General features: G+C 31.5%; 1 protein-coding gene across 1 annotated transcript; it reads left to right on the forward strand.

The window, feature by feature from the left end:
• The first annotated feature begins 21,781 nt into the window (after window positions 1-21,781).
• On the forward strand, window positions 21,782-109,182 carry LOC147068421 (uncharacterized protein ZK1073.1). Its single transcript, XM_085952242.1, has 8 exons — window positions 21,782-22,082; window positions 59,622-59,672; window positions 82,614-82,677; window positions 83,898-84,015; window positions 97,301-97,583; window positions 103,487-103,602; window positions 104,743-104,905; window positions 105,648-109,182. The coding sequence occupies exons 1-8, from the start codon at window positions 22,047-22,049 to the stop codon at window positions 105,822-105,824; spliced, it is 1,008 nt and encodes a 335-aa protein (XP_085808368.1). The 5' UTR covers window positions 21,782-22,046; the 3' UTR covers window positions 105,825-109,182.
• Window positions 109,183-137,803: the final 28,621 nt, after the last annotated feature.

Here is a 137,803-nt window from a genome sequence, read left to right on the forward strand (position 1 = left end):
AAAGTTGTTCTAGAAGATGATTAATTAATGAAGTGGGGCATTTTGTAGAGTTTGGATTTGGTTTGTGGCTTATAGATTTGGCAGTATTTAACTTAGAAAATGAGTTACGAGTTTTTGTTAATCCAATGTAAGATTTTTAAAGATTTTTATTGATATACGAGGTTTCAATATTTATAATGAATACATAATAAATAGTTATGTTTTGTTATCTTTGAAAAGTAAACACATTTTGGGAATTTGATTTATTTAATCTTTAAGAAGGAGCTGATGGAAAAAAATAATGACACAGTAAAATTATAATTCAAATTTGAAAAACTTATATTATGTATGATTGTTTGAGATACGAGTATTAAAACTTATAAAACTAGAATTCTGATATACGAGTTTGTGACTTTTGTCAATATCTCAGTAACTATAAATAAATACACATATGAGTTAGATACCCTAATAGCTCTCCAAATTGGCTGTAAAATAAGTAAAAAATCCAATATCGTAAAATTTGAAGTTACGAGGTTTGACGAATATGCACATGCTATGAATGAAGGTATTTTTCATTACTTAGTGCATTCAAATATTTATTGCGTTGTTCGTTTTTCAAAAATAAAATATTCCACCGTGAACGATTAGAGCAGTGGGCAGTATAATTCCACGTTTCTATTGTAACCACTTATCCATAATAGTCTGGGTGTTGGTTACTTCGCAGCAATAATAGGCCCTAATCGGCGACCTAAATTTGCGATGCGCTTTGCACTAATCCGCCTGCTGCACTACCATATGACCTTTGTCGACAATTTACAAGCGTAATGAACCACGTATCCTGCGTTAACGTCTTTGCTATAAATGGAACGGATATATATATATATATATATACATTGCTCATTTTCCAAGCAATCTATATCGACAACACCATCGTTATCTTGCATCTTTGATAACTGTTATGAGTGTCGCGTGAGTGACATGATAGGTACATGCTACAAACATAACTATTAAATTTTAACATTTGAATATTATGTACCTACTTTAGGAATATCTCGAGGGGTTGCTGCCACGATTAAGTTGGTAAGTCGATAATTTAGGTAAGTATTTAAAGTTAACAACGGATTATGTGTCTATATATAATTATGTATGCTAAAAAAATTCCATCCGATATATAAAACATGCACACAAAGCACACAGCGTTATTCCATTATGCCTGATTTTATAGTGCATGTCAAACTTTCAAATTGCAATTGCTCCATAACATGATTTCGAGACTTACCAATTTTTGGCAGTAACCTCACGCATTTATTAACTATCGTTTGCCACCAACATCAAATTTACTGAAATTTGAGTAAGATTTGTTATTAAATAGATTTGGCAGTAATAATAATATTACGAGTAGCGCAACGTGGCATGGGAAGGTGCATGTTGGGCATAACGCGTAAGGATCAATATCAATAAACCAATAGATAAGGGAGCGGACAAGAAAGAGTACGCAATGTTATAGAGGTCACTAAGCAGATGAAACGGCAATGGCCAGACATATTGCTCGGCGAGTGGACAACCGCTGGTGAAATGCCGTCATATAGTAGTACCAATAGGACAGTAAACGCCTACAGGGACGATCTAAAACTCGCTGGATAGACAAACTCATAAAGTTCGGTGTATTTACGTTGCAGCAAAAAACTAGGGACCGAGAATAGTGGGGGGATATAGGGGAGGCTTTCATCCAGCAGTGGATCGACCCCGGCCGATGATGAATGATCTATTATTTTAGCTGAAGCAAATACCTTTAGGTTACGTATTTTTTTTAATAGTAAATTCGGTATAATATTAAGGTCCATTAACAATAAAATTTAAAGATTTAAAATAATTTTCAACAGTATGTTCAATCGGAGACTGACAGTCGAGGTGTGAGCACGTCAATTTGTTTTGTGAAGGCGTCGGAGGAGTATATTTTTAAATCGCGTAAAGATGACTAAAAAACGTTCCGCATGTACTTGAAAAAGAAATCATGTCAATGAAGATACTATTATTATTACGAATATAATAATAAACATAACATTAAAAGGACACATGTTGGATTTTTATGACAAATTATACTTCGTTCGGATCGCGTTATTTGCTCATTCCGCGCTTCGCCTATTCACGATCTTTTTAGACCATGCCTCAGCTGAAGTATAGCCTTAATAATAATCATCCATTCCGAGTGTCAACATACTTATATTTATACATTTCTGATCAGTGCAAAATTCTTATTTTTTAACAGATGAGTTTGAAAGTTTAATTTATCCCAGTAAAGCGTGAAGAAAATTGCAATGTTAAATTTTATTTTGTTAACTGTACTGTCAAATGCTTTAATTATTAAGAGTTGTGATTGACTGAATGAAAGTCAGAAAACATAGTAAAATTGTAGCGGCCTCTAAATTTCCAACTTTTACTTATCATAATTTTAACGGATACCAAAGTTATAATATTGTATTATATTTGTTTATTTTTAATTTGCGTATGATAAATGTAATATTCCTAATATACACTACAACTTTAAATTCATAATAAAATTTTAATTCAAATAAATTAAATATTACAATACAAGTGAATATTAATAATTGTTTTCATTATGTAAATGAGGTACTAAAGACAATTTTAATCATCATCATCAGGGGCGCGACAACCCGGTGTGGGTCTTGGCCTCCTCCAACAGCTCCCTCCACCTGTCCCTTTCCAGTGTGGCCGCTTTCCAATTTAGTACCCCTAGAACACGGCAGTCATTGGCAGCTCTATCCAACTAGCGAATCTTTGGCCTGCCTCTTCTTCTACGCCCAATTGGATTGCCGGACATTACTCTCTTTGCCGGTTCATTGTCATTCATACGGTGCACATGACCTAGCCATCGCAGTCTCCCAATCTTACTTGATTGAACTGCGCTGCAATCTTCGTATAGCCCGTAAAGCTCAGCATTATAGCTTCTCCTCCAATTGGTGCCGTCCCTGATCGGTCCATAAATACGGCGGAGAATTTTTCTTTCAAAAATGTTCAGGGCTCGTTCATTTCACCGAGTTAATGTCCAGGTTTCCAAAAATACAATTTTATTATCCATTAATACATTACTAGGTATTATCTACTATTTCAAAACTATATAAATTTCTCTCTGTTTATTAATGTTTTTAGTGTTCGAGAGAGGACAAGAAAAAACAAAATATTTAAAATAGACATACACGTTGCTATAAAAATAAAACATTTTAAATACAGTTTCAATGTTAGGTTAGGTTAGGTGAAAATGTTTATAATTTTTCATACTTGTACTTGTTTAATTCCCAGCACCTTAATTATTACTATTATTAGTATCAATGTCATTTCAGTTGATCAATGATGTAGGTACGTAGGTACTACATATCAATAATATTTAGGTATCTAGTTAATACATTGCATATCATTAAATTCATTGATTTTCTGGTCAATCAATTACTTATAGTAAAATTTATACACGAGACTCAATACAGAACGATACAAGTGAAGTATCACTATAAAACCATTATCAATATTAGTAACGAAAAATAATACTCTTAAAAGGGTCATCTACAAGTTATTACTTAACATACATTGGTACGGTAGATTTTATCATTTTAAAACAAATATGCGTTATTAAAACATATAAAATTAATAACCATAATTATTGAAATTACAATAGGACTTTCGAACGCTGTATGTATCTGCATTTAATATAGAAACAACAGTTTCATTCTCTACCTGTTTCTGTGGTATTTTCCCCCTTTGGTTTATTTAAATTGTCGAAATTGACGAAGAGAAGTACGTTTAGCTTAGATTTATTCTTCTTCTTCGGCCATATCCGCCCTATAGTCGGAGCATATGGACACCTCGCGGCGCCTCCAAGAATCCCTGTCCCTCGCCAGTCTTCTTGCTTCGTTCCAGGTCGAACCAGCATCCCGTAGCTCCGCCGTATACACTCTATAGATAGTATCTAGCGGCTGGAAGGCCGGAATCCAGTCGGCTTGAAGAACAGGCGAGCCAGGTTGAGGTTCTCTTCTGGCATCCGCAGCACGTGGCCGAGCCAGGTACAACGTCGCCTCTTCACTCTCAGCGTGATGAGAGGCTGCTTGGTGCGCTCTCGTATCTCCTCGCTCCTAAAGTCATACCACCCGCACACCCAATATCCGTCGCAAACATCTGTTTTCAAAGCTCAGTATACGGTTGCTCTGAGCCTTCGTAAGGTGCTATGATCCGATTAGATTTAGTACATCAAAAATGTTTATTTGTCTGGGAGTGATACGTTATACGTTAGAGTCCGTCATTTTGCTTACGTGCCGATATCTAGGTAGGACAAAAAATGCGGTCGTCATGTAACATAAACAAATCATGTAACTAAACTATTTAATAGCTGAAAATATGTTGACTGTTGACACGAATGTAGTTCAAGATCAAATTTGAATGTACATACGTATATCGAGAAATTTACCTCGTGAATACTCGAAAGCTTGTAACATAAACAAACATATTATTGACAGTGTTTACACATACAAACTGTACATTTTTTCTATTTTACCACGTTTTTCTTAGCTCGTATTCTTGTTTGTCCGGTGGTTGTTTATCCAGTACAAATCTTGCAATCGATTTTTAACTAACTTCCCAACAAGGTAGACATTTGAAACTTTTATAATATATCAGAACACGATGCCAATGCATTCTTTTAATACTTTTAGCCATCTTTAAGTTGAATCGAATTCATTTTCAGTTAATTCTGTTTTGTATGAAAAGTTATTTCGGAAGAAATCCGTATTTCAATCCACTATTATTGGTTGCTAAATGGGTGGTCCTAGCAACTACATTATTAATATATACTTGCGTTAGGTACTATGGAAATCAAAATGACATTTCAGTATTCTATATGTTGTTTGTTGCAAAATAGCAAAAAATGATTAGTTGACAATTGCCTTATTTGTCCTAAATTATTAATACATATAATTGTCAAGTTTATATTATGATTCAACAGAAAATTTAAAAACGTGGTATATAAAAAGTTCTTTTTATCTTGTAATTATTTTATATATTTCTTCATCGTTCTTTTCGAATAATTGGAACATCGTCCTATTTTATTTTTAGTTTTAAAATATCTGCAAGTTTGTCAGGTACCTAGTTATTATGTATTTTCGGCTATCTTAAATAGAAAAATACACCAGAAATCTTAAATTTACATACACACTATCATCTACCGAGAATTAGAGCATTTCCACGGACAGTGACGTCCCTAGATAAAATGCCGCCCCTAGGCAGCACCAAAAAGCCGCCTCATTTTTATATAGTATTTTTATCATCCTTTCATGAGTCCAATATCTAAGAAATGTATTGTATGGATACATTACTAATAAAATATCAGACTAGTTAGTCGAAAATCTGCACGTGTCGTTTCTGGTCACCAAGTACGTCGAAAGGCAACGGAAGTAAACTAGATATCGCTAACCCGATAAAACCAGTGAGCTGATCTTTTTAATGTAAAGATATTTTCGTTATTACTAAGTTTAGATAGCTATTTCTATATATTCCAAATAATTATCCTCGATTTGCCGCCCTTCGAGTAAGTGCCACACCCAAGCGACGCTCAATTTGCCTACCCCCACGGGACGCCACTGTCTACGGAACTTACTCTGAAACAGTGGTGCATTTAGGTACGTGGATGTCTGTTGTGCTGATACGTTTGGAGGCACCCTTGTAAAAAGATTGCCTGTGCGATAAACCGCCATAACAATATGTATTACAATACAACAATAGAGCAGTAAAGAACAGATATTCCTTTATGAGTAAATTATATTAGGAAGCAGTTTTCAAAAGTGGTCAACTCCATTTTTTTTACTGTCATTGCTAGATCACTCTCTTTAGAGCTCGTAAATTCATCAACAAATTGTTTTAAAAAAACTTACTATACCTACATGGAAATTTTCGAGAATGAAAAAAATCAAGGTAAATTAATTTTCACACGGAGTCAAATCCATTTCAACCAATCACGAAATCGCAGAAGGCATACAAATTGAAGGTGGTCTTAGAGATAACGTTTTTGTTTCATTACTAGTAAACACAAACATTTTTGGAAGAAGTAATGAACATATTGCATTTTCTCAGATTGTCAAAAAGTGGATTTAACCAAATTTGAAAATTACCTCTTGATTTAAGCTTTAGAAATATGCTTGTGAAATCCTAACAATACTATATTGTTTATAAAATACGATATTTATATAAAACTGCCATGTTCTGATTTATTGTCTGTAGATTAATCGAGTTTGAAAATTGAATTCGATGTTTTTTTTCCATTTTTTATTCGGGCATAAGACCCAATGACGGCTACAGTAGTGTAGTAGTAGTAGAAGTGAAACAGTCACAGAAACACCGACGCTTCCATAAAGTCATATAGATATATTGTGACCTTACCGGGAATATAACCCGAAGCTTGCGAATTAGAAAACAGTACCTTACTCATTGGTCGTACTCCGTTGCATAATTTTGTATACTCGGTAGATGTTAATTCGTGATACCTAAACAAGCGATTGAAATACTATGGCAATGTTTACTAAATAGTTATTTAAAGAATACACATCTGTGACAAATTTAATGTTGAGTTTAAAAAATACATTTTCGCATTGCAAGCCAGAATGTGAATTATATTAGATTGTATTTAAAAAATCTAGATGAAAATAGTACTAATATGTTATTGAACTGTGGAGTCAAAACGGAATATAACAGTATGTAAATGTGGAAATAATTACACAGTAATTGTCTTGTTCCAGTTTCCACATGCAATTATTATTTCTATATACAAGAGAAGTCAACCAGTGAATACCTTTATACAAAAGGAAAACGGAACAAAGAACAGGACTATCCAGCGTGAAAAGCGATAAAGTGAGTGAGGGAGAAAAAAAACGAGTCAAAGCAATAATCACAAGGGGATGGGGTGGGTTGAAAAGGATGCAAGAACTAAACGCGCATGCGCCAACCAAACTACGTCGTCCTGTTTATAAACATTGCAAGTCCACGTTGCAAAATGGTTTATCTACAACGTAGTTGGCATGCTATGAACTCTGGGAGAAAAATTTGATAGGTGAACGCTAATATAATTAAATTAACTTACGTTTTAACGCGTTAACATTTATTAAAATTAACATTTCAGAATAGAAAAATTTCATAAATGGTTAATATTATTTTGAAGTATTCAAAATATCTGATTTATCTAATCGTAATGACTTGGTGCATAATATTTTGAATGGACTTGTCATCATTATCGGAAATTATAAGAAACATGACAATAACACCTAATTGGTTATTGCGGATGAATAGTAGAATGTTATATTCTGCTTTAATTCATTGAAGTGATTTTTTACGAATTCCGCTGAAATGTAAAGCAAAAACGAACGTCCCGACTTTTCACGAGTCCCGAATATTACCGACAAGACAGATGATTTGACATGCGAAATAATGTTCCAATCAATTGTGACAAAATCACCTGCACAATGATTGAAAAAATATCGGAAAAGAAAACTTCTTAAAGTGCACGACAGCGTGTCTGAAAATGGAAGGAAAAAAAAATGTTACACCTCTGTTACATTTGGTCGACACACATACACATAGGTACACACTGAATAATATCTAAATATGTGACATTCGAAATACATAACATGGAGTATTGTCAGAAACAATATATCTATCGCACACCAGACGAGTGATTTACCAATAATTAGCAAGTGACAAGCCTATCCAGGCAGATATTCTAATTCCATCAATAATGGTAACCATCTAGTGTATTTAGAAATCAAGGTAGTAACTTTGAGGGGGTACAGATTTCTCTATTATTTTCCACTCGGTCTAGGCTATTCCTATATTTCAATTGAATTATATTTTTTATGAATGTGTTATAATTCAATAAATAATACATTCAGATTAATACAAGTAGACAATGTGCCGTAATATTTCATGTTTTATTTTTTAAATTCTTGGATTTTATGAAATATTGTTAGCACTCTCCACGAGTCAACTGTCGGAATGTCACGCTTTTGCGTAGTATTTCTGCGAAGTAAAAAATACGTAATAGGTAGGTCGAATATCGTAAAAGCTCTTTAAGGATAACGACCCCATTTAAAGTTTGTTTACTTTTATAGTTTACTCTAGTTTGATATTCTACACGGTAATATCGAAAGTAATTTTGTGTTATTTTCAGAAAAGGTGTCCAATTTGTGTCATGTAATTTAATGCAGACGATTGACCACGTAAATGTTAACGTTTACTGTACATACGTACATAGTACTCGTAAATGTTACGCGTTAACGATAACGTTAATATATATATATTACCACGAAAAGATTAATCCGATCATGTTATATTATGAAAGTATTTCTATCTTGATATATTTATTGATACTGGTAACATTACTATTGATTGCTAATCAATATAGGTACCTGTATATAATTATTAATAGATGTTTATTGCAGGTACATTCACATGAAATTCAATAAAGAAAATGGAGGGGAGAAATTATCTGTCAAAGGTTTCCTACCTACCGTCTCTTGAGTTTGATAAATAGAAATATTTTAAATAAGCTATTATATTTATGTTTAACAAGAATTAAAAATGTAACATTCTTTATTGAATATCCATAATTCAAAAAAACTTATATTGCATACAAACAAACATACATATTAGAAAAAAATACTTATAATTAAAAATATTAAACCACAAAAGCTAGTTGCCTATATTAGTGACATAACGTTCAGTTGTATGACTAATAATTAATTTCGTGGGGTTCCGGATCCTAACCCCCATGTCTTTCATGCTACAATTAAAAGAATGAAACAATAACAGGAGAACAATTTAAAGTTATTACATGCGATAAATGCCATAGCGTCATTTAACATATTTTTTTTCGACCTGTCCGATCCCAATAAGATCACGTGGGCCTCCACAGAGTAGAGGATTGTATTAACAGATTTTGTTTTTACGAGAAATGGATGTCAGCCACTTGCTCAACCTTTTGGGTCTATACCCTGACTCAAACACAAATTGGAAAACAATATGTGTATTCGCTAGTCCCTGGATTCGAACACGGGACCCACGATGCTATAGGCCGACGCTTAAGCCGCGCGGCTATCGTGGGACTGTGGTAGAGTGTGTAGAGTATTTAATATAATGGCATGGATTATATGTTTTCAAAATGTGTTATTAAGAAATAAATTGCGGTCCACTAAAACTGATCTTGGCATAATTAGAGATTGTGATCGAGAAATCTCGTCTTTCTCGAGAAGTAAAAAAAAAAAAACCACCAATCTTGAGAAATTCATTTTTCCCGAATTTCAAGATTTCTCGTTTCTCGAGAAATAAGAAATTATTGTCAATAGGCGAAGCTGCCCAAGAAAAGTCTAGGAATGACATATTGGCAAAAATAGCTAAAAAAGGTTTTCAATTTTTATTGTGTCTGAGGTTCCAAATTTTGTGGGATCTATGTTTATTAGTTATTTATAAATATATACAAGCTCTTATGTACTATAAAGATTATGTTAAGAATATTAAATAAAAACAATTAAAACTGAAAAGTTATTTATGGGGCTATAATCTTAATAGCAGGATACTATGATAAATATTATGTATATGAAATTGATAATAAGACTCAATTTATTATTTTTTTTATTTCAAAATAAAATGGGGCGCCAAATATTAACTCACTCTAGATCTGATGCGTAACCACAGCTTTGTTATCAGAAAACGACGAGAAATAGGACTCTATGATTGTAGAGTAGTAACTGCTGTGGAAATATATTTTCTTTTGTATTTCGTTTAATTCCCCCTTAAAGACAATTAGAGTGACACAAACAAAATGTGGTGTGTTGCTGTTCTCACCACGTATTATTTGCGTTTAGATTTACAAATATATATTTTAAGATTAGAAAACAGTTAGAAATTCAGCGGAAATTTTGATATTTTTAAACGAGCCAAAAAATAATTAAGTGTTCCTGTCGAGTGGACGAATGTATCATGAACGTAGATAACACACATATAATTTTGACACAACAATATAATATAAGAAACACAGCACAGAATTATAAGATAGACAGACTTAATAATGGTCAGATCATAAAATGCAAGAAAAACAAAGCCCACTAACGTCGTCACCTGAAAAACTTTAATGCATATTATGATGCAGATGTAAATATTGAAAATATCATATTCTTCAATACGTGTTTTGGGTTATGCCATATTTATCCACACTCGAGAATTGTACCTTCTTACAGCAACACCTAGGCGGTAACGCATTTTTCATTATTTTATATTTACGCTTGAGATCTATGTGTGTCATGGCCCCCACATCCTGAAGCGGGCCCCCGGTCTAGGATCTTTGGCGGCCCCCCTAACTATCGCTAAAGATAAAGGCAGTGTGACGCTCTACAGTAAACGTTTTCTAAATGGAGTACGCGTAAAATTGTGTATTAATGTATATTAAGTGTGTTTTTATATATTTTAATACCTACATCCATTTGAATTATGGAGTTGTCGAGTATCGATACATAATTAAAAATTGTCTCGTACAACCACATAATTTTAAATAATAACATCATTGGAGGAAAATAGCGCCGCAGGCGACTTTTTACCATTAAAGAGAATTTGTGATGTGTGTTTATACCTATCACTTATCTGGTCGACTCACCATGCCGGGCTCTTCCTGAACCCGGGCCCTCAGGCTAGAGCCCTGTCAGCCTCCCTTTGTGGGGCGCCATGATGTGTGTAGTTCTAACTCTAATCTGAATTAAATTTCTTAAGACAACAATTTTGACACCTTGTTCGAATAATTTAGTCATGGTATCGGTTGTAATTTATTATTATAATTCTAAATAATATGTGTATTTATACATTTACAAGAAAAGCATAAATTGTGTGATGGATATCGACGTAGAATAGAACAGTCTTAGTCGATATCAAACATTTCTATCAAGCAGTTCAAAAATAATCTCTCAATTGAATAATCGTTCCTCGCATATTGTGTTTCTCCGCAATATACATATATAAACTACCAAAATAATAAAGCCATACTACCATGTACTAATATTAACATATACATGAAACAATTAATATACAATCATAAAACAATTCTGTGTTTTTTAATCAATTTTGTATCCATATAAAAAAATAAACTTAGTGGTTGGACGTAATATCCAATTAACATATAATTTAAATAACGAACAACTACAAATATATATTATATACCTACTTATGTGTAGGTATATAATAGAACATGGAAAATTACTTACTGCAATGCTAGCGATAATGGTAAAAATTAGATTTCAATAGTATTCACGTTGTAGGTGCATCGCTCTGACAGTTGAATTGTGCACAGTGGATAAAAAATAATTGTTATTGTGCCTACTTTTAGGATTGGTTCTAAAATGGGGTCATACTACATGATAGGCTCGTTCTGATAGTATTTGATGTAACATGTTACGCAAATGCAGCTTGTTAATTAAGCCCATCTAATCGACGCGTACAGTATGCATCAAAAAATTAAATGCATTTATAATGGTTTGATTGCTTGTTAATAATTATTATCGACTGTTAAAGGAAAAGTGAAAGTAATTTTGTTAGCTTTTCTGAATTCAGATTAAGTTGAAGTTGCAATGATGGTGTGGACCGCATTCAAGTTGACGACGCCGTGGTCAACAATGAAATCATTCTTTAAATTTTCTGTTGAATCATATAAACTTGACAATTCTATGTATTAATAAATACTTTTTTTTGTACCTGATAGAAATACTGAATAAATATAGAATACTGAAATGTCATTTTGACATTTCATATTGATTTCCATAGTAACGCACGTATGTATTAATAATTTAGTTGCTAGGACCCCCTTAGCAAGCAGTAATAGTGTTTTACTTTTTACGATTTTTTTCCCGAAATAACTCTCCATACAAAACAGAATTAACTGAAAATGAATTCAATTCTGCTTAAAGATGGCTAAAAGTATTAAAAGAATGCAAGGTCGTCGTGTTCTGATATATTCTAAAACTTTAAAATATCTAGCTAGTCGGGAGGTTAGTTAAAAATTTTCAATGGTCCAATACAAATCTTGGACAAACAAAAACAAATTTGTATTGGACAAACAAGAATACGAGCTAATAAAAACGTGGTAAAAAAGACAGATACACAAAATGAAAAAATATACTGATTCTAATTGATTTGATCGACGGCATAGACCAGGCACATCCAATTTCAAATAGGCTGTGATCTACTATTCAATACCAAAACTGGCATAACCATTATCATTCTTCAAGGTGAGATAGCGCCAAAAAATAAGCACTTGTCTTTGATCATCACAGAAAAAATACTCAATTTCTCATCGTGAAAATGATACGTTTTGGTCTGTTTTTCGGAACTCATAAGCAAACTATTTTTGTAACTGCACAAAGAGCCTACTGCGCGACGGGAAGGGAACTACCCCTCGGTACGGAGATTCAAATCTTCTTTTTCTTTCACGCTTTCGGCAGGCCGTCAGTGATGCAATATGAATCAAGTGGTGCGACGAGGTTATGCGGGGTTCATCACGGTTAATTTGAAAACTACTTTCAGTAAGCTGGTTGACTGAATAATATTTTTTTTAAATTTTTTTATTACGATATATGTATGTCAGCCACTTGCCCAACCTATTTAAGTCCATATTCTGAGCTCAAACACAAATTGAAAAACACTATGTGTATTTGCCAGATCTAGGATTCGAGCCTGGCACCCACGAGTCACGACGTTATAAGCCGACGCTCAGCCATCCTAGGCGTTAACGGAATAACAATATGAACGGTTAATAATTCTTATTTTCAAAATCTCAATGATATTATATTATAATATTACAACTGAATATACACGCTTTTTTATATTTTCACGATTCAATTCTTCATCGACCAAAATCCATCCCGAGATCGACTCGTTGAAAAAAAAAAATAAAGCTTCGCTTTAAGAGCATACTTCAGTGAAACGGAAAATAATTTTCAACTATAGGTGCGATGAAATTTCGGACTCGCTGCCAGTCGGAGAGCGAAAGTCGAGCTGTGAACACGTCAATTTGTTTTGTGATGGCGTCGGGGGAATTAATTCTTAAATCGTGTAAAGATGACTAAAAAACGTTACCCATTTACTTGAAAAAGAAGACATGTCAATGAATATATTATTATTATTACTAATATAACAATAAACATAACATTAAATGGACGCGTGTTGAATTTTTATGATAAATTATGTTTTGTTCTGCACGCGTCGTTTGCACAATCTTCGCGTCGCGTAGTCACGCCCATTTTAGACCGTGCCCCAGCTGAAGTATAGATTTAACGGGCCGTTGAACAAACCTGATGCATCAAGGGTGCCGAGACCGAACAAGTTTGATAACCCCTGATATAGAATGAAAAACAATAAGTTCAGACGCCATGAATACTTTTAAAGGTCGATTGTTTATCTTTTTTAAACTGAGATTCAATATAATATTTTTATCAATACAAATATCGCGAAAATAAATAATTATTCAGCAAAAAACCCGTGCGAATAAAGGATTTAGTTATAATATGTAATATTTTTATGGTTATCATTGTTATCTTCTCTATCTATATTATCTTTATCTGTGATTGTTATCAATTGTGTTGGTATACGTGTCTACTCTAATGATGAAACGTGAATATATATTTACAGATACCTATTTACGTATCTATTGGTTTATTTGTAAATACTTAAACTGAGTACGAACTACTAGGTATATTTCATAAACTTAAAGTTGCAAAATACTTATTTGACAAAGTAATCTGTAACAATGTGCAATCACTAAGGCCTTTCACTCATGGAGAAACTAAATTGCTGATGGAACTCATAAACTGGTCAATGACTGATGCTTCGCACACAGCGCTACTGAAACCCACTTGCAATAATAATCTCATAACCCCAAACTGTCAAACCCATTCTCTTTCCTACTTATTTCTAAGCCTTTTCTGTAAAGTCTTTACGGGAATATTTTGGCAGCCTGTAATTATACAGGCAGGAGTATTTCTCAACTTCTGCCACAAATTTTAAATTAAAGATCGGTTCGCCCGTCTTTAACTTTTGACGTCTTGACACATGTTATTGCTTGTTCAGGACAGTTCAGTGCTGCCAATTTTGGTAAGAAAATATGATTTTTCATTGAGTTTACTGATATTGGCACCACTTTTTTATGGGAGACTGGAAACTGAGAGACTAGCATCTCACGTCTCTTCAGTTTAGTTTTTAGTAGCGAGCATTTTGAAACTGAGAGACTTTCAGTCTCGTCTTTTTTGAGTATTATCCTGAGCGAAAGCCATACTGAGTTACAAATCTATAATACTTCAAATAGTTGTTTTAAAGCAAAAAGCCATTATACAAAATAACATATAACAAAATGATCCATAGACAAACCAAGTCAGCAGTCTACGAATTAATATAAAAGCTAATCAATGGTAAACTGCGAAATATCATGTAGCAGTGATTTTAAACCTTTTCGATTGGCGAACTCTTGAGGCATTTTGGGAAATTTTGGGGAACCCCCACCTGGCTGACACATTAAGCTCCAGAGGGGTAAATTATTGAAACTATGTGTATATAATTAGGCAGTTATATATCTAAGAAAATTGCTGCCCTCAATAAGACAGTGAAAAGACTCAAAATGCCTTCGGTTACTATTTATTTTCTGAAATAATTTTATGTACATTTGTTACATGTACCTACTTACTACATTTTATTATTTTTGCGTGATTTTCTTAAACGGGTATATACAAAAAATGCGAGGGAGAAAATTTTGTGATTTTTATAACAATTAGTTGTGTTATATACCGGCTCTAAACAGCGCGTACTTGCCTGAGTTTATTATTTAAAAAAGTCTCATTAAACATTTTTACCTCATAACCAAAAAGGTTTCAAGTTGAATCTTTTTAGGTGGCTTTCCTAATTTCTCGTAGAACCCCTGGCATATTTCACGGAGCTCTAAGGTAACGCAGAATTACGGTTATGAATCACTGTTGTGGAGTTTAACAATGCAACGTGACGTGTGACTGATATCTGTAAAACGGTGAGAAGAATGCTCTCCAGCAACTAAATAACGTGTTAATTCGTAATATTATCCACCCGGTGCTGTCTTTTAAATTGTTAAAATTGGCGCTTTTTTTAGACAGCCTTGAGTGCAAAGTCAACAATCACTTTACGTGGGCGTCAATATGAGCATTACTTGCGTTTCATGCAATTAACAACTTAATTGGTCTAAATTTATTTGACTTACGAATAAATGGCAACAGCGCACTTCCAGCCTGCAAAGATCAACAACTTGGATCATTATTTACAATGTACGAACGATCGTCAACAATACAATTGATAGATAGTAAACTACGTGATAAAAAGTAGATTATCTATGGTACGATGTTTTTGTTGATGCAGGCAGAATAATATATTGAAACATTATAACTGTCTGGATATGTCATTTATATCTCGTCATAAAATAGTCTGCAGAGCGTATCCATCCAGCATGCGTATTATTAGGCCCGTTTCAGACGGGACACCGGTGTCGCGCTCGTATATAATAAGGAGGTCATTGTATTCGAAGAAAAGGGCCTTTGTATTATGTTTATGAACGCCCCGAGCTAACGAGTCAAAGCGTGTCCGGTACACTTTTCCGTCGGCCGCTAAATTCTCAAGCCGCTGATACACATGTTTTTATGACCGCAGCCAGTTTTATCTTCTAATTTATATCGCGAAATTATGCGTTAACTCATTAGTCTCTGGGCGTTCATAAACATAATACAAAGGCCCCTTTATTCGAATACAAAGGCCTCCTTATTATATACGAGCGCGACACCGGTGTCCCGTCTGAAACGGGGGTTATAGGCGCAAACCCTAGATACGCCAGAATTTAAATATTATATACCTATACATTCACTAAATTGACGAAACTGACTTCTTACAGTATTATATTATCATGGATTTAGCTGCAACAAACAATTACCTACTATAGATATTATGTTTTAATTAAAAGTATTGTTATAAATGCACAAAATTAACTATAATGTGTTGGCCAAAAAATATGAGAAATCGAGACACACCTAAGAAACTGTGTACCGGAAAAAGGTAAAAAATGGCAGTGAGACTTTGATATTATATCTCGAAAATTAACATTGATAATTTATAGAAAAAAATATTGTAAACTGTATCCTGTCTGTCTTGATATAATAGTATAAGCTGTTCTCCACCCCAGTTTGATTATTGGACTTGTCCCCTTCCCAGCCGTAATACAATATTTATCTTTGTAATGTTTAAAATAATGACAGGCAATTTAGAATAGAATATAAAGTGGATATTGCCCAGCTCTACGGAGCTATCTTCTTTATGTAGTAATACGATTAAATTACTAAGAACGTGAACAGTAAAACTTCAATTTTCCGGAATAATTGGGGTGGGAATACTGGGAATAGCTACTCAAGACAATGATAAATTCGGACAGTTGAAAAACTGATATATTAACTTCCGCAAAAACCTGTTTTCATTGCAATTTTTGAAAATGTCACATTTTTTTTCATAAAATAATTATTGTTATTGTAATCATATATACTATAGCGTCGTGGGTCCCAGGTTCGAATCCTGGGTCTGTCAAGTACACATATTGTATTTCAATTTATGTATGAGTCAGAGTATGGACCTAATAGGTTGAGCAAGTGGCTGACATCTATTTCCCGTAAAAACAATATCTGTTAATACAAACCTCTACTCTATGGAGGCCCATATGATCTTATTAGGATCGGACATTGTCGAAAAAAATAGTCATAATATAAAATTGATGAACATAGTGAATGCTGGATAATTGAGGCCTATTTAGTGACGGAATAACTATTTCAAAGTGTTATATAAGGTTTTTGATTTTATTCGTTCAGATTTTATAATTTAAAAAATTACATTGGTAGTTATAATAAACTATGTAGGTATTTTTTCAATATTTAATTATTAGTCTTTCAAATTATTGTGGTTTTGCAATAACACATTATAATATTCTGTAAGTAAGTTTGGGGATCAAAAAAATTGAAAGCGACATATTTTTTTATATCTATCATTATCTTTACGTGTTGTAAATTATGAATACAGTAGAACCTCGATTGCCCAGATTCTCGTTTATCCAGATTATTGAAAACAAACACGAGTTAGTTTTCTGAAATGTTTATTTTTGTGATTTAAATAATACATATTTTGAATATTATCGATATGCATTCGAAAAGAAAACGGAAGGTACTTACTATCATTAATTGATTAAAAGACAAAGTGAATATACTCAATGCTTTGATAAGAGGTGACGTTTTTTATCAAATAAATATGGCATCGGCAGCTCAATGATCTCGGATATAAAAAATACAAAGTGAAGAAATTACACAGTTTATGAATTGTATAATGTCGAAGAGCGGAAAGTTATGAAGAAATCACGAAGTGAAAAATTCTAACAGTGTATTTTGATAGAGTTCATTAAAATGTAATCATCTGGACAGCCAATAATATAATGTCGTCCAGTATTATGTGAAAGAGCGAGATTTTTGAATACAAGATTGAATGGAGATTCAAACTTAAAAACAAGTTCAGGTTGATATTAGAGAAGTGGAAATTCACGGGAATAAGCTTTCAGGTGATGTACTTTCACCAGACACTTTTATATATACGTTAAAGGTGTTTTTAGAGAAAAAAAAGGACGAAGAGTTTTTATAATGTTGATAAAACAGGTTTTAATTGAAAAAAACCACCCAACAAATCTTTAGCATCAAAACGTGAAAATACTGCACCGGGGTACAAATTGCGTTAAATTATATTATTTAATTATTATTATAAATATAGATTGTTTTTAAAAATAAAAAATTATTTTGAGTAATCTAATGATTTTTGATGTGCATATGTACATACAAAACATAATTTAAACTCATCGCTCAATTTTTGTCGTCAGTGAGTTATTGAAATTTCATCGAATTAGTGTATTATTCTATTCATCAGTAGTAATATCGTATTATCTTCTTATTTCCCGTAAATATACCTGAAATGTGTGTTATTTTACTATGATCTCCACAGCCTACCTCATTTCAAAAGTCACCATTCGCCACTGGTATAGGATATTATTGTCATTGAGCGACATACCTCATGTCTCAACATATATTCTACAACAATATTGATACATCTTTTTGAAAGAACGTTAATAGATAATGCAAGTCATAATATTATTAACTAAGCACCAGACATTGTAAAAAACAAATAATAATGACTACTTACACTTCTACAGTTTGCCCTCGATCAATAAGCCTGAGGAGATATAGTATTATAATCTTATTAGGAAGACTTATGTGGTTTGAATTACAATGCACTCATGCGTTAGGATTAACATGCACACTTATTTTTTGTTATAATATTCTGTACATATCAATTATAATAATATTATGCTGATATGTTGCACACTTTATCAGTATTTGCCAAACTTTTTTACCCGACTGCACATTGGGGAAGGCTAAATTGTCTCGTGGCACATTAAATAAAAATGCCACAAAAAATAAATATACAAATAGCAATAACATAATATTATTTAATATATTATAAACATAGGTGGGCATGTAGATAATAATTTTATTAGTGAGAAGGATGCAATTGATTTTAAGAATCATTTTTTTTTCATTCTCAGTTCATTGTTTGATCGGCGCATGCGCCGTTTATAAATACAACCGAACTTGGTTATTTTATTACGATCACGAATGTAGCGAGATTTCGGATGTAATGAGGAAAGATTCGTTGACAGTTCAGTTTATGATTTTCTCCATGCATTTATTCTCTTTTATTACGAGCTACTTCTCGGGTATACCGAGCAAAACTGTTAATGTGTCGAAACAACATTTTCGACCCTAAGAAATAAAATCCGACCGGGCCGTTTAACTAGACCGATGCCGCCGGGATCGGGTTACGTTTATGACACTAGTTAAGTGTCTAAGTACCTAATTGGTGTTTTCGCCGATAACATTGAAAAAGTATCCACGTATATGGTTGAAATTGCATGTACAAAAATTCAAGTTATGTGAAGTCAGTAGGTACCAACCAGCGTAGGGAATCCAATCCCGAGCCAAAATTCTGATCCCGGGATTTCAGGACTACAATTTGACAATCCCGGGATTGGCATTTTTTTTCCATTGAATATAAAATTTTTATATTTACAAATAACATTGATAAAATCGGTCAAAAATAAATCTAGTATAATTTATACTATTTAAGACATTTATTGTTAATATTGTATAGTTCAATCTTGGAAATACATAAGTTTAATGGAGTAAATAATGTTGTAATATAAATAATAATGTGAATTTAATATGAGATTGCTGTTTCTGATAGTAAAGACTTAATGAATGGGTTAGCGAGATTTAAAATAGTAAAGCAAATCATGGTATACTTATGTCCTTTCCGCTTCATAAATCCAATTAGTCAGCCAAATATGAAACTGTCCTAAAACGTATGAGATCATGGTGCAATCACTTTGTTAAAAGGGCGAAGCATTGTTTTTTCCAATCTTTCTCATTTTTATTAATTTATGTGAAAAATAAAATGAATTTGCAACACATGCGAAATAAATCAAACTTCATTCAAACTCAGTTTATTTCTAATGTAGATAAATGTTATTAAAAGTATTTTTTTCAGTTATATTTTCGTTTTTATTTTATTTTCCATAAACATTGATAAAAAAAATCAATCCCAAAAGTTTCGGGATTATGTTTACCAATCCCGGGATACATAGGTATCGAAAATAGTTCGGGATCCCGGGATTGGAATCCCTAAACCAGCGCCGGCGGCTCAGCACTTAATTACAATAAACTTCTTTTGTAGTTTATGAATACCATGCTTGTTTCGGGGATTTTTACGATGGTTTTCAGATTTTGAATGTTCTATGCTTATTATTTTTATATAACGAGTAATGCTTATAACGAGCAAATTCAGTCGGTCCCATCTTCCTCGTAATAGCCAAGTTCAACTGCAAATACATATATATATACATGGGTGTAGTAGCTAATCGAGGATATGGAATCCATAATACTGACAACTTTAGCTCTCAGCAAATGACGTTTTGTGCACAGGATCATTTCAAATCTGTTATTTTTTTCTTAGATTTAGTGATTAATCAATTATTTTTGATGAACAAAACATTCACATAATATATTAATTCTTGAGATGTATTTTTAGTTAAAGCATAACGTGTCAAAAGATTTATAGCGAACAGATGTTTATTTACATTTTCAAGAACATCTTACGGAAAACAATATTTTTTTATTACATACTTACTTTCTTTAATTTATTTAATAATTATACAAATATTTACATTATTTTTTATGGATATCAATTACATTATTATATAATATTGATAAATACATCTTAACGTTGAATTAGCAACACATTGAAATCACTAAAAATTGTTGAATGAAATTTTCTATAATAAAGAATCTAACATGCCGACACCTTGGATGTTTTCAGTATTGAATAAAAAAAATACACAGTTTTACACTGATGTACCTAATTATAATTTTTATTTTTACTTGCCAATTATGGTCATACTTTAGAGCAGTGTTTCCAAAAAGCTGCTCGTACCCTTTGGCAAACATTATGAATGTAATAGCGCCGGTACACATGCATAAATTTACTTGCACCAAGAATGTGTATTTTAAACAATCGCGATAATAACTGTTAACACGTAAAGTACTGACTGTTTGTCCGATCTCATTCTTCAAGAGTGAGCGAGACGCGTTGTTGTCATCGTATTGGTGCTATTTGACAGATTCAGACAGATTTTGTCAAGTTCATAGATAATCGGTAGACGTCAAAATATTCTGTGCGGTGTAGTTAGTATTTCTTCCGGCAGGTTCGCCATTATCGTTTGACTGCGCATGCGCACCGCCATCCACGTACCAATTTATTATCGCGTGAAAATTCAGAAGCTTCTGAACATTTTTGAAACATGCATGCAATCTTGCAACTTGCACGATAATACGTGTTTACATGTGCATTTTCTTCTTATGGCCGCGATACTACGTCCTGCCAGTAGTAAATCCATGCTCGTGTAAACGGGCTAGGTATAAGTTTACCATGTATAGTATTGCTTATTAATAATGCAATCAACGTTTGTTTATTTTGTTAAATTAAAAGCCGGTGAATTTGTGGAATATAATATCATTGATGTGGTTAAATGGAAGTTTTCCACATAAATGCTATACTTATCAATAAATTAAAACCAGTTATTGGCTTTTATTGATCTAAATTTTATGTAGAATAATATAATAAAAATACTAATAATAGGTATATAAGAATAATTCTTCAACATCTTTAGTAGTAAATGATTTATAAAATGAGCTCTTGGTCCATATTTTATTAAAAAAATGGCAAATAAATAATCATCATCCACCTATTAAAATGCATTGGTTTCAGTGGGCACGTCTTTATTATACTGTCGTATCGAATATTATTTCTATATTATAATGTCATTTAAAATTGTATTGTTATGTAATCGTTCGCAAAAGGATAATATGTTTCAATTTGACACAACATCGCTGGCATTATAGAAAGCCTTTAACCGCAAAGTTAAATAGCTCCCCATACAATATTTTCATTCGCGGTATAACGACGCGGAACAGGGCGCGTGGAAATGGCACCTTCTACGACGCAGGCTGTTGCGACCTCCTGCTTTTCGCCGCCCCGGTATCGTAGCATCTCTCATTGACTGGCGAACATTCCGAGCGAAGCATTTTGCTACCAGCATTCGTATGCTGCGCTCCTGTTCGCAATATCACTCAGCGACGCTCTGTTGAATATTGCACTTGAGTTTTCAAACTTAAATTAAATCAAACTCGACAGTTAAAATTAAAACTAAGTTACCCACGACACTTTGAATTAGTTTTTTTTCGCGCCATTAAGTAAATTGCATTTTTTGTGATATATAATTTGAGAGGAGTGTTTGTGTGACGCTGTATCAGGGAGACTGCGCATAGAGCAAGATGCCGGATTCAGAGGATAAACCTTTACACATCCAAGTGAGAAACAATTTTAATATAATACAAACAAAACATTATTACAGTATACTATAATATTACTTACACATTACATGCAAGTCAGTGTAGCTCAACAGACTGGTACCATAGTTTCAAACTAACTCACACCATTATTATATACACAATTTATAATATATGTATAACACAATGCTTCGATTGTTTATATAACGTTTTCAGTAAAGTAAATTAATTAAAATCTTCCCTTATAATTTTTAGTATTAACTTAACATGCGTGTACAAAAATGTGCTATCCATATACTATTTCAAGAGTCCAGTGTTCGCTAAAGAATCTGCAGCTTTGCCAAAATATCTAATGTTTTTACGTTTTTACAGTTGTTTCACTCTTCTTTTTATTCTGGTCCAATTATAAATAACGCGCGTTTTCTTCTGAATTATTTTTGAGCGAGAGCGCTTATCACGCGACAGTTGTAAAGTTATAAAAAAAACTTGCGTTGTTTTTAAATAGTTCGCTTGCACTTTCTGTTTCATTTGCGTTATATTTAATTTAATGTGACGCTGGGGGAGTATGTCGTCTAGAAGCTGAAAGTGAAAATTATTATTGCATCGATCGTTTTGGCGGGCTACGTGGTATTGTGCAACAAAACTTATGTTACATACTACATACATATATGTGATACTGTGTCGTATATGTACGGAGATCTGTTGTCTGTAGAGATGTGCTGCAGAGAACAGTAACGCATCCAAAATGAAAACAAAACAGAGAGATCACAAAGACAGATGGGCGTGGTATGACCGTTGACTTTAGCTTAACATACTGTACTATAAAAATCTGGGTTAATACCCAAGGAACTACATATACACATCAATGTTAAACAGATTTTATAACTTGAAGGTTTGTATTATAGCATTGTCTCTTCAATTTAATCCATTGTTATGGCTGTAAACAAAATAAATATGATATTACTAAAAGCCACAGTAGTCATTATTATAGTTTAATGTGAAATGTAGTTTTTATTGGAATTAATCGAAAATTTTATAATCATAATATCATAACGATGAATTTATATTATTTAATATCAAACATCACATTTATTCTATTTTCAAAAAAGTTACGATGATCTATGAAAATCATATGCACTTTTGAAATTGAAGAATTGACAGTACAATAACAGAGTAGGTATTATAAATTATTTTATTTGAGACACAGTTTAGTTGTTTTACAATGACTAATTTAATCGTATCAATATAATAAATTAATAATAACATAGTCTTTTAATGTCATTAAAATTATTTTTTAAATTTGCGGCTTCTTTATTGACAATAAATGATTGTAAATTTATTAAAAATATACATTATATTATTGTCACAAACTGATAATAATAACTTTGACAATTAAATAATAACTCATGGAAAAGTATAAACACGCGAATGTAAATATTATATACTGGCGATATCTATTTTTATATCGAGAATATATCTACAACATACGCACGTATGCATCGATTTTTAGAAATATACACTATAGCATTTAAAATGTGTAATATTTACAGAAGTAATTCTTATCACAAAAATGTACGTACCATATTGGATAATGTAAGTATCACAATATTATATTCGAAGTATTTTACTGTTTCGATACAAAACTTAAAGCAAATAAAATGGTTTATCTGACAATATTGAACAATTTGAAAATAGAATAGTTGTACGTAAGTAGGTATATATTTTATTTTGAAGTCAACTTATATACTATATGTACAAGTATACAATACACATGAAAAATAATTTGAAATTGTAATCACTGAATTGTCAATTCCATTTATCAATACAAATACAATTTGAAATTCGAAACATTGTATTGTGAATATTCTACTTATTTTATCAGTATGACGATTGTATGGTGGTATATGTAACTACTAGTCCATACGACTGTTGTGAATAAATATACATATTCAGGCCCAAAATAATATATTCAAGTTTAATAAAGTTGTTTATTATCTCTAAAATTGTTAGTTGATTCTCTCATGCATTACCTCTGGCTATCATTATAATATGATATAAAAAATGTTATGTAAAGCATTTGAACACGTTCAAACAATAAATTATTTGTAAGTAACACATTATTATAAAGTATGTATCTATTGTAAATTTTGAGTAATAATATAAATAGGCTTACCTAATTTTATACACAGCAAATAAAATAAAATAAATTATTTGAGGTCCTAACGGATGGTATTTTGTAGAGTGATTGTCTGGAAAAAATGTTGGCAATAATATGTAATGAAAAGTGTTACCTGTTGTTGGAGTGAAATTCTACCGATTAAATTATATAAAAAATTATTAATAAACATGCTAAGCCTATTTAAAAGAAATAAATATGATTAAAAAAGTTTCAGAATATTTTGCGTTATTGTACATCGAACCGGTTTCCAAGCCATACAATTTAATATCTCTCAAATTGCCTGGGCATGTTTTCAAAAATGAATACATCATCCAATTTAAAACATCTCCCAAATGACTAACGGGCGATTTTAAAAATGAAAAAATAATTAAATTAAATTAATGTTATTATACGCCTGTTCGGCACTGTGAAGGCGTTGACCCGCCAGCGCTATGTTAAAGGGAGTGTTTATTTTTGGCGGGAATCCGTTTGCATGTGCTTACTTGCCCACAAAGAGAGCGGCAACGTGTGGTGACCCTTTTTGCCTACATGCATCATGTATTTTGTTATTTAATTTTTCATACATGAGGTACTGCTGTTAATACATAAATAATACTATGTTTCGTTTTTATGCATAATGTGGCGTTTAACCCATCCACATACGCACCGTTTATTTTCGATTGATTTATTTTCACTACCGTCTACACACGAACCGACCGATTTGATGACTTCAAATTTGGTACACAAAAGACAGGAAACCCAACACAATTGCAAATTAAACGCTATTTCAATGATATTAAATTACCGTATTGCATCGATTATAAGATACATTCTTATTTTACAACGTTTTTCTTAGCTCGTATTATTATTTGTCCGGTAAACTTCCCGACTACCTAGACATCTGAAACTTTTAGAATATATCAGAACACGATGCCAATGCATTTTTTAAATACTTTTAGCCATCTTAAATTAGAATTGAATTCATTTTCAGTTAATTCTGTTTTGTATAAAAAGTTATTTCGACACCATTATTGGTTGCTAGGGGTCTGGGGTCCATGCAACTAAGTTATTAATATATACGTGCGTTATTATGGAAATCAATATGACGTGTCAAAATGACATTTCAGTATTATTTCTATCAAGTACATTTTTTTTGATCGTTTAAGCTAGTCAAGTCAAGTTTATATGATTCAACAGAAAATTTAAAAACGTTGTATATAAAAAGTTCTTTTTATCTTATAATTATTTAAATACCATTTCAAAAATCAAAATAAATCATTGTACAATCATAGAAACTTTATTACAAAAATGAAAGTTGTACATTCAAAAGGAGTATTATTTATGTACCTACCTACATACTTTGTTTGCAATATCACCACCAAAATCTGAAACGTCTTCAGATTCAGTTTCCGATTTTTCTGAATCACATTTCTTTTGACGCAGAGTTGTCAATGGATCTTTTCCCCCCGTAAAATAACGTTTTAATATCGATTATAAGACACATTCAGAGACATAGCCGCTCTACAATCAATGCAATACGTTATAATGTTTGCTAATAAATTCTATGTTGGTGGGTTAATAATGTTAATATGATAAATATTATATTTTTTTTATTAATAGCATGTATTTAGAAAATACAATATGACCACAAAAAAATAATTAGCATGTAGCTATTAATTTACTAAATATGCATATGTGTTTGCGTAATACATATTTTATATATTGTAGGTACGTTAAGTGCGTGATAATAATTCATGATGATGTATAAAAATGAGTTTATCACTTGGTATTCACCACATATATTTTGTCTTTACGTCGCGTGCGTTACTCACGTGAGCTTTGTCCACAAATCGCGTTTTGACTCGCGCGCATTCCCGTACACGTGACCTCATTGAGCCGTCCACAAACACTTGCGCTGTGACGACTGTCGCGCGCGGTTGAGGTACAGGTGACCCATTGAGGTGTCCACATACACTCGCGGCGAGACACGCGCCATGTGGACAAAACCTTAGTGAGCTTTATAAAGTAGAGAATATTCGATACAGTTCACCATTTGAGCGAAATACGTGTCGTAAAAACAAAATTTACATGTAGTGAAAAACAATTGACAATCGCATTTTTATAAATAATTATTTTTATGGTTCTTGTAGTGTTAAGGTTCAAATAGACTATATGACGATCGGGCACATATATGCTAAGAGCGTTTTAGTGTCTATGATCAAATCTATGCCATTCCAACATCTATACATACATATTGTATGACAGCTATGACATCGTATTTACACTCTGTGACACCCTATGACACAGGACGCCAACATAAGAAACGGGGTTTTCGACATATATATGACCAATCGTCATAGAGTGTATTTGAAGCATTAGTAACAAAATTAACGCATGGCCATAGCCCATATCATAACTAAATTACTCCCTCGGGCTCTGATATATTTTTACAGTCTAGAATAATACTGTCTGCAGATAACTCAAATAATATTTTTATTGTCTGTTGTCACACATAGCCTTGGGTAAATTAACAATTTATTTAATCTAATTTTAATATGATGGATATTTTTTTAGCGCCTGTAGTATGGAGTATGCCGTTCGGAAAGAAAGTATTAGGTATATTTTGTTCTCCCTCACTAATATAATAAATTATAAAGAATTTCATATCATCACATATACTTTTAATTGACACTACCGAACCAAGATTAGATGTAAATACAATAAATCAATAAATACCTACAATAAAACATACATTATAACACTGTATTGTTCAAAATTTTCTGCACCTTCAAGTCATAACTTATCAGTTATCACTGTTATCAGACTAGATTTTACTGATAAAATCAAATTATTAATTAACCATGACTCTTCGACAAATATTTTTCATTTGTAACGTATTTTTAAATTGTAAGTAAGTATATTTTTGATTAAAAGAAAATATTTTTCTACTAATTGTTTTCAGTTACGTTACGATTAATGAAAACAGTTTTGAAGCTAAGTTTAAGTCAATTATATGTAATTGCATGTTTTGTAATTCCGTTGTTAGATGTTCATATTAAATTATGTCCCTGGTATTTATTATTTACTATAATATCGGAAACATTTAAAAACTATAATAGTAAAACAGTTTTAAAGTTTTGAATTATCTTGTATTTACCATTACATAATATATAAATTCAAACCTCAGAATATTGGTCAATATTTTTAATTGTTTACTATTAGGTACTTTTCATTCATAATTCGTTTTATTTCGCTTGATTCACTATTTAACGCGGCCAAATTTTGTTTCCTTATACATTTGCGTAACCCCAATACGGGTTAGCCCCAAAAAGAAACGCCACTTTTTCGTCAAATGTTTAGTTATCACATCTTGTAAATATTACACCCAGTATTTGTGGCGCTTCTAAAAAGTGTCAATGTGTAAGGGTTCTTACAATCAAAACGTCAGTCAATAGAATTTATAATAAGAGAAAAAATATTTATTTAAGAAGCTTTTTTACCCAGTTTATGTTTTCGCGTTTCACTGCAATATTTATTATCTTGAGTACATTATTTGATCCGTAGTACAAATCTATTATTTTCGTTTAATGATAAAAAAATTAACGTAAATGATAAACGTGTTGTTTTTCTACTACACGAGGTATTTTTGATAACCTCATGAGTCACTGAAAAAAAAACTACGCTTGGAATAATTTCTTTTGAGTACGCGCTGATTAAAAATAATGATTTATAAATTAGTTATGTAGTTCATTTATCTCAATATTTATACCAGACCAATTTAGGTAGATTAGATCAGAACATGTTCAATTTGTATCAATCAAAGTGAAGAATAATGATTGATTGTATCAATGAAAGATTGTTAAAAATTTATATCGCAGAATTCAATGACATAATAAAAATACCATTAAAATGTATTGTCTAGTAAGCTAGTTTGATATTCTCATTAAAAAAAATCTTTCACATACAAGATTTCATTGAATCCGTGAGTAGAGTGGGTCATATAGATATAGAATTTTCAATTATTGTTGTCCATTATTGCAATATAAGTAGAGCTCATTTTTAACTACATGCAATATGTATTACATCAGGGATATGAGAAATCTTGACATGTTGGAAGATGTCTTTTACGATCAAAATAAAAATATTAAAAAACGAACAAAACCGTATTAATAATAAGAAATAATTCACAGTTCACGCCTGTGTATATAATATATACCTACCGCAATTTTACTTCCTGTCAACAATGCAAATACATGGTTTTTATAATGATACGACTACCGGTCAACAAGTTCGACTGTAACATTTTTACAATACAATATATAATTATTTCGGATTTTCGGTTAATGGTGATACTGCGTTTGTACATTCTTTGTACATTTAAACGGTTTGTATAATACCTAGGAATTTCGCTGTGAGTCCACTAGAACGTTTGGCCGTTGCGTCTCGCCCCGCTATACTCGGTACAGACCTCACATGTAGAAAGTAGGTTGCTGAAGTCTGTACAGTCCTGTCTATATTCGGACATTTTTGTTCGCTAGTTCAACACATCTCAGCGCATACACAGCCTGCGCATTGCCTGCCCCAAATTGGTTTCAAAAGGGACATTTTTCGTAATGAAAGTGTTAACGCAAGTATATTCATCACCGACGGATTTCTGTTCAACATCACATCAGTTACACTATAATTAAATTAGTCAAAAATACTATAATTTTGAAAGATTCTGTGTACTTTAGTTTTTTCAAAATTCTATATTTTTTACATCTTTGAATTACAATCAGCATAATAAAAATATGACAAGACTATTTCCCGTGAAACATTAAAAACTATTTGACGTACAAGTGTAGACAGTTGAGGCAGTGCGTAGCACACTTTCAACCTAAAGCATGCGCAAAACTTGTGTTAAAACCATAATTTGTGTTGAAGTAGAGTGGAAGATGAAGCTTAGTGATCACAATAATATTTATGTAGACACAACTCATGGGGTATAGCGGTCAAGAAGCAAAGGCCATAAGTTCTTTCTAGTGGCATCCATAAACGACGCTTAGAAACCAGGCCTCCTGTTGCATTAGATTAAGGCGTCGAATTCCACGACTGAGTAAAATTCACATAGTCTTTTTTATCAATATGTAGGTACATGTGCTTGGATAAATAACACTAACCTTGTAAACAGCCAGTTAGTATACATATACACATACATATTATATGCCCCGTCCTAAAAGGGAAATAATATTATTATAAATATTTAAATACAATATAAGGCATATTATATTACTGCTATTTTTAATGTACATAAGAACTGCATACTTTCTTATATTATTGATTGAAAATATTTGTTGGCATTTTTAACGTATTCTTGTAAATAAAAAATCTCCCATGGGCATTTTTTGATAAAGCTCTGTATAAAAATAAGCTTCGACATACCTATATTTTAAAAGTTGTTCGCAATATTAGGATTTTTATCGGAAACACCACGGAAATTAAAAAGAGGATATTATTATGATGACTTTCAACTCAAACGCGAGATCAAACACATCTTCTTTCAGTCATGTGATTGAAAAAAATACGAAAATAGATCGGCCAAAACCATAACAAGATTTTCCAACGAATGATCCGATTTTTAAACGTATTAACAAACAAACACATCACCACTCCTTGCAGTTGATTTTTTTCGCGATACGATCTACGTAAAAAAATATTTCCCATCTTATCTAAAAATCTAATAAGCACATGCATGATTCGATATTATGATATCATTGATAAATCTAAGATAAGCAAATTAGCAAGGCACTCGTATGTTGAATTAGGACAAAAATATTATAACAACATACAAAAGGAGTAATTATTGTAATCGTTGAAAAAATCCATTTTGTAATATTTATCTACTTAAATTTTTGCATAGTAACCAACGACTTTATTTCTTTGATTATTGATGTTTTGGGTAAACGAATTCGGGATCAAATATATTATGACCTTTTCATAAGCACAGTATTCTATTTTTTCTAAAATTCTGCTGATAAAAAATTGCTAAGTATGTAAATTTAAGTTATGTACTGATAACATTCCCAGACCAAATATATTATTTAATGATTTTTTTAAACTTATTTGACTACTCAACAATATTGTTCAGGTAAATTAGAACAATGTTTAAAATTGGTGCTAAATAATAATAATTCATTTATTTGACATATTGAGAAGAAGTTTTTTTACAATGGCTACAGGACAAGTGTGATAAAAACTTGACACTTGAGTGATTTGTCAAAATATTTCTTTATGTTTTAAAATATGGAAATAATTTTTATACGGGATTTTATACAGTTGTTTGTTCAAATATGATTCTCATCAATGATCAATATTTATGATTGATCGAACCAATTGAATTATTAATGATAGGTACTATATCAAAAGAGTTTCTACTATATACGTATGAACTAGGTACGATTTTGGTGTAGTTGACGTGGCAGTTACAGAAAATATAATATTTGTGGGTTTGCTTATTGAAAGACTATTATATTATATTACATGATATAAATATATATATATATTATTTGGCGGACTGTTTTGATGATGCGTATTTTTTTTTTTGGATTGCTCATCTAAATACGGTTTAGCTATAACAATGATTCAAATGCATATATGCAGCCCTAGCAAGTAAATATCAGAGAACAAAAGTGTATACTTGATACAAATGAATTTATAGTGCATATTGATTTTATAACAAATTTAATCATAGGATTTAGTAACCCATTTCAGCGTCAATTTCGTGTGTATATTAATTTAGTCTCCATCGGTATAGAAGAATGCTCTCTTCAACGTCTTTAAAAAATATATAATACTCGATTAAGAACTATTTATTTTGTAATGCTTTTAAATAACCCACCGATTAGTCAAATTAATAGTTATCGATTTAAACAATAATCGATTCTAAATAATATGAAAGCATAATAAATTCTGAAAAACTTTAGAAACATATATGTGGGGAAAAATCCAAATTTATTTATAACGCCCTAGCGCTTAATGCGAAGTGCCAATTATTTTTCGATTCCTTATTGAATATCAAAGCCCACTATTATAGCCGTGACAGAAAACTGTAAACTACGATGGTAGTGATAGTTGTTGCTCATACTTCGAATGCAATACTAAATGATGATTGTTGCATATTGAAATTACGGCAATAAATTGAACGAAATATATTCATTCATTGCGATTAAGTTGCTGCATTGATGTCGAAGGCTATACAATCGTAATTCGCAATTCAGTGCCATGGCCTGAATAAAGTAGGCCTTGTTGAATATACAGAAAAATTAAGAATGTTGAATTCCTATTTTGACAATATAAAATTTTTAAAAACCTTAGAAAAACACCAATCCCAGAAAACAAAATATTGTTCATTTTTTGGATAATAAAATAATAATTTAATTTATATGAAAGCATGACATATAATATAATAAGTAAAGATATAACCCGGAAAATATCTTATTTCCAGAAACATATTTTCCTGAAACAGGACAAAATATACGTTATTGTTCGCAAAAACAACTAAAGTACTTGTAGGTTTTATTTTATCAGTAAATTCATATTTTCTCAAAAGAGGGGGAAAAAAGTTCTTCGAGGCCTTATTAATGATGCAAGTAATAGGTGTATTTCTAAGAATAGAAAGACGTAATGTGGCCCTAAAATTCTTTTCATACATAATTCACGTATTTTATGGGGATACGTTCTACGCATGGCAATACATGTATCCGTGTACATGTTATTTATTTAATGAAATCAAAACAGAATACTCTGGAGTTGAGAAATACAATTTGACATATTGGCTCGTCGATTGATTCAGTTATCCAAGGTAGACTTCGTTTAGATAGAAAAATTGTGCTATAAAAAATGGAATTTATTTCAAGCATCTCCTGTATCAGTGTATCTTTGCTAACATTTTTTTATTAGCCAAAAATGATTATTTTAGACATACATGTATAGCATACAGTACCGGTGATTAAACAATTAAAATATAGTAGTTAATTTCGACAGACACGAGTACGCGATGTGATAGACATGGTCAAGCTAATTGAATGTGTAAACCAGTGGCGAAGGGTGGAGGTAGGCTGTCAAGATCCGATATAAATAGTGCATACTAAACTTTGTCAGTAATCCGTATTTGTTTTCATTGAACGAAGACTACAATTATTTACAGATGATATTAGTTTGTTGTTTAAATTCAATTAAATCATGCGAAAACCAAACCATAATAGATAATAGTAAAAAAATACTCGTATATCTATAAAATATCAATAATCATGACATTAAATCGTACATAATGTTGCATATTTTAATGACAGAATAATATTTATCCAGCCATATATATATATACAGCCTATCTCCACCCTTCGCCATTGGTGTAGACACGTGATACCTAAGGGTTATAAATGCCGCTGGAACGAAGACCTCGAGTTGGGCGGAAGTCCGTGGCAGCGAAGAAGTTGGGACCGAAAAGAGAATAGAGATAGAAGAGATCTTCATCCGAAAGTGTATTTATCACGGCTGATGATGATGATAATACAAACTTAATACTACAATAATTCTGTGTTCGAAAGGGAAAAAGAGGAATGTGAACTACTTTTCAGGACAGCCAAAAAAGATAGAGTTTTGGACAACTTTGTATTGAAACTTTTAAGTTTTTATCTACAAATTAACAATTTAGCGCCGTCAATTCAACTCGTCCCTTTTCTGATTTACGCATTCATATAGATGCGTGTCCGAAAACTTGTATGTATGCATTTCGCAACATCACACTTCACCGTGAAATGTTGTATCGGAAATATATGGCCGTATAAAAGACCGTCCAACCCCTTTGTGTCGTATAGTAGGTACTGGCATAAAATGTATGTCTAAACAAAGCACGGTTCTTGTCGGTTTACACTTTATAGCCAGCAGCAAACAAATTTTTTAAAATAGCCGATACACTGGATTATTTGTTAGGTTAGGTTAGGTTTTCATTCTTGATTTCATGAATTTTGCCCAACCCAGCTATGAAAATTGAATTACTGTTCATATTGAATCTAATAGAATTGGATACGGTCATCTCTTTCCGATTAGAAAGCTCACGGCGAACTGTGCCACGGTGAAATATTTTACGGACAATTTATATGTACCCATATAGATAGATATGTATTTTAATTTATTTCAATGTGTCTCTATCAATACTAACTTAAATATTTTTTAGAAAATTATTTTAGATTTTCATAGGAAAAAAAAACACTTTCACATGTGTACCTAAGTAATGATAATGCTAATAGTTTTGAAATGGTACTACGATATAAAAAGTATATGGAAAGCGTATTTTTAGCAAATTTTGGCATCCCTAGTTTAACCTAGTCTATCGTAATGAAGTTTTGGAGAGGAAACGAATGGGAAATAAAAGCGAGAAACGAATTTGTTGAATTCTAGATGATCTAAAATCGAGCCCACCACCCGTCAATCCATCTACGGTTATCGGTCATTATCTTCTTCCGGTGACATTTTGGAAAAATTGGCACTGTCGAGATTCGTCATGACGGATAAAGTGATTTGATCAAATGATCAACGAGTTTGCTCGGGTTGGGCTTTAAAGTAGATGTCCAATACGAAACAATAGTTAGGTATATTATAATTACAGTAACAATATTATGTCCTTTATTATAGAGGATAATAGTTTATTTTCGATCAGTGTACCCAAAATATTATTTTGTTTTCCAAAACCCACGTTTGTCCCTTATTTGGCTTTTTGCCATTTAAAGATAGAACATAATTTTTAAAACATGTTAACAGAGTTCATAATGATGAAAATACATAAATGCAATGTTTTATAACACAACTATAAACAAACAAATTCATCATTTATATAATTTTAACTGTTAATATTTTTAGTTATGTAGGTAAAACATATTTCTAAATTCTCTGTCATTTTAAGTGTTTTGGATGATCATATTTTATAAATTAGCAAACATCTCATTTAAGCGGGTATTCATCAGTACGTCTCATTTCATCTCAACGTATTTCAGCAGTGACACGTTATATTTCTATACGAAAATACAACGGATTGAAACGACTTTAAAAATTACAAGATAAAAAGAACTTTTTATACACAACGTTTTAAAATTTTCTGTTGAATCAAACTTGACTTGACTAGCTTAAACTATCAAAAAAATTTGTACTTGATAGAAATAATACTGAAATGTCATTTTAACATGTCATATTGATTTCCATAATAACGCACGTATATATTAATAATTTAGTTGCTAGGACCCCAGACCCCTAGAAACCAATAATGGTGTCGAAATAACTTTTCATATAAAACAGAATTAACTGAAAATTAATTCAATTCTACTTAAAGATGGCTAAAAGTATTAAAAATCCATTGACATCGTGTTCTGATATATTCTAAAGGTTTCAAATGTCTAGCTAGTGGGGAAGTTAGTTAAAAATCGATTGCAAGATTTGTACCGGACAACGAACCACCGGAAAATAAGAATACGAGCTAAGAAAAACGCTGTAAAATCTCTATATATATGTACTTACAGTCTGCTTTTCTCGTATGAACCCATTTCAGATTTGACCTTTATTTTATCCAACAAAATAAAAATGGTAACCTTAGGTATAATGTGGGGATTTCTTTGGTTACATACTTTTAAAGCGACCTATATTGATAGCAACAACATTTTAAAATTGAGAGTTGGAAAATGTAAGTAGGGTGCAGTGTCACTTATCTGTAGGGTTGATGAGGGAGTCTCAGTCGAAACCCAATCAATAGGTACTCAATTTTTGTCCGCTCAGCAGGATAAGTTTGTGAGACAGTATACGTCACTATGTCGTAAAACTGTTGTACTAAATTTGAAAAGTGGACCATGAGGTTAAAAAAGGTTGGGAACCACCTATACTAAACTTATTTCATTTGCATTGTGATTTAAAAATTGACATAGAGATAAAACAATACCTATTTAGCTTGTATATTTAATAATTGTATAATTATTGCCAGTGAACAAAAGAATTAGTAAATCACGTGAACGTACTAAAGCAAAGGCCAAAACCATGGGAATTATGTAGGTTTTCGAAGTTTTTTTTCTATACGATTAACGCATAATTTGTTGCGAAAAATAACTTCAAATGGATTTGATTAAGTAAAATCATATTATTGATATATTTTCATTTACTTATAAACATGCTCATATATAAAACATGAGAATGAAAGATTTTTTTTTATTGAAAATACATAACTTAAAAAAAATCAGAAACATTCCTAATAATATACAAATTAATAGACTTTTTCATTATGCGAGTTATTTAACATATAATGAATAAATATAAAAAATATCATTTAAAATCAATTGGATAGGTACATATTTACAATATACTATAATTATATCAGTGGCGAGGGGTGGAAGTAGGCTGTTAAGATTCGACATAAATATATACACGAAAGCTCGGAATCAATCAAAAACACAAAGGTGTTTACTAGCAAAACAGATTCTAATATAAGAATCGATAGGTAAAAAAACGTGGATAAAAGGCCGTGTTTAGAGCCTCCATAATTTTTTCCGTGCCTCATTTCCCCCACTTTTTATTCGAGATACGCTCAGCAAAAAAAAAAGAAAAAAACAATGCTCTTGCTATAATTTTAACACGTTCAGCAAGAACTATTTTGATCGTGCTACTATTTTTTTGTCTAACCAGGAAATAAAGTAAGCCGACGAAAAAAAAGTTTACGACTATTATTATCGAATAAGTTATCTATTATATTGTAATATTGCATTTGAGGCAATATATGGGATTAGAGTTATGATTTGTATGGGAGCAGGTGTAGTTTGCACAATAAAGAACTTACTGTGCCGTTTGATAATATCTGTTACATTTTATATGCTACAAATCCTGCAATTTTTAGTTGGGTATACAATAACATTTACGATTTATTTGGTGTATGTCACGACTAGGGAATCCAATCCCGAGCCAAAATTCTGATCCCGGGATTTCGGGATTACAATTTGACAATCCCGGGATCCCGGGACTAGTCCCGGGATTGGCACTTTTTCCATTGTTAATACAAAATTTTTATATTTACAAATAACATTGATAAACTCGGTCAAAAATAAATCAAGTATAATTTATACTACTCGTATTTAAGACATTTATTGTTAATATCGTATACGATCAATCTTGGAAATACACAAGTTTAACGGAGTAAAATATAATATTGTAATATAAATAATAATGTGAATTTAATAGGAGATTGCTGTTTCTGATAGTAAAGACTTAATGAATGGATTAGCGAGATTTAAAATAGTAAAGCAAATAATCATAGCGTACTTATGGCCTTTCCGCTTCATAAATCTAATTAGTCAGCCAAATATGAAACTGCTGTAAAACGTATGATACTCGTATCATAGTGGAATTACTTTGTTAAAAGTGCCAAGCATTGTTTTTTTCCAATGTTTCCATTTTTAATAATTTATGTGAAAAAATAAAATGAATCGGCAACCTACACATGGGTATAAATCAAACTTCATTCAAACTCAGTTTATTTCTAATGTAGTTATTTTTTATTAAAAGTATTTTTTTCTGTTATATTTTCACTTTTATTTTATTTTCCATAAAAATTGATAAAAAAATCAATCCCGAAATCCCGGGATTATGTTAATCAATCCCGGGATTCATAGGTATCGAAAATAGCTCGGGATCCCGGGATTGGAATCCCTAGTCACGACTAAACTGTAATACATTAAATAATATAATGATGTATTATTATATCTTATTTTTTCATATATGTTAGATAGAGCTGTCTGAATAGTATCTATGGATTTATATAATTATACATTAATACTATCGACTGAGAGTGCTCGATGGAAATTGTATTTCAATTCTAATTGATACATATTATGGTCTTTATAACTGTAATTACTATTTTACAACGTTTTTATTAGCTCGTATTCTTGTTTGTCCGGTGGTTGTTTGTCCAGTATAAATCTTGCAATCGATTTTTAACTAACTTCCCGACTAGCTAGACATTTGAAACTTTTAGAATATACCAGAACACGATGCCAATGCATTTTTGTAATAGTTTTAGACATCTTTAAGTAGAATTGAATTCATTTTCAGTTAATTCTGTTTTGTATGGAAAGTTATTTCAGAAAAATCAGTAAAAAGTAAAATACTATTATTGGTTGCTAAGGGGGTGGTCCTAGCAACTAAATTATTAATATATACGTGCGTTACTATGGAAATCAAAAGTATTCTATATTTGTTTGTTTGTTTGCTTTTTATTTACTTCATATCTAGTACAAGTTTGAGCATATTGAGCATAATAATTCAACAGAAAATTTAAAAACATTGTATATAAAAAGTTCTTTTTATCTTGTAATTATTTGTTTATAACTGGATCATACAGGCTTCCACAGAATGGATTATTTTAACAACATTTTTTCACGGTGAATGGTTGTTAGCTATATATGCTTAATTTGTTGGACAATTGTTCTAGAATCTAGATCATTGCAGAATGAAATAGCAGTATGTAATTTTTGCCAGACATAGAATCTTCTACTAACTTTTATTATGGAATTAAAAAAATAAAATTATAAATTACGTCTTTTCATATCGCGCCCGAAAAAGAAAATGTACTTACGAATAACATATAATATATATTAATAATATATCTATTGAATATTGTTATCGGCGTATCTTAAAGTAAACCATAGCGATGTACACATATTATGTAATAGCTAAAATTTGGCATGCTCTATGCAATTTAATTTTATTACGCTTGCGGCATTAATCACAATCACTTTCATATTATGTATAAAAATATAACCGGTCTATCTCCACTCCGTGGTGACCCATGTTGTTATGCTTAGAACCAAACAGGGTAATTTACTGTTTTATACAACTAGATCAATTATTTCGTAAATATATAAAATATAATACATAATACTGTATCTAACATTCTATCATTCATTGACTTGCTCTATTTAATCTAGGGATTTTATTTCATCGAACCATCGCAACATTTGAAGACCCATGTTGTGTAGAAAACATCTAATGAAAAAAAAACAAAATATTAATACCTTATTGAATGATTGATATGTAGCAATTATACCACTCAGCATTAAATGAGTGACATACTTTAATATGTATGTTTTGTTGTCAAAACAAAACATTAGAGCGATAATATTTTTGTCAGAATTTCCTAAATCATAACTAGATTAGTAAGGTCTGTTTTGATTTGTAATATATGTACTGACATTTTATAAATTGGAAGGACAGTGCGTTATCGAGTCCGTCACAAGACGCATTACTATTATCACGAGTTCTTCACTCGATATAGTTAACTGTCATTATACTCGAATCAAGTCTCTCAGTTCATTAACATAATCAATCTCACATCGATCTCACCAGTACATCATTACACGCGATTATAATCATATCATCCTTATTATTGTATTTTTGTAAAGATCAATAAACTCTCCTCCAAACATTCACGCAACAACGACTTTCTATCTCCTCCAACATCAAACGCCAAACATATATTTCCTAAAACAAGTTACTAACTATATAAATAATGTTTGAGGCTTTCACGGTTGTTTTTTCTTTCTTTCGAAATAGATTTTTGGGTTTCCACCGTGTGTACTTCTTCCTTCTTTCCTCGACGTTTCGGGCTCGTTGCAGAAGCCAACATCAAGAAATGATATCACTGAAGAAGTACACACGGTGGAAACCCAAAAAGTTACTAACTGAATATTTTTTCGAGTTTTTATTTAATTACCAAATACTAAAGAGTTTCAAAAGTTTGGGTTTCAATATCTACTGACTGCACTATTTTAAATTCCGTTAGGTTCACAATTCCTGCAGCGTCCATGAATACAAGCTTTTCTTTTTATTGGACAGTGTTTCTGTAGTCGGTATATGAGCCTGTCGCTAACTTTGTATAACACTTTTTTCATTCGTTTAATCGGAAATATCATAGTAAAATCACATGAGATTGAATGCCAATATGTCTTCGTCCTGGTATGAAAATAATGATAAGAACTACGATCAGTTTTGATTTACTATAAATATATCTTTATTTGACACACCATAGACCAGGTTTGGGCAAACTGAAAAGTTAAATAAAAAATAAATGATTCTCTGATAGCCAACAATTTAATGAGAATAGTGAAACTATTTTACATTTTTTTTTAATTTCAGGTGTTAGTTTTGTAGTTGAGGTTCTTAAAACCGCCTGTAAATGTTCATCGATGATGCTTGATCGTAAAGAGTTTTTATTGATATTCGTAATTGAAAATGTTTGTTTACATAATATTATGTAGGTTGATAAAAAATAACCAATATTTTTCGATCAGAATCTTAAAGTTGTTCGAATTTGTCCGAATTAAGAGTATTGAAAAATTTTCAGATTCCTTATCGACGTTGCAATTCATGTATATTCAAATTTTATTTTTAAAAAGACATTAACAATAAAGAAAAATAAAGTGGGAATAAGGTAAAAAAATAAGGTAAAAAAATAAAGTAAAAATATTCAGAAATGGAAGACAACGGTAACTTACGTCCTAGACTATTTTTTGTGTCATTTATTTTGTTTTTAATTAGCGATGTTAGTCGAACATCCATAGTAGGGATAAATAAAAATAAGCTAACAACCTTCTTGTATTATCTAAAATCCAAATGCTAATATTATATTCATTCCAATATACATAGAAAATTTGAAGCATTCAATAATATAATATACGTATACCTATATGCTTACAACGACTTACGAGTATGTCATGTTTGGATAGCAATTATGTATATTACTTGTTCTATAAGTACATAATTAATTCTGAAAATCAGAAATATTGAGACAACTTTACTGGCGGGTAAAGTATTTTTTTATGAGGAAGCTCAATCGATGAAAAATATCTACAAAGACTTTCTATGTAGTTAATAATTCCATGTTAACCGTATATTAAGTAGCATAATAGTAATAAAAACTGAACATAACGTGCAATATGTTAATTTAAAAAAAGTGGTTATAGATTAATCTACACACCCGAAATTCGCAGACAGTACATGGGTAGGTACTGTAAATATAGACATATCGTCGCTATAGGATTTGTTTCCCGAATAGACCAAATGTCAATTTTACAGGAGACGAAAAACAAATTTCACTGTCGTATATTTTAATATCAGTAGATGTAACAATCATTCTTTCTATACTGTATGATTGCAACATTATCTAAGAATAGATTCCAAGAATAATATACTGGTATAAATCATTAAATGAACAGAAAATGCGTTTTATTTACAAGTACTCACTGTGGATATTCGGGAAATTTTTAGCGCTCTCTCAGAATAATGGATATTCGGGACAAAACATGGACGTTCGGGATTTAAGACCGTAGCGTATTGCTGCACGGCCCACAGATTACTGAGTGGTCAAAAAGTACGCGCCTCAAATGTTATATTTATTTACACGATAATTGTTAATAATTACCTCTACTATTTAAATACTTAATGATCGTAATTACCCAAGTTCGTATGTAATAATAACACGCGGCAATCGCTTTTTTAGGTTTTTTTTTCGGATTAAGTAATAAAATAGTTTTTAAGTAATTAACTATTTTTTTATTGAACGAATATTTCACAAGATTTAAGAATGTACCATTCTAATAATTGAACATACTTACATATTTTTTTTTAAATCACTTCTGAGAAAATATATTATAAGGTATCTACTACTTCAATTACTAACCGACGTCACGGTCATTTCTCCAATATTTTATGATGGTACTTACTCGTACTTGCTAACAATTTTATATTAATACTTTTTCCAAAAAAAAAAAATCTATTTATATATATCTGTATATTATTATATATATATATATATATTTCTATAATTGACAATTAAACTTATTACAAACCACCAAATAAATATTATATATTTACTATTGTAAGGAACAACAACACAAAATAATAGCATGTATAAATTAATTACCATTGGCTGCTAATATTAGGTAGGTACCAATATCCTAAGTATATAATATCCACCAAATAAATAGTTACTAACATACATATTAAATTAAAATATTAATTATCAGCGCATTCAAAAATAAATAATAACATCGCCTTTATTTTCATAGAAATACCTAGATTAAAAGTAAAATAAAGACAAACAATGTTTGATTAATAATAATTTGAAATAATAATTATTTTTTACGTCATAGTAGTTGCCGGGTCATACTGTAGAATTCATATAACCGTTGGGATTTTGTGTCATTTATCAAAACAAAATGCAGTTATTTAGGTTGAAATACTCACTTAAACAACTCTATTGTAAGTTCAGGGCGAACTGGTGATGTATCAGCTATGAATGATCTCTTCAAATTTGATGAATTCACTATTAAAACAATAGTAACGTTAAAAACAATATCAATAAGACGAAATTTGAAAGAAGTCTCCAGACGGCGGAAAAATATGAAAGTGGGCGTGATTGTTTTAGAGCTAGACAGCGTGAATGTGGGAGCGAGATGCACGGCGTGAGCGCGGTTTGATTGGCTAAAGTCATATTCGGGAAATAAACACTCAGCCAGAGATATATTTCGACCGAAATTAACTTGGATATTCAGGTACGAATAGTTGGACATTCGGGAGAAAACCACGGAGTAATTGTAACTTAACATGGCGTATTCGGGTTTTTTAAAAAAATATCTCTGTTCCTAGATAAAAATATATTGTTTTTATAAATGATTTCGGTAGAGTTCGATAAAAAAAATTGAACTGCATTAAAATGTCGATTTCGACAAAAATGGATATTCGGGAAACAAATCCTATAGCGACGATATGGTATATATAGACGGTCATATATAAAACGTGTTGCTATGTCAATAATTAGATATTTTCATAGTATATTGGTACCAGCTGTCCGTGTATAATGTAAACGAATCCAATACGTATTCATATTAATATGTTTTAGACTTGCGATTGAGGAATAACGAGAGGAATGAATTTTTTAATGTATTTGGAACCAAAGCATGAACCTAATATTGAGATTGACCGATTGAGAGAATTTCTCGTAAATTACTGTTATACTCGTATTAATGTCTTTGCGAGGTGCCTACGTGTTTTATGTAAGTATTTAAAAATTCTTTTTTTTGTACACTATATATTTATTATTTTCAAAAGTACCTATCATAATTTATTTTATTATACATTTCAATGGATTAGTACCCTGACTACAGGTTAATTTACTTTTATTCGAGATTTAATGGGCGAGTCGAGAGATATGGCATTTTAAAACGTTTTTCTTAGCTCGTATTCTTATTTGTCCAGTGGTTCTTTGTACAGTACAAATCTTGCAATCGATTTTTAACTAACTTCCCGACTAGCTAGACATTTGAAACTTTTAGAATATGTCAGAACACGATGCCAATTGCATTTTAGCTATCTTTAAGTATAATTGCATTCATTTTCAGTTAATTCTGTTTTGTATGAACAGTTATTTCGGAAGAAAACCGTAATCCAATCCACTATTATTGGTTGCTAGGAAGGCGTTTCCTGATTCCGTCTAGTCTCCTCTATTCATAGTTTTCTATTAAAAGAGTTATAAGGCGACCCGGCCCTGTGATCGTTTGGTGCAACTAGAGTATATTAATATATAACTGTATTTCTCCAGTAGATATGCATTTACCGAATGATATTATGTCCGGTCCTTTGATCAGCTTCGCGACATTTATTATTATTAGTTTATAACATTGCGTATTATTGTCCTCTTCCTTATAAAACCTCCTCTTGATAGAGTCTCATATGCTCAGATTATGAGCGACATGGTAATTTAAATTTTTTAATTTTACTAAATCAATTTTCTTCGTTTGTGCTCTTTTGATATCGTCAGTGTTCTGGCAGAAGATACTAATTCGAAAAAATTACACATTGAGTTAGTACCAAAATGTTCCTTATTTCAAACTTTACCGCCAGGAAACCTTCTTAATAAATAAACAGTCTTTATTATAAAGCATTGATATACTACTAGATGAGGAGTTCCCATACAAGTGTCATTTAAAAAATGTACCACAAAAGAAGATATTACGAATATCGTCTTATAATATTTCCTTGTAGGTATAATGCGTTAAGACCGTTAACATGGATTCCCGAATTTCACCCGTATAGCCCTGGCTGTAAAACTAAATTTGCGTTCTTGGAATAGTGAACCTAAGGGTGTGCAACCCAAAGCTTGCAAGCTACCAAAAATTCATGTCGGAGCGGACAGAGCAAGTCGTCATGCGCTGACTATTAGTTAGAGTAAGATGCAAGCTAGATCGGGCTTACTCATAATTATTGCCAGGTCGTTTTCGAGACAAATATTAAGTGAGCTTATATCGAGTTAAGTCCGCTGATATTAAAACAGTAAGTTTTAACACTGGCCGAGTCGCTGAAAATCGGGCGTCATTTTAAGAAGCATAGATTCATCCAGTAGTATATCAATGTTTTAAAGTTATCCTTTTTACGATTACTTAATAAACTCACATGATAGACCATTATTTCAAACATTTTAACAACTTCAAAGTCAAATTACTCAAAACTAGTATTCTCCAGTCAGTGTGTTCTGCTAGAACAGATACGATATTATACCCAAAATGAGCCTTTCCATGTCATATTGCAGTACTTTTAACTTTCATGAATCAAATATATTATGATTGAATATTATCTAGGAACTGTATAATAAATATTCTTCAACCATTTTCTGTATTGCAATAATACTGGGAGATATAAATCTTTTTACAGTTAAAATTGTATTCTCTGTATACGCAAACAAATACATAAGCAATATTATTTTAATCACATATTCATTAAATTTATCTGAAAGTATAATAAATATATAATGAGCCGGCACAGCTGCTTGGCAAAAAATATAATACATCAATATTTTTTATATAAGTAGAATTTTACTGTCTGTATTTAATTATGCAAATGACATACGAGTTCTGACCTTGGGCAATATGTTAAACAGTTAACTGTATATAGATGTAATAATGATTGGTATACATAGGAGCACTGAGGTAGACACATTATGACAATTCTAATGAATTTACTAACTAACAACTTACGCAGTAGAACGTTTCACTATTATATTTTTTTAATGTACCTCTATTGTGCGTAAGAGCACGTACATAAGTTTCGAGTCACACTTTGTTTAGTATAAAAATATTAATATAGCTAGTTAAATTTATATAATATTGGGTAATCGATACTGGTCGTATATTATAAACTGTATAATATATATATATATATTTTGCATTTATCTTCAATTTGCTGTTTTTTATTACATTGTATTAGTTAGGTACATTTCAATAGTTTCAGTGATATATTAATATATAGGTACGTTCAGGGCTCTAAATGAATCGGAGCGCACCGGAGCGATGTTCCGGTTCATAAAATCCGCAACATTATCGCTCCGCCTCGTGGTAAAATTAATTTGACCATCTCTCACATACCTATTTATATAAAATATACTTACAATAAAATTAGATAATTCATATTTTCGTAAACTTATCTATCGCTCCGGTTCGTTAAAGTTTCTATTTCGAGCGCTGGGTACGTTTATAAACTATTGAACATTAAATTACGTAACATTTTTTTTATTGAACATACATAGATACTTAATTTGAATACAACTCGTTATATGAGTAAGTACCTAGTAGTTAATTTCGTCGTAATTTGATAAGACGCAGGTGGCTCAATTGGTAAAGCACATTGTCCGAAATCTTATGAATGCAGGTTCATCTTATCCGGTGTCGTATTTTTAATTTTTTTTAATAGGTAGGTACCTACTTATGTTTCTGAGGTGTTTACAAATTATGTTTGTATATTATACGTTTATAATTGTTAATATATTTTTTATCTTTTATATTTATTTCTATTTTATGTTATCGTTATTTTTTACATTTGTATAATATCTGTATTTTATATTATCTGATACACATCTGTGAAAACTTCACTGGCTACAACATTTTTCTTTTTCTCTATTTCTCACATGCATCACTCGTCATTAATAAAATAAAAACAAAAAATAATAGAGATATAAATACAAATATAATAAAACATGAGAGGCACGTGTTGGGCATAATACAGAAGATCATGAAATTAACTAGTGGATACGGAGATGTTCCTTATTTTCCGAACGAGTTAGGGTATCGTGTTAGCTATCTAATCGTAAGAGCACATATGCAAAGCATTTAGGCATTGTTCAGAAAGTGGTCCTTAATCTCAGTGCGATGATCTTAATGACTGGCATTATTATTACCTAATTATATTGTTGACAAAATAATATAAAAATAAAATTTAATCTGCGATCATTGCACATGTAGTTATACTTTTTGATCTGAAGCGATTGCATTAATCTGGTAATATTTTATATCATTCGCAAAATCTCTTCTTATTACGTTATCGAATACGTATTATCTTAGATATAAAATATGCAAGCATGTCTCGATACCGTTCGCGAGGGGTGCCTATTGAAGGAAGGCAGGCTGTGGTGGGTAACTGCAAAAAAAGTTCTAGAAAAGTCATGTTTACGAGGTTTAAATTTGAATTTTGTTTCAAAGTCAGTATTTCACTGATACAATTTACACAACACATAGTCATAGATAATATACGCAAAGACGTAGTCTTTAGAAAAATTACTCGTTTCATTTATAGTCAGTCAAACAAAACAAAAATCAGAAGAACAAATCGTGTCCAACTACCTACATACATTTTTTTTTTGATTATCACAAGCGTTTGTTTTCATGTGTTAGTAGAAGATTCTATAGACTCACAGACCGTCTGTACTAAATGAAATTAAGTTATGATACTCTGATAGATCTTTGGTAGTTTTTATTTTTGAAATGTAAGTAATTAAAATCTATTTTTCTTAGGATTATATATAGGCTTTTAAGTTTAAATAATCTCCCAGTATGGAGTCTTCGTCACTGTTTGATGATCGGCGTAAAAGTAAAAGTCAGTTTGGTTGCAGCTGATTTGCAGCAGTTTTGAAAAAAATCACAGTTTTCAAAATGCTTGGAAGTTAATTGGTGTATGTTTTCTTAATTATTTTTTGTTTATTTTGTTATGTTCAATGTTTTGAATAAGTAATTTTACTTTGAGTTAAAAATGATTTTATAAATTTAAGTTATTTTTTACAAATTAAAATATCTATTTATTTTGCTTATATGTGACAAAATCTATGATACATAAAACAGACCACAATCCTTTAAACACAGGCATTTAAATCATAATTTTGTAAAAATGCAACTTAAGAACATTTACCTGCAACCACAGAATTCATACTACGAGTACTAACATGTGAACTTCTTATCGTTAAATAATAATCGTGCTTAAACTATTTGGATACAATTTGGTACCATTAATCCGTAACAAAATAATCCGCGATGAGTTGAATAATTAATAATGTGTGTGTATATAAATACCAACCTAACGGGTTAAATTGTGGAATTGCGTGATATACCTTTACCGAACGAAATATATATTATTATATATGGAATTAAATACTACGTTACACAGCTGTGTTATAAAGAAATGCGCAAGGAAGACGCAATGCGGGAAGAAGGAGAACCTTCTAGCTAGGGAATAATATGCTGTAATTAGGGAATCCAATCCCGGGATCCCGGGATCCCGAGCTATTTTCGATACCTATGAATCCCGGGATTGATAAACATAATCCCGGGATTTCGGGATTGATTTTTTTATCAATTTATATGGAAAATATAACAGAAAAAATACTTTTAATACAAAATAACTACATTAGAAATAAACTGAGTTGAATTAAGTTTGATGTGTAGGTTGCCGATTCATTTTATTTTTTCACATAAATTATTAAAAATGAGAAAGATTGGTAAAAAAACAATGCTTCGCATTTTTAACAAAGTAATTCCACCATGATATCATACGTTTTACGGCAGTTTCATATTTGGCTGACTAATTAGATTTATGAAGCGGAAAGGCCATAAGTACGCCATGATTATTTGCTTTACTATTTTAAATCTCGCTGATCTATTCATTATGTCTTTACTATCAGAAATAGCAATCTCATATTAAATTCACATTATTATTTATATTACAATATTATTTACTCCATTAAACTTGTGTATTTCCAAGATTTAACGTATACAATATTAACAATAAATGTCTTAAATAGTATAAATTGTACTAGATTTATTTTTGACCGATTTTATCAATGTTATTTGTAAATATAAAATTTTTATATTAACAATGGAAAAAAATCCCAATCCCGGGACCAGTCCCGGGATCCCGGGATTGTCAAATTGTAATCCCGAAATCCCAGGATCAGAATTTTGGCTCGGGACTGGATTCCCTAGCTGTAATATTATATCCATGGTATTTTATTCTATATCATATTTAGAGCTGCTGCATTGAAGATTGAAATTGTTATTATCACTGAAAATAGAAACCTATGAAGGGGTACAATAAGATGTCATTATTGACGATAATCTTAATAAAAAATAAACACAGTAGCAATAACATAACATTGTTGTAAATGAATACAATATTACTTTTATTTTGAGCGGGAAATTTAGATTATTTAAAACGCAATATTCCTTCGTTGAACATAATTTATTACTCGTCAGGACAATTTCCACGGCTTAGTTCGGGCTTCGTGTTTTGATATAAGAGAGATTTCCCATTAAATTGTGAAGATTGCCCCGGAAAAACCGAGAGTTTTCATAAATGAGAAAATCCCACCCTCCATTAATTAAGGTTGCTTGCTCTACAACCATTAAAAGTAGGGAAGAGGGTTCAAAGTCTATGCTTTTCTAACAAATTCTATTTAGGCAGGTTCTATTTAGGCGTGTCAAATTAATTGGCAATTTCAATAACCGGATAGTTGAGTACATACGATTCAATATTTAAAAAATAGTTGAACGCAAATAATATTATTTACATAGAGCTACTAATTTTTCTTGTTGTTAAATATGGAATATATCAAACATAATACTTAAATTGCACTAAATACCATTCAAGTCCATCGCCGACTGCAACATTATCCTACAGAGGTCACTATCCTGAGCTTTTTCACTTTGGCAAGAGTTTTTAGTTTATTCCTAGTAATAATATTAATATTTTTTATAATATTTTAAGCACAAATTTTTTATTAATGTATTATGTAATATATAAGTAGGTATAGTATTTAAATGAAAATAAAACTTCTTCATCAGTAAAGTAAACGATTTTTTAGAAGTATTTTTATGGATATAATATGTGCTTGAAACGAAACTTGACACAAAACTATGAAACCAATATTGGTTTAAAATTAACTATTAACTCTTTTTGGAAAGTTGTTGAATTAGTTAACATAATTACGAATGTTTTATTGGGAATCCCCTATTTAGAAAAACATCAGTTGAGAATGGTCTACAGAAGCGATGCGAATTCGGTCATGAGCTTTGTTAAATTATATGGAATATATTGTTGAGTTTTATTTCAATTAATTTATTTTTATGTCAAATGGTTAAAATATTAACCGGTTACTCGCTAATCTGGGTGCCATGCCTGCATGTCCATGTGCCATATTTTCTACTTGACCCTCGAGATGCGTTCAATTTGCGACCTGCGTCATTCGCTTTTGTGAACTTAACCTTTATCATTAAAGAATTAGACCTTTTGTATTCTTTAGACTTTGTGTAAGAAACAAAGTTTTAATTATTGTTCTTAAAATAAAATTAGTGTCGCTGAGATACTTAATTAAAAAAATGTTTCGCGCGAAATGAAAAACTTTTCGCTTTGAGCTTTCGGTTTATATAATCAACGCGATATTTTGATATAATGATCTTTATTGTGCTATTATTTTTCTTAAGTTTAAGTACTGCTTTCAATTTCTAAAGAGTTGTTGTACTACTCAATAAAAACATAATAGAATCGTCCAAGCATATAGGGAGGCACGAAAATTGGAAAGGAGAACGATTACTCACATACCCCGAGGCATAACATATAACATAAACACATAAGTATGTTGAAAAATCCCCAGTTACATGACAAAAAGTTTTCTACGCTGTGTATTTCGATTTAAGAATGTTTCAATATTATTTTTAAATTCTCTTTGTTATTTAGAGTTGAATAATAATAATTTATTGATATATAGGGAATGGAGCAACTGGACGCCAGGACAATAGGGCGCTGCACTGTCGTTTTATACAGAAAGTAGACGGTGAATTTTAATCAGTTTCTATATAATACTTAGAAATTTTAATTCATATTTTGCTCTTAACATAATGTTTTTTTTTATTGCAGATTGAGAATTATCATGTCTGAGGCTTTCTATAAAAATAAAAGAACTCCCTTCTCGTTGGAACTGTATGCACAATTAATTCATTATTTACGTGTGCATATTTAAATTCTCACCAAGTATTAAATAATAATATAATAATTTAAATATAAACAATAATATTAAATATATATTTTAAAATTACCCAAAATTCACGAACGTCTATTTATTTTTGAATTTCATTCCATTGCTTTGCGTCCAATTGTCTCCGCGCCGAATCGCCCTAGACCCGATATAATACTGATATTTATGTCGTACTGGGACTTACGAACTGAAATCCTATAGTACGTACTATAAACAATATCAATAATTGTTACGTAGTTAGCAATTCAACCGTATTTATTAATCTTTTTCTGAAATCGATTTTTAATCAAAAAAAAATTGAATCCTTCTAGGTATTAGTTAAAACTATTCCGGTCTGATAAACTCTTACTTAATTTATAAATTAAGTATTATTATGACTAAACTTAAATATTCTACTCGCAAGATATGAATTTTGATTTATTTCAGAAATAGCGCAGATTAATATATACGACTACTACTAGTTCACCGTGTTCGAACATATAGGCCTCCACATAGTGGAGGTCGTATTAACAGATTTTGTTTTTACGAGAAATGGATTCTAGCCACTTGCTCAACCTATAAGGTCCATACTCCACATAGATAAATAAGTACCCATGAATAAACAATAAATTAATTGATTATGCACATCTTTAAGTTTTAGCGAGGCAAAAATTATTTTCTTTTAATAAACATCATAAGGCATAATAATTATTCTCAATCTATATTAAAAATGTGTCAAGCGCGAAATGTATAAAGTACAACTACTGAGAAGATAGAAGCATATTAAACTGACTTGCTTATTTACTCCAACAAATCGTAACGTACGTCTATTTTTTTGCGCATTTAATTCAACTCTGCAGCGTCCAATCTCCCGGAGGCCAATTGGGTCGGCGTCGAATTGGGTCGGCGTCCAATTGGGCCGGCGTCCGATTGTACCGGCGGCCAATTACCGGAGGCCAATCGGCGGAGGCCAGTTCGCGGTGCCAAATCGTCCCATTCCCATTTTACGCCGTTGTTACCTATTAAAAAAAGCTAACCTTGTATTAACTCTACTTGGACTTATTATTGGAAGATTGAGATATCATATTTATCTGTATTTATATAGATTGCCAACGCCATTGCATGCCTTAAAGCGGTCATGGTGCAATTTTGTTATGATTTAGGGACGATCAACTCCTCCAAAATTGGCTCCTATTCCAACGCTATGGTCCGTATTCAATGTTCTTCCAAAAAATCAAACTTTTAGGTTGTAGATGCCATTGTTCTGACTGGTCTCACCATTATATTTGTTGTGATTGACTTTCAGATAAATACGTAAAAATAAACAAATGTGCCATCTATTTATTTTCCCAGATATCTGACGTTAATAAATTTACAATCATTCGAAATTTAAAAACTGGATATTTTGAAACTTCTTATAAATTGTAATGTAATAGTAAATCAATAAAGATATGTATGTATCTGCTTAATAATTAAAACGAGCAGATATTTTTAACTTCCGTTTTTTTAGATTTTTGATTACTTATGATTTTTTTATAATCAATTTTTAATCTCATCATATTAACAACACAACAATAGAAGACACTGGATTGATTACATCTGTATGAGAAGTTAAATTATCTACAATTCAATTTGAGAAGTTTTGAATTAAAATAGGCATGTTTTTGGTAATTAGATACATTCACGAAAATATCTAATTACCAAAAATATAAATATAAGCCACTACGGTGATAAACGTCAACTATCCAATTATTACTCCATCGATTCAGCGGAGTCGTAGCCTTCCCATCTGGATGTTCGGTAAGGCTAATTCTTGGAAACTTACTATTTGGTAGTAGCGAAGGGTGCTTGTTAAAGGTAGATAGGCTGTGGTAGATAACTGAAAAACAGGTCTTAGGACAGCCATATATTTGAATTTTGTTCATCTTAAGTATTCGACTAAAATGTTATATTTTACCATTTTATAATATATATATATATATTGATTACATGAAAAAAGACAACAACCACTAAAATAGATAATAAAGAAAAATAATACGCAACCGCGATTAGAACTTGCAGAACTTGAAGGCAGTCGGGCGATGAAGCCGCAAAGCCGACTGTGTGAGTACTAGGCCGGCGCGCCGAGATTTTTTTTACAAAAAATACACCGTTGTATGCACCGGAGGGACCGTGAGACTTAAATACATACAGCCTCAGGTCACATATAATTTGACATTGTGTGTTTTTTACAATACCCACGTGTGCAATCGTACATATGTGTTGTTTGCGTGGAAATGTACCAAATTAGTTGACGCATTTGTTGGATTAAGTTAGTAGCTAAGGTTTAATTGCTACCAGTGGCGAAGGCTCTATACTAAGCGATTATTTAAAGCCTACCTTCAAGTATTTATTTCAAATTTAAATACATCAATAAAATGAGGAATATTTTAATTCAGTCAGATTGTTGTTCAAAACACGGTGGAAAAGTTTTATTTTGTTAGATAAAATTCAGTGATTTATTGTGTTCTGAATGTGGATAGATTATCTTATTTTGTACCCTAAGTCATTTGTCAGTGTTTTAAATATTTAAGTATTTATTAAATGTCTAGTTTTCCGATTGATTTTGTAAATTGTTATAAGTACGACAGACCAAATTTTAAGAATATCATTCTCGAGTTTGACGTTTGTTAAAAAATCATATATTATCAAAGCTGGAAGGTCAAGGGTTCATTTAGATTTGCACACAGCAAAAAAAAAAAACTTATATTAGATATTATAACAACAATTTATATGTCAAATATTCGTTTTTAACTGGCAGTTGTAAAATGATTCAGTGTGTCGTTGTTATTTTAGTGTGCACCTATTCATCAGTAGTAATATCGTAGGTAAGTATTATCTTCTTGTCTCCCGTAAGTATACCTGAAAAGTATGCTCTTTTTCTCTGATCTCCACAGCCTACTTCTTTCCAAAAGTCACCCTTCGCCACTGATTGCCACATACGTATCAGTGCCAATAGCAACATGTCCGTCTAGTTAAGCTGACTGGCAGTCAATTTATAATACATAACTAGAGACAGATATCGTTGTAAAATTATATATTTTTTGAAGAATATAAAATAATGAAGATATTATTTAAATAGGCAATTACAAAATATTTTTCTTTAAATAATCACCTTGTATGGAGTCTTCACCACTGGTATTTGGCATACTATGGAAAAGTCCTAACCACCTCAGCTGCAGTATCTCGTAGTTTAATATGAGTATGAAATTGCAGTGTGCATTGTTGTACTATGTACCCACGTGTTGTACAGCTTTTCAATGTATATTATTTTCCAAGCACCGCTTTCCTGTGTGGGTATAAAAATGTTAAATATTTTGAGAAATCAATATAGTTACTTGTTGTGGTTGTAGGCACTAAGCGAATTTTCATTTCGCAATAATGTTATTAAAACTTTTCACGTCATCATAAAAGTAAAAGCCTGTTTTTTCTCGTTTCATTTCTTTTGTTAGTAGGTTGATAAAAATGTGAATAAAAAGTCTTATGCGATCATAAAAAGCTATTATATTGGGGAATATTTTAAGCATCCTGCAACGAAACTATACCAGCATTTAAGATGTGGTGAGTCTCAACCAGATATTGATTTAATTACAGCCTCGTGGTTATCCACCCTTATAATATAATACTAATTCGTTCGGGAGACGTTGGACCTTTTTTGTCCGAATACCACTTGGATGGAAATGGAAAATTGTTCAAATAAAATCTGTCATTTTGTATTATTCCCTGAGGGTCTTTGTTCGACTAAATTATTCGCATGGCTTGGGTTGAGTATCGCTTACCTATATTTACTAAAAATAGCCAGGTACACAAAGCTTTATATATTTTTTAAAGTAATATTGAACAATTTTGCAACGAATGGTTGTCATTTAGATTATAATATAACATATCACGGAAAAGTATTTGAAAAAAATAACTAGAAGATTTATATATAAATGGAATTTAGTTAAATAGGTATCGATTATGATTATTCGGTATATTAAGATTGTTTTCTCTTTTATATAGAGAATTTATGTACTTACATATCTTCGTAATAATAATAAAATAGAAAATTATGTAAAATTAATTTAAAAAAATAATGTAATTTATCTTAAATGAATTTGTAAAAGTCTCTTTTATGTAAAATGTTTTTCCAGTCCTTTGGATACCAAAAATGTACTAAAACATCGATCCCATTACCTGTTTGGATTTATTTACTTATACGCTGTTGTAGGTATTAAACTGAATGGCACTTACATGCTCTGTCAGTCAACCGAGAACCGATTTCTGTCAACACTCAAAGCAAGGTTAATTGTCTAGAATCCTAGGGATAGATACTATAATTTGGTGACATGCAGACGTATGTTGTGGCTTTTGAACCCATTTATTCAGGTGAGATGCCACACGTGTATCCGATACCAAACCATACATCTTCCCTTTCACCGCGGGATTGTGAGATTGTTTGGTGGGTGACCAAGTGAAACATAATATGTAAACATTTTTGATATACGTTTATTTAAGTTGAATACATATTATATAAAGATGTTAATTTATGAACGTTCGCGTTGCAACGCGAGAAAACTTGTGACTGACGTGTATGTTGATAGTGCCGAGGCCTGCCACAGATTGACTCTGATTTAAACCGGGACGTTACAGGGTTCTCGTAATAGTGAAATGACTGATGAAATGTCAGTCAAATCACACTTGACTGCGTGGCGACCTCAGTATTGGGTACATGGTCCTGAGATCATGGCCCCCACATCCTGAAACGGGCCCCCCGGCTAGGATGTTTAGTGGGCCCCCCTACCTATCGCTGAGGGTAAAGGCAGTCTGACGCGCTGCAGTAGAGGTTTCCATTAATGGTGTACGCGGTAAAATTAAGGTATATTTTTAGCGATTTTTTGTAATTTTTAATATGTACATCTATTTGAATTATGAGTTGTTGAGTATCGGCACACAGTTAAAAATTGCATCGTACTAAATACCATTCAAGTAAAATAGCTCCGCAGGCGACTTTTTTTTTTACTGTTAGACCAAATTTGTGATCTGTGTTTATCTCACTTATCTGGTCGACTTGCCACGCTGGGCCCTTCCTGAGCCCGGGCTCCCAGGCTAGAACCCTGTCAGTCCCCCCCTTGTGGGGGCCATGCCTGAGATATTCCCAGGCATAAACACCATCTAGCGTGGGGTTCTGTGATACGTCCGATTAGGATCAGGTGTGATGCGGGTTGGTTGGTTTGGAGGGGTTCGATTTGAAGACGAACCAAGTCGTAGAGCATAATTTTACGTCATTAAGAAGGATACCAAGTCAAGGGATGGAAAAGAATTTAGTCAAAGACCTGACTCATTCCATGAAAATACTATTAATAGAGCTGTTTACATTGAATTATTTAAGGAGGGGATGATCGCTTCCCCCACTAATTTTTATAATTAACCGGTTTGTCCGTAAAGATATTAAAGAAATTTGTAATATACTTATAGATGGGGCGGGGCATAAGTATATGCAAGTGAAATGTGAAACATGTGAAAAGAAAATAGGAATCATAATCAATGTCAAAAAAAAATTGTAATTATGACGAAGTGAATCTGGTTTAAGTGATTTAATAAGGAATCTAAACAATACTCTATATGTAACTTCTTCGGTTGTCCAACTCCTCGTATAAGGTTCGATTAAAATACATTATAGGTAATAGCTGTTATTAAGGTAAGGCGTATAAGTATTCACTCAAAATTTTGTCGTTTTTATTAAGTCGTTTCATTAACGTAATTGGAATGTCAATACATTTATTTAATTTCCAAATGGAAATAATACACAGTCTCTAATAGCATAATATGCTTACCATTATTTTCAGTAGATATTTTTCATATACCTTGTCGCGTATAAGTTTGAATTTATTATTTAATTATGACGGTTGTCGATGTAATATTAACAAAATAAACGTGACAAATAATTAGCCAGGTACTTCAAATATTATCATATTAAAGGAGAGGTGTTTCTTAGAAGTTTGAAAATAAATATAAATAATTTCCATAAAGCTCATTTCAAATTCAGTCAGATTCTTGTATAATCAGTAAAGAGGTACTTTTGTTTCACTCTGGTTGGGATAAAGTTGAAATGAGGGTTTGCAATCTCGTCCCCTTCCCAGCCCTACATTTTGAGATTAGGGATGGGGGAGTGTTTTACCTTCCGTGTCTTCTTACTTGCGCAATATATTCGGTTAGTCTCCCCAGCACTTTAGATATAGGCCGCGATAATAAATATCGTTTATTAAGAATGAAAGGAATTTTCAATCTAATGCACGTCCACGGAAGAGAGTGAAGCATTTTGAATAAAATTATGGTATGCATTAAACAATGGATTATTCTCAATGCCACGGGATAATAAAAAAATGCTTTTCACAAAAAAAAATAATCAGCATACCGCAAAATGGGGTGGGGTGCCTTTGTGCCAAAATATATAAAATACCAGGTGCCGAGAAAACAAATAATTTTCAATAATTGCGTTGATCATTAATTTATTTGAATATAAAAAAATGAAAAAGTTTAGTATATCAACACGTAATAAGTATAAACAGATACGTATCTATCATATTATAATATATTCAATACCTATTTGCAAGATAATTTACTATTGGAAATTATATTATATATATGAAGACGTAAATTATTCTACTGTGGTACCATGGGTACGGTAAAAGCGATTCGAATTTGTATCGGCATAACAATACACACGCAAATCGCCCATGGTCGACTGTAGATTAGTTTACACATATACACTCAAAGTCAGTAACGTGCTGGGGAGAAAGCCTCTCCTAGGGAGTGTCAAATGCTGACCCTACCATTACGTCCATTTTCTACCCCCCTTGGACTACAAACAATTAAATGTTTGCAAAAAGTTTTATACCTTTGCGACTTAGGTATTTCCTGTATTCGGTCTTGTTTCTAAGAATTTGATATATTTACTTACTGTTTTAGTGAATTTTATTGTATACAAGTTACTATTTTGTAAGGATTAAGCTACGAATTTTATAATTTAAACTTTTTTTAATGATAGAATGTGAATGTATCAAAAGATGTATATATAAAGTTCGGTTTAATGGAACATCTCATACTTTGATATTTTGTCATTCATGTGTTTTTATCTCAGGTATTCATATGAACTGCGCTAACAATTACATTTTCTCTATTAGGTATCGTTGGTCCACGTTGACTATATTGCTGCCGTAAACGCATTGATTCAATACATAATATGCATAGATTTATAAAGGAAGCTTTTAACTATCTTTAATGGTGTTTACTGTCAATTCCTGGTGGAAAAACATTATTATTATTAAAATAAGTTGATAACAACATAATTCGATAAATAATTGCATTGTCATATATTTCACTTGTTAATCTTAGAATTTTGATGGTTGGAAAGTGGGTTTTTATTGCAATTATGTTTAACTTTTTTCGTAAAAAATCAGGGGTTTTTCGTGCGTGATGATTTGTTGAATTCATCATAACTTATATAGCATTATTGAAACATTACATATTTATTTTATATAGCTAAAGTACTTAAACAATGTGTAATAACTTAACAAGTTTTAGATTGTGTTTTATTTTAATTAATGCAAGCTTTCAATTTTTCAACTATTTAGATTATTCTGAGTGTATTTTTGAATGCAATGATTTCATTTACACGTTATGCTTTGCTATATTAAGCACAACAATTAAAAAAACGCTAGTCTATATTCATTGAATATTATTCATGTAGTATTGCAGTAGTGGAGTAATTTAGAATTCATTGTTTTCTGCAATGGATGTTACAAAATGAGCAGATGGTGAAGCAATATATCCTATACTAATCTATACATACTTACTACACCACGTTACACTCTAGCATTTGAGCATAGGGAAAGTACTAGGTCACACTACTTCCCTCAGTATATTAAGTACCATGTTTCTCGCCTACTGCCATGCAAGACTTGCAGCATGTCAGCTTCCTATACTGTTTCAGTAAAAAACGAAATATCAATATTATACATGTCATCATATTCTAGTATTTAATAATACGATTTCACGAGTTGAGCAAGTTCTTGAATTCAGGAAAACAAATATATGTTTTAAGTTCCACCCGGTTAGCCGCACCTCGAAACCCGCCGCCCCTAAGTAGAGCCTAACTCGCCTACCCCATATGTGTCATTGTCTAAATACATTCAAAGCGGGGCCGGTACCTGTCTGTAAATTTCCGTATTTACGAAGCGCTGTCAAATGTCATCAGCTATTTGAACGTTTTGTACGTGCTATTTATAACCGACATACGTTTTCCCTCTACTCTGGAAATTGTATTGAATCTTCGTTCATGGACATGGCTCGAATAATTCCGGCTTGGGACGGTTGACATACTCATTGTGAACTGTACCTATATACGAGTAAATATGACGTTAACGGAATATTATATCCAAGGAAACAATAAAGTTTGTCCGAGACACTTCTTTGTTGTATCTAATATAAAATGTACAATGAGTTTTATAAAACAGAAACATTCATGCATTTTGAATGCAACTCAATTTGAATGTATTTTAAAGTTTGGACAGAAATTCTTGGAATCGTTTTAGAATTTTTAAAGAACATTTTTAAAAGTGCATATATTTTCTTTTTATGATCTACTCTCTGAAGTTCTCGGCTTCATATTAGGTGGCTTCATTGATCGATATACATTTATCTTACATAACAAAATAAGGTACTGTTTGGTTATCAGGAATACAGCGGAAAACACATTTTTAAAATACCCGATATACTGGATTATTTGTTAGTTTGGGTTAGTTTAGGTTAGGTTTGGGTTAGGTTTGGGTTAGGTTAGGTAAGGTTAGGTTTGGTTAGGTTAACCTAACAAATAATCCAGTTTATCGGCTATTTTCAAAATGTGTTTTCCGGTGTATTCCTGATAACCGAACAGTACCCAAAATAATAATAATTTCAATATAAAATATCTGTATCTGGCCACATGAGATGTCAAAATGAAAATAATTCTGACAGCTGAGTCAAACAGAAGAAAATAATTTTAATCGAATCCAAAATATGCAAAGATTATCTGTTAATGTGAAAATATTGAAATTGGCAGGAAACGTAATTTGAACAAACAATCCTTGTATTTTTTTTATTATGTAGGTAAATGTCAGTTGGGCCAAGTAGGAAAAATAAATCAAAGAAATACATTATCATGAGTTGTAATGCTAATAATGTTGTAGTAGTAGTAAAAGTGAAAGAATCACATAAACACCCAGGCTGAATATTGCATATAATATGTACCATAAGCGGGGATCAATCCCGGACTCCCTGGATGAGAATCCAATACTTTACGAATTGAATTACGACGGTCGTTTTTGAATTTTTTTTAATTATAGAAATACATATTACAATTAAATATTCTCGTCTTTGAATCAAATAACATTTAACTGCTAAATAGTAAGGCAATGCCATTGCGATTTTATTGTATAAAATGAACCATCTAAGCAGGGCTAATACACGTGGCTCTGCAAGTTGTCGCGTTGGCGTGGATACTAGGTCGGTCTTTCCAGGGACAATGCAATGCACATTTGGTACAACCAAACCTTAGCCCATAGGTGTGAAATGATTATCTGATAGACTGAAAACTCTCAATTGAATGAAATGGAAAATTAATGGAAAATCTACAAAAAATATGACAACATAATAGCGAGCTACTATCCGATGCCCGGAAAGCTGCCAATTTACTATTCTAAATTGTTATTGTATAATGGGTTGACAAAATGTATGTCAAGTGTTTATAGTTCAAAAATATTCTTAAAAATACTTCTTAATAGTGCAAAAAACGGGACGATGCCAAGATTTGCTATCGATATGATCTTTTTTTAAATAGTTCAAATATATATTTTAGAGTGGCTAATAACATGACAGAATCTGTATAGAAGAGTGGCAGATGTGTGTTTGTGTTTTATTATTATTAAAACAATTTTTCTTTTTGTTTCAGAAATACGTCGTCAGCACAGACCGCAGTGGAGACATTCATGTACATGTGCAGGTAAGATTACAGAAAATCATTAAAAAATAAAAAAAAGTAATTGGAAAATAACAAGAGAAAATAAGAGTATTATTAAATAAAATTTTGCTCTGTGCGAAATATAATAATAATAATTGTACTGAGTTTTGAAAAAGATAACTGGCATGGTTTTATACTGAGCAAAATAATTTTGTTCAAAAACGTTCCCTAATGATTTGCACGTAAACATGAAAAATTCTGTTAAATGAAAACAAAAAAATACTTTTTCACATTTTTTACGAAAATATATGTACAATTTAGGAAAATTTATTTGAGTTAAAAAATATGTTGGTGTAAATTCTATAAAAAATAAAGGAACTGTTTTAAATTACAAATTTATTATTAACTCAATTAAAAATCTTACAAAAATGGGCCTTTAAGACAATTCTAAAACTCACAGCATTTTTCTATCAACATATGTTAAGAATTATTAGTTTCCGTGTAGTTGTTGCGAACTTGAATGTCTGATATATTGGGGTTATAAACGTTATATATGGAGTTATACGTTACCGATTTTTGATTGTAAATATAATTATATAATATGGAATTAGTGGAAAATATAACTGCACTAAACCCATTAATATTATAACTTACTATACTGGTGTAGTAGTATAATATAGAGCCCTTTTCAAAGGAGACCTTCAAGTTGATATATAAAAATACAAGTATTATTTTACTACAGTTTTCTTCAAAATTGTTTCTGGTATAGTATGATGGCTATATGCGCATAGATATAGTGCTATTTGTGGAATATAACGCCAATAAGAACTGTGAAGCAATAATATATAAATCATTTTAATGATTGATGATAGATGCTCATTTGTTTTCATGTACATTGACAGTATGTCTAATATAAACTACCCACTCCAGTTTATACTGACTTTTAAATATTACACCGATCTGCAAAACGATCACATCTGTTTTCATTGTGTCTTCAATTAAAGTTGACTCATTATATGAGATGTCAAAATGAGTTAAATTATAATGATATACGATTGCTCGGATAGTTTCATCACAATGATCAATTTCAGTACAATAACAAACAACATTGTATAAGCAAGACGTATTGAATCAACAACTTGGAAGTCTTCTCAATACACGTATATTTCCAATAAGTTCACTCGGCATCAAAATGTAATGGAAATACGAATATCGTTATAGAATTTATATATCAATCATTACAAATTGTGTGAAATTAACATATAATATATCATCCACGTAATGGATAACTAGAAGAATTTATTTTTGAGTTATTTATTTGCAGGTATTCTTCTACAGGTTAGCTATCGCGAAAATTGACTAAGTAATATTCAAATTTAGAATCTGTTTAATTTTATTATATTCGGTATATTAGAAAATATTGTATAATCAATTTGTTCACCTTTTTCATGTAATTTTATCACTTAACCACTTTTCTCATTACAGAGATGAATATTTTATGTTTTAATTTCGCACAATACAAATTAATAATGTTTCCGACCATGTCCGATCCTAATAAGATCACATGGGCCTCCACGGAGTGGAGGGTTGTGTTTAATAGATTTAGTTTTTATGAAAAATGGATGTCAGCCACTTGCTCAACATATTAGGTCCATACTCTCTGACTCGTACACAAATCGAAAAACAATATTATGTGTACTTGTCAGACCCAGGATTCAAACCTGGGACACACGACGCTATAGGCTGACGCTTAAGTCGCGCGGCCTTCGTGAGTGCAAATAATGAATGATCTATAAATTCTAAAACAAGTAAAAAAAATACCAAAAAATATTAAAACACTTTAATGAGATGTCCTAATTTCATTTTGCTTATACACTTAAGGTTTGATCAATTATTATAAATGGGCATATTGTTAAAATAATTAAATACAACACGACGAAAAAGATAAACTAATATTAATACTAACATTTTCATAAATTATTTTGAGTTGTGTACATATCGGTATTTGGAAATATACGCCTCTTATCCCCAGAGTAATAAGGTTGTCAAGCTAATAGTTCATTTTAATAACATATACGTTACAGTATTTTTCTAACCAAACCTAAGATGGTTAATAAATAATAATATTTAACGAATATTTTGTTTATGATTACTTAATTGGATATATACCTAATGAGTGAACAAAGATGATCGAAAATTAAAATTTCAATTCAAATACAAAAAGTAAGTACAATTGAAAATAGTAATATTTTTACATATCGATATTAAAATTTTGTATGTATAGACTTATTTAACTACTACTAACTACGTTAGGTACTTAGTATAGTAGGTTTTTACCGTTATATTTATATCTAAAAGAAGAGAGATATATATATATCAAAAAATGTTCAATTTCGATATAAATGAAAAATATGGGAAAACTTTGAATATAAATTACCAAGACAAATTTAATTTCCGATTGATTGTACAATGATTAATAAATTTACATTTTCCTAAATTATGGAAATATTAACATTTTCTTTTGTTGGAGTAAAGTAATATGATTACAATATAGTAATTCAATTTTCTAAAATTGCTTTTAGATGTTGTCTTTATTGTATAGTTACGCAGTTGAAAGATTGACACGTGCTAATTTTGCAATGTTTATGTTAAAAGTAAAGTTTAATCCCATTACTCTGTCATTTATCTTTGTTTATGTAAGCCTGATAGAAAATTGTCTCATTACTTATTGATAAGATGTGTCTGTATAATGTATTCATCAAAAACTTTTGTCGCTTCCTTTATTGCTTGCTCAGGGACAAATACCGAAGTATAATCAGTCGGCGACGCAGGTAAGTTTCTTCAACCGAATAGATTAAAATACTTATAAGGCCATGTTTGTCTAGTAATATGTCTAGAATATTGTTATATTGCGTAATATAATATGTAGATACAGAACTATTTATTGTGTAGAAATAAAGAGCATAACTTGTTCATTTCTGGGAAAGTCATCAACCTGATCAATAATATCTTATCATGTTATCAACATTGTCACATCTCATGAATCATTTAAGGTGAAATGTAAGCTATTAGATACATAATAAAGGGACAACAATATAAGACGTGCAATTAAGCTATTCATTCTAATCGATCAAATTTAATATTATATTATAAAATAACACTGGCGTCGTCAGTAAAACCTATAATTTTTTTTTTGTAAGCATTATAATTTGTTTACTGCAGAGAACTTTAAAAAAAATCATTCACATAATATACAAGTTCACAACGGATCATGTGTCTATATATAAAGATATAACCTAGAAAAAAGATTCAAGGTCATCATATATATAGAACATGCACATATAGGCCATAAAGCACAAAGAAATTAGCATTATACCTGATTTTAACTTCAAATTGCGATTACGTAAAAACACGATTTCGAGACTTACGATGGATTTGATGGATAAATACAATTCGTCGAGATTATAATCCACCTTATGTCAGAGTATCTCGTGAAAATGGGGAAATATTTTTTTTTCAAACTGTCTGAATTATATATTTTAAACGTAAATACAGAAGTAACTAATGACAAAATTTAATTATGTTAAAACTAGATTTGGTAGGTATAACTATTAGACATATTTAGATCATGAAATAAAATAATTTTCTTAAATGGTCACACTTTTCTAACTTACCTCATTTGTTTTACGTATGGAATAATATAATTCAGTACAGTTATTTGAATATTCTATATTTTTTTTTGTAGATAAATAGGTTGCATATGAAAATTATCAAAAGTTTTTGTATTTAAATATTTACTACATAACTACTCGCATAGTTATACTACATTAAGAGTAAGATGCATATATATATATCATTATGCATCTCGTGCGTAAGAAGTAGGTGAGAGAAAGGTATGAATTATCGAATCTTAGTTACTACTTGGAAGAAAATAATATTATATGTTAGTTATTTTATTTTTGTATCAAATCTGAATCCACTGCAAAACGAAGCCTTCATACGAAAAATAAAATAGAATTGTTCCGTATTTAGAACGTTAGATTATTTATAGGTATATTTTCCTTATGTACGTCATATATTATGTACCTAAGTATATATTGTCTTAAATTTTTTTGGTAGACAAATACTGTCATTCCATGTGACATAATAATAACCAATGTGCAGAGTTTTAGTATATATTTGAATAAAGATCCAAGCTTAAAGATGGTAGAGATAGAATGTCACGTCCTGGATGACCTAGATATAGGTATATCGATGAAAGTGGATATGGGTTTCTACCTACACTCCGAACCTTCACGTAATACGCCCATGTAAACTAGTGCCTCTTCTATCTGAATAGTAGATTGATTAGACTTTATACGAATACTTTCATATATAATATATAGGGAGGTATATGTATATATAATATTATCCAAAGGGAGGTTAAAAAACAACATTTTTTTATGGAAAAAGTCGGTATACTGTTTTTTATTTTAAATGAACAAAGGGGCGCATATTTTCCCGCTGTTTTTAACTTCAAAGTCATTAAATATTTAAACAGTAGGGTCAGTGTCAAATTTCCATGAAAATCATAAATATTCAAATAAAATAACACTTTTAAAACATCAAAATTAATTTTAAAAAGTTGGATATACAGCGTATCTACTGAAAAATGCAGGTACTTCAGAGAATGGTTATGAATTGACAATATAATAATATTATATCAGTTCGGACTAACTCTCTATGGGAGCAAATGTGGTGTGTAAGATTTGCTATTATTTGTTGATAAAACAACATATAATTGGTATTGGTAGGTATAGTAGACATTTTAAATTTTGGTTTAATATTAAATAAAAATGAATAATATATAGGTATCTGTTACAATAAATTAATAATGTTTAGCTTGCCCATTTCACACGCATTTTTGATAGATGGCAATTCTAAGATCTATACTGGCCAAAAAACTGAATATAAATGTATCATAAGTCGACAAAGAAATTTCATTCAAAATTTTTTGAGGGCACCAAAGTTATTCTATACATTGCCCACTCAACATACAAATATTTTGTTAGCTAAGCAATAATTATTGGCACCCCTACTACTCTTTCTTGTTTTCTCCTTAAATTATGAAAACGCTTATATTGTGTGTAAACTTAGCGATAGATAGAGAGCCCACCAAAGATCCTGGCCGGGAGGCTCACTTTAGGATGTGAGGGCCATGACTTAGGTATGGCATACTGTTGTGTGTAAACATTCATTATTATATTATTTAGATACCGAAAATATGTGCATCTTCAACATTTTGGATATTATGACGTACATTAGCCTAACGAAAATAATGTATATAATGACTGACAGTGAACGCAATGCAATACAAATACTAATTTTATAATATTAGGCTCTTGCAAAGAGGCTCAAATGAGAAGCCATATATTTCCGACCACGATCAAAAACATACTTTTCCTGGTATTAAACTAAAAATAAAAGGAAATAAACCTTTTATCGTTGCAATCTGACGTTGAATCCTTCAGATTGCTTATCAAATATTGATCCTGGAGATAATGGCACTCGTGAGACTCTACGGTATAGCAAAAGCGATAAAGCCAATCTGAGAACAAACTTATTTAGAAAGATACGACAAAGTTGTTTCTTGTTTGTTTCTGATTCATAGGCTTTTCTGTAATAAAAGTTCGTTTCACAAATAGATTATCTTGTAAAAATAGCACTAATCTAAATTAAGAGTAAACAAAGCGTCTATAAAGTAAATCTGTGTAAATTTAGATTTTGGAAAACTGGTTATTTGAATAATACTCAGTAAGAGTTGAATTTATTGAAAATTCTACTCAAATAGCACAAACAGGGAACTCAGAAATAATGGGAACTGAAATGCATAACGGGTAAAGCGATAGCAGGTAACCGACTCGAGTAAGGAAGAATCCCGGGTTAAACTTACACACGTGTTAAAAATACGTTTTACGTCGAATACTGAAAACTACCCTCGGTTTATGCATTTACGCTCATTTAATATTGGTGTATTGCACACAATATTGCACGTGCATAATGCGTGCTTCATTTTCGTAGGACACTCACACATTCAAAACCCTGCATCAAGATGCGGCGTATTAATTGAATATAGCCTATCGGTATTCTATTTATTATCTGTTCTGTGAGCACAACTTACAGTCCTACAAACTTATCTAAAAAATGGTCAAAAATGGAACTACGAACTACCATATGGACGTCATTTTGAAAACGTCATTCGAATGTCAGATTCTGTCTAGTTGCGAGTCTTGATTGGGTAGTTTTAGATAGTGGCTCCCCATCCATTCTTTAGATAAGTTTATAGGTCTGTACCAATAATTTGATTACTTTACCGATTAATGTATCGGCGTTATGTTTGAGTGCAGTTGTGTCATCGTCAATATTGACATTAATTTGAAAATATTTTAGCGAACTTCAATTAAAATATTTTATATAAGTTTGGGTAAATCTTAAACACCAACGATGGCCGAGGGGCTTAAGTGTCGGCCTATAATGTCGTGGGTCCCAGATTCGAATCCTGGGTCTGGCAAATACACATATTGTTTTTCAATTTGTGTTTGGAGTCAGAGTATGGACCTAAGCGATGGTGCCCATAGAACGCGTCGAGCGGGCGAAGTCGGCGTATTAAGTGTTTATTCATAACCATAATCACACGTCTCTCGCCGCGCATTACCCTTCACCTATGTAATAAGCGGCCCAAGCAGCACAAAACAATTATTTTTACAGCGTCTCTCATAACAAAGCAATAAAAATATTATATTATTTCGGGGCTTGTAATAAATATTTACGACGACATTATTCAACCAACGAAATATAGGACACGGAACAAAGAGTTCCCTGTTATTAAATAATTGCTTTTCGCCCGTCGATCGACGACGCCTCGAGCAGCGTAATTTTGGTAGCCGTGTTCAATGAATGGACTTCTTTGTATTTTTATTAAATCGTATCGCCGAGAAGCGAAAAACGGTGACTCATGCGGCAAGCGGGGCGCAAGGCATCGTCAAGTCCAGTGGGCGCTGGCGTATTTGATTACGTTGTACTCGTATTTTTGATGATTTACGCGCCACTTGTAGAAATTTTGCGCGAGCGCCGCACTCGCTGCGTCAATGGGCTTTATGCCTAATAGGTTGAGCAAGTGGCTAACATCCATTTATCGTAAAAGAAAACAATATGTTAATACAAACCTCCATCCTACGGAGGCCCATATGATCATATTAGGATCGGACATGGAGAGAAGAAATCTTATACAATATACTCGTATATTATCAATGAAAATTCGCTGCGATTCAGTGCAATATTAGAATGTACACAGTACACCCCTGACAAGAATCTTCCCCGTTTTATTAGAAGTAAATATTTTAAATTAGATTTGTTTATCTACTTGCCAATTCAAGACGTGAATTTATTCACACATTTCATTCATATGTACGGCATTCAGATGTCCGTCGTCCAGTTATTGTGGCGTCCTGGTGGCGCCTAATCGTCCATTTCTCATTGATGACCGCGAATATACTTCAATATAAAAATTAAATGAAAGTAACAAGACACTTTAATAAAATACTTTATTGGGTAATGGGTACCTTTGTCAAAAGAGTATATTATACAAATCCGAATACTAACTAATATTATCCATTTTAATTACATATTCATGTTGTATTCATTATTTGAAAATAGTCCGGGATATAAATGTTCGAAATTCAAAACATTAGTTTTTTTTAAATACCTACTTTGTGGCTATCAGTTTTATAATTACAGTCAAAATCAAAAGAGTATTAATGTTGCATTTATGTACGTGATTTTTTTTAATTTTACCTTTGTTAAATTGATATTGTATGGTATAATAGAATTCTTGCGATAAAAATAACTCCATCTCTAAACTGTTGTTTCGTCGAATGTTTATTCTCACTCGTGTGGAAGAAGTATAAATGGACAAATACACATTATACGCTCGAACTTTGAACTTCAATGCAAATTTTATAAAAGAAGTATGTAAACTCAACGGTCTTTGAGCCAAATATATAAATTTATTTAACATACATAATATATCTCGTGTAAAGAGAGTAATGGCAGTTTTCTGTGAATTACAAGAATGATTGAAGATGAATGAAGAAAGTTGCTTCATCAAGATATCTCAAATCCTTAAAATGTGCGTGTTTTTCACATATTAGAAATAGCATTAGTTATTTAGAAATACCTTTGTTATATTTTTAGCGTTCAATGGAAATTTATTTCACTTATACAATTTATTAAAGCAAGGTCGACTATATTTATTTTACGAATAACGATGTCAGCGCTAGTGTTATTGATTATTTTTTATTGCAAAACGGTAATCTGTTTGTAAAAATTGAAGATTTTCGATAGCATATTTCGTTATAATTATTACCATTTATTTCAATATGCAACAATCAGCTTTTTCTACAAACAATTTACCATATTGCATTCGTAGTATGAGCGATAAATAGCATTACCATTGACATTTACAGTTTCGCGTCACGGCCTGACTATAGTGGGCATTATCTGAAAGGGAACCAACAAACCTGCCAGAGCCTTGGGTTTCCGTGTACATAAAACCGCCACTAAAAGACCTTGAGGCACGTTTATTGAGTTTGGCACATCTACAAATGTCAAACAACTTTTTAACATATTTTTTTTATCGAATACGATTAATATTCTCTAACATTATGGCAAGCTAAGAAATGTTATAATATCAAGACTGGAATAGCATGCCTGCTTTTCTGATATACGGAAACATATGTGGATATCATCATTCATAGTATGACGGGTGTGCGGACCGGTACGCACCAAATCTTTGATATATTGTCGAATGACATATTATTTTGAAGCATACAGTCCCTTCTATTTTCGATATTTTATAAAACTAAGTAATTACTATAGCTCTACCACAGTGAAAGTATGATGCGTAAATAAATACACAGGAAGTAGACGTGCTAATTCATACAATCCGTTCTATATTCGCTATTATTTAGTTGTTGACATCATCGTAACGGCTCGTCTCGCTCATTTTACGATTCGTTCTGTCCTGTTATCCATCCGGATCATCGATTCATATTTTCAATATGGTATTTTTTTAGTATATTTATTATTTATTAGTCTAATATTTTCAATATTGTGACGACAACGAAATTAGAGCCAATATAAATAAAATTTTAATTATAAAGGTGACCATATATTATAGAATAATAAGTAGTTCACATTATATAATGTTTTTTTTTTTTTTTTTAATTATAAGTTCATTTTTGACTTTAAATATAACATTTTGTTTTCTCTATATTTTTTAGATGCGTAGTGATTATTTAACATTTTAAAACGTAAATTGTCTCAAATTGCAAACCTTTTTTCGCTAGATGCATCTGGTTGAGTATACGCTTTATAACTTTGCAGTTTTTACTACACTGATACGTGTATTTGCCTGATTACTTCCCATAAAATTAGATCAAACGATATTCACTTGTATTAACATAGTATATAGTAATAAATAAATAAATCAATAAGATGTGTAAAAAATATTTTTCGAATGTATTACATCATTTTAATTCTAGAGCCGGAGCATTCAATTATTCAATTTAATAAAATAATAAAAATACGGAAAAGCAAGATTGTGAATAATATGGAAAAAAAATCTTTTGATATACAGAACCGTTTCTTATTTTAAAAGTTTATTTACACGTATATTTGCATGGCGTTTAGAAAAACTAACCTTCACTATCTGATCGACTATCAATCACAAAGGTGACTCACTCCTCTCAGAGGCATCTGTATCAAAGTGGTATCTCGTATCCCATTTTTATATCTTTTTTTTCCCACCGGTTTATTTTCAGGTCGCGTAGTTCCTAGAGTTTACAAATTGTACCTTACACGCGGAGCAGGTGGCCTTCTCACACCAAAAATTTACGTATTATTTAATACAACAACACGTCAAATAAATTATGATGATATTAAATGCGACACGTCAAAAGTGATAAGAGTTTAATGATGTGAATAATGAATAAGCGAATAGAGAAAGGGTTATTGTATTATTAGAGTTCGGCTCGATCAAAGTCCCGACACTGAAGAACTAGTGAATTGAAAATCCTAGCGGAAAATTATTAAATTTCGACATGTACGTAAGGAAATTCATTAAAATTTTGTACGCAACGGTGGAATTTTTATAATCGGAATTTTGACTTGTACTTTCGAATTGACGGGATACTTCCGTGTCGTTATTGTAACGAATATTCGTTATAATTATATGAATAATAAATATTTAAATATTGATTTATTGAAAAACATTTACAATGTTTAAATATGTCCATAATATAAAATAAATGGACAAATGCAAAGGTATTGTAACCATGATTTGAGTTACCCCATCTCCACCCGCCATGTATATGCAACCGCGACATGTGCACGGTCGCCTTCCATGACACTATAAACGTGTCAGAATGAAAAGATTTTAGTGCCGCACTTCCTTGTTCCGAAACGATGCTGCACGGGACTGATGTAGCAACCATGAACAGTTTAGAAAGGGTGTTAGAAAATATGACCAGTGAAGTTTTCACAGATAGTACAATATATTATTATATAATCATCATCATCAGCCGGGTTGATCCACAGCTGGTCTCAGCAGGTCTCCCCTAGCTCCCTCAACTCTTCTCGATTCCTAGTTATTTGCTGCCACGTATATCCACCGACCTTTACGAGTCCGTCTATCTACCGAGTTTTTGGGCGTCCCTGTGGGCGGCATTTGTCCAGCGGTTGTCCGATCGCCGAGCGACGTGTCCAACTCATTGACATTTCACCTGGTTTTATTATCTATTAATATATAATACGATATAATAATAAAAGTATCATAAGAATGACGATTGTATAAAATAGAAAATATTCTGATTATATAAGTTTTAATTGCATGTTGCAAGATAGCATAACACCTCTGTAACATTGATTTTTTCTGTATTGGCGGAAGTAAGAATAGAGAGAAAAAAGAACAACAGAAGAGAAAAATATAAGTAAACAATTATTACAGTTATGAGAATATGTGAATAATAAATGAATGGCTTTATTTATGTCAATGTCTGGGAATCAGTATTAGTTGTGATCAAGGACAATGATTCGAGCAATATAATGGAAATTTCGCGTAAAATTTTAGAAAATACTTCATTTATGAAAATATTATTTCAAAAATCATTTTTAAATCGTATATATTAATTACATTGCCGAATAACCATTAGATGGCTGTTATAAACGCGAAATTTCCATTGTACTGCTCGAATATGTACTTAGGTAGGTATTATAAAATTCGTTTCAGTTATTTTTTTATTTGTAATTTAGTGACGGAAAGGACTAAAATGAATATTATTTGCTGTTTTTGTCTGCAGCCTTTTCAATAGGACACTGCTCTTAATACTTCGTGCATAATCTGCAATGCATGACGTGGGTCTTGAAATAGCTGTGACAAAACAAATTTACATGATAAAGGCAGACAGTATCGTTCGTTAATTTTACACCATTTGTATAACAAAACGTTATTAACAATTCTCATTTAACATTCAGATATGGTTTACGGTTTAGCGGTTAGGGGGATTTAAAAGAAAAGTAGGATGCATTGTTATCACTTATTCTTCGACAGCTTTACAATAGGATATGAATGAATTCTGGATGAAGAACGTGCCATCCTGTCTTAACGATATCACGCCATCTGTTATTTGGATAAATAAATAATGTTCACGGCCACAATATATACGTTCAATTTTATTGTTTAGGTACAATTATGTAACCAATGTAAGATGCTTGCGATGGGCGGGTTATGTCGTAAGAATGGAAGACATGCAGTTTCCCAGCGCCATCTTAAGATACAAAGCCTGAACATATCTTTTTGCACAAGCAAATTTCACAAACGAGTGGTCCCACTGTTCAGCTGTCAAAATCAGATTCCAGATTGCCTGACACATTTATTGACAACTGACTGTCAATTTAGCAATCATTTTACTGTATTATGACATTATACACAGTATTATACAGAGAAGAAGTTTACTTACTTTAATTATTAAGGTCTCCAAGATACGTTATTATAATTAGTTTTTAACGAAATCAATAAAAATGCTTGTGACAAGTGAACATGACAGACACGTCAGTATAAGCACTAGAATAATGATAGGTCACCCATATACAGCAGCGGGAGGGGCAGGAGAGGTAAGACCACTCGTTGTCGGAAGTTTCCGAGTGCTTCGGCTTGTACTTAAGTTGGCATTGAGTCTCCACAAATTTAATGACAATAAACCCAGAGGGAAGAAAAAAAATGGAAGAATCAATCTGACGTAGCTTAACTGTTTTAATAGATACATCATCACACTGGTCCTTCAAAAGTTGAGAATTATGTACAGCACAGAATAGACAGGCGTTTTGAGATATTATAATGGAAGCACAGAATCGCACAGAATTGTAGATACAATGATAATAGTGTTTAATATTCAAATAATACACATTTATATAGTAAATATATTGCCCGTTACATGTAGTAGAGTATGTATTTTGTATATCTATGCCAAATTTATATGCCAAAAGCAATTTTTTAAACCTTCGTCAAGTAGTTGATTGATATCGACATGTTGATATTAGGGATGTAATATCGAAAGAGTATCGATACTCGTTATCGGTATCGTATCATTTGCATCAATCCTGACAAAACCGTGATGTTTAATTTTATTATCCTCGCTTCCATTCATTGTTAATTAAATTCACTGGAGAACTATTATTTGAAAGCTACAGTCACATCATTTCGATATTATATCAACTCTAAAAATATTTAAATATTATATTATAAGATACGCTTATAGTTAAATTCGCATAGATTTGTCGCGTTAACAGTGACTAATTTTTTTAATTGATTTTGACGTTTTGACGAGGCAAGGAGCACAGAATTAATGGGAACTAAACTACCTAACGGGCGTGGAGTAACACGCAATCGATCTCAAGTGTGGAAGAATAAGGGATAAACTTAAACATGTGTCAAGAATACATTATTCTAAGATTGTCCTTCGTTCTGAAAATAGCTGCTCTCGGTTTATGGACTGATGCTCATTCAATATTGGTGTATTTTAAGGTTGCAACACATACTAAATTGTACGTCTATAATGTGTGGTTCATTTTCGTAGGACACTCACACATTCAAAATCTTGCTTCAAAATATAGTGTATTGGGGTATAGCCTAACTGCAGTGACGTCCCGTGGGGGTAGACAGATTGATCGTCGCTTGGGGGCGGCAGTTACTTGAAGGGCGGCAAATCGAGGAGAATTATTTTGTATATAATATAGAAATAACTACATAAAGTGAGTATCTACTTAATAACGAAAATATCTTCCTTTCAAAAATTCAGCTCTTTGGTTGGAAACAAAAATTATTAATTAGCATAAAAGGTTTATTAACAGGACATTATTTTTTGTCGGATTCGCGATGTCTAGTTTACTTCCGTTGCCTTTCGACGTCTTTGGTGACCAGAAACGACATGAGCACGGATGGTTAAAAATATTTTATAAAAAAATGGGGCGGCATTATGGCCTTGCCCAGGGGCGGCATTTTGTCTAGGGACGTCACTGCCTACCTAATTCTATTTATTAATCTGTTCTGTGGTATCAGGTAATTTGTATAAAATAGTGTCTTCAGATAGATATCCGATAGATATCCGAAATATTCTTTCGCGCTTAGGTTAACCGTTGGGGAGTCACGTCTATTTTGAACAGCGGTGAATTGATTGGACCCCATAGTTTTGTTTATATATTATATATCGTTTTCTACACCCTGCCGCCATACGAATGTAAGAATAAATCTGAAGAAAAGTAGTGATATTTGTTAGTATCCATTGTGTTAGTGCTCGTCCGTGGTGGTTTGACGGGCGCGGCGCGGCGGCGGCGCGGGCAACTCAAACGTATGAACATGTTTCGACGTGTCCGTAAACAATGCGCGGGGACGGGTGTTCGCGCGTGTTGTTTTGGCGCGTCTAGCTCAACGCAGGCAAGATCGTACATGCGGCGGGCTCTTCCCATACTGCGCGCATAGAGGTGTCCGCACTGAATGGACGGGCGCCGACGCGGGAAACGAGCGAGTTGCGGGTGTCTCAAACCATCATGAGCTTACCGCGCGCGTCTGGTGTATTTGTGGTATTATTTTCACAAAGCATAGATAGTGCGAAGTGATGTAAAGTAGGTATACGTTTTATAACTTTGCACTTTTTACTACACTGATACGCCTCTTTGCCTTATTACGTCGCATAAAATTATATCAAATGATATTCACTTGTATTAATATAATATGTAGTACTAAATAAATACCGAGTGGCTTAAATGCCGGCCTATAGAGTCGAGGGTCCCAGGTTCGAATCCTGGGTCTGGCAAGTAAACATATTGTTTTTCAATTTGTGTATGAGTCAGAGTATGGACCTAATAGGTTGAGCAAGTGGCTGACATCCATTTCTCGTAAAAACAAAAATCTGTCAATACAAACCTCCACTCTGTGGAGGCCCATATGATCCTATTAGGATCGGACATGGTCGAAAGAAGAAAAAGAAGAAATAAATATATATTATGTAAAAATAATATCTTTAAATTTCAATAATTCTTAACGCACATATAATATTTTATACTTATCTTGGTACTTATAGTTATAAAGGTAGGTACATAAAAAAATGTTTTTTTTGTCTATAATTATTCAATATTCTTTCTCATTTATCTCTTTATCTAATTTCTCTGTATTTAAATTTTAATATGATTAACTATAATTATTATAATTTATATGGAAACTTTGCTTGTTGCAATATCTTTTTCTAGTCTATTTTATACATATTTGTAGTCTATGTAACTGTTTGTTTTCCTTAATAAAAAAATATAAACATAATAAAAATAAAATATATTAAGTAGGTACATCATTTCCATCCTAGAGCCGGGGTGCAAAGTTATGAAGCGTACATTCTACACCTACATTCACACCATATGAACTGAAAAGTCTTTTTTAAACTTTAACTTACATATTATCCAATATATATAATCAAATTATAAAATCGACCAAGGGTACTTGATGGAATTTGAATTTAAATTCATAAATATAAATTTACCAAATAAACAGGAATTAACTGTATCAGATGACAATGTATATTCACCATTGGTGGTGTTTGAAGATGCCAAAAGGCGATAGTCGGATAGCAAAAAATGACTCAAAAAGAATAGAAAAAAACTTAGATCAATTAGAATATACCTAATCAAATATTTTCTCATGTTACTCTTTTTCGAAAAACTTGTCTGGTTGTTCCCGCAGTTTCTTGTATAAGTTATAAAATTCTTGTGCTAAATTAGTGCTTTCCATATTGATTTCATTGGCCCCATATTTTGGTGCAAAGTTTTGCCATTTCAAATAGGAGTTTTCCAGTAAAAACTTTTCTGTGTTTATGGTTTCCTATCCCTGATTTGACGCTGAACACGACTGGACGCGCGCGGGCTACTACGGACACTCTACCCGTGCCCGTCCCCGCGCCTATTCCGCGTCGAAGACGCCCCATGACTACGGCCAAGCGCTTATCGTTCACCTTATTTGTATTAGATTTGAAATTTCTCGTAAAATCCATATTGAGATTTTTTTAGATTCTCCCCTACAAATGCGTCGATACGTCTTGCTCTTGGTTAATAAGAAGGAAAATATTATCAATTCTTTGGTCATCAGTCATCAGATATCAGAAGAACATTATTGATTCTTTGCACATCCCTAATTGTAATACATTAGTAGAGTATGTACATATATGGAAGCAATATTATATTCCAACTCAAAGGTCGCCCCATTTCAGAATTTCGTCCGTGAATTTTGACAAATAACGTATTATTTTTCATTCTACGGACAAACTAAAATACATGCATACATTTTCATATTAACCAATAGGGGTTTATACTTGGGTTATACTTTTGTAAAGATTAAACTCGAATCGGGATGATAGTTATATACTTGTTCATATATTATGTATATGCGTGTGAATAGAATGCTAAGAAAAGGAATCATAGATTAAATAAAAAGGTCTTCCATTGGGATTTGTGATAAAATCAATCACAATGATTATTCCCTAGAGGAAATAGATAAAGTTAAGCATTATAAATCAATACTTAAGTGTATTTCTGTCGTATATGTACTCGTACCTACATATTTAAATTATATTCTACAGATCTTTTTTCAATATCCTCGTACGTCATGGATATTCATACAACTAATAAAATTATACTCTTTTCTTCTATTGAAGGTTGGCGACCACATTACAGTACATATTTATTTCCTGAACCATTAGTATTGGCAACGCCCTGAACATTGGGTCACATACTCGTAGCCAAGAGAATCTCTTTTTATTTCTGCAGCTCTGTACCTTTTCTGGATTATGAGTTGAAGTCAATAGTATGTAAATATACGGTTGAAATATGCAGCTATTTGATAGTAACTATATAGCGCCTGTATACGTGCATGGATTTAATCCTTTCTGTGTCGCAATTGGTTAATTGATTTAATTAACGTACAATTAGGGCGCGTAAACGCGCTTGCGGCATGAATCGCACACATGGTGTGTATTTTAAATTATCGCGATAATAAATGTCAACACGTAAAAGTGCTGACTGTCTCGTCATTCTTATTATTCAGGCGTAAGCGAGACGCGATGTTGTCATTGTATGGTGCTACTTCACAGGTTTTAAAAATTGGTAAACGTCAAACATGGTTGGCGCAGTAGAGTTCGTATTATTTTCGACAGGTTCGCCACTATCGTTCTACTGCACATGCGTATCCACCATGCAAGTACCAAGTATTTCGTGAACATGAATAAATTATAGGTTACTGAACTTTTTTGATCGAGTTATTGAACTTGCACGATAATACGTGTTTACGCATGCATTTTGATGGCTATGTCCGTGATAATACGTACTGTCATAAGTAAATCCATGCACGTGTTAACGGGGTAATATTGGTATATAATTGGTTTATTAGATTATCATAAAAATCTTCAAATTGAATGTTGAAAACTACCAGTTTTCTATTTTTCCATTTCTTTAACATACTATTATATATTATGTAGATAAATACTTATTATATAATTTAGTATATACATCGGGTATAGGCTCGACTTCCAGCTCTCGATTTGAAATCAAATGCAATGTTTATTGTTGTGTAGATGCATTATGTAGTCATACTTCTTTTTTCCACCGTTGTGAACAGGGTCAGCTAAACGGTTTACACACCCAAATCACAATACTATTAGGTGATGCCCATATGTTCCGTTTAACAATGAATGCAATTCATTCTTATATGGCGTGTGCTACTTCGTTTAACTGGTAAAGTAAAGCAACCCATTCTCGCTATGCATTTTAGTCGCATCGTAGGAGATCTAAACTATCCGCAATTAGACACAATATAAGTGGGTCAAATAGTCGCCTCCATTTCAATAAAACAACGTATTTAATGCACGCACGCACGACATGCACGTTAGAATATATTGAAGATGCACTTTTAACGTTTGCCGAAATTAACTAAAAACTAGAGAATTATTTTTGCTACTGCTACATTACAATTATTAAAGATGTATTATTGAATAAATTATTCATGATTCTCTTCATCTATTTGGACCATTTTAGAATTATTTTAAGTAGATACCTATGCATGTATATCTAATAGGTAATTCATTGTCTATGCTACATAATAATTTTGTCAAGTATGGAATACATACTATTATGTTACTGGCAACTCTGATTAATTATTTAAAATAATTAGAACTATAATATTCAATTATGGTTATTAAATTAATGATTTGTGGTCAAAAGTATTTTTTATTCATTAATATATCAACGATACATTGAAATAAGTAAGTGAGATCAGTGACATCCCGCGGGGGTATGCAGATTGAGCGTCACTTGGGGGCGGCAGTTATTCTAAGGGCGGCAAATCGAGGAGAATCATTTGGTATATATAGAAATGGCTACCTAAACTTAGTAATGACGGAAATATCTTTCCATTAAAAAAATCAGCTCACTGGTTGGAAACAAAATGTAATAATTAACATAACAGGTTTAACAGAATTGTATTTTGTGTCGGGTTCGCGATGTGTAGTTTACTTCAGTTTACTTTGGACGTCACATACTTGGTGAACAGAAATGACACGTGCAGATTTGCGAATATATTTGAATTATATGTAGGTACATACTTACCCAATTTAAAATTTATCCAAATATTTTTTCCACTCAATCGTGAGTTTGGAAGTTATCAGGTGTATTTTTAAATATATCTGAAACTGTGGACTCGTAATATCGTCTATTGAAGCAGAGATGGTATTTTAATTAGATTTGGATGACATAGTTACCTACTGACTTTGCAACAAAAAAGGCCAGGGAAGTTTTTTTATTTTAATGGTTGACTGTTAATAGACTATTAATAATTAATAGTGTATTTATGATTAAAAGTAAGATATTGGAGTCATGAAAGGATGATAAAATATACTGTATAAAAAATGGGGCTGCATTTTGGCGCTGCCCAGGGGCGGCATTTTGTCTACGGACGTCACTAAGTGAGATGTAAATACATGGTCTAAACTCTAAAGACATAGATACTTACGAAATATTTTTTATTAATTTATTACCATTTTTGCAGATTTAGGAAATCCATTTAATTGGGGATTAATTATTTTAAAGCCGGTTTCTTATCAGTGCAGATTTTCGAGTGATTTCATAATTTACAATGCATTTATGTCAAGCTTAAGTAAGTAAACGAATCGAGCCGAGTTTGTTAACAATGCTGACACAGATAATGGTTTACTTGGAAAACATGTGACATAGTAAACTTTTCTTTACTTAGTATACTCGATTTTTAAACCAGTTTCGCGAGCAGTTTAGCACGTAGCGTTGTGTGTCGGGTTTATTTATAGAATCGAGTTAATATCATTCATTATATCTTTCAAGGTTTATAATGTATAATCTTAATCTTTTTTGATCTTTACCCATTAAAAATAATTTCAATACTAATTGCACTTAATTAGGTGCAGTTAGTGCAATACCTAGTTAGGTGCAATTACCTTAGCCACATGTGATTACTGATTAGTTCTTCATCAATTTATGTTATTGTATTTACCCATATTATTTTAAATATACTTAATCATCATTTCGCACTAAAATCTTGGCTTCCTCCAAAAACTTTTTCCATACTATAAGATCCAGTATTGTCTATCTATAATAAAACCCCATTGGCGTAGTCTAGCCATCTCAGTTTCGGCTGTAAATGTCTTCTGTTACCTTCAGGGTATGCGTACATACCTGCCTTGCTGGCAACTCCTTCATTATTCTATGTACATGGCTGATCCAGCACATATCTCAATTATTTTGATATACCACGTGTTCTCAGTACCTCGACCCTGTCTTATCTTCTCTTGCCTCATTGCACATCCACCTTCAAATGTCATTTCCTTTAACCATGACCCCCCATCTTGAAGCGGGTCCCCAGGCCAGGATATTTGGCGGCCCCCCTACCCATCGCTAGGGTTAAAAGTACTTTTTACAGAATCGTTTTCTAAATGTTGTTTCAGGTAAAATTAAGGCTATCCGGTGTATTTTTAGCGATATTTTTGTATTGTTGAATAAATCCATTTGAATTATGGAATTGTCGAATATCGACACATAGTAATCAAAAATTGCATCACACAACTACACATTTTAAAATGTTAAGACTCTACAAATAAAATGGCGCTGCAGGCGACTTTTTTCCCCATTAGGGTATATTTGGACGTATTTCTGCAAACAAGATCCAACCCTCACGTGTAACATGTTGAGAAAATTCAATATTTGAGGGATGATTGATTTAAAAAATATGATTTGTGATTAGTTAATTTAAACATCTGATGGGATACTTTAATATAATCAAATAATCACATATCACTTTAAAATCAATACTAACTCAAATATTGTATTTTATCAACAAGTTACACATGAGGGTTGGATCTTGTTTGCAGAAATACGTCCATTTGTGATGTGAGTTTATCTCATTCTCTCACTTATCAGATAGATCCGCCACGCCGGACCCCCCAGAACCCGGGCCCCCAAGCAAGAGCCCTGTCAGCCCACCTTGTAAGGGCCATGCCTTTGACAACCCCGTAGATTCTTTGTAGGATTCCCCTCATATAGATATACGGTTTTCTCTCGTACTGTTTACCGAGTTGACACCATGATTATGACGTATACGTAATACTATCCACATAAAAGTTTTAGTAGTTTTGAAGGTTTTTTTTTTATTATTATTATATTTCAACATTCCAAAACGTTATCTCTCTTCCTCAAAGTCATTATTATTAATCTTACTTCACGGATATATAAAGATTTAATACAAATCGTATTAAACTTTGTAATTATATTAACATATTATACCTAATTAATATATTAAGATCCATATCCCATGATATATTATTATATAACTAATAGTACATACATATTTAATATTGAAATAAAAACGATAAATAAAATATATTTGCCAAATTATATTGATAATTCGAAATTTATAGACATGAAAGAAAATCTTCTTATATTTTAGAGTCCGCGTCTACATACACAGAACTGAGGCTGAAAAAAAGATTACTAGGGCTAATGATTCAATTATTATTATTGTAACAATTGCAACTATCTTATTGTAATTGTTACAATAAGTGTTAATACTTCGATATAAAAATATAAAAAAATTACCCTCGATAGCTGCCGATAGCGGCCGATTGTAGTCTCACCATTTTTCAATGTCACAACATTAGTGATGTCCTGTGGGGGTAGGCAGGTCGTGCATTGTATAAGGGCGGCACATTATAAAGGGCGGTGAATGATATAACACAATTAGTGTTGTATTGTAATACATATTGTAATGGCAGTATATCGCTCAAACAGAATGAGGTGCCGCCAAACCTGCTAGCTCCACAAACTTCCGCGTTCTTAAAACCAACACTGTCTCATTATATGGTGCTTATATAAATTTATAGATTTATGGTTTTAAAAAATAAGTAAGTAGGTAGGTACCTGTTAAATATGAAGACGATTCGAAATGAACAATCAAGGGGGATGTCATTCTAAGTCTGCTTAAGGTGGCATTATGCCAAGGGATGTCATTGTAGGTACCTACAACCTTTTGTATATTAGTATTTTTTAAAGCAACCAAACCAATAAAACGGTTTTGGAATCGGCATCAAGTGTTGTAATACTAAAAGTTCATATGAATCCCCTAGTTATATATTTTGCTCGAGTCTTGGTATACATTTATGAGAATTGGGGGAAAATGAGGTTCAGGAAATGTTTATTATGCAGTGGATTCGCAAAGCAGACGCCTATGGTGATGTGATGAATTGGAAATACTTTCATTTGAATGCTTTGCCACAAATGCGCGGTAATTTTCTTGATTTGATTCAATAACTTACGCGTCTAGAACACGGGATCTCAAAAGAGATTTCATATTAAGTAGTTACATTTGTGGCTTTGATCGGATATGAAATAATGACTCCAATGGGTTATAAAAAACTATATATACGGGTTATTTATCATGATTGGTGTTTTTAATAATATGAAGATTTGGAGAATATAATAAACTATTTTTTTATTTAACATATTTAACAAGACACAAGATTTAAAAATGTAACATTCTATAATGTATTGAATATACATAATTTGAAAATATTATAACGCAATTCGTTAAGCATTTCATGTAACAACTACTTTAGTTAAAATCGTCGCAGTTCAATAAGATGCTCATAGCTTAATTGGAAAAGTATACTGAATCCAGCAGATACAGGTCTATAATAAGTACATAAGTCCCGTCGGATGTCGTATTTTTTCCCTACAAAACGATTTTTTTTTAATTATGTGTATTTGGAGAATGTTTAATTCTTACACGCCCACGATGAATGAGCGGTTATGCGTCAGGCTTATAATGTCGTGGGGTCCAGGTTCGAATCCCGGGTCTGAAAAAATTCACATTTTGTTTTTCAGCGTGTGTTTGGACCCCGACTATAAACATAATAGGTTCAGTAAGTGGCTAACATCCATTTCTCGTAAAGAAAAAAAAACTGTTAATACAGTCTCTATTCAGCGGAGGCACATTTATGATCTTCGTAGGATCGAATAAAGTAAAAACAAAAATATATTTAACGAAACGATTAAAGATGCGCTATTTTCATAATATAAAATATATCCTGGCAATATTGCTTATATTTACCTACATATATTATTAATTTCCGATTGGGGTTTATCATGTAACCATTTTTTGTGGAGCTCTAAAACTGCCAGCTCCTCAGGCATCCACGTACTTAAAACTACCAGGTGCCGCGAGAATTAGTATATTATATCCAACTTTCTTTTGACCCATGCACGTCACCGGCATATTTTTGTATAAGTACTCGTATCTTTCCCATATAGGTCAACTCTTTGTTAGGTGCGATTGATTGTTTTTGAATAAATCGATATCATGATCTTGATGCATACTGCTAAGTCAAATTCCAGGTAGCAAAGCCTTAAGCCCGTCGATCAAAATATAACAGTGTCTATTGTAGCCGCCCCAAAAGTAGATTTTTTTTACGTAAAATAAACGTAAGTGAGAAAAATGAGATATGACTAGGGACGTCTTATAGAAAGAAAAAAGTATCAATACCTGCTATCGGTATCGTATTGAGAGAAAATATCAGAATATCACCAAATATCTCAAAATCAGTATCAAAGGCAGAATCGATACTTTTTTGACGTCCCTACATGTGACATACATAGATAATAAAGTTGTTATTATTCAAAACAATATAAACGGCCTTGCTAAAAACTTTACAGGCAGTTTAACTCCCATAAACAGCGTACTGGCGTCTTTTACTTCTTATTTTTATATTTGTATGTTGGATTTCTGTCGAAAGTTACAAATATAAACAATTAAATATTCTTATGTTTTTTCAGGGCGACTTGAGTCAACAAGAAAAACGCTGTGTTTTTCTGACAGTTCATGACCTTGGATGTAACCGTGAGTAACAACTTTGTATAATTTTCATTATAAAATTTACGAAAAACAGCTTATTTGTTCAAGAAGATTATAATATTAACATAACTCCGAAAAAAGTATTTTAGAATCATTAAATAAATATAATGTTAAGCATTATTTCACACATTAATTAATAAAGCGAATATGAATCTGCACTTTATAACTTTCCGGTGAAATCGTAGTTATTGACAATTATCCATGTCTTACCATGCTATTACATATTGTGGTGTATTTATTTCATATTGTGTGACAATAGTATTTATAGATGACAAAGCTTGTATGTGATATATATTTCAAAGTATTATTTAAATAGTCTTTTTACAAATAATAGTTATTAACTATTTATTAGTTCAACCATTCCAAGCTCAAATTGAAGAATATTATGACAATTTGGACCAGTCACAGACTTCTGAATTGAGTAATTAGAGTTTTCTTCACTATTCCACTACTCTACTGGCTGATGGTTGAAATGTCCATATAAAGTTATTTTGATGAATTGATAATGACAGAAATTACCTCGTAGAATTCTATTACACAGAATGATAATATAAATTGGTAGGTACTTAATAATATTTATTAAGTTCAATAAGTAGTTTTTTTACCATGTTCGTTCATGAGAAGGTTTTTTTACGAGAAATATATGTTAGCCACTTGCTCAACTTATTAGGTCCATACTATGGGTCCAAACACACATTGAAAAAGAATATGTGAATTTTGCCAGTACCGAGATACGAATCCGGTACCATCTACATTATAAACCGAAGTGGTAACCGCTCAGCCATCATAATGGTATGAGTACAATCAAAATAACTATTACACTTACTTATTACAAAAAAATAACCGAAAAAAAACGATGAAGGTTATGGCATGACAATATATAGGTACGTGAGATTTTGACATTTTATGATAAAAATGGTGTTCGCATGGCTTAAGTAAATTAATAAAAAAAAAACCACATTATGTAATACTTAGGTAGATTTTTTAAACTTTTTTTTCCAAATAGAGTACCTACAGATAATTCTTAATACTTTTTATAGTGTTGCTTTTAAGGCATTAACCGGAAACTACCAAGGCCTGCTCAGTGGAGCACATTGACTATAAATATTGTAAAATTAAATTCAATTTCGTAAGAAACAAGCCAACATTAAAAATGACTAAGTAATCACAATGTATTGTATAATAATTTGATGATTTCTTTGCAGATACATCATTCCATGACTTCGTGAACAGTCCGTGTATGTTGGAGATTCGCGATCGTTCCTGCTTCATCCACATTGACGTTCCAGGACACGAAGACAATGCAGTTGATCTGCCCGATTCGTGAGTATATTTTTAATATCTCAATTACTTACATATTATTTATTCGTACCACTTTTTTGGTAATTAAATATGTTATGAGGTAGTTGCTAGGTAGAACCGGGAGATGTGTAGGTGGTTTGTGAATTTAATTTTATTTAGAAGTCTCACTAATGATCATTATAAAATCACCAGATCATTATAAAAGATGATTAATATTGATACATTGTAACAAATTAGAAAGTTATATTTTTTATCGTATGAGTGGTCAGTTGCGAGGTTAAAAACATGAGAGGCGAATGCAACATTACAAAATGAAATTTAATTACCAAAAAAAAATCTTGAACGTTACTAAATAATAAAATACAAAAACGTACAGTCTACACGGATGTGTAGATAACACTTAAACATAGTGTTAAAAAAATTGTGGCTTATTATCTGTATTGATATGAAAACGTAAGTATCTAATTAAATATATAATTATTGTTCTTATGTACATCTTATTATACTTCCCGAAAGATGTAGGTACGCCGTTTACATAATGTAATACTGGTCTGCATTTTTAGATCAAGTGACGTTTCAAAATTATGAGTAACAGCTGCATCCGAAAAGAAAATGTGCAATAGCCTGTTCCATCACAGGACATCTGTGACTAAATGGATTAAATATAATCTATCTATATTATGCCCGGTGATCTGATTTTCAAAATCAACTCTGAGCAGAATAGAATAGAGCCGAATATGAATAGAATGAGCAGCGGTTAATTAATTAATATTGAGACAAATGTCAGGCCAAAAAATTGACACCCATCGGGATGAGCGAATTGCAGCTTTATTGAAAAAAATTAAAACAATAAGACATTATGCACATTCCCTAAATTTGAACAATAAGACTACAACAGGTCATTGGATCCAATAACAGTAGCGTAGTGAAACAGCGGAGTAGTTAGTAATATTAGTGAAATAATCATAAACACACAGACTTTGATAAAATCACATAAATAATAATTATATTGACTTACCTTGATGGAGAAGAGCATACATTTTACAAACATATACATAAATGATTATTTGAAAGAGCATTGAACGCAGATTAAATTGACGGAAAAACAAAATTTAAAGCTTTCCATTAGTGATGAAGTGATAAGGACCACGAAAATACACACCAAATTGCTTTTTAGTCGAATATATAAATTTGTTTAGTGGTTTTCTGATAATATTTATGTATCCCAGTATATATTTATTGAATTGATTTATTTTTCAACAGGAAGAATGGTTTTTTTTAAACCACACTTTAATAATTAGCAAGACGATAATAATACACGATTAGACAGACGTCTCGCGGAGTAATATTTTAAGCCGAAATAGTTCCGACATTGTGTAATAATATATAGTTTAACGGCCAAGTATTACGTTAAAAAAGTTTTTATTTATTTGATATTTCGACGCATACTTTTGTTTGAGTTAGGTTATGAAATCACCTCTGAAGATTGGATAAAAAAACAAATATAAATATATACATTATATTCACACAAATATATCTATTTTTCGAAAGAACCATATTGCATTATTTTATTCGGAACGTGAACATTTTTTGACTTTCACTCAGGCATCCTGGGAAAAGCAAAAATAATCATATAAACAGACTTTTAATCAACTTATAGCCACCCATACCTTTACAAAATATAATAACGCAATCTTACCCTTTGTAACTGCGAAGTAGCTATTGTTTACGGGTAGGAGCTTCATTGTGACGGTTACTAGGCATCTGTCTACTTTGTCAAAATAACTTTCCTTATTAAATGATACTGATCCCAAAATTTAATTAGATACTAAGTCCAGGAAACTTATTTATTCTTATCGTTAGGTACACCTTTCATTAAATAGTGGGGATACAATATACCTACCGACAATTAATATTTTTGGTATTGTAATAATGATAATATATGCGTTATTCAACCAGTCTTTCCCAACCGCCGATCCACAGAAACTTTCGGCAGGTTCGAAAATAGTTGTTCCCTATATTAAAATGCATAATATTATGACAAAAATTTCAAGAAAATTCTCATTCAAAAAAGTAATCCTTTCATGGAAGACGTCAATCGATGCCCAATTATTGTTAGCCGAGAATAGTGAAAACGAATCGAGTTTTCTTGATGGCACGCACGTTGGTATCCAGACATAAAATACAAACATTTTTATTAACAGATCCATTAAATTATCGTCCAAATTTTTTACTAGATATTACATGTAAGAAGAGTTTTTCAGTTATGACACTAAAAAAACAGAGGAACCGAATGGATGTCAATGCAGTGCTTCATCTCTCCGAAACAACACTGAAGCCACTATTATAGCAAAGATTTTGCACAATTTTTAAAAAATAACTATGGTAAAGGCTGGCAAGTGTGAACATGAGGCAAGTGTGAACATAGATCATACATGGGCTAATAATAAATCTTTGATAATTGACCTCTATCATATTCTGTTGAAACAACAATTGGCAATACGAATCAACAATTCATACTGGAATCTGCTTTGCCCTCCGTCACAATAATATTTTATATTCATCGACTGGCAGAAACACATCAGAGTGCTCATATAACTGCTTAATTCATCGATAAAAACTAAGTTAGTGAGTTAATTTTTTTAAAACACATGTTTAATGAACTTTTCTCAGATTTTTTTTACTGTACGGTTTCTGATTATTTCAATTAATAGATTTTTTTTCGATGCATTTTTTGTATTCGAAATTAGACTGCTATATGTCTGTTATAATATACGATTTAAACAAACTACTATAATAGTAATAGTTTCTTTCTGCCTTAACGGTCCCCGAAATATTTCTCCAATTTTTATCGGTCCGCAGGTGCAAAAACTTCGGGGAACACTGATATAGACTAATCTAGGTAATTTAATGTAATGTATATTTAATGCTACCAATGATACAGTTTTATATATTCATCATCATTCGGGGTCAATTCGTTGCTGGACGAAGGTCACCCCATGGTTCCTTCCAATCTTCTCAGTCTCCAGTTATTCGCTGCTACGTACGCCGCTGACATGATGAGTTCGTCGATTCAGCGGGATTTAGAGTGGCCTTGTGGTCGTCATATTCGACGTTTTTCCATTTCACCAAACTGGCGAAATCTATCGCGTCGGCACTTTTGTCAACCCACTTGTCTTATCCATTGGTTTCTTCGCAATCTTCCTGCTTCATGGATGGACATGTCCAACAAGCATTCCTTTCCGTGCCACGTTGCGCTATTTTAATTTATTTTTTGATTCGTCTTACACTAAGGCTCCGTATTTCACGTGCATACACTTGTTATATGTTAAATAGTATATACTGATATAATTTAGTAATAATATGTACTGTGTTTTTTGTTATTCAATTAGTTACTAAAAGTTTCAAATAACGAATTCTAAAATAATCAAGTATACAAAAACAAACTGCTATTCATTTTAATTCAGTGCTGACTTAATAATTATAAATTAGATATGTTCATACATTCGGCAAATTATATTAAATGTGGAGTCTTATTGTAGTAGTAGTAGAAAAACTTTTGCTACTCGTAAAGTTTTCTATCGTTTTGCAACAAGTTTACAAGTTGTTTTCACCATGGCATATTTGTTTTTCTCACATTGTTAAAGGCAGCTAATTTTGCCAACATGGCTCAGGAAAAGCCTTTTCTTTCATTTCCATATTTTTTCAATAGCATGTGCGAGACTCGTATTCTTCCGAAGAATTATTTGTTCAGGCATATATTGATCATTCAATATGTTATTAAATCTATAGTATGATTGGTGCCACAATATGACAAACCCGGGAATAACAGGACACCGGGAATAATCCCGGCAGGCCGATGAGTCTCGGGTCTATTTTTTGGTAACTGCGAATAGCACATGTATGTTATGTAATATTCAAATGTGATATCATATCATAATATTATCACTGTTGGGTGTTATCATTGTATCAATATTATGCTATAATTACTGGTAATTTGGTGTTATGTTTATTACATATAGTCGTCATAGCTGTCAAATACTATAAATTTTTTATTCATATGGGAAGGGATATTTATATGGGAAGTTCATCCGCTGTTGTTTTTTGTTTACATAATAAGTAAGTGCAAACTTTTTCCAGGTCTTGAAACTGCCGTGGTCTCCAACAAACCATTTCCTAAAGCTGAAAGTGCATCCTGAACAAAACTCTTTGACGAGATGGTTAAAGCTTGTTTTTTTGTACCTATGCAACTAGTGGTGTAGTAGCCGGTTAAAGAATGTAATACTGGCAAAATATTACAAATATTTTCACCAAGAGATTCAGCTGCCAAATGGCATCCTAAAACACGAGATTTCTTTTGAGATCCCTCAAACCATAATCCACGGCAACCAATCGTTGCAAGTTTATTCCAGAAATAAATGCCTAAGATTAAAACATCTGTATCGGGAGTGTGTTAATCTCCAAATTTTGCATTTTTTACAGCATGAAATATATAACAGAACATTCTAGAATCTAGGTTCATTCTAGAATCTAATGATTTTGATTTTAAATCAATGGCGTCATTAAAAATTGATCACTACAATTTAAACCATTGTGTGGGGTCGTCAAATCCACCACAAATCTACAGCTCACTTTCTTCGTTGATTTTTGCAAATGTGGGAGCATTTTCGCAAATAAATTTAACAAGCTGTAATTTATTTTGAGGGCTCACAAAATAATCTTTGCAATTAATCCACAACATCTAAGGGAAAATCTTCAAGGATCTTTCTTTATCTTTAACGCTGTTTAAGGGCTTCAACACAAGTTTATTTATGGAAAAGCTCATCTGATACACTATTGAGCCTACTGATTTCCTACAACTTAGCTTTGAGTTACGAGAAAATAATTCGTATCCAAGAAAAATGACGAATGAACCTCTACCAAATTATTTAGTTAGGCCATGCAAATGTAATTCTAACTGCCGTACATTATCATGTAGTTATAAGAAATCGGCTTTGACATGTATATCATTGTGCAAATGTGTAAGTAGTGTTTGTAAAAACTGTGATCATGATACTTAAAGCAGTTTGAACACTTGACTTGTATCTTTTTTTTTTTTAAATAAATGTGTACGTAGTGTGGTAAGTGGTTATCGTTATTTCATTTATTCACCTACCTATATGTGCAACCTACAGAGTTTCTGTATTAACCATAATACTAAAACTAATGTCATATGCATATAATATGGTAAAAAAGCAATCTGGGTGATTCTATACAAAAATACTACTAAATAAAATAATTTAAGCCAAGGAGGATCCTAAGAATCGATAATTTTGAACACATTGCAGTACCCGCTATTTTTATTTTTTCAAATGGGACGAACCGTTCTACGACCATGCCGATGGCATGGTACAATTATTGCATTTTCAATCAATTACTGATTCGGTTATGGTTTTATTGAAGAACTCAGAACAATTTTTGGTGGGTTATAAGAAAAAAAATTAAAACCTCAATAAAAAAAATTGACCACTAATATCGCCTGGCAACATCGACATTATATATTTTGGTGACCCCTAGAACCTATTCCAATTGTCAGAATTTGTTCCGCATATTATGTATACGAAAAGTCTATGGGACCCTGCACTATAACGTGTAATTTAATTTTAAGATGTTTGAAAAGAAAATATCACAAATTTTCTTCTGACGACAAATATATCAATAATTCAGTCCAGTTCTTATGAAAATGATCTATTGTACACAAGCCATCCGTACATAACTATTATACATCCAAGGCGGACCTTTAAATTAATATTTAATTACCACATTTAAATAACATGCTAATTTTATCTAATGGTCACCTGATGGAAATTAGTGAAATGACGTCTGCCTTTGCGATTGGTTGAAATGGATTTGACGCCTTTTGTAAATAAATACACTGCATTTATCCGCTATTGAAAATTAATCCCGTACTACCGTAGTTTTTTTTAAGTATTTTGATTAGTTCTAAAAATCGTGTAATCGGTGTTTAGAGAGTGATCTAACATTGCCAGTAAATATATTTATTTGAAGTTACCTTCTGGTATGTCCATTTCGCATTTGATTTTCAATCGATTCAAAAATGTTCATATTCCAGTTGTTGATTTTATTATTATTAACTATTCAAAATAAATTATATATTATGTACCTATAATTGCTTTAAATCAACTGATAGTATACTCAGATACAATAAGATAATTCGATAACATTTTCTAATAATCAACGAAGCTTCACAATTTATCATTAAATTCGAGCGAATTATATTTTCAAATGAAATTCATTATTCATGATAAATTGTATTGGCATGCTCGAATACAGCGCGAATAAAAATTGAGATTTGTTTTGAAAAACATTCTTTCAAAATATAGTATCCAAAAAGCGATAAATCAAATAAAATTCAATTCAAAGGCTTTGATCACTCCCATAAAAAAGTCACACCACCTTCAAACGGAATTCATTTTCCAAGCGAAATGGAAAATGGTGACATATATCATTCAAATACAGTATACATTCTATTGCTCTCATGCCTCTATTAAATGCCTCATATGAACCACTTTTTTATGAAAGGAAATATCACTCTTATAAATATTTTTATTCATGATTTGTATTCATATATTCTGTATCAGTGTTTCTTAACATTTTACCGTCTGCAGACCACTGAAAATAGGAGAAACGTTTTGCGAACAACTAACGCAGAAATAAAATATATTATTTAGTAACGAATAATAACATTTGTTTGCGATTGATTTCGTCACGTAAAACCATTAATCTATTTTAAGAACAAAAACACAATGCACAAACGTTTTAAGTGCATCGGTTTCTAAGATTTTATTGGAATTTTTAGCATAGGCATTTGGACGCCGAAAATTCGCGGACCACCAGAAAAATTCTGCTGACCATCGGTTGAGAAACACTATTCTAGATCAGTGCAATGTACGTAAAAGTCAAGTCATTGGTAAAAGTACATTCAAGTTGATCAATGTGACACAAAATTTGACAGAAAATAATGGACTAATTGCATAACACTATTTAGTAAATATCAGTATTCAGGTTTTGACTTTTCGTACCAACTTATTATAAAACACGTAGTTAAGAAATGAAATGTCATCCAAATAATTAATATTATGTATAAATAAATATACTATCTAAGATAATATATTAATATTATACTACATATTATATTATTACAAAGGTACATCATACTATCCATTACTGTTATAATAAATTGTAGCCAACATATTATAAAGTATCCTTTTTGGTAGAGCTATGAAACGGAATTGTCTCATTCAAAATGCATGCACTATTATTTGAAATAGATATCTTGTTATTATACTGTAATAAATTATGTGGGTACCATTATTCATCACTAACTACACAGCACCAGAATTGGGATTTCGATTCGACTCAAAAAGTTGCGTTTTAATTTAAGTCAGCTTAGCTCACACGTGGACACATTATATTTAGACAAAATACAGAATAATATTATACACTTCTGTGAAATATAACATAACCACTAGAAAAAATCTTTTGGAAAAAATACGACCCCTAGGGTTCGCGCTCATGATATATGTGTCGAATTGTGAAGAAGTTGGCTAGTTATTTTTTACAATACTCTCTGAAATTGCGTTACTTTTCGCTTTTGTATTTTAAATCAAAGTATGTTTTATATATATTTAAGTATTTCCAAAATATGTATTTTCAATAAAAGAATATTACGTTCTTAAATCTTGTAAAATTATTAATAAGTAACAAAATGGAGTGATCTTGACACCGATTAATGATTAAGGTACTTAGATTTAAAATATTAATTCACTTTGAAATAACAAAACAATACGTGTGTATTGACTAGGTACTTGGTTTTATCACAAATAACTTTTGATACCAAGGAAACGGCCAATTAAATGAGTTTTATTAATGGATTTTTCTTTTTATGCACTTCTAAAGAATGAAAAAAAACCAAAAAGAAACAAAGAAATGGTAAAAAAATTCTACGATTAAAAAATGTATTAATACAATTGAAAACTGTGGTTAATCATCCGCAGCGGTAAATAATCCGTGAAGCATTTATCCTGGCAAGTTTTAACGGCTGCAATCACCGTAGAAGTTTGAGAACAAAAGTTATACGAGACCTGATAACAGTGACAACGAATGAATGAATTTTATCTGGCATAGCCGCCAGGCAGTATGGCCAATTTTTTATGTATATTTCATAGTACATAGTTGTAAGTAGTTAATGCACGTCGAACGAAATAACAGCATACATACTAAAAATACCCAGAAACGTCTCCTCTAATGGTTTTGAAACGAAAGTTTTATTAGTTATGTTTGCAACTGTTTCGCGTTATAAATCCAAATACTTTCGTTCTAAAAAATAGGCACACACTTATTGGGACTGTAGGAAAATACTATACATATCAAGTACTTATGCTAATATATATTTGAGCGTGTATTGTTATCGAATCGTTTAATTTTGAATTGTTTAATTTAGTAGAACCTCAATTTTATTATTATTAACTAACTTGGAAACATTATACCATTATCTTGTTTCTCAGTACGGCTACCACATATTATAAACACAATACAGTTAACCATATTTTCTACTAAATTAAGTGAAAGTATTTCACAAACAATCTATATAGTTTAGCAACACGTAGGTACTTCCGGTTTTGCCCTAAGCACATTTTAGTTAAACCAATATATACCGGCTTTACGTCTAGCTCCACTATGTCGATTATTCATATGCCTTCTATCTTATATTATAGGTATGTGAGGTTATACGGGTGCTGAATTCTTTTTCACTCGTACTATGGTTAGATTTTGTTCAGGCCTTGCATCTAATATAATATATTTTCCAGAAACAAACTTTGTGGAATAAAGATTCACTTTTATAACATTACTAATATTATATTATTTAACGTATATATAATCAGTTAGAAAGGTAGTATATAATATTGATTATATTTTATCATCAATATTTTTATTAGATACTGGCGAGTACCCGGCATGCGTTGCAATGCCACTCAAAGAAGTGTTTTAATTCTGTTTATTGAAGTGCTTTTGGATACACAATATTTTTTGTTTTTCTGTCTGATGCGTACACGAATAAATCAGAAGGTTTTTCAACGCGTGAGCAGGCCACATACAGCTGTCCATGTGATAAGCATGGATTTTCCAAATTTGGTATAGGATCGCATACGAATAGAAGAAGAAGATGGTTGCACTAATTCAGAAACCTTCGCAGGTATGCGCACAACAACTGACGAAAGTTTCATCGCAATCGAATGAATGGTATAAGAACCATACGAATAAAAAAAGATAGAATGAAGAAGAAGAAGATGGTTGTACTAATTCAGAAACCTGCGCGGGTATGCACACAACAACTCACCAAAGTTTCATCGCAATCGGATGAATGGTATAGGAACGCATACGGGACAGATAGACAAACAGACAAACAAACATTTATTTTTATATATAGATAACTTCAATAATGTTCTTCATAACTGTGTTCTCGTTGATACTTCGCAACCGTTTTGTTATTGTTCATATCAATATAGTGATCCTGATGATACCATGAGTTAAAAGATTCAGTATTAATTAATTATCTCAACAGTCAAATCACATTTGAAAGAATAAATTAGAAATGACACCGTTCAATAATCATATTCGTAGACGTGTTAAAATTAAATTCGTTTAACTAAATCCACGCTTACATTTTGTGGTTACAGCTCCAGCTCTCGAAAACTTTTCCATATAAACAACGAATAAAATTGTATTTGAAATATAAATAAAATTGACTACATTGCATGTAACTCGTGTTAGTTAAAATATAACTTGAAAACAAAAACCAAGCAAATATTTAAAAATAAATCACGTATTCTACAGTATATGATTTATCTGTCAATAAGCTACCCTACCACAACTCGGGATAATATGTGCAAATGGCATATATATATGTAATATGTATACTCCGAATATAATAATACAGTGATTTATAGGCTTGAATACGCTATAAAGTTCATGATCTCATCGTCATTAATCATTGTTCCATTATTATTCATCCGTATTCCCTCAAGAACCTCAAAACAGCCTTAGAGCAATGGATTCACTTGTTGAGTTTGTATTTATATATTCATCTGATAGATACTTCAGATTTAGAATAGAGTATTCTAGATGCTTTATCGGAACAAAAGGAGAAGGTCTGAAATTCTGATCGAATAACTAATTAATTGAATGTATATTAAATTAAAGGGGAAACATTAGTGAAGTGCAAAACATCGCAAGGATTTAATTTAAATACACAATGCATATAATAGCAAACATAACTCTTTTGAAAGGTATCTACCCAGATATCCAATATCTATGAAGGGAGGTAAATATTTTTTCGATTTTTAACTTAACTATCAAATGTATAGACATTTTTTACAACTTTTTTCTTATTTTTCCGGTGGTTGTTTGTCCGGTACAAATCTTGCAATCGATTTTTAACTAACTTCCCGACTAGCTAGATATTTGAAAATTTTAGAATATATCAGAACACGATGCCAATGCATTTTTTTAAAAATACTTTTAGCCATCCTTAAGTAGAATTGAATTAATTTTTAGTTAATTCTGTTTTGTATAAAAAGTTATTTCGATACCATTAATGGTTGCTAGGGGGTCCTAGCAACTAAATTATTAAATAATATATACGTGCGTTACTATGGAAATCAATATGAAATGACATTTCATTATTCAGTATTTCTATCAAGTACAAATTTTTGTGTGGATCGAGATAGTGCAAGAAGCTAGGGGAGGCGTTGATCCAGCTTTGGATTGACTCCAGCCGATGATGATTTATATATACACTGCGTATTCGTTGCGGAAGATGTGCGGCGCACGAATTTTTACATAAAAAACGGGACCGAAACTTATTTCTATGGATGCGTTGTAACTCTGGTTTTATCTCTTCTTCTCGACTAAATCCACATAAAATATATACACTATATTTTCATTCACTCCCCAGTTGCTGTATCAGTTTGTTTCCACCATTTTAACATGCTTGCATTTATAATCTTTTTTTACAACTTATAAAACAGTACTGTTTATATTCACGAAATAAACAGTCGAAAAAATATACGAATAAAAATTAACGACTAGTGAAATCTATCTTTTATAATATCTAAAATGATGTATGATTTAATGCTTTAATGTCAGATATTTTGTAGATGGAAGAATATTTTTTGACTATTATCAAGTATGGCTTGGTTTACATAGAGTTAAGTTGAATATTAAAAACTAACCAATCCAATATTCAAATTGTAGTCTTAGTTAAATGAAAACAAATACGTATGACTGAAAAATTTTAGTGTGCACTATTTATATCATATCTTAACAGCCTACCTCCACCCTTCGCCACTGGTGTCATCACTGTCACCTTGAATAATAATTATATTTAGTAGCAGGATGTGATTATGGGAAAGAGTTACATTTATAGCTTTTCTAAATACTTACGTTGGAGTTTATGGTTTAAATTTATTTTTTATCGTGGGGGCATCAAAATCAGTCAGTGCTTCGGGACTAAACCCATCACTGAGTATTTTTATTAAATTAAAATTCCTCTTACTTATAATTATCACACTGGCAATTTTACTATCTTTAAAATGGCGTAAAATATTTTATCTCTTCGTCGAGTAGATAGATTAAGTTAAAAAGACACGAGTGTAAATATCAGGAGACTAATAAAAACTTTCTTATTTTTTGGTATAATGGATGTTAATCACTCTGGAGCTTTCCACTTAATTTTATTATTGCTCAAGTTCAAACGCGTGTAAACTTTACAACGAATAGTTTTGAGTACGGAGAAAGCATACTTAGCTTTTGTTAAGCCATTGTTAGATTTAATCTTCTCGAATATCTACTTATTATTATTTATCAGAGTGAATGCGGATTCTATTTTGGTATCATATGATATGTATGTACATACGTGGGAATTTACTCCGAGAGCTTACGTGAGGGTTTGCTCGTAGAATTCTCATCTCCTATGGTGAAATACGTACATAGATCTAACGTCCCTGACAATATAAAGCTCACGAAGAGTTATACAACCGATTAAAATAAGTGACAGTGAACTCTGTACCTAGTTATATGTATATATGTATATATTGTTGTAAATTCGATAGAGACTAAACTTATACTGTTTATACTGCTCTAGTTTATTGAAAATTTGGCAGTTTGCAGTCCTCCATTTGTTAATGCCGAAATCTTTAAAATCCTGGAATCCATGTATTTAGGGTTTATTTTTCATGATTTTTATCTGAAATAACCTAGTTTTGTAAACAATGAGACAATTGATAAATCTTGTTGTTTAATTTGATAAAACGCAATTTTTTGTAATACTTATTCCATTTTTAATCGATAATTTAGGACCGGTTTCGTCCACCTCAGAGGGACATTTTCAACTCTTTCAACTCTTTTAATCAGTAAACTGATATATGAAAATTAATATTTAATATTTATTTATATTTTCGTTTCCATTTTGCATTCTATTTTAATGACGTCACAAAATAAACCAATATTTTAAGGATAAATATAAAAAAAAAACATTTTTTTTCTGTTTTTCAATGTTTAGGGTAGGGTTGTGAAAAATGTGACGTAATATAGACAGGGGGGTAAATTATTATGTGACAAAATGTGATGATGGGAGGGGGTGTTAAAAAATAGCAAAAATCGTGTGACCACCTACTGGAAATATTCAGAATTTTTATTATTAAATCACTGATTGTTTTTGGGAAAATGTAAAAAATAAATAAATGGAAAAAGGTGCGAAATATTTTATTATGTATGTATAAATAAGCTAATAAAAAGTATGACGATAGTAATTATTGTGATCTCCCCTTAAACGTCAACTAAAATTAGTTAAATTGCATTCCAGTATTATTGTAAGGTCTTAATGGATAATAATGTTTTTCTTTTATAAAATATTGTCGATACAATGCGCAGAATGGATGATAACCTGCGTTAAAAGCTAGATTATTTATAAATACTAACACCTTAATTGAAATCACTACTACCAACGTTACAATATTCTTACATAACATAACATCTTACATACAATTTTTATTCTTTATGGTATACAATATAAAGAATACACATTTTGTAGATTGCATACCTCTTAAGCATAAAAAAATATTCGGTAGGATGTTGGAGGATAATGTTGGAGGTGTTTTTTGATGATATAGAAAATTTGTAGCACACTAATACCTATTTGTAATTCGATTAGGAAATTGAGCTATTTTTTAATTTAATTTTACAGATACCAGTTCCCTACACTCCAGACTCTTGGCGAGGATTTGGTGACAGTGCTGGATTTCCTCCATGTGAAGTACGCTGTCGGTTTGGGCGAAGGTGCAGGAGCCAATGTCCTCGCACGATGCGGCGTCGCCCACCCTCGTCGCCTACTGGGGCTTATCCTCATCAACTGCACAGGATCTGCTGCATCAGTCATGGACGTATTCCGTAACAAGTTCCTCAAGTGGAAGGGCGGAGAAGTCACCCAGTCCGAAGAAGAGTTTTTGCTCTATCACAAATTTGGACACGTGAGAATAAATATTCTGTATTTTATCTTTCAACGTGTTTCAACATCATTGATTATTTAACAAAGTAAACAAACATCTCCACGTTCACTCATTTAAGTCATTAATCAAACAAGATTTTGCTTTCGTATTATTTTATCGTAAAGTTAAGTCACTAATATTGACGCTAATTTTACTTGAAATCTGGCTTATAATTATTATCATAATATATTTAAACTTTTTGTAACACCACTTAATAAGCCTTTAATAAAATATTATGTTGCTTAAGATTGGTAGAAAAAATACTGTAACTTCTACAGTTTAAATGCATATTATATAATATAACAGCAGCTGTTTCTGATAAAAAATCATGACAAAATGGTATTATTTTAGGTTCATAGCCCGAATCCGTATGTAATGTAACTCAAAACTGTAGTAAAATTGGCAAATAAGCTTGTTTATCAATATTTTTTTGGAGTGGCTCCAAATAAACGCCTGCTCAATATAAATGTTAATTTAGTGTATATATAAGCATACACATAATCTGTCTCATTTACACATCTGATTGTGCATACTGCCTGCAAAAGCAAAACCCGGGTCGCCAGACTCAAATACAATTAAACCAGAATCAGAACGCTAATATATTCATGATCTAAATCCAAATATATTAAGATGAATACTTCACCTACCAGCGCATCTATTCTATACATAATACTGCTATAGGCCGCTATCGAGGGTAGTTTTTCATTTTTTGTATGGAAGTTTTAGCACTTATTGTAACAATTACAATAAGTTAGCCGTCTCTAAACGGTCAATATTACATATCTCGCTCTAAAATTTATCACAGCCAAGACAGGTTCTATCAAAATAAATATAGCACTTATTTTAACAATTACAACTAACTCATTGTAATGGTTAAGGTAAGTGCTAATACTTTGATACAAAAAATGAAAAACTACCCTCGATAGCTGCCGATGGTGGAATATTTATAGCAGTCTTGTGTATATAATAGATGCGCAGAGACTTCTAGCGGAATTGTGACAATTTTTAATAATTACATCATAAACTGTTTTACTCAATACATAATATGTATCTAAAAACATTAAAAAGTAAAATATTTTTTATTTAAAGTCAAAGATTAATTTATAATTTAAAAAAAAACGTAATAAAGCGTGAATTCGTTAAAGGATTCAATCTTTTTTATTAGATATTATTTTATGGTCATATTAATTTAAAAAATATAGTTCAGTAAGTTTCCTCCAATGAACTTAAAGATTTTTCATATTGATTTAAATGAAAAAAAAACATTGATTTTATAAAAAAATGTACTTATAACTTGAAATTATCTAATTCTGGTATGATCACAATATTGAAGTTCGATTATCAAAAAAATATCTCAAATTACAAGCTTTGTGTTTATCCGCTAGGTACCTCTGGTAGATTGAGTATTCACTTAGCTTTTCCAACTTTACTGTGTAGGTGTAGGTTGTTAATTTATTATTAATCTACAACGATTAATTTAATTAAAAAAATATCTCGATAGGAATTAATGTTTTGGCAAAAACATTGTAAGTACCTAATCATTGTTTATTAGTCCGGCCTGGTCTATTTTTATTTTCTTTTACCTTGTATTTATTTTGGCAAGTTGTTCTTCATTTCCAAGTAGTACACGCGTAAATCACCTGGCGGACTTTTTTGTTTACGTTCGTGCTTAATACCTATGTACATATATATAAACTTATACAATTTATGTTCTTGTCATTGGAAAAGCACTCTGATGAACTAAATGTTTACATAGAGGCGATAAAACACCGTGTCGATGTTTTGAAGCTAAAAATAGTTGTAACCGAAGCCTATCGTGAGATATTTAATATTTTTTTTTATCGCAACATGCAACACCAGCACTTTGCCAGATGATAAGTTATCAGAATTTATTTGCATTGTTCTAACGGGAATCGAAATGGAAAAAGATTACTATCCGGTAGCATAATAATGTGAAATTGAATATAAGATAACACATACATGCAGTCACATTTAGTTTCACAATTAACCAATTGGGAACCCTACTCGTAGAAACAGTTGGGTAGGACCCAATTTGAAGCTGTATTAAAAAAATATTTATGTTATAATCACAATAATTGTACTACGTATAAATACGTCAGTGTTGGGAAAGTAGGGGGCCATCCTTGGACTGAACCCGTATGCGGTTTAGAACCGTGTGCCATACTTAATTTATGATTTCTGTATTTAAGTTTTTAAGTGTAAGGCATAAAGCCCACCAAAAAAGCGTTCGGTGCGCTTACTACTGAGTAGGCCCCCTTCCACCCGCGCATTACCCTTCACCTATGTAATAAGGGGCTCAAGGAGCACAAAATAATTATTATTATCAGCGTCTCTCATAAAAAAGCAATAAAAATATTATTAAATTTCTCGGGGCTTGTAATTAATATCGGACACGCAATAAATAAACAAAGAGTTCACTGTTCTTAAATAATGGCTTCTCGCCCGTCTATCGACGACGCTTCGAGGAGCGTGATTTTGCTTGCCGTGTTCAATGAATGGACTACGTTGTATTTTCGTTATTTATTCGTATCGCTGAGAAGCCAAAAAACGGTGACTCATGGGGCAGGCGGGCACAATGCGTCGTCAAATCCAGTGTGCGCTGGCGTATTTGATTACGTTGTATTTTCGATGATTCACATAGAAAATGCGCGAGCGCCCCGCAAGCCTGCTTTAATGGACTTTATGCCTAAGTGTATGGTATAAACGAATACGACCAGATTCTTATAATATTGGATGGCCTCTAGATGAAAAGCAGCGGATCGACGGCGATGAATAAGATCATGGAAAAGTCGATTGATTGAAATAACTCTGATGGCGTTTCAACTCGTTACCATTGCCAGCACTGGGTTGTAATATAATACTGTTAATCAATTATTTATCGTGTATATTTTGTAAGCATATATAAATAATATGGCTGGATATTGATACGCGTCAAACTCAGATCTTAAAATCTATAGTAATAGATAGGCAACTATATCTACCAATTATGTTGGTAAATTAAAATTAAGAAGTTTATTAAATTATTGTTGATTTGTTTTAAGAGTAATTTGAAATGAAACGCAAATTATGTTGTATTTCAAGATAATAAAATAATATACGAATATTTTTTTTTACATAAATATATATATCAATGGGGTGCGGTGACTTATGCTTGAAGGGATGCTGTTGAAAAAATAGATACTGTCATCTCCCTCCATTTTGAAAGTGGAAAGCATGCTGTCACTTTGTTTCTTTGTATGGGTTTTCGTCTGGATTCGGGAATTGGAGGTGGACAAATAACACACCGGAATTGTGATCAGAAATGACGAGTTTTATTTACGTTAATATTATACTAATGGTTACATTTTTATTTATTTTATGCGTAGCGCGAGTTAACAATGTTTACTCTCTGGCAGTCTACCGCGTTCTCCCCGCCATTTTATGTTTCGCTTTCAACGGAAAGCGCTGTCGAAAAACGGCGACAATGGCGACGTTGCAGATATTTTTAAATGGCCTTGTTTTACAGCATTGCCGGCTTTGTTATTATTTATTTTCGTGATCAACCCTTACTATTTGTTGGTTTGATACTGATTTGGGCCTCTCCAGATTCACAGAGATATCCCCAAATAGGGACCATTTGGGAATGTAACAATACGTAACTACTATTTTCTACATATTATCTACTTATGATATTGAAAAATTAATCTCGGTGGATAGTATGGTTGTGATATTTCAAGGTGCAAACTCTGCGATATTTTAAACATATTCACGTAATAGTATGGATTATAGAATATGTTTGTAATAAGTCACATAGTTTAGTAAAATGTGCAATATAATTGCGCAATAAATACAATAAATATATTATTACATAGTAATTTATCGAATACTTCTGAGGATGGTCCGCATCAACATTATCTATGGACCACGCCACTGATATAAATATAGCGTGTGATCCACAGATGCTGTAGATGAGGGGCATCCCTAAAAATACTGTGTAAATATTACAATATTATGTACCTAATTATTGCACAATATTTTGTCAACATTACTTAGCTTTACATCTTCCAATTGTTTCATATTGCTCGTGACTTTCACGGTTGGTTGTTATTGTTCACTTTAATATTATCTAATAATACGTAGGCACATATGCTGAGAAAATCGCAGAGCTACCACTCCATAATATCACACGCTATACTACTTCATCAGCTGCTTGCCATGATTAAATTAGTTACAGAATCTTATATGCAGCTATATGAACCCTATATCGACGCCCACGATAGCCAAGCGGTTATTGGTCAGGCTTATAATGTCATGGGACTCGTGTTCATTTTCGAATCTGGCAAAATTTCACATGTGAATGGGACCTAATAGGTTGAGCAAAGAGGTTAACATTCATTTCTCGTAAAAAAAAAACTGTAAAAAATCTCTTTGTGAATCTGTCCAGTTCCACATAAGATTACAATGGCGAAGGGTGACTTTTGGAAAGAGGTAGGCTGTGGAGTAACCACGCTTGTCAGATATCTTTACGGGAAATAAGAAGATAACCCAATATTACTACTGATGAATAGGTACACTAAATCGATGAAATTTCAAAAGCTCAATTAGTTTGAAATACCTAATTAGTTTATAATTAAGCAATTAGTTTGAATTATGTATTTTCCTAAACATTTATAAACGTAACATACGCTCAAAATATATTACCTATCATCTTTGAAAATATCCGTTGTGGTGTATTATATAATATGTTTCATAACAATTTATAATTATTTAACCCGTAAAACTAAACATTTTAAAATACTTCTACATTTAAAACACAGACTTAGGTATAAATAACTGATAAATGAAAATCGCGAGATAAATTATTTTATATTTTTAACAACAATCAATATTGATTGTGATTGAATCCCATAGAAATTATTTTTTAAATTATTTTCTCAATAATAATTATTTTGAATAAATGTGCTCTAGTGAATGTAAGCGCTAAGTAAACAACCTATGATTTCGGAATAAAAAAGCAGACAGTGATCGGCGCCACTCGACTGAAGTCGTACAAGACAGATCTGGAAAAGGGATCTAATTAATTCATAATATAGTTGAATCCAGACGGCGCTAGTTATGGTTATAAACCTGACTAGATAAAATAGAACTTCTAAATTATGACGATAGATGACTCTCAATTCGAGGGCTTAGTGTCAAACAACACTATCTACAAAAGTGTAACTTTACAGGAGAGCCAAAAATCATTATTTTAGATTCTTGTAACTTAACAAGCGAAATGTTTATTAAAACCTAATGTTAATATTTTATAATTAATTGTGTATTGTACATTTATCTTGCTTATGATGATGTTAAAATTTATAGGGATAGTTTTTAAAAAATATGAAAACAAGGGTAACTTATGTAATTAGCGTTAAACTTTACTGACGATTTAATAAGAAATTAGAAAAGATTGACATAACGTTTTTTGACTATCATGTAGCCGTAAATGTAAAATAACGTTATCTCAAAAAAAAAAAAAAAACACTTTTTTGTAGATAACGTTGTCTGACTTTAAGCACTCGAATTGGCATGGATTTTTCAGTGTATTTATTTATTTTAAATTAAATTATTAACTTGAAGATCTATTTTTCTTAGAAGGTAGGCTTTAAATAATCGCCTACTATGGAGCCTTCGCCACTGTAAGATTATACAGTCAATTATAAAAAAAATATGTACCTAATAATAGGTAGGGATGTATTTATTTTTCCAACTGCATCTCTGTAAGTAAAATTCACCGCACGCCACTGAGATATACATACATAGTACCTACCTACTAAGTTTTGTTGAAATAACACCTCGAGTTCGAAATGCAATAATATCATGGATTATATCTCCATTTTTTGCAGCACATTGTCCAAGAAACGGAAACAGACAAAGAGCGTGTTCTTCAAGAGTTCTTGGCTCGCGTGAGAGGAACCCTCAATAGCCACAATCTCAAACTATACGTCAGAGCATTCCTCAAGTAAATATATAAGATTTTTTACTGTTATGTTAACTGTCAATAATTGAGTTGTATATAATTCAATGCAGGACTATTCACAATTAATTAATTTAAAGTTACATATAAAAAACGTTATGATTATTGTTATGCAAAATTTTTCACAGTTAAACATCATTCTTTATTGTGAAATTTAAAAGAAAGTATGCCATACCCATAACCTCAAGGTAAGAGAAGACGTGGACAGACAAAACTTAGATGGATGGACTGCGTCACGTGGGATTTTTAACACTCCCGTTATTTAGGTTACAAAGCCCATTAAACTGCAAATATTTCAGCTAATATGCTATTTGTCATCTTCATATTTCAGATATTAATTTCTAGAATCATAATGAAAATACACATAATTAAAATGTAATTATATAAAAAAAGCATAGCATTATCTAGTAAATACATATAATTGATAGAAATCCGTCAGATTTCATGTACATGTCATAACATTCACATTGCAAACAGAGTATCGCATTCCATTATGAACAAAATGAATAGATCTAGAAGTACCTAGGTATAGGCGAGAAAGAGAGAGACATACTTAATTATTGCAAGATATAGATATAACAATAATCGGTGTGATCAAGTATAATGACCAGTCATCTTTTGGGCTGTAAGAATGTATAGAAATACTCTTAAGATTATAATTATGACGCCATTTGGATAAAACCAATAGCAAACAATGATGATGAAATTATTAGGCTTATCTATGTTGCCAAAATAGGCATTTCCTTTTTAATTACTGTAATATTGTCATCTCGTACGGTAACCCAAGGTGACATCACCTGAACGGACGGAATTTATTAGCATCGTACAGGGAAGGTTACGGATGCTACTTGAAGTATTGGGTCGTCGTTCGGAACGGAGAGTGTTCTTAGAGGAGGGTAATACCCGCCAATGGTTGTAGTGCCATTAATGAGTGACAAGAAAAAAATGTTTTCATTGATTTGGAAGGGTATTTAACAGATAGTTCAACTGTTATTATATTATATTATTTGTAGGCAGGTATTGCATTTCTATTAGCCTCTATTATATTATGGAATAATAATGCCTTCTCAATTCGGCATATTGTAACAAGCAATATTATACGTGTTATTTTATTTTACATTTTAGCCGCAAAGACTTGTCTCTTCGTGGTAGCACACTTGATACCCTTCTTGTGACTGGTGCATTATCTCCGTATGCAGGAGTTGTGGAGAAGCTCTATCGCGACATGGACAAAGACAAAACCACCATGATGAAAGTGGAGAGAGCCGGAGATGTCCTCACAGAAGCGGTAAGGAATCAATATCTAATAGATGTTATATTTTTATATTCATATATCACCATAATTCTAGAACACCCGTAATTGAAGCTATCAATGTATAATCATTTTTGAAATAATATGTATTTTTCTTATGTATTGAAGAGAAAAGGGTAAAGAATAACCACATGTTATCTCCAATTTGGTAGCTGACATCGTATTTTAATGACCTTCACCAAAACCCCAAAACTCTTATCCAGTGTTTCGAAATACAAAAGTGTTTGTGATCGTACAACGGCGAAATGTGTACAATTTTATTCGACAAAAGATCTTGTGGAAACATAATAATTATGTATATGGGACTTACGAGTGTTTAGACCAATTATTAAAAAATCGACTCAACCGACGATGTTGAAGAAAGGCCTTCTATGCACATGTAACATTAATATATGAAAGTAAATTGGTACCTACCGGAAAAGGTTAAAAAGATTGTTAATTAATTTGGGTCATATTAAATATTTATTTGTAGCGAACTAGTACCACAACAGTACTTTATATTTATTTTTAAGGGCCCCACTATATGTATATATATATAGATAAAAATGACTTGCATTAATTAGTACCTATGGCAAGCCTAAAAGTTTTTTTTTTTTTTAAATAAACCATCTCAAGAAAAAGTCTAGGTAAGAAAACTCGTAAATACAACAATTCCGTTTAAAGTAAGACGTGAACAAGTAATATTTGCTTTTCTTACTGTATAATTTGTAACTTTCAGCCGGCAAAGATGTCGCAGAGTCTCCTGCTGTTCGTGCAAGGCCAAGGCCTTCTTACCTCCCTGTCCCTCCCTGGAGTGGAGAGACGTATGTCTCGCGCCATGAGCATGGAGGAGTACGACAAGCCCAACATCCGCCGGCTGTCCATCACCATCGCTGACCCAGCAAGAAAGGCCTAGGGACACGCCGACGCCATCCCGGAGGATGAGGCTAATACTGCCCCCATAACCCCGTAAGGATGACGTGAGAGAATTTGTAGATGGGTTGCTGATCTGGCACGGATTGGTGATGATGGAACGGAAATATTTGTAGCGGTTATAAGAGAGGATTGTAGGTCGCGATTGGTATGAGTGACTTTTTAGCATAAGTGTTTTTTTTATTAAATAAAATCGGTTGTTCAAAAAGAAACTCACATCTTTCATTAAAGATATACATAGGACTTCAAAATTTAAAATCAGTCTTTTACTGTACAAATTGAGGGGCTGAGAAATTACATATTATACGTAGATGAATTCGGTGCATTTTTCATACCACCGTTTAAGGGAGAAAAATGATTCAAACATGTAACAGTTTTCTATGAACAGGTTATTTGTAAGCATTTTATTCTTAGATAAAATTGGAATATACTCCACGAACTCTTGTATAACAAGTTATTATAATTTTTATAGTATCGTATCTATATATTTGGCTTAAGACATTATATTCTTTCAAAGGATACAGAAATTATATTAATATTTTTTATCGATTATTATTGTTGATTTGAAAAAAGATCTCATCGTTAGAATGATGAAAACAGTTTTGTTTGTAGAATTTATACTTGTATATTAGTATTTCACTTTGATGTTGACTACGCACTTGAATCCTTTTAATAATCAGCTCCTAAATTCTATGGTACCATTACTACCATTTATATACAATGAAAGATATTGATTGAAAATTATTATATTCTGTAGCTTTCATAAAAATACTTCAGAGTAACTTTTATGTACTCTATTTTTCGTGGTCCAAATACGTAGTAGAATTAATGATTGATGTGAGAAACTTTCAGAACAGTTTAATTCAATAAATTACAAAAGTACATTTAATATAAGAGAAGAAAACTTTCATATTAAATCAATAATATTATTATTGAATAAAATTGAACAATTGTATTCTAAAAACTCCCAATACCTTTGTGTGAAGATATTTTTACATTTTAATTGAAATGGATAAATGAAGGTTCTGAACAATTTTAAAGTGAATGAAAACCTGCAATAATAAATATTGTGCATGTGAAAGTATATATTATATTTATATATAATTGAAAAATACATTACAAATTAATTAATTAAAATATTATATAGGAATCGTCGTGTCATTATAGTTTATGACGTTAAAATATCAAAATAAAAACATCACAATAATACAACCGATCTGTTGAAGTTGACAATGTGAAATAAAAACAAAGCACAAGAAATGAACTATTTAAATAAAGAACGGGACATGAAAATTCATGTCTAATGATCTGTAATAAATGTGTAGAAAACGGCATTTGCTTGTAGAAGTTTGAGTCTTGTAATGTTGTATTTAAAAAAAAAAAGCTTTCGAAATGCGTTTGAGTGAATAGGTATCGCCAAGTAAACTGTGTGTCGACGCATTTTCATTGTATATAAACTTTTAAAAGTAAGACGTGTCTCTTGCGCTTTAGAGAAAATGACTGTTAATAAAACTCCGCTGTTCAATTTCGTGCCAAAATTATCCGTTTAGAAACAAAACAAATCAACCAGAATTTATATATATATTTTATTAAAATAAGGTCAAAGCGATCGATCACACAGAATTTATTTATTATTCTCACCTACAAAATGTTAAAATACTTAATTTTAAGTATTTTTTAGCAAATTAAATCCACAAATTTCACGACCAATTCGTATATTTTATAATGTTATCTATACAACATAATAAAAGAGAAATGCTTACAATATTTAAGAATCTTCTATGGCAAACATTTGTTGATGGCCGATTTTACAGCCATTGTTTTGTATTTTCGCACATGTTTTGTACACTATATTGTTACGCCAAATAATATTTATGTCTATATACAATTTTATTATTATTACACTAGTAATGAAAAACTTTTAAACATAATAAATAGTTGCTTCTAAAGTATCTACCTATGTAAACGCTTACCTACCTGATGTAACGATATAATTAGATATATATTATAAATAATAATATTACAGAATAGTTCGTTAACATGAAACATTAAAATAGAGATTGTGTTAAGTAATAAATGTAGTCAAAATACATTTATTTGGTATTTATCGTAGTTTCTTAAAGAGCGTTCTGATTTAAAGAAGATTTACTAAACGATTCCTTTGTATTGATTGCCAGTGTTCAAAATATGTATATAGGCAAAAAATAATGAAATTATAATGTAGCTAACATTTATCCTGCTGCAAAAATATGTATAACGCTTTTAAAATAAAAAAAATCTTTCCCACACAAGAAGAGTATAAATTCATTCCATGTTAGTAGGTGTATTTTTTACACTATCCCTACCAAAGAGGTTTCATCCAAACACAATAAAATATTTCCACAAAACATTACTTATCATTTCCACATAGCAACGTATCATTGTTGACGTGTTAAAACCTCCGATGTGACATTTTTGTAATTTTTGAAACACATATTCTGTTCGTTTTTGTTCTATACATCGTCAAAATTAAAATATAATTAATTATATCGTCTCTGTTCTGGCAGAACACACTAACTGGAGAACACTAGTTTTGAGTAATTTGACTTTGAAGTTGTTAAAATGTTTGAAATGGTCTATCATGTGAGTTTATTAAGTAATCGTAAAAAGGATGACTTTAAAATAAAGACTATTTATTTATTAAGAAGGTTTCCAGACGGTAAAGTTTGAAATAAAGAACATTTTGGTATAACTAACTCAATATGTAATTTTTTCGCATAAGTGTCTTCTGCCAGAACAGTGACAATATAAATCTTCGATTTAGTTTGTTTCAATGTACATCGGATCTACCACAAACACTTGATTATGACGAGCTCCCCACTATATTATGTTATTTAGATGAATCAATTTTATAAGATATATACAAAAAATGTCATCTTCATTTTTGTGCTTTTGTCTCTTCTATAAAATTCAAAATTTGTCACATGAGAGGTTTTAACAACTGAATGACATGGTATTAAGTTTATAAAAAAATATAACTGGGCTTTTATAATACGATTTAGATTTATATTTTTTTTCATTCAAAGAACGTTTCATTTGACATATTTTATAGCTGATTATTAAAACTATACATAATATAGATGCAATAAAATTAATTATTACTGTGTCATATTATAAAAACAAAAAAAAAAAACAATGAGGCGATAGTTTTCTTTTTGAAAAATCTAAATGTTAGTTTGTGATACATGCCTAACAGTAATGTTCATTATACTTAATTCTAAATAATAATGACATAAAATTATATTTAGCCAAAATTTACCAAAGATTGTTTATCTGTAAACACTAAAAAGAAAATGTTTTCTCTATTAACACGCTGAATATGTATTGGCATCTCTGTATTAACATTTTGATATATAAGTACAAGTTAAACCAACCATATCAATAATGTTGAAATAAAAATATTATTATTCAGTTATAATAATTGTATTTATAATTTATTGAAAAATAAAAAAAAATAAAAAAATGTATAAAGAGTTTTTTTAAAACTGCAATCCATCCATTACTAAAAATGAATTTATAGTGTTACTAGACAGAGGTAGCTGACCAAAGTAACTGTATGGTAGGCAGCTTTAATTTTACTATACGTCGTATTAATTATTTTCTCATATAAATCATTATTTTTCGCTTATGCGAATTCGCGGATTTTTTTTGACTATATTACTCTAATGCCATCTCTTGTATTGTTGAAGAAGTGTGTAATTCTACTACTTGTATGGTTTGAAGCGTGGAAAAACAATTTACTACTTACTAATAGATAGCGCTAATGCAAAGACACGTAATGAAATGATTCAAATTCAAACGACGAATATTCTAATATTTTGATGTTCGACCATCAGTATTGGCATTACCATAGATAAATATGAGATAAATAAATTAGGATTATACATTAAATTATTTAGAAACATATAATTTTCTCGTTTCTTATCTGGTTTTTATCAATTTTCTACGATTAACTAGTCTATTAAAATTGATAGTGTTAAATTAATAGGTAAAAATGCCTTTGAACGATTATTCATTTCCATTGACTGTGAATAACAGATACCATAGAGTCCATAGACTAATATATTACATATACCTACCGACGGTGCTGCGGGGTGAAATAAATAAAAAAATAAAAATTAAATATCAGTAAAATAAAAAAAAAATTTGATGAAAATTGGATGTGTAATTTTTATCACATGGATATCGTTATAATTTTATAAATTTTTTAAATTTTATAAATTTATCGTTAAAATTTCACAATTTTAAATGTAGTAAAAATACGTTGAATCTGATATTTTTCAAATATAAATATCAGTAGATACAGACAGTACCTATTATTGACCGTGTAAAGTTGATAAAGCATGTGGGTCTATTCTATACATATCGAACACTAAATTGATAAATAGTATCAAACTTAGGGTAGGTTTGTATCAAAATATTAGCACTTATTGTAACAATTACACGAAATTGGATTTTATTGTTGCAATAAGTGCTATATTTTAACAGCACATATCTTGCTGCTGTTAAAATATTGCACTTATTGCAACAATAAAAACCAGCTTCGTGTAATTGTTACAATAAGTGCTAATATTTTGATACAAACCTACCCTAAGTTTGATAATATTTATCACTTTATCACTTTAGCGGTCGATAAGCATAGAATAGACCCAATGGATGCCATTTTTATTACAATTACAATGCAATCGACAGGCAATTATTCAGACGTGGCCATCGAGTCAACTGTTCAAGCTTGATACCTGAGATAATTTTTGCTTTTATGAGCTGTGAAAAAAAATATCAATAATTATTATTATAACAGTAAAATGTAACCAGAGTTGATCAGGGTTCGAAATGGAACGGAACGCACCGGAGCGCCGTTCCGGCTCGTGAAATTTGTAAAATTATCGCTCCGTCTCATGGAAAAAATATTTTGACCGTCTGAGCTAGATAGGCCATAGAATAGAAAATTTGACACACTTATTTTTATAAAATACACATACGATTTGATGACTATGTAAATATCTTCAGAAAATTTGTCGAGCGCTCCGGTTCGTAAACTTTTCCATTTCGAGCGCTGGAGTTGATACAACCCCATATTTTTTTGAATCAAGGAACAAGTGAAAAAGTGACTCACTTGTTTTAAAGCAATTGACAATAATAGAAGTGAAAGAAAAACGACTCTTTGGTTTTTTTAAAACACGCGAAACAGTACAGCAATTTCGAAATGAAATCTTATTGTATTATTGTGAGAAGTAGATAGGTAACTAAACTTTTTTATACATAACATCTATATGTTATCTATATTTCCTACTTAACAAAATTTTGGAGCTAAAGCCGCGTTGCCACGATCCAAGTGCCATCCAAGCGCACTCGTATGAGACAGCTTCATACTAATTATTCCTATCCAAGCTACTCGGACCGCCTCCTACTCATGCAAGTTAGCTTCGATAAAAGTAATTTGTCTCATACGAGTGCGCTTGGATGGCACTCGGTCCGAGTGTACTTGGATCGTGGCACGCGGCTTAAACACTTTTACAACTGAAAACCTACTGGACGACTATTGATGACCCTTGCACAGGTTTATCGACTACATTGTTGGTACCTTCTAACTTAGCGGAATTAAGTTCGATATACAGCATATTAAAGAGACGTGGATGAATCGAGGATAAGTTTCTATATCCCGGATGGTGGTAATGATGAAGTACATAATATAAATAATATTTTTATAATATCGATGTTTTAACATTGACACTCGTGCCTGACATGGGAGAGTTAAAATGTTATACAAAAACAGTACAAATAATTACAAGATAAAAAGAACTTTTCATATACCACGTTTTTAAATTTTCTGTTGAATCATATAAACTTGACAATTCTATGTATGTATTAATAAATCCTTTTTTTTGTACTCGATAGAAATAGGTACTGAATAAATATTATAGAATACTGAAATGTCATTTTGACATTTCATATTGATTTCCATAGTAACGCACGTATATATTAATAATTTAGTTGCTAGGACCATCCCCTTAGCAACCAATAATAGTATTTTACTTTTTACGGATTTCTTCCAAAATAACTTTTCATACAAAACAGAATTAACTGAAAATGAATTCAATTCTGCTTAAATATGGGTAAAAATATTAAAATAATGCATTGTCATCGTGTTTTGATATATTCTAAAAGATTCAAATGTCTATCTACTATAGTCGGGAAGTTAGTTAAAAATCGATTGCAAGATTTGGACAAACATGAAAAAAATTGTACTGGACAAACAAGAATACGAGCTAATAAAAACGTGGTAAAATACGCTTAGTGCAAAAATAATTCAGTTTATTTTTTAAGGTAACTGTATTTTTTATTTAATTTAATTTGATTACCTGATTTCTTATAACATTTTAATTCCCCCTATCGTACATATTGAATGTCAGATACCTACAAGGTGTCTATATTAGAATATCGATGATATGTAGATAGGTGTCTAATATTGGCACTCTTTCTGTTTATTCATATTTGATTAAACTCGTATTTTTATAATTGAAAAGTTGCCAGCCGAAAATGGTGGTTAAGAGTTTATGTGATCATTTATCACTAGCATGTTTACTTATATACACATAGATCCACCCCTGCCCTCGAATATAATATGAAAATATATACGAGTGGAGACAAGGGTCCTTAACGATATGTTAACCTGCCGCAATGTGAAAACCAATAATGTATCAGAATTATTTTACAGGTCTTAAGTCTGGACATTGTGAAAAAAAACCAAACATATTTAATAACATGTTGTTTCTTATACACAATAACCGTTACTTGATTTATAACTTGTCGTAAGATTTTGAATTGCCTTCATATAAAATTTTTAGTAGGCATTGCTCGATTTTGACCAAATGGTTTAAATCTTGCTACCCGGAATACCATTATCGAATTATATCCAATATTTGAATTCAATATTCTCGAGAATCTCGATTAACACCAATAAATCGCACCTTACGTCAAGTGAGAACTTCGATGATGAAGTGATAAATTAATAATAGTAGATGGATGGTTTCATTAATGCTACATGATAACGTCTCCAAGGACTTGATAATTTAGAATGGAAATTTTATCACATACTTTCTCACTAAGTGAATTACCAACTCTGCTCAGAAGTAGAGAATATTGAAATCGTAGTGTCAAGGATGCAGCTTATTAAGGGGATTTAACCAATTCTTTACGCGTTATGACCAACATGCACCTTTTCATGCGCATTATGGGTCAATGTTTCATATGTATACATGAGCACGTTCCATATATGTAGTGTATTTATTATATTAAAATTTTATTCGAATATACGTCTCGTTTACAATAGGTAAGTACATAATTAAAGAATTTTAGGTATGTAGTAAGTTAAATTATATTTAATATAATTATATTATATTAAATCAAATTATATATTATATTAAATTGAATATAATATTATATAATTTGGAAAAACTCAAGATCCTACCATGATGACGAGAGCTTTCAGTACTTGAGTGGGCAGCTAAATTTGTTAAAACTCTTGCCTGGAATACTGGTTTGAACTCAAGTTGGTCCAAGATCTTTTCAAGGGTTTTTCTTCTAGATATGTTTCGGAGGCTGTTACAAATAATGTACCTAGATATAATTAGTGAGTATTTTAATTAAATGCATATTATAAAAAAAATAGATATGATACATGATTAAATATATACATTTCAAAAAACAACCAACTCAATTTTAAATTTCGAATACTTTTTGGGGGTTCCAGCATTGTTCATGCAACATGTCAAAAGCCGAATCGCTGGAGGATCAAAAATCCTTTGTACTTGTTAAATGGCATGAATGGATAAAATGAAACATCCCTTAGGGACTTAGGGTTGGGGTGGTACACGCGCATTAGGAGTGAATATTAATGAATTTTATAGAAATTATAATGATAGATTTTTTTTTCATATACCGACAACACATAACAATTACATTTTTTAAGACTTTTCTATTTTTACGTTGTCATAAAAGGATTTTAATAATAATTTTATTTTCATTACAATTTTAACTTACATATTTGAAGAAATGTATTACCACGTCTTAAAAATGGTACTTATATATTTTTATACTCTTCACGTCACATGTGAAAGTCTTAAACGTAAAATTTATAATAAATATTAGCAAATAAAAATACATAAATATTAACAATGAGCATTTTTTTCAAAACTTTAGTCATTTTGATCACAATTTACAACCACTATGAAGTTAAAAGTTGGTAGTACTCCTACTTATATAAATATATAGGTATGTTACACTTATATTCATCTTAAAATTACAATTCAACAATTTTATATTTGTTTGACTTATTGCTAGTTGTACAGTGTTTATAATAATAAATTGGTGTCTATTTCACTATAGGTATTACAAAGACATCCGCTGTATTTAAAAAAAAATATTAAGGAATACAAATAGTTACATTGATTACAAATATATAATATATAACAATAGATTAGAGAAAAGATATTGCAACTAGTAAAGTTTCCATAATATATTAATTAGAATATAGTTAAGCCTAACAAGATAGAAAGTAAGAAGAACATAAAATATACATAAGAAAAATGAGAATGAATATTGAATAATTATTATAGACAAAAAAGTAACATTTTTTATACATATAATATTATTGAAATGTATACATAATATTATGAGTAATTTAAGATAGAATAGAAAAACAGAATAATAAGAAAGGTAGAGCATACATTAAAAATTCGATTAATAAATGTCAATTATACAACATTTTGAATATGGCGCATTTAAACGAAACAGGCGTATTATTCTATCTTTCTCTGTGAGTCTCACATATTATATATATAGCAATAACAATATAATTAGTATAACGAAAGACAATACATGTAAATATAGCCTATAATGCATTAATTCTAATATTCGAACATTTTCAATTATTGGAAAGTTAAAAATATTTAACTGCATTAAATTTCGTATTATTCGTTTGCAAATTATTATTGAATAAATGAAATAAACTATCGACAAATGGATATATCGAAAAAGATTATTATCGACTTTAATTGGAAATGGGTAAGCAGGGATTTATTAAAAATATTATAAGGGACTCCTGAGTGTTAAGTTTCTGATTGTATCTTTAATCACACAATGGTCGCATGATCTTATCGCGATGCATTAGGCATCATTTGCCTCGCTCTACCAGTAACCCTTGGAATAAGGGGATGATGCCAGAGGGTAAAATATAACCTGTAAAGGGATTTACCAATATTTATTATTTACCTAGCATATCCCAGCATACCGAATTTAGTACTATTTCTTTGTTTTTGTAATGTTATGTTGTGAACGTTTTGAAATTGTAATTTTTAAATTGTCTCATGTTAATAATTAATTTTGACTTCCAGGGTAGTGGCAAAGCGTCTGACACTGAATCTGCAACTGTGTTTGCAAAAACTGCATGCTCATTCTTTATGATTGTTTGACCCAGAGCTAGGAGGTTACGTGTAAATTGTACGTAAAACATTTCACCGTGGCACAGTTCGTCGTGAGCTTTCTTATCGGAAAGAGGTGACCGAATACTATATGGTCGCAAATTTAGCTGATTTTGGCAAAATTCATGAATTAAAGAACGAAAACCTATTCTAACCTAACCAAACCTAACAAATAATTCAGTATATCGGCCATTTTCAAAATTTGTTTGCTGCTGGCTTCCTGTAAAGTATAAACCGACAAGAACCGTGTTTTATTTATGATTTTTATGTCAGTACTGAACGACCCAAATAGGTAGGACGGTCTTTAATATTCGGCCATATATTTCCGATACAACAGTTCACGGTGTACAAGGAGCTGGGACCCGATGGATTAGTCGAATAGAAAGCCTGTCATATTAATTTTGTAGATTGGAAAAGAGCATAAAACGTTTTTTTTTGGAATTTTTTTTTTTTCAATAGAGTTAAGTACCTGCTAAAATTGTTTCTGGTAAGTAAATTATTGTAATTAGATATTCTTAAAATGTTTTAAAACTCTTAGAGTATTGAAGTATCTTTATTCTACGAAAGTATTAAACAAATTTCAAATATGTATTAAATTATCGAAGGTACTTAATGTTATATAGTTTTTGGTGATAGGTGGTAGCAACTATTTACTATTAATTTATTTCATAAATCTGTGTTAGGCATTGGGGATTTTTTAGTCTAAAATACACTCTAATACATATAATAATATGCTAGTAGATAATAGTTCTGGTGATGGTGACACTAAGATTTTTGGGGTGATTGCCGTGTCGTATGAGCTTAAAGCGCTCCGGTGATTTTGAAAGGTAATCCCGAAGCTATCCTGTCGCCAAATGAGGGATATAGGTGTTGCCATAATAAAAACGAAATAAAAATATAAAAGAAATATTTTTAGGGGAACATATTAAAATAATGTACCTATACAGAATGAGTATGTATGTAGTAAGAAACTTTTCAACAAAATTTCATGCTGTTTTTGCAATATGTATTTGGTTCAGGGCAAGGATCCAATAGCTTAAGTGTTTGAGTGTCTAAAACAATTCCTCGTAAAAAAATATTGTTAATTTAACACCCACTCTATAACGACCGATACTGCTCCGTCCGCTTAGGAACAAAAATGGTTACTTATTTAATTTTTACTATACAAAATGTTTACACGGAGAGTACCTGGCTAGAGAGATTTGATGCTAAAATTATTTTTTTAGCATTCATTTTCATTAATGGTGGTGGCACGATGTCATTTAAACGGTATTAATTATGAATTATTGGAAGTAGCTCTTTCAAGCATCGAGCATTAGCCTTAGTGACTAAGGCTGATGTCACAAGTGAAAAAATAAAATGAGTTGCGAAAAACGTAGGTATTCGTTTTAAGACCAATCTTGTTTTTTAACTGCTACTAAATGGGTATGTTCTTCTTCTTGTGCCATTCCCAATCGGAGGTTGGCCATCATCATGGCGATTTTTACTTTAACACCTTCTACCCCAGTGCAGTAGAGTTGCACTCGTATCAAACATGCAGATTATTAGGTTAAAAAAATGCGGCGACTTCCTCTGCTAGATTTTCCGTTATGATAATAAATTGAGAAATAATGTATTTTGTCCTCTCACAATGTGACTGTGGTTTTTATTTTATGATTTTGTCACTACACATTACTTATCGGTCCTTTCCCAATCGTTATAGAACAGCAATATTTATAACCTTGCCATTCCAAGGAATTTTAAGGATAGGTACATCTACACAGCCACAATTTAAAGGTTTCAACTCTTTGTGGTATTCTGGATTAGTGTCCATACTTCCATAGCATAAAAAAGGTTTGGGAATACCTATGTAAAGGTCTCGATTGATAAGAAGACATCTCATTTTGATAAAGCCACTCCTTGCCTATAATAAATTTCTATACCGGTATGAAAAAAATAGTAATATACAAAACATGTAAACATGACGTGTATTGCGTATATGAATACATTTTAGTCTTGCAGTTTTTTGGATGATTGATTTTTATTTACGGTACGATAGAGAGATTTTAGTAAAAAAGCGAATTTTAGGGTAAAAAATAAAACCACATGGGGTATTCAAAAAGAGATTGATTGTACTCTGCAATATCCGCGAAAAAATGTCATTGAATAGCTGTGAAAAAACACAATTAATTATTATTCATAACGGTAGTAAAAGTATAACATCTGTCATGGGATTATGACACTTTAGCTAACCATATTCACATAGCGATCGAATAAGTATATTAAGTTAATCTACATAGTTTAAAAATAAAATATACTTAGTTACAACTATATAACTTTTGTTGCAATTATGAATTCAAAATTCAATTAATCGACCAACTTTGTAACCAAAAAAATTAATTGCCATGAATATTAAATATGATAACAGTATGTTCTTAACAGTGGCGTACTGTTCGTAGATGCTGTGGATGTGGTGCACACCTTAATTATTATAAGGTTTTCATATGATTTTTTTTCTATTTTTCTTTCTCTCATGATTACTACGTATGTGTTTTTATTTATTAATCATTTTCAATAACCCTCCAATATATTCTGTATAACTGTATTTAATATTTGATTTATTATGGTTTTTGTGTCCGCCTGTTACTGATATTACCTCTTATGTTGATATTACCTCTGTTACTAATATTACCTCCTATTACCCTCAGATATTTTTTTTATTTTATATTCCCATTATACTTTATTCTCTTTGATTGATCCTGTTGGTTCACCTAAATAAATTGAAAAAAAGGTATTATAAGTACATATTATTAAATCCAATAACTACATGTAATGACATACTAGTGGACTGCTACCGCTACTTATGGTATCAATTGTGATGTGGTATGGGAATAACCAATAACAGGAACATTACTGTCGATATAATGAATTTTATAATTGGGAAATCCAGCATGACAAAAAAATGTTAATTAGTATTTTATAATACCCATGCTTTTGAAGAGCATGCCTGATCTCAAAAGACACCGCACGCCATTGGTTCTTAAGTACAGTGACGTCCCGTGGGGGTAGGCAGATTGAGCGTCGCTTGGGGGCGGCAGTTACTCGAAAGGCGGCAAATCGATGAGAATCATTTGGAATATATAGAAATAGCTACCTAAATTTAGTAATAACGAAAATATCTTTCCGTTGAAAAAATCAGCTCACTGGTTTTATCGGGTCTGCGATCTCTAGTTTACTTCCGTTGCCTTTCGACTTTGATGACCAAAAATAACACGTGCAGATTTGCGAATAATTAGTCTGATATTTTGTTAATAATGTATTCATACAACACATTTCTTAGATATTGGACTCATGAAAGGATGATAAAAATATTGTTAAAAAAAATGAGGCGGCATTTTGGCGCTGGCTAGGGGCGGCATTTTATCTAAGGACGTCACTGCTTAAGTATCTATTTATTTTAACTATTGACGCAATGGTTCTACCCAACCTGATTCCACCAATACTATCCAAGGTATATGTATATCATATGATGTAGTTACGGGATGCAGAGTGACCTTAGTAAACGAAAGACTATTGGTAAGTGACAGTGTATCCACTAAAATACGGAATGCGTTGAACGCGGTCTGATTGTTATGTTTTGTAAATTGTAATGCCACCAGTTAAAATTTTTGTTTTAAATATTTGTTTTATCATTCATTGAAAGAAAAAAGTAATACACTGAATCATCATTATGAAACTATAACACAACATTGTTGGAGATTAATAACGCAATATCTCTGTTTTAGTTTTCAGGAATTTAACCGCCAATTATTCGTTTAATATCGTGGCCAAGCAATATTACTCAGCTTCATTCAGTATTAGCGTTGTCCCCTTTATTTGTATAAATTGGGGAAACAGCCGTGCGACTGGAACGAATCTTGGATTTTGGTAATTTCTCGGATATTTATTTCCAATTACAGAGGGAGTTTAAATATCTCGTTTGTAGTGACATATATATCTAAATAAATATGTACATTTGGAATATACATTGAGCTAAATCGAATGCTGTATTTTGAAAACGTTACATGTCATATTTTAAAAAAGAGTGACATAAGATGCATAAATCTTCATATTACCTAAATACACAAATGTAAGGCCACGTTTTTTGTAGTTTTTTGAAGACAATAGTTAACACTTGCTATAAAATAATACATTTTACATAAAAACTATATATTTTTACATAGTTCAGAGATTGTTTTCACTATTTTGACTAAAACACAATTGTGACTTGTAACGTTTTCGAAATACAGCATTCAATTATACCATTCATAAAAAACTTCTTCTTTGGCCATATCCGCCCCTTAACTGGAGCATATGGACACCACGCGGCGCCTCCAAGAATCCTTGTCGCTCGCCAGTCTTCTTGCTTTGTTCCTGGTCAAACTAGCATCCCGTAGCTCCACCGTATACACTCTGAAGATTGTATTTAACGGCCTTCCAGGTCGCCGGAATCCGGTCGGCTTGAAGAACAGGCAAGCCAGGCTAAAGTTCTCTTCTGGCATCCGCAGCACGTCGCCGAGCCAGGTCCAACGTCGCCTCTTCACTTTCAGCGTGATGAGAGGCTGCTTGGTGCGTTCTCTTATCTCCTCGTTGCTACTAGTACGCACACCCAGTATTCGTCGCAAACATCTGTTTTCGAAGCTCAGTATACGGTTGCTCTGAGTCTTCGTAAGGTGACATGATTCGCTACCGTAAAGCAGCACCGTCAGAATGCAAGCGTCGAATAGGCGGCATTTGGTTTTGACCGAGTACAATCGTGAGTCCCAGACATTTCGCATCGAGTTGAATGTTGCTCCAGCCATTCCCATTCGGATAGCGAGCTCTTTCTGCAAAATGCCATCTCCCGTGATGTGTACCCCCAGGTACTTGAAGCTGTCTACGCTCTCGATGTTTTGTCCATCGCTAATCAGAGGTAAATCTGGATCAGGACAGGTAATGTTCATAAAAAACTTAGCAGCCATACATTTTAGGGAGGTATAGAAATATTTACTGTTAGCTGATCATTGTCTCACATATCTTTAAAATCTTACCAAAACATTAAACGTCGATTTACAATCAACTTATAAAAAACAATATTTACTAATTTGATTGTTAAAGCCAACTGTTATAATTCCCTGCGAGGATTTATTAGGAATCCAGTATTATTTATATGTTATGGAAGCGTGTGGTGGACACTACCTTAAACCCATTCTACAGGGTGGAGTGAAATGAGTCAGATATAATGATGAGTTAAACGGAATTTATCAGGATCTGAAACTCTACACTTTTATGACATTACTGATGCTGAAAATGGTTATAGCAACCAAGGCTAAACAAGAGCTCTTCTCTATGTCTCGCGTGGTGAGAGGGTCTACAAAGGATCGCGCAGGCTGGAGAAACCAAGGATCGTTTTGAGCTGAGCACTGTATAATTCCAGCTGTAGAGAATATTAGAAGAATATAAGACACACCTACTATATAATGATTTTCATCACCAGAAGTATGGAAACCGGAAATCTTGCTTTCTCTTACAACTCTTTCGTTTTGGCCTTATATATAGTATAATGAATATTATGTTCTTCAAGCATAGCTCGAGGCGAACTTTTTAGAGGACTCCATGCAAAATATTTACCCTTTTTCTAAAGCGCCACCGCGTATAAAAAGTGTACTATAAAAATATAATATAGGTATATTGTGATCAAAAAACAATGTTGATTTTTACGCTCAAATTGTGAAAAAACTTTTTAAGATTTTGGTACTTGACTAATTGCTTTATGAAAAACTACCACTACATAGGGCAGTATGTCTTTTCTTATATGCCTGTAAATACTTATTCTAAGATAATGGCGTTTGATAATTTTGCACAAATATCTCAATGCAATGTTAAATTTCAATTTCAAATAAACTTAGCAATACAAATAATTAACTCAGATATTACCGTTTATAATTGAATTAATGATTAATCCCAGAAAGGGTTATTCGATTTTTTGACACATTGAAGAGATTTTTGATTACTTTTTTATTGAATTATAAAGATAAGATCTTTCTATATTGAATGACATTATTAATTCAAAACCTTGAAATTTTGAGTTTTTTCACTATATAACTAAGATATCGAATGATATTATGTACTTATATTATTTTTATGTAGGTAAGTTGTTTTGGGTCTAGGACGATTTGCAACGCAATTCGAAAATAAATAGACGTTAGGTACTTATAGGTACTTTAAAAAAAAATATTTAATATCATTATTTATATTTAAATTATTATATTGTGATTTAATATATGGTGAGAATTTAAATACGCACACGTAAATTATGAGTTAATCGTGCATATGTTTAAGTTCCAACGAAAAAAGAGTTTTTTATTTTTATATAAAGCCTTAGACATGGTAATTCTCAATTGGCAATGAAAAAACATTATGTTAAGAGTAAAATGAAATGAAACTACTAAGTAGTAGATAGAAACTGATTAAAACTTCTCGTCTACGTTCTGTTTACGTGTCTACGACAGTGCGGCGTCCAATTATCCTGGCGTCCAGTTGTACCATTCCCGTTGTTTTATGGGAGCTTTCGTATTTCTCACGCTATTCCCAATCGTATGTATGATGTTATTTATAGTCATTATAAAGAACCACTTAAATAATTAATGCTTTTTATAGATACCTAGTATTAATAGCATCAAAGCCGATAATACTGTCACTTTATTCTACAATGACAAATACGATAATAATATACTTGTATGCGATGTGACACGCTCCAGGATAAGAGGTATTACAACCATTATGGTTAGGTTAAAAAATGGCGGGTAAATATGACACTATTTTTTGGTCAATGAGCTCCAGATGCCTCTTTTTATTAAATAAATACAAGAATTCTTTATGCTTTGCGGTTTTTCAAGAGGGATATATGCACAAGCGTGTCAAGTCACGTGTCGAGGATTTGTATTGGAGGGGCACACATTGACATGCCGCAATATATCTACTTACCACATATCACTTACTGAATTTGTAACACCCAATTGGTAAAGCTTATTATTTATTTATTAATTAAGCTGTATGTAGCGTTATTATATTTGTATTGAAACTAGTTCCAGTGTTAACATTATAAGATTTAAAACTGCTTATTATCCGGTTAGGCTTTTTTTTAACAATTATTTAAGAAAATAGCTAAAACTAAAACGAAAAACAAGTTAAAATAACAAGGTATAATAAAAGGACAAAAGCATTTGTAATCGTGTCACAGTGGTAAAACCAAACCCTGGTATGCCAATAAAATTCTTGATACGATTTTTTTTTATTGTACCAATTAATCGCTATAAGTTTGCAGCATCCCTAGCTTATTTAGATATAAAAAGTGATCCTAAATGTCAACGCTAAAGCCACAAAATAAAAATAAGATATACTTACATAAGTCACGTTGTTTGTTAATGTCAGCTTTATGATGGTCAGACGAAGGTTACTTGAATATTTAAGTAGTCAAAATAATCAGTTAGGTATCACTCATAATCTTGACATTTTTATAGCTCAACCAAACATCAAAGCGTGTTTGTGTATCCAAATGGTTCTCAGAGAATGTAACCTGCAAGTATAAATTATAGTACCACATGGTTGAAGCTAACATGTAATTATATTATGAATAATAATGTAAAAGTGTATTTTTTGTCTTGTTTTTATAATTAATAATATTATATAAATGCAATATCAGTGTATAAATATACATCTAAATAAGCCTCAGCTGAGGCTGCGTAGCTTAATAAAAAATGCCTTTGGATATGGACAGTAGAAACAATTTTAATATAACTTACGAATGGCCGATCAACTTTAATATATATTTTTTAAATAGGAGATAAGGATTAATGTAGAGATAGATTATATTAAATTCATTTTTTTTGTACTGTAACATTTTATTAATTATTATACACATGCGGGTCTATTCTATACACAAGGCGACTTTCGACCGCTAAACTGATAAAGTGATAATATTTATTACATATTTGTGTTGAGGTATTATAATTGTTACAATAAGTTAGCCGTCTAAACAGTAAAAATTGTCTATCTCGCTCTAAATTTTATCACAGCCAAGAGAGGTGCTGTTAAAATATAGCACTTATTGCAACAATTACAACCAATTTATTTTAATTTTTAAAATAAATACTAATACTTTGATACAAACCTACCCTAAGTTTGATAATATTTATCACTTTAGCGGTCGATAAGTATAGAATAGACCCAATGATATACTTATAAGAATAAATTAATACCTACTTACAATTTATTCGTACGACAAAACTATATATGAATTGAGATTCCCATAATATATCTGTTAAATGTAAGTAGATAATTTAGTCCTAAAATATTAGTTCATAAAAGGTTAACCGATGGCTTTATAAATACAAGATGATGATACTATCAGAGTGAGCGACGCCGACGTCGACGCTTTCTGATCGACGTCACGCGACCCACATGCGTCGTTGAGGTGTCGCAGCTACGCGTGGCTGCCACGAGCCAAATTATTAGCTAATAATAACAAATTAATGTTATAATAATCGTATGATCCAAGTACGGATATTTGGTAATAGATATCAATGCTACTATTTTTCATGATATTAAGGGTTGGTTAATATTGAAGTGAAAAAATTAAATTAATTTTTAAGTGGCGGGAATTATAATATAAGTAGTGTGAGAAAATCGTTAGGAATATATCATTATGTTATATCTAATTATTGTACAAGAATATGTGTAGCTTTCAGTATGAATTTCATTATAACTATCGGGTCAAAATCATGGAAATCAATTTCGTCTTACATTTAATGGTTATTGTATTATGCAATAATTTAATTACGTCAAAAATTATGAAATTAATGGTACTCTATAACATGTTATTGTCGTTTGTACGTCAATTATCAATAAATTGTCAGTTGGCGGTGGTATGTATAACGCATGGCTCCCACAAGACGGGGGGTGAGAGGGCGCTGACAGGGTTCTAGTCTGGGGGCCCGGCGTGGCAGAACGACCAGCCAAGTGAGATAAACACATATCATACAATTGCACTACTAGTAAAAAATGTCGCCTGCGGCACTGTTTCACTTCAAGCATACTAAAATTTAATAATATGTGGTTATGCGATGAAATTTTTGATTATTGTTGATATTCGACAAGTCCATAATTGTGCATAACAACACAAAAGTGGGTGTATTAAAAATACAGAAAAATCGCTGAATAATACCCTTAATTTTACCTCGAATACCGTTTGGAATATGCACTGCCTTTAACCTAAGCGATAGGTAAGGGGCCCCGCCAAAGTTCCAAGCCTGGGGCCCGCTTCGGGATGTGGGGGCCATGGTATGATGAGATTGCTCACATAACCAAACTGGCATGAAGTGCATTTGGGCGAGCGCCTCAATAGTATCTTCAAAAGTGACCTCCCATTTTGTCTTAAGCGTAAAATGTTCAATCAATGTGTGTTACTAACGCTCTCATATGAAACATAGACTCTTAACGTAAAAGAAATCCAAAAATTACCAGTTGTGCAACCTGGCATGGAAAGGTACATAACGCGTAAAGATCACAAAAAAGCAGACAAGAGTACGCGATATGATAGAGGTCGCTAAGCAGATGAAATGTAAATTAGCTGGACATGTCACTCGATGAGTGGATAACCGCTGGACAAATTCCGTCATATAGTGGTACCCAAGGGGCACTAAACGCCCACAGGGATGCCCTAAAACCCACTGGATAGACGAATTCATAAAGTTCGGTGGATGTACATGACAGCAAAGAACTACGGACAGAGAAGATAAGAGGGATCTAAGGAAGGCCTTCAACCAGCAGTGGATCGACGCCGGCTGAAGGTATGCTTACTTAAGGATAAAACAAACGGAAATCGAATCATTACCTATCAGTCTTTTAAAAATGAATGGCGTAATCTGCAAACACCGCAGGAATATAACAACAAATTCCCAACGATTGGAGCTAGTAGAGTGAATTTTACGCAAATTAAATTTATTAGAGTTTGAAGTAGATCTTGTTGTTGTGTGTTCCGAAGAAAAGCACTCGAAAGCTGGATGGTAAAATAATGTTTTGTTCGCATGATAACCAGCGTGCATGCTACTGTGTTGCTGTTATTATTAAATAACATTTGGGGGAGCTTTTATTTTGTTGTTCTTATTTACAAACTAGAAATTGGAAAAATAAATGTTGCCATTCGCCAGAAAAATACCCTATAAAATCATAGAAAAAAATCTAGGACCAAGTGGAATTTCAACTCATGTGTTTCATTTGCCGGGCGAGTTCTTTAATCAATGAACTGATTAATTTAAAATTTGTAGCATGATTAAACATAAACTATTTAAACATTAATAAATCCACATTAAAACAAAAATAGTTTTACTCTAAATCTCACTACTTTTTAATTAAATGTTTTACAAACTATTATTAACTTTCTAACCATAACACAATATAGACCTACGATCAGTTTTAGAGATGGTAAATTGCAATTAATCCAATCTACCTTTTAGCGTGGATTTCGAACTTGCACCCACGGGGACCCTATTAATCGTGGAGATAATGAATTACTATTCACTTCTGAATGTTGTTAAATGCTTATTCAAATATTATCGACTGTCAAACCGATTCATTTTTTTTAAATACACCCGATCCTCTTTTTGCACGGCTCTTTTTTGCACGGTTTCGAAATAACACGGTTTAAAAAAACTAAAAAGAATAAAAATAAGTATGTATGTACATATTTATCAAAAAATTGCGTTGTAATGGACCGCACACCACTTGTGCATACATAATATGTTGTCACCGGATGTTGCCCAGACGTACATATTACGTAAATACATGGCGCCACTAGTCAGTCACTTCGGATTCGATACGAGAGACGCGCTGAGTGCTTCGGCGTTCATTAACTATTTCCAGCGATGAGAGTTATTTTTCGCCAGCGAAAAACAGCAGTAAGCGGGCACATTTATTGTCAAGTAGCGACACTTATGAATATATTTCTCTATGCTAAATTTAATTGAAATAGCAAACTATGTATCTCATGTACCTATACATATTTTATGTATAAATAATAAATAAATTCGATTTATTTTTGAGTTCAAGAATTTCGTATTTTGAGTTGATGGAACCTTTCTACCATTTTTGTATGGGCACTATATCTTTTTTTACACGGTTTTGTTTTGCACGGTAGTCTTTGGAACGTATCACCCTATAGTCTATGGTATCACCCGTGCAAAAAGAGGATCGGGTGTACATGAATTGATATTATAATACAAATATAATTTGAAAGCTACCTTAATTATATTATTATTAATAATAATAATATTAGAAAAGTGAGCTTGCAAAACTAATATAACTGTAGTGATTTATGGATATCGATTTAAGAATTGAAAACCTATTGAAATAATATATTTTAATTACTTACCTAAAGAGATATTTAAATCAGAAAACACAACACTAATATTTATAAGGAAAAGATTTTTCTATCCCTATTTATTATATTAAAAATAAAACGATATTATGTTTACTTAATACTATGTGGGTGAAATCTACTTGTCGTTGTTTGTTCATAGCTATGAACAATATAGAAAAGCTCTTGCATACGTATACATACAAATGAATAATACATATAAAACTAATAAATGTGTTGAAATAAATGGTGGTAGGTACTAAATACTGGCTGCATACGCATGAACAATATTTCGCGAGGTTTACTGGGGGCTCAAAAAGAATGGATACAATATTCATTATTAATAGAAATCAGGATAAATATCTAGAAAAAAATAATAAGGGTACGATATTTTTATAATATTAATATTAAGTAAGTATTAATAATCTCCTTATATTATTATCCTTATATAATTTGGAAAACGCACACATTTCTTATTTAAAGACGTTTTGTTAATTTTTAAACAATTTCACTTAAATTTTTAGAGTTTCGAACTTACTTCGATTTAAATCCATTACAATCTTATAAAACTCGACATAATCATAGATAATATCACTTTTAAGAACTCGTTTTACATCCGTCACCATACAAACTTCTTCGTGTCTTGACGTCCATCTATCACAAATTAATTATAATGTCGCTAATACTTTCTATATAATCGATATTTCACAAAACTATTTAAACCTCAAATTGCCACATTGCTAGTTTTAGCAAGAAATAAATGCATTTTTATTACAACGTTTTTATAAGGTCGTATTCTTGTTTGTCCGGTGGTTGTTTGTCCAGTACAAATCTTGCAATCGATTTTTAACTAACTTCCCGACTAGTTAGACATTTGAAACTTTTAGAATATATCAGAACACGATGCCAATGCATTCTTTTAATACTTTTAGCCATCTTTAAGCAGAATTGAATTCATTTTCAATTAATTCTGTTTTGTATGGAAAGTTATTTCAGAAAAATCCGTAAAAAGTAAAAGACTATTATTGGTTGCTAAGGGAGTGGTCCTAGCAACTAAATTATTAATATATACGCTCGTTACTATGGAAATCAAAATGAAATGTCAAAATGACATTTCAGTATTCTATATTTATTTGTTTGTTTTTTATTTATTTATTTACATATTTTAGCATATTGAGCATAATATTTCAACAGAAAATTTAAAAACGTTGTATATAAAAATTTATTTTTATCTTGTAATTATTCCCCACTCATTACCACGAAAATATAATCTAAAATCACTGTCAGTTGTTTTCTTTCGCGAACCGATTATAACTTTATTTGACGTGTTGGAATATTTTCAAATTTAGATTTTGCGGAAATCTGATAAAACATCGAACAATTATGTGAAATTTCTATTACCATAAATAATCAATTAAGAAATTTATTGTTATATGAGTTTTTTATATGTTTATTCATTACTAATAATAACAATAGAGAATTTTAATATTACTACCAATAAATAATTATTTCGACTTAAGATAAGCATATAGATTTCAAGTTTCACTACAGGTACTTACGTTAGCTTTTATTAAATGAATTACGTTTTTTTATTTTACATTTTCAAATAATACTGCTAAAAAGTTTGCCATCGTTCAAATTTCACCAATTTGTAGAGTTGTAATCTAGGATGAAATTTAATAATCTATTTATTTTATTCAACGAAGCACATCGTCGCGAATCCAGTGGTTACAGGTTCATGTCGGTCGTCGTATTTTTTTCAAAAACAAAATAGATTTTTATAGAATTAAAATAGAATTGTTCCGAGTAAATCCTAAATGCATGCAATTTAATAACTTTAGAGAATAGTTATATTATGTAGTGATATGACAGATAACTACATGACACCCTATCCATACACTTGCTACCTAACCTCGTAAGGGTGGCAGATGGCCAGCGCGAGCATGAATAGAAAACAACCCCCTCAAAATGCACCCCGCGATAAAGTAGTCCAACTATTAATACGTAAGCACAACTATAAGGGCGTAACGTCACATATTATAACGAACTTTTAAGACGAAAATTCTTCATACTGTAAAGCTATGATATGAATTTAATGTTAGTAGAATTCCTATTATAAAACTGAACCGTTGCGTTAAAACGACCATTCAAGGGAGATCAAAAATTTTGACTTTACTGTTTAATGATAAATTATATTATAACATTTATAAAACTAAATATTTATTAATTTAGTAAACAATGATTAGCTAATACGTCGCAATAACCAGTAAAGTATGCAATTAATATTATAAATAGTAAAGTATAAAACTTGAAAAAGACAAAAAAAAACTAACTTATTTCGTGTTCTTAGTCCATGTCCGCTCGTTAGGTGAAGCTTATGCCCCCAGAGTCTCTGTCGCTCGCCAGTCTTCGTTTTCCCAAATAATATTAGAATCCCGTAACTCCACGGTATATACCCTGTAGACATCCATGATTAAGACATCCTGTTACTAATGACAAGAAATAAAAAAAAACCATTGATATTTCAATGGAGTAATACCATGAAAGTAAATTCTTAAGCGTCAGGTAAAATCAATTAATTGCATTGATTAACAAACCGCCACTGTTCTGGCAGAAGACACTTATGCGAAAAAATTACATATTGAGTTAGTTATACCAAAATGTTCTTTATTTCTAACTTTACCGTCTGGAAACCTTCTTAATAAATAAACAGTCTTTATTTTAAAGTCACCTTTTTTACAATTACTTAATACACTCAAATGATAGACCATTTCAAACATTTTAACAACTTGAAAGTCAAATTACTCAAAACTAGTATTCTCCAGTTAGTGTGTTCTGCCAGAACAGAGACGAACCTATCAAATACGTCAACCACGTGATGGAGAGAATCAAGAAATACCACATCCATCTTTAAGATTGTAAATTTGCATGGAGTCGTATATTATTAGTATAATATAGAAGTTATCTATTTTATTAGGTATCAACTGAACCGTTCACAGAAGTATACAATATCGATGGATATAAGTTAGAAAATAAATGAATAAATAATTAACCTAATAATACGCGGACACAGAAATCCTTAATAAATCAAATAGTTACTTAATATATTTATTATAAATTTCAAACAGTTAATGGAGAAATTAAAATATCTAAGTTCAAAAAACGATTGGTATATATAAATAAGCCACAAAAGAAAAAAAATAATAGGCAATATAACCAAAAAATATGATATAATAATTGTCCAAATATTATTAAAGTAAGTATGTAGTTTTGTAGCAACTTATTTTTGAAGAGGCAAGAAGACAAAACAGGTTCACTTGATCACTATATATGAATCATAGTTCTGCAGAGTCAAGCTACATGATTAGATTACCCGAGATTGCTTTTGTATGTATGTATGAACATGAAAAGAGACTAATATTAATAATTTATGGTTGATAAGTATTATAATATTAAATTACCTGATATTAATTAAGGTTTGCTATTAGATATAGGTTTGATTTTAAACTATTTATTTTTGCTATTAATACTATCGACCGAAGGTACTTGTGGAATGGTGCAAAACTTAAATCCATTACAATTTGTATGTTTTGCGTTGCTATTTTTATTTTATATTTAAGTTCATAAAATGTTATTATGTAATAATTTTAATAAAGTATATAAAATATATTTATAATTCATGGTAGCTAGTCTTTATATGCACGTAATTTCCATCATTGCCTGTTTCATATTATATATACTGTAGTACATATTTATGCATATTATTCATTGTTAGCTCTTTACTCTCACTTGTCAGGTCGAATATATTCGATTTAATATATATTCAAAGGGAGAAAGCCAAATCAATGAGTGGCGAGCTTCAACACCCCCCGAGGGAATGAGATTTTATTCACTAACTGAGTATATTTTATACATAAAGGTTTTTAAAAGTATTTTATTTTTATACGAAACATGTATGATAATTCAAATGGTTATTTTTATTGATGAGACTAGAAAGGTTATACCAGTGGCGAAGACTCTATACTAGGCGATTATTTAAAGCCTACCTTCTTAAGAAAAATATTTTTTAATTGCATATTGACATATTTATATACTTAATCACTTCATTATTTTATGTTATATAAAAATAATTTATTCTGCCAACAAGGGAATGTCGTATAATATGTAGGAATGTATTACAGTATTACACAGTTTACAAAACAATCTGCAAAGGTATTAAAAAATATACCACAGCGCGCCGTAAATTAAATAATAAACGCCGCGACGTCTCGACGTAAATAAATTTCCGATTATGTGTGAAATAATTCTGATTTTTTTTCGTATGGACTTTACGTCTCGTAACCTCAGCAAGTCTGCTGATTTGTACGAAATAAGGTAAGCTCCTATCGCAGAGCCTAAAACATTCGCGCATAATATTGTTGTCACGACTGCGCACTTTGTCCAAAATCATTAATAATTAGATAATTAAAAAAATAATTTCAACGGCGTTTAATCGAATATTAGTAAATCAGTAAGTATAGATTGTTTTTAAAAATAAAAATAAATTTTATCTAATGATTTTTGATGGGTATACATGTTTTGACATCGCTCATTTTTATGTCGTCAATGAGTTTTTGAAGTTTCATTGAATTAGTGTGTCGTTGTCATTTATTAGTGTGTACCTATTCATTAGTAGTGAATATCGTACTATTCTCGTAAGTATACCTAACAAGTGTGCTCTTTTTATCAGATCTCCACAGCCTACCTCTTTCCAAAAGTCACCCTTCGCCACTGGGTTATACATACCTAGTTGTATCCAATGCTGAAGAGCTAAACCAAAGACATTATTTAACCAATAAGTTGTTCATGTTCAAAAAGATAACATGGAATATATTATATTGATATTTTAAAAAATGCTTAAATCAATATTTATGATGTCGAAATTAGGACAATAAAAGGAAAAGAAAGACATACGATTGATGCATTTTTTGAGATGGTATATTGGAGATGCATGCCATTCCATTAGCTATGTCTACACTTGTTCACTTTATCTTCCAGTTTGCTTCAACTTTTTAATTCTGCTTTCTAACACCGAGTAGTATAGCGCGTGCGTCAGATAAAACGTATTGAACGCACTCCGTCGACTGCTAATAAATTGTACATCAAATAGTTTTCAAGTTTTCATGGAAAGCAGAAATATGTTGATTATAATACAAAGATGTAAAAAATATAGTACCTATTTAGAGAAAAAAAAAACTATACTACACAGAACATTTTTTGTTTTCATTTCTTCAAAATGATAGTAATTTTGGCTTATTTGTCGTAAAATTATAGTATAATTTATAAATATACATTTTTTTTGCGGAATCATTCAGTTAGGAACACTCGGGATTTATTTGGGAATCATAGAAATCGACCAAAACGCTGATCAAAAGATAAATATTTATAATTTGTTAGACAGTGACATTAATTTTATTATTAATAATCAACAGCGAATTAAATTATTCTCGAAATAATATCAAGAAGTTATAAAAATACTTCTTCGTTAATAATATAATATAAACTGGTCGCCATTTTATAATACACTAATAAAGGCCCAACTCGTTAGAGCCCAAATCCTCCATCATAGTGCACCGGTCCAGAAATCTCCCTCTTCTGCAGCGTCCCTCCTAAACCTCAAATTGCTCAGCAATATTCCGATTGGGACTTACCACCCCGTTTAATATTATCGAATTTTAAGGCCGTTATTTAGCATCTTAAGCACTTAATTTGATTAACAGAATATAGTTTATTCTTTATAAATATATTTATTATAGATAGGTACTTATATAATACTATATCGTTAAGGTAGTGAATTTATTTATTCTTTAAATGCATTACCTGTGATCTAATATATTTTATTAACAGTAATGAAACACTTGTTTCTACCGCCAAACGATTACTTATAATATTTTGTAAATTGTTATATAAAATGTTGTGAGATATTCATAGTTTTCATGGTCCCTAAGGAGAACATTTTATTATTGTATTATTTACTAACATTACACTATATTTCTATTTGAAAATTGTTAACATTTTCTTAATGCCATGTCGTGAATGCTTTGATTTTATAATTTGTCGTGTTCATTATTTATGTAAAATCAATAAATTTGAATTTGAACAAATGACATTAACATATTTTTTGTAGGAATGATTGTTAGTTATTCTTTCAACCCATAAGGTCCTTGCACTGGACCAAACACACAATTAATAGAAGGATGCATGATTTCCAGCCGTGGAAACGAACCAGCGATCCCCAGTTTCAGAAACTAATATTCGAGTATTTGTTTTTTTTGAACACTACAAACGGTTATGACACTAAATTACAGTAGTGTAGTAGTAGTAGTAGTAGTAGCACAGTGGTGTAGTAGTATCGGCAAAATAACCACAGATATACGTTGCTTTGAGAAAATCACTTAAGTATATGTATTTTACTCTGAACGGGAATCAGAAACCAGAGCCTGGACTACGACCCGACTAACTATGCCATCGTTTGTTATCGTTACAGAGTGGATGTTATATTAATATATATATTTTTTTACGAAATGGTTGTTAGCCATTAGATCAATATATAAGGATTTTCTCTGAATCAAACATATATTGCAAAAACAGCATGTGCGCGGGATTCGAATCTGCATCCGCCACTTCAGAGACGTTCTACCGCTATTCCACCGTGCCGTTGTCACAGATTTCATCACAATATTAGTTAATTTATTATGTAATTTTATGCGGACATTTTAAACACAATTCAGTGTCATAAATTATTTTTTGTGGTTGTTTAAACAGTACAAAGGTTGTTATTACATGTCCAGGGGCGCGGCACTTTTATTTGATTGTGTTCAAACAAAAGGGTAAAAATGCAAAGTGAATCGAAAGTAATTTAATACGCGTTGGTCACCAGATATATGAACACCAGATCAGATGAATGATTCACAACATTTACTTTGCTTCTGCATTTCAACTAAAACAGTATGTACCTACTACACGTGTCCGGAAATTTGTACGTACAATTTACATGTAACCCCTACTAGCCTCAAAATACTGTACTATAATTCCGGGGCTTCATAATTTTTTTTTTTTACAAAAAATAGTGTTTTCTTAATTATAAAAATTATAGGTTAAATTAAAAAAAAGATTAAAACACGAAAGATCACTAATTAAGCATAGTTCACAATATATACTTTTCTTGTTATTACGCCATTAACGACTTGATTTTACATAGGTACTACCTATAAAACTTCTTTCCGACCCCAATCATAAGAGATAAATGGCCTCTGAATATAAAAAGTACTAAAATTAGTATCAACTGTAAAAAAAAAAAATATTACCATATAATCTACGATTAAAAATACTTATCTCGAAAACTCGGGATTTCAATCCTATTTAGGTAATCCAAATATATATTTTAATCCATTTATTTAGCTAGGTTATTTATTTTTTTATTAAACTTTCGTTTATTTATTATCATAAAAAATAATATGATCAACATGAAAATATACACGATTGACTGAAAAACTAATAAATTATATTTTTTAATTGTTGAGTTATGTAAAAGGAGAAAGTTAGAATTGAAAATCTGGAATAATTAGATAATTTTGTTCGAAGATTATAAACTATAATATATTATTTAGGAGTATATTGTATGTTATATTTTTATTGCAGGTTATAGTTAATAGTAGGTAAATTAAAATACTATTTTTATTTTTTTATTAGTAAGGAAGCTATTTTTAAATCAATTAACTTAAAAAATAAATAAAAATCGTTTATTATTCGTATAGTATACGAGCACATCTGTTAATGTTTAATCAACCCCGCAGGCTAATTGAATTGACCTGTTTGTTTTGCTTTTAGCATTTGCTTTACATTTTTTAATATACGTACCTACTACAACTATTAACTCAATATTTGCTGAAACATAAACATTAAATATAGAATCTACTTATATGCTTACATATTCTATTATTAACGTATAGTATTTTATTAGAAAACTGTATATTATGAACATTGTAGATGTTGATATTTTGGGAAATTAATAGCATAACAAAAAATTACAAAATTGAAATGATATAAAATCTTCTTTTTGTGCAACGTCTAAAAACACAAGCATCACTATAAAAATCTCTAGAGTAATTTTGGTGTAATCAAATAATAATTATTCATTAGAAAAGTATGCTTTCATGGAAAACCATACATAAATAAACTTATTATGTTAGCGATTGAAATATTTGGTTAAACCTAACACGCCCCAGCATAGGAACAAGCAGAATCTACTTTTATCTCAGCCAGACGAATGCTAGGTTAGGATAATGCAATGCGTAGATTGCTCTTTAAGCATCGATACAGGGCGAGAGGGGATTGGTTCTATTAATGGCTGCATTGCATATGCACAGTAAATTATTTTAACAATTTCTGTAGGTATTGTTGGAAATATAATATGTATCTAATATATTAACTGGTCTACAGCATAATCATTTTAAAGTACCGATAAAATTTTTGTTGTGTGTATCAAAGCTGGAAATCGAAACGGACTTGAACCTGAAATCCTTTGAGTGCCTTTATTATTATTTTTTGAACCAGAACTGGAACCCATTTTTTTGAATTTTGAGAACCTTGAAACTTTTTAAAATTATGAGATTCCAAGGGTTTTAGTTTAAATCACCCATGCTGTGTAGTTATCTATTAAATAACAGTAATTAATATTATTAAAATTCTAATGGATTCAAGCTCTGTACTATTCCATTTAAGTCGTTTCTCGCCACCCGGGTTTCGTCTTTCGGCATCTTCAGGCGTCGTGTACACTCACCAAAGGCAAACACACACTGACAACGAAAACTCTTAACTTTTTTGTAACCTCTGACTAGATAGGTAGGTAATGGAGTTTTTACCTACTCTATTGTATTGATTTACTATATAAGGTAGAGTTAAGAGTTTTCGTTGTCAGTGTGTGTTTGCCTTTGGTGAGTGTACACGACGCCTGAAGATGCCGAAAGGCGAAACCCGGGTCGCGAGAAACGACTTAAATGGAATAGTACAGAGCTTGAATCCATTAGAATTTAAATTCAAATTCCATCAAGTACCTTCGGTCGAAAGTATTAATATTAGTAATTAATATGGTAATATAAATTCCATCGTAATGTTTTATAAAAGTACCGATTTGACAAATGTGTATGAGTACCTACAAATAATAAAATTGTGGTATCCATATGCTATAAATTATGATGAGGTTACTTTAGTACATTTAAAAATTAAAATAAAATATTATACTGATAATATACTTATAACTATTTAGACATGTAAGAATATTGGATTTTTAAAGAACAGTAATTCAATCCAGCAACCACGGTTCCGATTTTTCAGTTAATGGAACCGCACCTTTAAGAAATTCTGGGCTCTGGAGTGAACAGAAAAATCTAACACAAATGCAATGTGCTGAGTAAATAACCATCAAAAGTAGTGAATTGGGGTAATAGTAAAACTGCTATAGTATTGTTGTCGTATATGGGGTTTAGTATTACCCATGGCCGGGAGCTATAACCCGCCATAATCCATTGGATGCGCTCCATTCAATGCATTCGATTCGCTTGTTAATGTTTGTTGGTTTAGTGGCCCCTAGATGAGTTTGCTCTTCCATGTATGTAATATTTTGTACAAATACCTCCGATGAGACGAATTTTGGATAAATACCCTTAGGTTTTATTTGCAAAGTTGTTTTTACGCATTGAATATTTTAATATCATTAATAAATTTTGATGAATTGAGATGACGAAAGAATTGTATATACTTACCCATATAATCGTAGTTTTAAATAGGTTTTTGAAATAAATATTGTTAGTAATATTGTTATTTCTAATATTATCAATTGGCATTAACAATGAAACAAATTAGTAATATTAAATAAGTGTGTTTCTTCGGATATTTACAAAATATTAGCTAATAAATTTTAAATAAAAGTATTCATTATTAAAATAAAGAATTTCAAGAAAATAATGTAGTATTTATTTCGAATAATTTAATAATCATCATGACCAGTTGTGGGACATTTTCCTCAGGCAACAATGCTCCAGTGAAGTGGACAAAATCGGTTCTGATGATTATTAAATTATTTAGTAATTAGGTACTACATATTCTGTTTTATTTTAATTATTACAATGTCTTTCCACTAAGAGTTTACTATTAAAAAAAATGCATACTTATATAAGAATGGATTTCTTGGTTCTTGTCGGTTTACTTACAGGAAGCCAGTGGCAAACAAATTTAAAAAATAGCGGATATACCTACTGAATTATTTGTTAGTTTAGGTTAGATTAGGTTTTCATTCTTGAATTAATTCATGAATTTTGCTAAAATCGGCTATGAAAATTGGCGCGGTTCCCGCCTGCCTTCCTGTAAACAGACTTGTACCCATTTCTTTTGCCTTCAAAAAATATTCTAAACAATATTTCAAGGGTCTTTTCAACATTTTGAACGAGTCTGGTGAGTGTCTTGTACGGTATATTTTGGTCTGTATCTTACCATGATATATTTATAATTATATATTTTTTTGTTATTTTCAATGTCCCGTAAAACACAATACTTACATACCTACCCAGAGAAAGTCTACATTGCACGAAACAGCGACAGTAGTCCACAGCTTGCAGCTGCCAGCTTGTTTTCTGACGCGGAACCATGATATATGGGGTTCAAATCCCGGTTATTGCCTCGAGACAATAGCGCGCTCATTACATCTCGCGAGGGGTGGTTTGCGACCCACATACAAAACGTCCCCGTTTAGCGTTTGCTTGTACTCATTCAATACAATGCAACGGCATTGATTTATTTTGTCCCCGTACATGTTAAATGTATTAACTTTTCAGTTCGCTCGGGTGCACGTGACGTTTTTGAATGATGCGATGTCACTTTTGAAGCTGCCAAACACCCCTACGTATTTCAGGTGATTATTATTTTAATAATATGTAAATTTAAAAGGTCTTTGTGCAAAAACATTAACTATATAAACAACGTATTATCTAA

The sequence above is a fragment of the Rhyacophila brunnea genome, unplaced genomic scaffold (genome assembly GCF_057557595.1).
Source record: "Rhyacophila brunnea isolate RB1 unplaced genomic scaffold, BYU_Rbru_1.0 scaffold_3, whole genome shotgun sequence".
In the NCBI taxonomy this organism is placed as follows: Eukaryota; Metazoa; Arthropoda; class Insecta; order Trichoptera; family Rhyacophilidae; genus Rhyacophila; species Rhyacophila brunnea.

What these genes read in the sequence shown, in the direction of transcription:
- LOC147068421 (XM_085952242.1), top strand. Translation starts at nt 22,047, where the DNA reads ATGCCGGATTCAGAGGATAAACCTTTACACATCCAA. An exon ending in ATAAACCTTTACACATCCAA is followed by an intron (nt 22,083 to 59,621) that starts GTGAGAAACAAT and finishes TTTTTGTTTCAG; the next exon opens with AAATACGTCGTCAGCACAGA. An exon ending in ACATTCATGTACATGTGCAG is followed by an intron (nt 59,673 to 82,613) that starts GTAAGATTACAG and finishes ATGTTTTTTCAG; the next exon opens with GGCGACTTGAGTCAACAAGA.